Source organism: Suillus paluster (genome assembly GCF_016628075.1).
Source record: "Suillus paluster strain FC165 chromosome Unknown EDB91scaffold_64, whole genome shotgun sequence".
Lineage (NCBI taxonomy): Eukaryota > Fungi > Basidiomycota > Agaricomycetes > Boletales > Suillaceae > Suillus > Suillus paluster.
This window is the reverse complement of record NW_024537624.1, coordinates 111,638-227,755: the sequence shown is the minus strand read 5'-3', so window position 1 is coordinate 227,755 and position 116,118 is coordinate 111,638. Positions and strand designations below refer to the sequence as shown.

At 46.5% G+C, this 116,118-nt stretch overlaps 28 protein-coding genes across 28 annotated transcripts; 19 read left to right on the top strand and 9 right to left on the bottom strand.

Annotated features, from left to right (window-relative positions):
• Positions 1-685: 685 nt before the first annotated feature.
• Positions 686-1,370, bottom strand: EDB91DRAFT_1058810 (uncharacterized protein; the record flags this gene model as incomplete). The annotated part of the gene is made up of 4 exons (XM_041314187.1): positions 686-783; positions 836-971; positions 1,026-1,223; positions 1,275-1,370. Coding segments are annotated over 4 exons (528 nt in total), but the record flags the coding sequence as incomplete, so codon positions are not given.
• A 2,558-nt stretch (positions 1,371-3,928) lies between these two features.
• On the top strand, positions 3,929-4,567 carry EDB91DRAFT_1252238 (uncharacterized protein; the record flags this gene model as incomplete). The annotated part of the gene is made up of 1 exon (XM_041323481.1): positions 3,929-4,567. The coding sequence occupies one exon, from the start codon at positions 3,929-3,931 to the stop codon at positions 4,565-4,567; it is 639 nt and encodes a 212-aa protein (XP_041173493.1).
• Positions 4,568-4,789: 222 nt separating this feature from the next.
• EDB91DRAFT_726266 (major facilitator superfamily domain-containing protein) lies at positions 4,790-7,179 on the bottom strand. The gene is made up of 14 exons (XM_041328213.1): positions 7,047-7,179; positions 6,828-6,959; positions 6,688-6,771; positions 6,531-6,627; positions 6,362-6,478; positions 6,284-6,314; positions 6,172-6,235; positions 6,005-6,121; positions 5,839-5,952; positions 5,601-5,792; positions 5,455-5,549; positions 5,319-5,409; positions 5,130-5,268; positions 4,790-5,075 (listed from the first exon to the last, which is right to left on the bottom strand). The coding sequence occupies exons 1-14, from the start codon at positions 7,066-7,068 to the stop codon at positions 5,012-5,014; spliced, it is 1,359 nt and encodes a 452-aa protein (XP_041173492.1). The 5' UTR covers positions 7,069-7,179; the 3' UTR covers positions 4,790-5,011.
• Positions 7,180-8,605: 1,426 nt separating this feature from the next.
• Positions 8,606-10,835, bottom strand: EDB91DRAFT_1058806 (MFS polyamine transporter; the record flags this gene model as incomplete). The annotated part of the gene is made up of 14 exons (XM_041314185.1): positions 8,606-8,669; positions 8,724-8,862; positions 8,915-9,005; positions 9,052-9,146; positions 9,198-9,399; positions 9,420-9,552; positions 9,607-9,718; positions 9,769-9,832; positions 9,881-9,911; positions 9,959-10,074; positions 10,131-10,222; positions 10,274-10,357; positions 10,414-10,586; positions 10,633-10,835. The coding sequence occupies 14 exons, from the start codon at positions 10,833-10,835 to the stop codon at positions 8,606-8,608; spliced, it is 1,599 nt and encodes a 532-aa protein (XP_041173491.1).
• An 8,152-nt stretch (positions 10,836-18,987) lies between these two features.
• Positions 18,988-19,560, top strand: EDB91DRAFT_1154746 (uncharacterized protein). The gene is made up of 2 exons (XM_041319571.1): positions 18,988-19,344; positions 19,393-19,560. The coding sequence occupies exons 1-2, from the start codon at positions 19,128-19,130 to the stop codon at positions 19,482-19,484; spliced, it is 309 nt and encodes a 102-aa protein (XP_041173490.1). The 5' UTR covers positions 18,988-19,127; the 3' UTR covers positions 19,485-19,560.
• A 732-nt stretch (positions 19,561-20,292) lies between these two features.
• On the bottom strand, positions 20,293-21,203 carry EDB91DRAFT_1306144 (uncharacterized protein; the record flags this gene model as incomplete). The annotated part of the gene is made up of 1 exon (XM_041325044.1): positions 20,293-21,203. One exon carries the CDS (start codon positions 21,201-21,203, stop codon positions 20,514-20,516), a length of 690 nt encoding a protein of 229 aa, XP_041173489.1. The 3' UTR covers positions 20,293-20,513.
• A 2,360-nt stretch (positions 21,204-23,563) lies between these two features.
• Positions 23,564-23,908, top strand: EDB91DRAFT_1020106 (uncharacterized protein; the record flags this gene model as incomplete). Its single annotated transcript, XM_041312550.1, has 1 exon — positions 23,564-23,908. A coding segment is annotated over one exon (345 nt), but the record flags the coding sequence as incomplete, so codon positions are not given.
• Positions 23,909-23,991: 83 nt separating this feature from the next.
• Positions 23,992-24,159, top strand: EDB91DRAFT_1013231 (uncharacterized protein; the record flags this gene model as incomplete). Its single annotated transcript, XM_041312455.1, has 1 exon — positions 23,992-24,159. A coding segment is annotated over one exon (168 nt), but the record flags the coding sequence as incomplete, so codon positions are not given.
• Positions 24,160-27,775: 3,616 nt separating this feature from the next.
• Positions 27,776-29,335, top strand: EDB91DRAFT_1085113 (uncharacterized protein; the record flags this gene model as incomplete). Its single annotated transcript, XM_041315851.1, has 5 exons — positions 27,776-27,823; positions 28,119-28,247; positions 28,554-28,652; positions 28,700-28,947; positions 29,209-29,335. The coding sequence occupies 5 exons, from the start codon at positions 27,776-27,778 to the stop codon at positions 29,333-29,335; spliced, it is 651 nt and encodes a 216-aa protein (XP_041173486.1).
• A 10,257-nt stretch (positions 29,336-39,592) lies between these two features.
• Positions 39,593-39,838, top strand: EDB91DRAFT_1058836 (uncharacterized protein; the record flags this gene model as incomplete). Its single annotated transcript, XM_041314190.1, has 1 exon — positions 39,593-39,838. The coding sequence occupies one exon, from the start codon at positions 39,593-39,595 to the stop codon at positions 39,836-39,838; it is 246 nt and encodes an 81-aa protein (XP_041173485.1).
• A 15,591-nt stretch (positions 39,839-55,429) lies between these two features.
• Positions 55,430-57,628, bottom strand: EDB91DRAFT_1058823 (MFS polyamine transporter; the record flags this gene model as incomplete). Its single annotated transcript, XM_041314188.1, has 14 exons — positions 55,430-55,493; positions 55,548-55,686; positions 55,737-55,827; positions 55,873-55,967; positions 56,019-56,210; positions 56,257-56,369; positions 56,404-56,536; positions 56,587-56,650; positions 56,699-56,729; positions 56,777-56,892; positions 56,950-57,041; positions 57,103-57,186; positions 57,243-57,415; positions 57,462-57,628. 14 exons carry the CDS (start codon positions 57,626-57,628, stop codon positions 55,430-55,432), a joined length of 1,554 nt encoding a protein of 517 aa, XP_041173484.1.
• A 1,515-nt stretch (positions 57,629-59,143) lies between these two features.
• EDB91DRAFT_1154718 (uncharacterized protein) lies at positions 59,144-60,581 on the bottom strand. Its single transcript, XM_041319570.1, has 8 exons — positions 60,539-60,581; positions 60,431-60,494; positions 60,269-60,356; positions 59,863-60,063; positions 59,717-59,811; positions 59,596-59,670; positions 59,414-59,543; positions 59,144-59,359 (listed from the first exon to the last, which is right to left on the bottom strand). Exons 1-7 carry the CDS (start codon positions 60,553-60,555, stop codon positions 59,520-59,522), a joined length of 564 nt encoding a protein of 187 aa, XP_041173483.1. The 5' UTR covers positions 60,556-60,581; the 3' UTR covers positions 59,144-59,359; positions 59,414-59,519.
• Positions 60,582-62,726: 2,145 nt separating this feature from the next.
• Positions 62,727-64,798, top strand: EDB91DRAFT_1154692 (uncharacterized protein). Its single transcript, XM_041319569.1, has 10 exons — positions 62,727-62,893; positions 62,971-63,208; positions 63,263-63,350; positions 63,399-63,459; positions 63,513-63,694; positions 63,754-63,824; positions 63,883-63,891; positions 63,954-64,167; positions 64,219-64,242; positions 64,290-64,798. Exons 2-10 carry the CDS (start codon positions 63,005-63,007, stop codon positions 64,499-64,501), a joined length of 1,065 nt encoding a protein of 354 aa, XP_041173482.1. The 5' UTR covers positions 62,727-62,893; positions 62,971-63,004; the 3' UTR covers positions 64,502-64,798.
• A 1,519-nt stretch (positions 64,799-66,317) lies between these two features.
• EDB91DRAFT_1058791 (major facilitator superfamily domain-containing protein) lies at positions 66,318-68,232 on the top strand (the record flags this gene model as incomplete). Its single annotated transcript, XM_041314184.1, has 13 exons — positions 66,318-66,414; positions 66,471-66,554; positions 66,611-66,702; positions 66,755-66,870; positions 66,918-66,948; positions 66,996-67,059; positions 67,110-67,221; positions 67,272-67,388; positions 67,424-67,623; positions 67,675-67,769; positions 67,818-67,908; positions 67,964-68,102; positions 68,157-68,232. The coding sequence occupies 13 exons, from the start codon at positions 66,318-66,320 to the stop codon at positions 68,230-68,232; spliced, it is 1,314 nt and encodes a 437-aa protein (XP_041173481.1).
• Positions 68,233-68,624: 392 nt separating this feature from the next.
• On the bottom strand, positions 68,625-69,099 carry EDB91DRAFT_1154660 (uncharacterized protein). Its single transcript, XM_041319568.1, has 2 exons — positions 68,984-69,099; positions 68,625-68,928 (listed from the first exon to the last, which is right to left on the bottom strand). The coding sequence occupies exons 1-2, from the start codon at positions 69,005-69,007 to the stop codon at positions 68,737-68,739; spliced, it is 216 nt and encodes a 71-aa protein (XP_041173480.1). The 5' UTR covers positions 69,008-69,099; the 3' UTR covers positions 68,625-68,736.
• A 111-nt stretch (positions 69,100-69,210) lies between these two features.
• EDB91DRAFT_1252221 (uncharacterized protein) lies at positions 69,211-70,379 on the bottom strand (the record flags this gene model as incomplete). The annotated part of the gene is made up of 3 exons (XM_041323480.1): positions 69,211-69,853; positions 69,906-70,285; positions 70,356-70,379. 3 exons carry the CDS (start codon positions 70,377-70,379, stop codon positions 69,211-69,213), a joined length of 1,047 nt encoding a protein of 348 aa, XP_041173479.1.
• Positions 70,380-74,433: 4,054 nt separating this feature from the next.
• On the top strand, positions 74,434-77,098 carry EDB91DRAFT_725727 (MFS polyamine transporter). Its single transcript, XM_041328212.1, has 15 exons — positions 74,434-74,535; positions 74,666-74,952; positions 75,006-75,178; positions 75,231-75,314; positions 75,369-75,460; positions 75,517-75,632; positions 75,683-75,713; positions 75,762-75,825; positions 75,877-75,988; positions 76,048-76,160; positions 76,210-76,401; positions 76,453-76,547; positions 76,596-76,686; positions 76,754-76,892; positions 76,951-77,098. The coding sequence occupies exons 2-15, from the start codon at positions 74,705-74,707 to the stop codon at positions 77,006-77,008; spliced, it is 1,608 nt and encodes a 535-aa protein (XP_041173478.1). The 5' UTR covers positions 74,434-74,535; positions 74,666-74,704; the 3' UTR covers positions 77,009-77,098.
• An 850-nt stretch (positions 77,099-77,948) lies between these two features.
• On the top strand, positions 77,949-78,865 carry EDB91DRAFT_1085104 (uncharacterized protein; the record flags this gene model as incomplete). Its single annotated transcript, XM_041315850.1, has 5 exons — positions 77,949-78,079; positions 78,220-78,283; positions 78,519-78,555; positions 78,692-78,777; positions 78,818-78,865. 5 exons carry the CDS (start codon positions 77,949-77,951, stop codon positions 78,863-78,865), a joined length of 366 nt encoding a protein of 121 aa, XP_041173477.1.
• A 2,548-nt stretch (positions 78,866-81,413) lies between these two features.
• Positions 81,414-82,195, top strand: EDB91DRAFT_725596 (uncharacterized protein). Its single transcript, XM_041328210.1, has 5 exons — positions 81,414-81,608; positions 81,670-81,754; positions 81,810-81,873; positions 81,921-82,085; positions 82,137-82,195. Exons 1-5 carry the CDS (start codon positions 81,548-81,550, stop codon positions 82,170-82,172), a joined length of 411 nt encoding a protein of 136 aa, XP_041173476.1. The 5' UTR covers positions 81,414-81,547; the 3' UTR covers positions 82,173-82,195.
• A 2,288-nt stretch (positions 82,196-84,483) lies between these two features.
• Positions 84,484-84,791, top strand: EDB91DRAFT_1154613 (uncharacterized protein). Its single transcript, XM_041319567.1, has 3 exons — positions 84,484-84,563; positions 84,622-84,669; positions 84,694-84,791. The coding sequence occupies exons 1-3, from the start codon at positions 84,490-84,492 to the stop codon at positions 84,773-84,775; spliced, it is 204 nt and encodes a 67-aa protein (XP_041173475.1). The 5' UTR covers positions 84,484-84,489; the 3' UTR covers positions 84,776-84,791.
• Positions 84,792-85,157: 366 nt separating this feature from the next.
• On the bottom strand, positions 85,158-87,143 carry EDB91DRAFT_1154612 (squalene epoxidase-domain-containing protein). The gene is made up of 4 exons (XM_041319566.1): positions 86,404-87,143; positions 85,891-86,351; positions 85,571-85,832; positions 85,158-85,520 (listed from the first exon to the last, which is right to left on the bottom strand). The coding sequence occupies exons 1-4, from the start codon at positions 87,115-87,117 to the stop codon at positions 85,461-85,463; spliced, it is 1,497 nt and encodes a 498-aa protein (XP_041173474.1). The 5' UTR covers positions 87,118-87,143; the 3' UTR covers positions 85,158-85,460.
• Positions 87,144-87,901: 758 nt separating this feature from the next.
• Positions 87,902-89,560, top strand: EDB91DRAFT_1252217 (uncharacterized protein; the record flags this gene model as incomplete). The annotated part of the gene is made up of 8 exons (XM_041323479.1): positions 87,902-88,086; positions 88,147-88,300; positions 88,353-88,480; positions 88,534-88,660; positions 88,714-88,890; positions 88,949-89,259; positions 89,315-89,453; positions 89,522-89,560. 8 exons carry the CDS (start codon positions 87,902-87,904, stop codon positions 89,558-89,560), a joined length of 1,260 nt encoding a protein of 419 aa, XP_041173473.1.
• A 1,217-nt stretch (positions 89,561-90,777) lies between these two features.
• Positions 90,778-92,669, top strand: EDB91DRAFT_1154603 (uncharacterized protein). The gene is made up of 3 exons (XM_041319565.1): positions 90,778-91,080; positions 91,177-91,330; positions 91,389-92,669. Exons 2-3 carry the CDS (start codon positions 91,228-91,230, stop codon positions 92,534-92,536), a joined length of 1,251 nt encoding a protein of 416 aa, XP_041173472.1. The 5' UTR covers positions 90,778-91,080; positions 91,177-91,227; the 3' UTR covers positions 92,537-92,669.
• A 924-nt stretch (positions 92,670-93,593) lies between these two features.
• On the top strand, positions 93,594-95,514 carry EDB91DRAFT_1206616 (heterokaryon incompatibility protein-domain-containing protein). Its single transcript, XM_041320710.1, has 3 exons — positions 93,594-93,698; positions 93,761-93,828; positions 93,890-95,514. The coding sequence occupies exon 3, from the start codon at positions 93,895-93,897 to the stop codon at positions 95,317-95,319; it is 1,425 nt and encodes a 474-aa protein (XP_041173471.1). The 5' UTR covers positions 93,594-93,698; positions 93,761-93,828; positions 93,890-93,894; the 3' UTR covers positions 95,320-95,514.
• A 5,064-nt stretch (positions 95,515-100,578) lies between these two features.
• On the top strand, positions 100,579-101,054 carry EDB91DRAFT_1252213 (uncharacterized protein; the record flags this gene model as incomplete). The annotated part of the gene is made up of 2 exons (XM_041323478.1): positions 100,579-100,692; positions 100,752-101,054. 2 exons carry the CDS (start codon positions 100,579-100,581, stop codon positions 101,052-101,054), a joined length of 417 nt encoding a protein of 138 aa, XP_041173470.1.
• Positions 101,055-103,868: 2,814 nt separating this feature from the next.
• EDB91DRAFT_1058809 (uncharacterized protein) lies at positions 103,869-104,502 on the top strand (the record flags this gene model as incomplete). Its single annotated transcript, XM_041314186.1, has 2 exons — positions 103,869-104,174; positions 104,242-104,502. The coding sequence occupies 2 exons, from the start codon at positions 103,869-103,871 to the stop codon at positions 104,500-104,502; spliced, it is 567 nt and encodes a 188-aa protein (XP_041173469.1).
• A 5,189-nt stretch (positions 104,503-109,691) lies between these two features.
• Positions 109,692-111,213, top strand: EDB91DRAFT_1085099 (uncharacterized protein; the record flags this gene model as incomplete). Its single annotated transcript, XM_041315849.1, has 10 exons — positions 109,692-109,733; positions 109,835-109,853; positions 109,963-110,069; positions 110,113-110,248; positions 110,282-110,364; positions 110,425-110,568; positions 110,722-110,866; positions 110,920-110,931; positions 110,979-110,996; positions 111,107-111,213. The coding sequence occupies 10 exons, from the start codon at positions 109,692-109,694 to the stop codon at positions 111,211-111,213; spliced, it is 813 nt and encodes a 270-aa protein (XP_041173468.1).
• Positions 111,214-114,143: 2,930 nt separating this feature from the next.
• Positions 114,144-115,671, top strand: EDB91DRAFT_1252207 (uncharacterized protein; the record flags this gene model as incomplete). The annotated part of the gene is made up of 4 exons (XM_041323477.1): positions 114,144-114,232; positions 114,358-114,446; positions 114,497-115,255; positions 115,304-115,671. 4 exons carry the CDS (start codon positions 114,144-114,146, stop codon positions 115,669-115,671), a joined length of 1,305 nt encoding a protein of 434 aa, XP_041173467.1.
• Positions 115,672-116,118: the final 447 nt, after the last annotated feature.

The following is a 116,118-nucleotide window of genomic DNA, read 5'->3' as shown; positions in this document are numbered from 1 at the left end:
GGGGCAACTGGCATCGCTTGGGAGGAGGAATTCGTGTGTGCGGCAGGGTCGGAAGTTGGCTGTGTCGATGGTACGTGGAGTGCGGAGGCGGGAAGTCCGGTGGGCAGCGGCACAGCCGGGGGAGGCACCTGCGCGGTAATGGGCGCTACCCTCAAATTCGAACTAACAGCAGGGAGAGTGGTCGCCCATTGCGAACTCGAAGTGTTTGGGCTAGCTGTGGACAGAGACTGAGATGCCGAATCAGGGTCAGAGGGATCAGTGCGACGAGGCATGACTCTGCCACACGTGGGACACTTTGCGCCAGAAAACACGTATACATTCGGCCCCATCTCCATCGAGCTCGCAGGGTTAGGCGTTCGATAGTTAGGCGTATGATAAACAGTGGCGGTGGGAGTGCGCACGCCGCACTTGTTGTAGCAGGGTCGGGCGTCGTTTCCTTCTTCGCTTCAGAAACGAGCTTGGGTGTTTCGAGTGACGAAGTTGATCCCTGCTGCTGTTTCTTCGCCTTTTCTTTCTTGCGCTGGCGAGATTTGGTCTGCTTCTCACGTTCTACTTGCGCTGCTGCTTGCGCTTGCTTAGAAAGCTTGATTTGTCTGCCAGATCTCGTTGTCACCGTAAGGTTTATCGGAATTTCCACTGGTGACCGAGCTGTAATCCAAGGAAATAAATCGCCGACCCAAAATCGTTATCTCAGAGAAAACTCACGCCGGTGTCGCTCAAGGGTATCGTGAATACGAAAGCAGGACTCCGCAGCAAAAGGCAAGTCGTGGCTCATTTTGAAGTCTGACGGAAAGAGGTCAGAAGGACATTTAGAGTGCTGAACGAGCCACGCAACCATATCCAAAAGCAAAATCCTCAATATCAAGGTTGGCAGCTCCACGATCGCGCATGTTATCAATTGCCGCACTTGCTATACTATCCATAAGCTGGGTGTGGGCTTCATAGAAAGTGTTCGTAATGATCGTCAAAAGCTAGAGGGAGCAGTCACGTCCGAAGCTCTCGATACTCTTTATCATGGTTCTTACCACAGGTATATCGCTTCCCGCAGTTGACATGCCAAAACGCGCACGAAAGTATTCCGTAGCCCACCTGTGCACATCCGTGAAATTGTCGAGCAGCTGGGGACCAAGTTGACGAGATGGTTCAATAGGGGGATCTTGGGGGTGATCGCGATTGGCAAGCAACTCCATGGCCCCCTGTATGAATTGAGAGGGCTCATTAAGCTGGAGAACCGTCAGATGCGTGTTTATGTGACATGAACAGAAAGAACTTACCGATATATTAACCCTCCGACCAAGCGGCAGAGCAATTTGCCTGTTGGCATAATCCTGGAGAATAGACCGAGTGTGTGCAACCCATTGCTCGGTCGACTGGAGGAGAAGTCATGACATGCAATGATTGGACGGAGCACCACGACTCACGGAAAACTCGGGGATGGATATAATAGATCTTCATCATTCAGCTCTTCCAGTGGACAGCGAACTGAGGTTCAGCTGAACCTTTTCCAGAGGAAGGTTGCTCTTCTGGCAGAGCTTTCCCTTGCCCTTTGCAGCAGCAGAGTACCTCCCATTGGTATTCTCTTAAGCGGAGATAAATCCTGAAGTGCAGGCTGTAACAACGCTGGGGTAATAATTGACGGTAAACTCTGAGTGGATGATGAGTTTTTGCTACCAGGCGAGACCTCGAGCAGTTGGTCAGGAAGAATAGTGGAGGATACGTTATCGTTGGTGCCACAATCATCAATTAGGGCTGGCGTTGTGACGTCTGAGGGATTGTAGAAGAGATGTGAATCGTGCTTGTGATAGGCGGTGCGATGCAGGATTGACGATGGGCTGGTGTCCCTCATCCTTATCATTGAGAGAAGGAGTTGATCGTGATGAGACAGCTGATGCAATATCTACCTGTGAGGCAGCGGCCAACCCCAGGAAGTCTTACACGCATATGGTGATATTATCGATACCGGAAGTGAGTGGTTCTGCCTGATGAATGGAAACTGGCACGTAAGAGAGACGGAAGAGCGCTGTTGATGTTTATCCTCATCCTTCGGTCAAAATACCTGTGGAGATTGTTCTCAGATGTCAAAGCAGCAAATAGGTGGTTGCTGCTTTAAAACAAGATGCGAGACCTTGATTCGGCGTGAAAGGGAGTGTCAGACAAAGGGAGGATAGGTTACAGAAAGACTGTCACCATTAATGCCAGTTTCATTGTATCTGCATCGCATGGTTGCGATAGTTTAAACTATAGTTGACTACACCTGAAGTTCGTAAATTTGAACATGAGTAACTTTTTAAAAGTCGTCGTACACGTAAGACTAGATTACAAACAAGTTGCCGTAAGCAGTCAATAAGCGCCCACTGTAAAGTCGGAGTTTACTAATTCGAATGGCATCAACCTCTAACCTGTTAATATGTCCCAACACCTTGTCCGACTGCTACATATCGAAGCTAAAACTCACCCCCTCATGGGAGGAGTCCTTGCCGTTTGCTTGTCTTTGTGATACTTGATCTGGATTCAATGGTCAATGCAGGTCAACTTGTCAAGTGCCCAGCGAAGCAAGCGCATTTCAATCGTCACGATGATCTGTATCCATAGAACTTGAACGTCCACGACTATATGCTTCATTAGCGTATGGTGTGTGGTCATTAATAGGTGAGTAGGCCTGTTTATTCTGGAACCGAATGGGCTATCGTTTTCACTACCTGCTATATCATATATTACCCTTCTTTCTTTCTTTATTTGAACAGCTTAGGCGAACCAAGTGCTATTCACCTTGTAGCGGTCGTTGGCGTTGGTTTACCCGCCTCATCAGCGTGTTTTGATATGGTCTGGCCACTGGTGTCTTCTTGCGGTCCAGAGCTCCTTCCCGCAGACCGAGACTCGGCCCTTGAACGCTCAGAACGTCCGTCCCCCTGCGCCTGATATCCTTCGTATTCCACCCCAGAGAACTGTATCCAGACCAAGCATAGAAACGTAGCTGTGATCTCTCGTCAGCATTACTCAAACCTCCGTACCGCCCCGTAGCTCAGCACACCCACTTCCAATCACTCCCTCTTCTATCTCGCTTCCAGTCGGTCGTTCACACAAAGACGCGCAAGCCTATGTGTCAATTAAAGCGTTTCATCTTGATTGGAATTGCTATGAGAATGCAATTTAAGTAAGGTTTGTCTAAGGTACTACTTCAACTACTATACCTTCCGAATTAGGCGGCTCTGTTGATAATCGCGGATCTTGAATTTGGCACAACAATCTCACAGTGATCCATGAAAGGACCTGCCTTTGGACTACTCTGGATAGTCTAGCGACGGCTGACCACGTCAAAGGACACCGAACCTGGGGTAGTTCTAGAGTCTAGGAGCTGTCATCATCCTGACTTGTATTTTTCCCAGTGAAATATCGTACCACTGCCAGATAGTCTCCCAAATTCTCACATGCTCTTTCATGCCCACTGACGCAACGTGGTTGTCAAGAAGTTCATCCATTTATTTTTAGCTTTAAACGAGTAGATTCGCACTGGTACCGGTACCGCGACATAGCCTCACGACTTAGCGGATGTCAACTCGGATCTCCTCCTACCGTCCTGTACTAGCCTGTACCTTGAGTAAGTTACCGGTAGCCCAATCAATTACCAGGTAATACTATCAGCCCAGATGGTTGTTCCCAACGTTCACAGCCAATGCCCGATCAACAACCCCATCATGATGGTATCCTCATGTCAGTGACCGGAACAGTATAGCACAGGTTAGCTGAAAAGTGGAGAATGCTACATAAGTCGTGTTTTCTGCGCCTGCGTTTGCTGTCGTGGTTCTCCCGCTTTCCTCGTCCTAATACACTTTTCGATTCTTCCGTCTTGTGATTCTTTCTTTAAACTTATAGGTGCAGGCCATCTTCCTTTAGGACATCATCTATAGACTGTATACCAGTCACGGTCATGATCTTCTGGATCTCGTTCTCCAATGTTCTTCATTTCACTCGTCATGAGAGAAGAGGGCATCTCATTCCAGAGGGTTTCGTCCTCGAAACCCCTCCAGAGCGCAAACCTACGCCACTCCAGTTTACGCCGGAGTCTCCAACATTCTACTCAATACCTCCCATCATCCCCCAATCACCAATGCTCCCGCCCGCGTCTCTCGGCCTGGATACAACCTTGGGGCCTGTCATTCTGATAGGAAATGATAGCACGGAAACCCTCGTCAACGTTATTACACAGCCCGTGTTTCCAACGCCTATTCTACAACACCACCCGCGCACTCACGAGACTTTGCCAACACGACGCATCTCGTTCGCAGTTTGTGCCACACCAGAGCGTTCTGTGAAGCCCCCCAGTGTAATTGATGTGGATCAGGTACCGTGCAAGCCCTGCGCGGCTGCGGGGGAAACATCTGAGCAAGGAGAATATTTCAAGGAGAACGTACCTGAGGTGGAAAAAATATCAAGGAGGAAGAGCATCGCGCGAGCTTTGTCCTTGCGTGGGTCGCGTACATCTCGCACAAAGGCACACCGCTTCTCGGTCCCTGTCTTTACCTCGCTGACGGATGCCCTGAGTAAACGGGCAAGCAAGAGGCTATAGACCGCCCAATCCAGGGGGTCGGAAGGGCAAAAGGACGCGGATGCCACGATAACTCTGGAAATGAATCTATGCAAACCCGAGAGTGAGGCGCTGAGGGACATCGAATGAGGGCATGGCACTGATGTTTATATGTTGTTTGGCATTACACATGCATTCAATCACCGCTATCCTATGGTATCTGTAATTCTGGCTTAGCCTTAATTAATACTTAGACCTATGCATGTTTTGTGGCGGCGAAGGATACACAGGAATATATTCATATGATATTGCGAATACCTTGATTAGATACATTATCTACACAATCGTTTGGTGTATACAATGTAAAATCTATGCCAAGACACTAATCCTATGCTATGGCGTAGTCGTTGGAATGGCACAGAGGAAATATGATATACATGATGGGCAAGCGAAACGTTGATGATACGAGGTGCATTTATGTTTGCATCACGGATGCGCATATCGACTGCTGTTCCGTATTCGCTCCCCATAACGCCACAATATCCAGGGTCTGCAGGCACGATCAGCGAGGATGACAATGGAAGGAAGAAGAACGGAGTCATACGCGGGACAGCCTAACACGAATGCTGCGACTGCAAGGATGGTATCGCCCTTCCCGAATCCGAGTGCGCTGTACATCGCTGGAGCAAATAACGGAAATCCAAAGCCTGCCAGTGCCCGCAGACAGCAGGCGGCGGCCAGCGCTAAACACAAGGCATGAGATAGGTGCGACGGTACAGGAGAAAAAATGTACCGGAAGCTGCGTGAAGCGTGAAGCAATCAACAATGTAAGTGTGTACAGACTGGATATTCAGAGTAATGCCTGCTCCCGCAAGTACTATGCCCTGTCAAAGCGTCAGCGGAGAAACGATTTTAAAAGCGAAACTAACTATATCTGGAACTATCCAATGTGCTTGTGCTTGTGCAGCCCAGCCTAAAATCAAGCACCCTATCATAAATAGCAGAGTGCCGGGAAACATAGGAGCTGACGACGCGTTGGATGATTAAGGAAGAAGAGAAAGTAATCATAACGAACGCAATCTGAATTCTGGCTTTCCAACTCCACCTTTCTTGCTCTTCAAATAAAGATAGACCTTGTCTAGTATACTCGCGTTTGAACAAGACGCCCCCACCAACCCTATGCCCAGCGCGATGTAATGAAGGCCGGCGATCCCTACCGACTGCTGGTATACACCCTGAAAGATCGATGGTATGGTCGTCAAAATGACTGAGATGTTTTCAGATCACATCCCCGAAAAAAACAGGTGACTTACTATAAAGTGACCCGTATAAGTACGCCATGTAAACGGCCGAGTACCTGGACGATTGGTTCGCAGAAAAAGAGTGCGAAAGGGCGAATGAGTGCTTTGGCCATGATGGTATGCCAGCTGTATGGAACATCTTCGTCAAATATCATTTCACTAGGAATTGTAAAAAGACTTTCGAGCGATCTTGGCCTGTCAAACACTGTGCGGATTTCTCCGTAAGGCACTTTTTCGGCATCCATCGATCTGCGGATGCGCTCTGCTTTCCTTTCCAACAAGATAGGCGCGTAAGCTAGATAAAAATCAACAAGGATGAATAAATTGCGGCTAGTCATCACTCACTCTCTCGAAGGCAAAACACTCCAAGGATTTGAATGACTGCATCAGCAATGGACGTAGACCAAAACTATCGAAGAAAAGGTAGCGGTTCGCGATTGGTGGAAGGACCACCTACCACCCATCTCCAGCTAGAGCGTTCGGCAATCCTGGGGAAAATTTAGATAAGATCATTTGGCTCGGAACAGTCACCAACCAAGCGCCTGTGATCGGTCCCACAGGAAGCCCCCAACAGCGGAGCCAAGGAGTAAAACGCGAAGGCTTTTCCTCTCTCTTCTGGTCGCCAGCAATCACCAAGAAGACCGCCGCCGACCTGAGGGGAGAAGCTATTCAGATCGAATATTTTGTAGTTGACGAATTTAAACCTTACAGACGTGGGCGCACCGCCTCCCATTCCAGCGAGGAATCGGAAAACAAGGAGCTGGGATTCTGTCTGTGCAAACCCACATCCAAAATTCCATGCTACCAATTCATTTCAAGAATCGAGATAAAAACATAGATCAGCTGGTATAGACCACATACCAAGATACCATAGATTTGCCACTTGCAAAACGCGTGACCGGCCGTAAAGCTCACTCATTGGGCCCACAAACAAGGGCCCGAACGCTGGTATGTGATTTGGTAGATCAGTAGAGTATTTAGCATATGTGAAATTCGCCTACCAAACGCAAGCACAAAAATGGAGGTTGTGAGTGCATTTATGACGTCGTTGTCAATCCCGAATGTAGAAGCCACTTGGCCAGTCGCGGGAGCGATCATGGAGGAAGAAACTGGACCCATAAAAGAAAACGATGCTACGATTGCGGTCGCAGCCCATTTGCGTTTTAAGCTCCAACTGTGCGGAACTGTAAGAAACATGCTACGCTGTCCGCGCGACGCACTTTTTAGGATTCTGGGAGTCATTTGGACCGTCCCAGTCAACGATCAAGACAGTGTCATTGCTATACGGCTTCTCAAAATTGAACTGGACTGGAACATCAATGAGTTGTGGCGCGTGACCACGTTGTAAGGTTGGCAGTGTCAGAGACACTAGACTATCGTCAGTCATTGACGTAGGGGACTGTTTTGTGCCGGACATGTCGAGGTCACGGAGTGCAAGTGATGTCCTCACATCTTCCTAACCTCTTACTTATAGGCAAAAATAAGAGCCGTGTAATTACGGGGACAAGTAGCCCCATCCCAGCGTTTTCTATCGACCCTGTCGTCCACGGGCATTCCAGTATTCCTATTAAGTAGTATCTGAGTATCGGGACTCGGAATCATGATTATATGTTCCGCGAAGAAGCATATCATGATAACCAAAACCAATGACAAACCGCTGATACATGACCGACACTCACCGACGTGGACACCGCTGAAAAAGGCTTGCAGCAAGGATCTGACCCGAAACCCTTTGAGTATCAGCTGGTGTGTGAATTGAGGTAAGCCTGTCCCTTGGGACTAATATTCCGTCAACTGTATTTTCCGCAGCCCAGCAGTAATTTCGTCCGTTGTCCCCAGTTTTGCGTGACATGGTTCATTCACCGCTATGGCCGCATGCCGCTGCTGTCAGCTGAGAATTCGAACAGAATCAAAGAGAATCAACTACTGGCAAGTAATTTTAAGCAAATACAGGCCGGCGTTAATGCCTAATTAGAATAGCCAACAAGGTACAGGCGAAGAATAAACGAAGAGCGCTCCGGGCGGAAGCTCCGAAGGGGCAATCCGGCCCCGATAGCGCCCCCGATCTGTGCAAGAGTGAGCCTGAGTAAGCCGAGCTGCGAGGGCAGGTGGGCCACCTCGCAGCCCCAGACCCAGCAGGTTCGGGTACCGACTACCCGGACCCCAGTAGTAGTAGTAGTAGTAGTAGTAGTAGTAGTAGTAGTAGTAGGAAGGTGATTAGGTAGCTAAGTACCAAGAGTATCAGGTGGGAAGTTATAATGTAGGCTGCAAGGATCCAAGCGACAGCGAAGGAATTTCAAAGGGAGTGGTGGGTGGGGAAAAGAAATAACTGAAGGCGGCAGGTAGCAGGTAGGCTGAAGCTTGCTACTGACATGCAGAGGACTACGACCAGGACTCCAGCCACTGTGCCAGGACCCCGGCACCCTGCTCCAGACCCCATCGCTTCGGGGTAGAATTCCCAACTTCTTTCGCGAGTGCAACCCCGAATCAACCCCCAAATTGTACAACAGACGGCACTGCAGGTAATAGCCTAGGAATGGGATGATGTGTTGTTTAGTATGTCACTATAGGCTCACCATAGCCTGGGGTGTGCGAATAAAGGCGAATTTGAACGTGTCTACATTTTATTATCTACACAATCGTTTGGTATATACAACATCAAAGTTATGTCAAAACAAGACAATAAATAATCTTATGGCAGGTATGGAACAGGGAAAATATGATACACACGATGGGCATGCGAAACGTCTATCATACAACGCGCACCTAGGTTTACTAATCACGATTGCGCATATCGACTGCCGTTGCGTATTCGCTCCCCATAATACCAAAATATCCAGGGTCTGCAGGCACAATCAGTAAGGATGATGATGGAAAGTTTAAGAACGGAGACGTACGCGGGACAGCCAATCACGATTGCTACGGCTGCAAGAATGGTATCTCCCTTGCCGAAACCGAGTGCGCCATACATTGCTGGAGCGAATAAGGGAAATCCGAAGCCTGCTAGTGACCGCAGGCAGCAGACGGCGGCCAGCGCTGAGCACAGAAGGCGTGAGATAGATGCGATGGAACGCAAGAAAAAGTGTACCGGAAGCGGCATGAAGCGTAAAGCAATCAACAACGTAGGCCTGTATACACTGGAAACTGATAAAGGAGCCTGCTCCTACAAGCAAGATGCCCTGTCGAAGTGTCAGTAGATAAACGGCTTAACAGAGTAAAACTAACTATATCTGGAAATATCCAATGAGTACGGGCTTGAGCAGTCCAGCCTGCAATCAAACACCCTATTGGAAGTAGCAGAGTTCCGGGAAACATGGCAACTAATGACGCATTTAACGCTCAAGGAAGAAGAGAAAATATTCATGACGAACGCAATCTGAATTCCGGCTTTCCAACTCCACCATTCTTGTTCTTGAAATAAACATAAACCTTGTCCAGCGTTCTCGCGTTTACTTGTGCCGCCACCATCAACCCTGCGCCAAGTGCGATGTAATGAAGGCCGGCAATTCCTACTGGCTGCTGGTATACACCCTGAAATATCGATGGTATGGTCGTCAGAAAGACTGAGGTGGACTTTGTTAGAGCACATCCACGGAAAACAAAAATGACTTGCGATAATGTGTCCCGTATAAGTACGCCATGTAAACACCGAGTATCTGCACGATCGGTTCGCGGAAAAAGAGCGCGAAAGGGCGAACGAGTGCTTTGCCCATGATTGTCTGCCAGCTATAGAATATATCTTCATTAAATGTTATCTCGGTGGAATTATATATGACTTACGAGCGATCTTGACCATCGAAAACCGTGCGGATTTCTCTGTACGGCGCTTTTTCGGCATCCATCGATCTGCGAATGCGCTCTGCTTTCCTTTCCAACAAAAGGGGCGCGTAAGCTAGACAAAGTCAATAAAAATGAATAAGTCGCGACCGGTCAATGGCTCACTCTCTTGGAGCAAGAAAACTCCGAGAATTTGAACAGCTGCATCAATAATCGATGTAGACCAAAACTATCGGAGAAATGGTAGCGATCCACGATTGGTGGAGGAATCACATACCACCCATCGCCAGGTAGAGCGTTCGGCAATCCTGCAGAGGATTCAGATAGGGTCATTGGACTTGGAACAGCCACCAACCAGGCACCTGTGAGAGGCCCTATGCCAGCTCCCAACATCGGCGCTAGAGAGTAAAGAGCGAGCGCTCTTCCTCTTTCTTCTGGTCGCCAGCAATCACCAAGAACACCGCCGCCAATCTGAAGAGGAAAACCAGTCAGATCAAATACTTGTAGTCAACGATGTTTAACCTTACAGATAATGGCGCGCTGCCTCCAAGGCCAGCAAGGAATCGGAAGGCAAGAAGCTGGGATTCTGTCTGTGCAAATCCACAAGCAAGATTCCATGCTATCATTTCGATTCAAGAATGGTATAGAGCAGCTTTTGAAGATCACATACCAAGATACCATAAATTTGACAATTGCAACACGCGTGAGCGACCGTAAATCTCACTCATTGGGCCCACAAACAAGGGCCCGAACGCTGGTATGTGATTCTTTAGATCAGTTAGGTCTCTAGCATCCGTCAAATTTGCCTACCGTACGCAAGCACAAAGATTGATGTTGTGAGTGCATTTATGGCGTCGTTGTCAATCCCGAATGTAGAAGCCACTTGGCCAGTCGCGGGAGCGATCATGGAGGAAGAAACTGGACTCATAAAAGAAAACGATGCTACAATCAGGGTCGCAGCCCATTTGCGGTTCGCGCTCCAGCTGTGCAGAACTATAAGAAACATCCTGCTCTGCCCATGCAACGCACTTTTTAGGATTCTGGGAGTCATTTGGACCGTCCCAGTCAACGATCAAGACAGTGTCATTGCTATACGGCTGCTCAAAATTGCACTGGACTGGAACATCGACGAGTTTTAGGGTGTGTTCGCCTTGTAATGTCGGTGTCAGAGACGCGGAGTCTTCTAGACTGTCGTTAGTCGCGGATGCAGGAGACTGGCTTGTGTCGGACATGCCAAGAGCACTGGAGTGCGAGTGATATCCTCATGGTTACCCCTTGCAGTCCTCTTACTTATAAGTAAGCAGGAGCGGTGTAATTACGAGGACGAGTAACCCAAACCGAATAAGTTCGAACCCTGTGGCACCAAGCTTCCTATAGACCATTTCGTCCGCGTACATTCCAGTCGAGACTGGACAACTGTGGGACCAATCAATTAAACAACCCTAAAATAAACGTGGAGAAGGATGTCAGGATGACCGGTATAGCTGATGCTCACCAACGGAAAAGGTAGCGAAGATGTTCATTGTTTCATATGGCTTCCACGTCAATCTTCCACGTCAATCTTCCATGTCAATCAACGCTACACGTTCTCGGCGACCACACCTATGGTTCAGCCTGTTGCAGCAAGGTTCTGACCCGAAACTCTTTAAACACAGGTGTGTGAATGTTGAAGCAAGGCCCGGCTCTTGAAAATATTCCATCAAGTATTTTCTGCCACACGAAGAGTCTCGTCCGTGGTCACCAGCCGCCTGTTTCGCGTGACGTGGGATCAAAGTTCATTGATCGGCGCAATACAATGTTGTGATACCCATTGTTAAGGCAGCTGGTCATGAGGTAGGGCCAAGGAGTTGCACGCCAAGACTCCTTCCCACCACTAGGCTGGAGAGGTTGAGGGCACTCTCCGTTGTCCGATGGCAACTTAGAGATAACAAGCACTGGCAGTAGTAGAAGTAGTGTTATTATTAGAATGGCGCGGCAAGTCTCACGTATGAATTCAAACTTTATCGATATATCTTTATGCATGCCGCTTGTTCGACGAGAAGCGAGACTCTTCCGCTGCACCAGACCTCAATAATTGACGACGTGAACGAGGCGCAGAACAATAAGCTGAATGCATGCCATTTTCGTGACAGAAGGTGGATGACGTACCCTAGATGCGACCATCCGGATGTTCTATGTATGTTGAACTAGCATCCCAACGCGAACAGGACATAATCCATCCAGCCTACAGACCGAAGGCGATTGCGGTACTAATGCCATTAGTTAGAAGTCGGCGGTGAACTATGAGGTGGCGAACACTTACACTCTCTCAGATGTGGCCCGCAGCGTGCGTCAAAAACTGCTGCGGCACAAGTTAGACCCTTTACAATGGCCACGGGAGTTATATTGTCGATTAAGACGTATCAGTAACCTGGCTACAGACTTGCGACGATGGAGGTTTGGAACGAACAACCTTGTGGTCAGGGCGTTCAATGAGGTAATTGAGCGCTGAGAGCTCCACTGCGCAGTTTAGAGAAATACCCACAGTCCCCAATCATGCTCGGTACCATCAAATCCAAATGGCGGAAGCAACGCAGACGACCATTCCGACCACCTCGCCCATTAAATGTTTTGAGCATTCGAAGATCGTGAAAACACTGTACTCGGAGTTGCAGTCTTCCCTGGTAGACGGTGTATGGCATGGTCACAGGTTCGTATAAAAAAGATGGTGATTTCGCCTGTGGGACTTTAGCACTGTCCTGGCGGCTGGTTCATGGGGAAAACGACCAAGCTGTACTGAACACAGACACGTGGCAGCTGCATCAGTGAACCCGTGAGGAAAGTAGAAGGCCATAAATTACAACGAGCCCACACCCGTTGTGCCTTCGGCACAGGAAGCAACTTCACAAACTTAATAATTAACAATTGATAATCATAGCAGAATTTTGAAAATTTTGAAATAAATTACATTTTTGAGCAGTATTCAGGATTTTGACAAAAGTAAAGGTACAATCTACTACACAACATAAAAGTACATAATATGTAAATCAATCAGCAATAGAATCAGTCAGTCCTCTAAGTACTTCTGTATACACAACATTGGTTGTCTTTGTGCCTTCTTCATGCTCTGGGAAAATAGCAAACACTCTCTCTGGATGAGTGCAGCGAGACAAAGCCACATAAAGCTGTCCATGACTGAAGACAGGAGTACGCAAATCAAGGCCAACCCACTTGACACTCTGACCTTGAGCCTTGTTGATTGTCATGGAAAATGCAAGACGAACGGGGAATTGAAGCCAGCTTGAGAGGAATGGGGTTTTCTTCAGAACTCGCCTCCAGAGTCATCCGAGGAATCAGCACGGTGTTCTGATCTTGATGCCGAGCTTCATCATTTCCATCCCTAAGAATGTGACACCTGAGGACGCTGCGTGGTCCAAGACAGGAGGATCATGCGAGTTCCATTATAGAGTCCCTGTGAGGGGTCCAAGTTGCGCAAGAGCATCAGAGGAACGCCTGCTTTGACCTCTAATCTGTGCAAAGGAAAGCCTGATGGGGTGAGGGTATGAAGGAACTCTGCGGGGATGTAGTCGTAGTCTTTCTCAGTGACTGAGTCTGCGCTGGTGAAGACTGCCTTTTCTCCAGGGAATAATTGAAGAATTGTGGTATTGATTTCATCCACATCGGTGTTCTTTGCAGAGAGGATGGTGCGAATCGAGGAAGTAGGAATCATTCAAGGGAGGATGGTTAGGGAGCAGAATTTCAGAGTACAGGGCATTGATGAGAGACTGCACATTATTGTTGCCACAGCGTGCAATGGGGAGGGTCACTGTGCCATCTCCATCTGTGCCCTTACCAGCTCCGATCTCAAGGAGCACCTGCGCAAATCGATCAGGAATCAGGATCTTGACCCAGACGCATATTTCTCTTGAGGTGGAAGATATGAACCTTGGGCCAGAGGCGAGATCTGCAAAAGGTAGCACCCACTATCTGCTCCCTGGATCCATGAGGCACCACCGGCAGTGTCTGTCTGAAGTCTCCTCCAAAGAGCATGGTTATTCCTCCAAAGTCAGCATCGACGTTCAGAAGATCGCGCAACGTGCGATCAAGGCATTCCAGGTTGTGACGGTGTAGCATAGGAATTTCGTCGCAGATGATTAGACAGGTGGCCTTGAGAAGCTCATGGACAACATCTCCTTTATTGATGTTACATGAGCTATCCTCATGAATGGGAATGGGGATCTTGAATCGCGAATGAGCTGTACGTCCGCCTGGCAGGAGGAGAGAAGCGATTCCAGAGGAAGCCACGCATAGGACGATCTTGCCTTCAGCACTGGATTTTTGAAGCGATGAGTTTGCAGAGATATGTCTTGCCACATCCACCTGCACTATGGACGAAGTATGTATGTCCAGGTCTTTGGTCATTACGATGCATTGCATCATCAACCACTGCATCAAAGACCGCCCTCTGCTCTTCATTGAGAGAAGGAACTCCTCTATCCACTATCGCCTGAAGATCCTCTGGGTCATACTGGAGTTGCTCAGCAATCAGCTGGTTGCCCTCAATGGCCCCCCATCTTGCTGCCATTTGAGGTACTGGCATGTGAGGAATGGCTTCCAAAGACTTTCCATTTTTGCGAAGCACATTATCGATGAGATAGAGACCGTAGTCATGAATGTCGTGTTCAGTAGGGTTGGGCATGTTATATGGATTGCGAGTGAGACGGGGGCGCAGATCATCACAGAGATTGTCCTTGAAGCGGTTCCAAAGCTCTTGAGGGCTTGTAGGGTTGCAGTGGAGGAGGATGATGGCGAAGAGATTACGCAGACCATATCCAGTGCGCATATGAGAGGCATCCTGCAAGCACTGGATCCATTCATTATCATCATCAAGCAGACCCCTTCGCTGACATGCATCCTTGAAAGTCTGGCAGAGAACACCATCGACAGTACGAAGGTGTTCATAGGAGGTAGCCCCTTTGAAAAACAAAACATGGTAAGTTTGATTGATAGAAATTGCTCCAGACATCATACCTTTTGTCACAGTCAAAAGCAATCTCAGATAGAAGCGCTCTCCAGAGCCAGGTGCAGCAGCATACATTCTTCCAATTGCTGCTCCATACTGGCGTGTCTTCCAGGCATTCTTGGTCCACACGAATTTTGAGGGAAAGTCTTGGTAGAGGTGGTCATGGGCTCCAGCTGCCACCAAGTCGGCATTGGCATTGGCTTTGAACCATCCAGTGAGGCAAGTCTCCTTGGCTGCTGCACTGCTCAAGAACGTCCTGGGCATCTTCTGCAGGGTCATAGACCACCATTTGTTCATTTGGGAGATGAACTGGCAAGCGGTAGACAGTGGGCCATTCATAATGCATGGAAAATTCAAAGATGCGCCATGCAGCCTCATTCGAGCTGATATATCTGGAGTCAAGATAGGATTTGACCTCATCCACCGCTCCTCTCATCTCCAAAGTGGCGCGGTCGTTTCCTTTGTAGATGTACTTGTGGATATATTTGACAGACTTGATAGATGCGCAGACTTCCAGGTTGATGTGGCAGTTGAATTCCACCAGCAGTTGTGGGGGGTGAGGAACAACATCTTTGTTGGTGAAGACATTGTCGTTCTTCTGGATGGTGCGGCCATTATCAGGTCTTGCATATTCTGGATAGCCGTCTTCCTTCATGGATGTCTGGGGACAGAATGACTTTGGAAAATGTTTTTTGCACCGTCCATTCTCCAAGCAACGCTGTGGAGTGCAAGGGCCATGAAGCATGTATTTTTCCACGGCCTCGTAGAGTTGGGGGTGAATGTTTCTATCAGGAATCTGGGCAGAGATGAATGAATCGATCTGTTCCACCTGTGCGTATCTTGTCATTTGGATCCAGGAAGATGAGGAGATGCATGTGAGGCAGACCACGTTTCTGATATTCGATGGTGTACACCAATCCTGCGACCTTTCCATAGTAGCCTTTGCGAACCTTCTTCAAGAGGGCCTGTTGTTTCTGATAGAATACTCGAGCCACCAAGTCTGGACGGTCCACAGCACTTTGGCCTGTATAAGTGATTGTCAGCAATGAAGTTATAAATAATGCGTTGAATATGAATTCTTACCTGGCAGGAGATTCTCAGTAATCTCAGGCCAACTCCCATTTGCAGTCATCGTCAGGAAGAGATCAGGCTTTTTGCAGGCACGGCAAATGGCCAAAGAGTCTTGAAGTAGCTGATGCATGTACCGAGGGCTCCCAGTATGAGAGGAGGGAAGAATGATGGAGCGACCTGTCTGAGCCAAATCATCCACGCCATCATTGAGCACATTGTCTGTCAAACCCCGGTAACAGTCTGCCCGGAGCCGCTTTTGGTTGTTCCGAACCCAGTTCAACTTACTCTGCTCAATGGATGCCCATGCATCAACCACATACTGCTGGAAAAGTCTTCCACCACGAAAAATGTTGTTGTGGTCCATGCGAATGGGGCGAGGATGAAGGCGATAGGCATAATACAGCAGCTGGGTGACTTTTTTTGAGCGTGTGGCACGTTCACCCTCTCTAACATTGAGAGGGATATCAGAATGCCAGCCCTCCTCGCCAGAAGGAAAGAGAAGGACGTAGTGAAGAGTTGCATATGCATGGCTAAGCTGGCTCATGCGCTGAAGTTGACCTCCTTGAAGTCGCAAGACGATATCGCGTTTGTCAGACACCTCTTCAGATCCATCTCCAGGAATAATCACAGCAATTTCATCGGCAGTGGGAAGATTATATCTTCGACCATCTGAGCCCTCCCGGAAGTGAATGCGTACACGAACATCTGTGTGCTGCTCTGGAGGCTTCTCTCGCATGACTTGATAGGCCTGTTTATAAAGAGGAGCATAGGGATGGCTTCGATACAGCATGTCATGGAGTGCTCTGAGAATATGACGATCAAGACCTTCATTTCCAGGTCGGTTGGCACGGATGTCGGTGGCTTCATCAGGATCATAGATATAAAGTTGCGCATAAGATGGCTGACGACCTTCTGGAGGCATAAGACTGCCCATGAGGTGATGGAGGGATCCATGGATACGAAAAGCATTTGGGCCAGAGCCTTGAAGAGCATTGTCCTCGATATTGATGCCCACTGATGTAAATGCAAGAGAGCTGTTGTACTGACGAATCTTGGAGACAAATGTTCGGTCTGTATACGCCTGCTGCTAGCTCGGGTGGCCATGCTGGAAAGGGTGGAAGGCTGACTTTGCCCTGCAAGCAGCACATACCAAAGTGTGGATTTCGTAAAGAGGAGTCGGAGAGTCTTTCACATGCAAAGTGCCTTGCATGGCAGTTGGGACACTCTACATCAAGGGGACCAAGAGTATGACGGGCAATAGGCTCTGCATATGGTCGACCTCCACCATGGATAGGAAGATTCTGAGCAGGTGCCTGGTTGGCATGCTCCTCATCTTCTGCCTCAGATCGTTGGCGATCTTCCTGCTGCTGATTTCTCCTTCTTTCCTCATCATCATCATGCTGTTCTTGAGATGCTGGATCATTATATTCATGTAGTGCTACTTCTAGATGCTCTTCTGCCTGTTGACATGCTCGCAGAAGATCCTGCTGACGATCTCTTCGGAGCTGCTGCTGGCGAACAAATTCCAGATTGTCAAGATATACTCGCTGAGCTCTCTGCTGTTGCAAGTGAAAGGCCTCTTGATCCTGTCTACGAATACGCTCAGCTTCTTGCTGCCGTAATTGCCGCTGAAGCTGTTCCCGATGCAATGCCTCCTGTGCTTGTCTATGAAGCAATTCATTTCTAATCCTCTCGTTTTCTATTTCCTCTGCCTGTAAATGGTGTTGAAACTGAATATTGAATGGTTGATAATCTGGTTGAGGCGGTGTGGGTAATGGTGGTGCAGGGTTAGGAGCAAAGTAGCGGAGAGGATTTTCAAAGTTGTGAGGACCAACTGCACCCTCATAATGAATAGGGCCATACATGGGAGGGGCAGGAGGAATTACAGGTTCGTTAGGGATGTGAGGTTGCTGTGGCGGCTGCATCCCAGCTGCCATGAGCTCTGCCTGTGCCTGCTGTCTTATCTCATCTCTTTCCTGTTGCCGACGAAGATTATGCTGACGGCGTCTATCATTATGAGCTGCATTCATTTGCTCATTCAAGCGTGCATTATAATCAACCCGAGGAAGACGATGAGCATGAGCATGCTCCACATGTGCAATCGCATTTCGTGGCAAGCCGGGATACTGCCCAACTGGTAGAGGTTGATATGGAAAGTCAGGGGGAGGTTGCCATGCAAAAGGTCGTGGAACTGGCCCTGCTTGTGGAAAATTAGCTGGCATGAAATTTGGCTGTGGTACAGGAGGTGGAGGCCTGTCCTGAACAGCATGCCGACGATTGCGTCTACTGGGAGATGTCATTTGAAGTCGATTAAGTCTATCATGTTCGCATTGGGAGTGTCGATCACATTCTGGTGTTGTCTGTTGCAAATTTCTAAATGGTGCAAAGTGACATGCAGACATTAGCATCATGCACCTTATATGCATAGTCAGTGACTCATGGGACAGGTAGATTCTGATCCATGTTCACTATTTTTTATTTAAACAGTTGTTTAGCAAGTTCAAAATGAGTTGCCTGAACTCATTAATCAAGTCAGAATTGTTGCATGTTTCTATAATTGTTGTTGAATAAAAATGAAACCCACAAAAGGTGTATTACACTTTATTACACTTGGCTGCAGGGGAAGGCAATTTCACTCAAGAATGCAATTCAAAAGCAGCAGCCGAGTTGTGTAATCAATTGTGTAACCAAGGTTCTATTATTGCTTTTGCTAATCTCGATGTCAATTCCCCCATGGTAGGAAAGCTGTGTTGTTTGTCCGTGTTGTGCCCGGAGCGCAGTAGGCGTGGAGATTACTGTCCACTATATCGCATTTGGAAGGAATTTTGAACTCTGTAGAATTTAGCCTCTCGAAATCTCAATCTCACTTTTTTGAAGTTTTTTTCTCAACTCAACCGTTATTAGCAAGCTCAAGCGAGAAAACCACGCGAAATTTCTAAATCAAGGTTTAAGCGAGCTAAGCGTTCCCATGTGGCCTTTAGCGAGCTACGCGTCTCCCACACACAGCCACAAAACAGGTCTCCCATTCTTTTATGATATATAGTACATAATCACAAGAACTAGCGTAATTCTGCTATGGACCATCACATTGTTATGTTTGGCTTTATAGAGGAAAGACGCTTCCCTGATTTTCCTATAAAATTTTATGATCGAGAGAAGCACCTGATTTTACTCAAACTCCAAAGCATCAAATAATTGACCCGAAAATATAAAGGTTTACAATGCTTTGTCTAACCGTCAAATTTATATGGTATATGTCAGAATGATACTACTCGGAGTAAGTTAGACAGAACTACCAAAAGCGCCAGCATGACAGATTCCCCGCAACTACCTGCCATTTTATCACCAGCACCAAATAATTCTCAACCTCAAACACACATTTTATGAAGAAAATCAAATTTATTTATATTCAAATACATATGTAGTTACAGGACAAAAAAAGAAACAGGGAATGATAGCGAAGAGGGAATATCACAACATGAATGACAGAGCAGCCACAAGGGAGGGACTAAGGCCAGCGAGGAACCACAAGAAACGGCCAATGAGGAACCACGAGAAAAGGCCAGCAAGGAACCACGAAGAAAGGCCAGGGAAAGACCACCACGAACGGCCAGGAAGGAACCACGAGGAAAGGCCAGGGAGGGACCACCACGAATGGCCAGGGAGGAACCACGAGGAAAGGCCAGGGAGGGACCACCACGAACGGCCAGGGAGGAACCACAAGGAAAACCAGGGAGGGACCACCATGAACAGGAGGAACTTGAGAGGTGGTGGTAGTAGCGGTGAAACAAGATTGAAAGGAACTTAGCGTGAAAATTTCCGTCCTGCACAAACAAGGACAAACCAATTTCAACCACTTGCGCTGGTCACATGATTTGAGGTTATCCGATAATACTACAGTAAAATTTGAGGCTGAGGTGATGGTCATGTGCATGATCTTGGATGACATTGTAATTCATGCAATATTTGAATCAACTTATATAGATTTGTAAGTCAAATATAAATGAGGGAATATGATGTTGCTCGACAAACGGTACCTAATTACACAAATTCATGACCTTGTCGGAAATTCTCATAAGAATCTACATTAGGTTACAAGTGCTAATGGTCCTTTCCACGATAAAGTCTTATATCACTTGGTAGTTTAAAATATAAATGAAGGGATATGGTATGAGTCAACAAGTATGACTTAACGATGCTATTGCACATTGATCGCTGCGACGGTGCAATGTCGTTATCTTGTCGCGAACTCCTCATGGTAAAATGAATTTTCAGACATCTATGGCTATGTACTGATCACTAATATTTCTTGCCGTATACATAGGTATATTCAGCAGTAGCAAAATTATTTCACACTATATTTCTCACAGCTACCATATCACAGACTCATCAATTCACTGATGTGCAAGGACAACCGAGCAATTGTCCCGGTGGCCTGGGTGCACCAAGAGTCTAAATTACTGGCGTCGTGGCAAGTCTCAGGCAGCAAACGAATCCAACCAAGCAGCAGGCTCCTCCCCACCACTGCTGGAGAGGTAAGGGCGGTCTACTAGGGCAGTAGTACAATGCTTAGTAAACCGGAAACATGCGCAAATATTTCAAACCCAGCCCAACCTTATCCACCCAACCTCTCCACCAGCGGCTGGAACAAAATGTTTGTACTATCTGTTCCCGTACACTCAGCACCCCCAGAAGTCGGCAGTCACGCAAATGTCACTGTAAGTCACGACATGTCACATAGGCTGGTTTCAAAGTCAGCTTGGCAGTCAAGCAAGAGTGCAAGGTCAGTTAGTATTCGGCGTACTAAGCAAGCGAGTACAATATTTACTAGTAGAGTCTAAGTGCGAGGGTGACTGTGATTAGTGCTGTAGTTGTAAAATTGCGGGGGATGTGTAGGGAGACCATGTACATTATGTGGATGCTGAGGTTGTCTATCTAAGTTCGATGATGATGCAATTGGACTGCCGGATGGATTAAAGTTATGCTGTGTTGTAGAGTAAGATGGTGCATAGAGAGCTGGATTAGCATAGAATTGAGGAAAATATGGCTGATTGGTAAAATGTGGAGGATAAGCTGAATTGAAAGAATGTGTGGGAGCAGTGAAAAAATGATTACCAGAGGTGTTGGATGAGGTGGCGACGCCATTGACCTGTGACTTGGAGGTGCTACTACTGGCCTGTCCGGTTGATGATGCAGTGGCCGAATTCTTCGAACATGTTTTTCCCGTCTGGAAGAGTGCAGCAAAACGTGGATTGTCAGCAAGAAACTCTTTGATTCTAGTCCTGAGTTCCTCAACTGTTCCATCTCTCAAAATCTTGAGAGTGCCAGCGAGTGTGATAAAATCATCCTTGCGCCGGAGTGTTGAGAGTGCGTCAAATGTCTTCGACTTAATATCATGTTCAATCTGAGCATGGTGGACTTCATCTTCCGTCTTCTTTTTGGCTTGTTTCTCCACGTCAGCCTTGTCTTTTTCACGCCGTTCTTCCTCTGCTTTGTTGAAGTCCTCCTCGAGCTCTGGGTGTGTCATGAAACAGGCCCATAACTTGACAGATTTCCTCGGCTGCTTCTTTTTCTTGACATTCTCTAGCTCCAGTCAAGACTGAGCCAATGCCCGCTGCGCCATTGTACAGTGTGCATTTGTAGCATCGAGCTGGGCGGTCAGGATCTGGGTTGTCTGGACTAATGCCCCATTTTGCTCATACATGTGCTGGAGCTCGTACCACAGTTCCTCCTTCGTCAACATCATCGCCTGATTATACGTGGGGATAACTGGATGTGGGATGGAGCCTGATACTAGTGATGTTGAGTGGGTGATGCGGGTGTCGTTACGAGAGGGCTGCGCATCTTATTCCTCTTCCTCTGACTCTGAGTCGGAGCTCTTGGAGTCCAAGTCATGTTCATCATCAGCCATGGGAAAAAAATCGGTGTCATCCTCTGAATCCTCTTCTTCACTGTCGTCCAGTCTCATCAACTTGTCAACTTCATCAACATCAGAGGGAGCTGCCATTGGAGAAGAAGGGACGTCAGCAGGATATGATGGAGGAAGATGTGCAGTAGTTTGATAAACCAAGCTTGGTGTGAAATCCTTGTCTGTGAAGACTGACGGATCGAGAGGATAGATACCAGTTTTTTTAAATGCTTTCTGGACAAGTTCTGGAGTGATGACATGGTGAATGGCCATGTATTCATGAATAAAATTATAGCGATCAATTTCAACCCCGTCAGCAAGGTGCTTGTCACAATGTTTGGTCCAAGGACGCTGGACAGATGAAAACACGCCCACATCCAATGGTTGAATTTTGTGCGTGGTTTTTGATGGAAAGGCGTGGATTATGACACCATTATCATAAGCTGCCCTTTGGATAGCTCTTTGTTCATGCGAACTATGACCATCAACAGTCAGAACAATTGGCTTCTCAGGATCCACACAGTGTTTCTCCGCTGTAGGAACAAAGTGGTTCCTGAACCAATAATCCGCAATCTCGTGATCTGTCCATCCTGTCGGAGAGAAAGAAACACTGTTCAAGGAGATCACAGGATTAGTAGAGCATAATGCTATGCTTCGATAAGTACTTACCCGCCCACTTTATCTTTCAGATCTCGAATATCTGGGGCTGGACCTTCTGAAAGGACAAACCATGGTGGCATCTTAGCACCAGCAGCGGAGACACACTCAATAATAGTTATGAGCTCTAGATTATCGCTATGGACCCGATAACAATCTGAATCTTCTGCAGAAAAAATGAATTTTGTCCCAGCATTTTTCCTTCCCCCGCCCATCTGATTCCCTTTCTCATCCATATTCCAATGATGCTCCGGTGGAATTTTATCATAGTCATCATCAAGTTTCTTCTGCATCTCAAAAAACTCCCCAATGGTATCCTTGTTGAAATTTCAAGCACATTTTGGATCCAGTCCACTTGCTCGAGATATACGGAGGGATGGATGACGATGAATGAAGCGATAATGCCATTTTCGTGATGGGAGTTGACCAGTTATTTCCTTAACAGATGCACGCAACTTCGCTGGGTGGATAGGAGTCACGGATGTGGATGCCAGGTTGCACCAGTCAACAACAGTTTCCTCCTGTGCAGCGGATAACAATTGCCGACTCTCCTGGGCAAGCCGACGAGGCTTATGCACTCCCAAGCATCTATCACTTAGTGTCTGATGTGATACCTAGACCAGTTGAGTGAATAATCACATGATAAATCATGACTCACATTTTGCTCCTTTGCTGCAGCTGCAATGGATTTGTATAGCCCATTTGCAATTCCCTGAATTGCAGCTTGAATCCACGACTCATATGTAGGGTCTGACGAAGCTCGCAGCTTTCCTCGTCTACCGCTGATAGACTTGTGAATGCAGACCAGCCCCATGACCAGCAGCACAGCACCAGTTGGCACTGGTGTGTGCAGTATTGAAACTCTGTCACGGCATATATCAGCAAGTGACATTTCTGCATGACTTCAGCACTTTCAACCATCTCACTCAATTCTGCTTCAATTGTATTTGTTCAACCTCGTAATGAATTGTATTAGAGAGAGAATGATATCTATGTTAAGAGTTTTGTGAAAGTGCCGACTTCTGGGGGGTGCCGAGTGTATGGGAACAAATAGTAAACAAGGTCAGCCACAGTCGCGAAACCCAGAAAGAGACAGCGGAGTCGCAAATAGTTCGATTAGATATTGTATCGCTAACAAATATATATATATCAATATGTCATCAACTGACCCGGTGGACGACATTCTTGAAACCCTGCAGTGCGTCAGCATTTCAACTTCAGAATTTATACTGGTGCTTCTCTTGAGTGAAAAATATAGTGTTCATCTGGCTGTAAAAGATATCCTCTTGAATGGACGTGAAATTGTTAATGCTCTTACAAAACAAACTTCAAGTACTGCATCAAAATGGGCTACTGATATTACAAAGGACATCTGTGCACGGGAAATTTGTAACCTTGCTGCTAAGGGTAGTGGAACCCATTTTGATGTGACACACACTACGGTGAAGCAACTGGAGGATTTTAGGGTGGCCGAGTTAGCCAGAATCATGGAGAAATCTGTGCTGGTACTAACATGGAACTTACTTGAGAGCATGCTGTCTGGGGGAACACAATCTAAAGTAACCATCAGGGGAGATCATGATGGTGATGTCATTGTGGAAAATAGCAACAGTGATGAAGAGGCTTACTGGGAGGAGATTGGGGAAGGGGATCTCGAGGGATCATTGATATCAAGGCTTGCCAACATGGAAATTGAGAGAACCAAACTGCAAAAACATTGGGCAGCAAAGACCTTGCTCGTGTGTCATTTCTTCTTGCAACATATGCCTATGACAACTTTGATGTAGACCTGAAAACTCATGAGCACAAAATTGAAAGTTCAACAGAATCTCTCAAGCATCTAACATCAGGTCTGATGTTCCCACTGCAGCACAACATCTCCAAGGAAGACCTTAGGTGTTCCAAAGAGTTGTGGAAGATGTTGCTGTTTAATACCCAAACAGAACTACCACCAAGGGAGGGATGGGCAGATCTGTTCGTTCTTCAAGTGGACACACCTGATGACTCAGCCATGATAGATTTAATTCAATACATTGGGAACAATTATATAATCTATATATTTTATGATGTATTTTTTTTTACATATTTGCGACTCCACTGTCTCTTTCTGGGTTTTGCGACTGTGGCTGACCTTGTTTACAAACATTTTTTTACAGCCACTGGTGGAGAGGTTGGGTGGATAAGGTTGGGCTGGGTTTGAAAGATTTGCGCATGTTTCCGGTTTACTAAGTGCTGTACTGCCGCCCCTTACCTCTCCAGCAGTGGTGGGGAGGAGCCTGACCAAGCAGTGATATTTAAATTGAAATTCAAGATACATTGCCACCAGAGTCTCTAAAGAGTCTAAAGGTCACGATTTTGAATCAGTTGTCAAACTAATCACTAGTAAGTATCTCGTCGGTAGACAGGGCTTGCATGTGCTAATATTATACTACTAATCAGTCATTTATAGTGTGTATATGTCTTGCATACACTTCACAGTTCTCGTGGTCTGTGGCCCAGAAGAAACAGAACACAGACAGTGAGTGCTGACATCACCAAAATTACTGAATCCAGACATCACATGATGTGTTGAATTTTCTGATGCCACCAACTACAGTAGACTATCTCATAATGCATCACATTTTGAATGGTCCCACTGGGGGGCAGTGAGAAATTGTCCCATAATGCAAATCAGATAATGCATAGACTTGCATGGTCATTATGCATTATGGGATAGTACTTTTGGCTGGTTGGGTCTTCAAGGGTTGTGTTTGGTTCAATATTTTTTAGTGTACTGGCTATGTACATTGTGAAGGAACTCATTCCACCTCATTCCACATACATAGTATCTACAATGGTTGCAGACAAACGAAAACCACAAGACAAGCCACCACCCATGACCCTATCAAAAACAGCCAAAAAAATTGAATGCCAATGACACCCCAGCAACCTCTGCACAACCGGCAGCTCACACAGCCGCATGCCAAAATCTCACTCTCAATGACTGGTTGACAGTCTTTGCATACATTGATGCACACCTAGTGATGTGCAAAGCCCAGCCTCAGGCTGTGGGTCAAGCCTGACCAGGCCTCCTTAGGCCAAGCCCAGCTGGGCTTTGAGGGCGGCTTAGTAGGGCTCAAGGCCTGGCCTCAGGTATGTGCAGGCCAGAGCCAGGCCCTTAGGCCATGGATTTCATACTAATTTTCATATCTGTACATTGATTGCCGGATAACTGCACAGTTCATCGCGCCTCTGTCCTGGGGTACCATAGCCCAAAGAATGAATGCTACAATCCCCTTAGCCCCACATGGCTCCGCGCATCAACTCTGATGGCGAGGAAGCGCCTGCAAGACGACCAAAATGGGTTGCTGTGCCATCAGCAAAGGTAATCAGTGTGGATAACACTGCTGACCTCAAATTGCATTCCCACAGAAGGGCTCATGGTGCCACCAATGCTGTATTCTCACGCATCCAAACTCCCACCATTGTCAATGACATTGATGAGGATGATGTTGACTGCTGACATTCACAGTAAACCAAATAAATGGCTCACCAAAGGTATGTTTTCTATTGTTTTGCCAGTACTGACTTCATGAATCATCACAGGCAAAAAATGAGCTTGCACTCCTGACCATGGCAATGACAAACTGTCTGCCACAGGGTGTGGAGCCATACCACAGGCTAACATTGATGAGGGTATGGACATGGATGGATTTCTCAAGGACATCCAAGTTATGGACATCGACAAGCTCAAAAAACTGTGCCAAGAGCAGCGACACCAGGATATCAATAATTTTTTTTCAGCACCTTATGTGGGTGACAAAGCCAAGAAGCACCATAATTGTTTAATATGTAGGTAAGTTCTCACATTTGTCTTGCTTGTGTTGTACCACTAACTATGCAATAGTAAAAAAATGAAAAAAAGCTATTGGTTTTGTCAATGAGGTGATGACTCTATGCCACCACATGGATGCTTTGCACTGCATAAGCATTGCTGATGCTATGAGGCAAGACATCACACTGACTTGATCCATTTACAGAACGAATATATCCAATGGGCCTGACACCAACAAATTTATATCAATGCTACTGAGGGACACAAAGTGTCATAAGCTAGATGTTGTTGCAGAATCTCAAGCTCAACTTGATGCCCATCTTTCTGAGAAGAAACCAAAGGATCATGTGTCATACCATATTCAGATGCACTCTTCCAGGAGGCCACTATCCAATGGCTAATTGAAACAGATCAGGTGTTATGACCAGTGTTCACTGAATGGCAAAGACTAATACACAACCACTAGGACTTGGTCACAGATGATGAATAAGGCAAGATAGGATTGATGCGTGAACATCTAGGCCTACTACAAGTGTAGCAAATGAAGAGGTTAAGGTCTAAGGAGTACTTATGCTAACTAGCCTACTTATATACATAACATTGAAAAGGAGATATCTGAGTATGAAAGAAATCAGCCAACTGAGAAAAGAGTTGTACAATACTGTGGATGACTGATTATGACATCAGTGATATATAAGCGATGAGTAATACAGTGACTAAAGAGAAACCCAAGATCTGACTGGTTCTTCTTCTGGAAGCGAGATTGTTCTAGCCCATGGAGTAGGGGAGCCAATCAGGAGAAACAACGGGTGATATGTGAAGAGGTGAAGTTGTGACAGGAAGCGAAGTCACGTGACCAGTTCGGTAACTAGAAGTAGCCGGAGGAAAACTGAGAAATGAAAAGTGATTTGTGTTTGGAATTCAGTGACATCAGGTATACCATTTATGCTTGTCATCTATACGAAAACATGTTTATGTGTTCACCCCAGCCTATTGATGCACTCAATCATAAGTCTTTCAAATACATGATTGACACAGCTGCACAAGCCACCAATGGGGTCAAAATACCTGGTCGACTGACAGAGATGGCAGGCTATTATTGATCTTTTCAAATGTAATCTTACCAATCTTCACAACCAGCTACTTATATGTATTCAGATCCATGTCCTCTTAGCTTGCTAATGCCTGATCACTTTAGAGTGAGGCAGGTCAAAGGCTGAGTAAACCTGACATGTGATGCATGGAAAGTGGAGAATGTTGACGGCTACTTTGCTGTTACAGGATATTGGGTCAAGGAGTTGTTGTCACATGAATGGAAGGTACAAACTGCTCTTCTTGGTCTCACCCAGCCTCAACAATGCACACAATGGGACACAGCTTGGACAGGCTCTTTTCATAATCATGAAACGAGTTGGTATTGCCCATAAGGTGCAGTACCAAAGTTTCATTCACATTCACTACACTGACATGTTCATAGATCAGTTATGTTACCTGCGATAATGATACTATGATGGCCCATTTTAGTATGCATATTGAAGAATTCACAAAGAAGACACTCGACCATAAGAAACATTGTCTGTGGTAAGCATTTCAGAGAATTTGTTTGCAAAGAATGCTTGTCATCTCCCTTAGCTGCCTCGCACATATCATTAACCTCGCAACACAGGCATTGCTCACAGCTCACAGCAAGTCTGAACATTTCGATCTAACAAAGCCTGACATGGACCTGGTTGCTTCATGTGGAACGCAGCACAATGTAGTTGGATTAGTTCGTGCTATACATTAAGGTTTGGGTTTATATTCCTTTTCTCACTTCATGACTGACTGAAGGTTTGCTCAACAGGAATGCTCTTTGGCCTAGTGTAAAGAGCTTTTCCACAATATTCAGCTGCATGATGAAGATGGTCATGTACCAAGCAAGGGGTCCAGGTAGCTATTGATGGATATGAAAGTTTGTTGGTTGTCAACTCATGTTATGCTTGAATAAGCAGAGAAGCTCAAGGATGTATGTTGATCATTGGTCCTAACCTTTCTGCTATCTGATGTGCATTTCTTTCTGACAGGATGTAGACTACTTTGTTGGCCAGATGGGACTTCTTGAGAAGGACCCACACAAGTGCAAGAAGATCACTGATCTTGAGCTTATGGCATCTGAATGGAATCAAGTCAAGCTTTTACTTGAGCTGCTAAGTGTGAGTGCTTCATTGTAGTACTAGACCCATACCTGTACTTATATGCAAGTAGCATGCCGATAATACTCAGCAGGCATTCTTGACTGACCAAGGGCCCACACTCCATCTAGCATTGCCTGCTTTGGAAGCACTGTGGAAGGCATGGTCCACTCATCACAGCCATGATAAGTATGCCAACTTTCAAGATGGACTGGCTGTAGGAGTGGTGAAAATTTCTGGGTACTATGAAAAGTCCGCAGACTCTGATGCATACATCATTGCAATGTGTACATGATACATTGTATAAAGCTGATTTTGCTCAACTAGAAACCTGCAGTACTCAATCCTCTTCAAAAGGCAAATCACATTCATCAGTATTGGGGCAAACACCTGTATCATGATGCTCTTGCTCATGCAGAAGAGATAGTAGGTCTTTCGTAACATTTGCTTGATCATGTCTCATATCCTATTAGTACAAAGAGTATTATCAAGAGATGTATGGCAATGGTGTTCCAAAACCTGCGGCAGTGAACAATATTGTCAGAGGTAGCCACAAGCTCATGAACCTCATGTGGGAGCTATCGGACAATGATGATGACATGATGACATCCACTCCTACAGCTTCAAGTTCCACCTACGATCCTGCAAAGCCATGGCTGCAAGACTTCAATGCTTACCTTAATTTGAAGGACCACCTTGGTGGACAATTCATTGTCCAGTGGTGGGCAGTTAATGCTCCTTATTATCCTGTCTAGGCTGCAATAGCGAGAGACTTCCTCTCAATAATGGGGTCTTCAGTGTCAAGTGAGTGGGCCTTCTCATCTGCTGGCATTACAATCAGTAAGTGATGGAACCAGTTGAAATCTGACATCGTTGAAGCTCTCCAGTGTCTCAAGTGCATGATAAAGAGGGACCTCTTATTTCAAGACTCGGGTGACCCATGTATTACAACCAAAGTTACTGATATGGATGCCAAAGGAAGGCTTGACTCTGAGGAAAGGGAAAGCTGGAATACCATGATTGAAGATGTAGAAGATGATGGTTTAGATAGCAATGTTGATGATACCAAGGATGCGGAGGTACAGATACTAACACTAGATGAAATTTGAACTTTTTCTGGTGACAAGCCCTGGCCTTGGTCAAGCTGAGCCCTGGCCAAGCCTGAGCCATGTCAGGCTGAGCCCTAGCCCTGGCTTTTGAGCCAAGCTGGGCCAGGAAAAACACTATGCACACCCAACAATATCACAATGTGATACTGTGAATCACTTCAAGAGCTTTTAGTCAGGGGCTTTAATTTTCATGCAGTCAACCTTATCATGCAAATTGAAGGAATGTTTGACTCTGGAAGCACACATCAATGACAATCCAAATGCTTTGTCATCAAAGCGATCGTGTACTGTAACAAGACCCGATGTTGATACAGCACTATTTTTGTGGGTCAAGCAGATGGAGGAGAAGGGAGAGCATGTCAATGGACCAATGCTCAAGAAAAAGTAACAGAAATTTGAAGAACTGCTTGAAGTGCCAGAGGATGAGCAGCTTTCAGGAGACAGGTGGTTGCAACCATTTTGTAAAGCTTACAAGATATGTGAGCATCAATGGTATGGGGAAGCAGGGTCAGTTGACCTTGATACTGTTGAAGTTGAACATAAATGATGCAAAAAGATCTTGTCTAAATTTGCACCACAAGATTGGTGGAACTTTGATGAAACAAGCTTGTTTCCTTGTACATGTTCTTACCTTCAATTATTGGTCAATAACTTACAACAATACAGGTCATTGTATCTAGTGCCCCACCAGATTGTGGTCTCACAACAAAGCAAATGAGTGGGAAAAAGAGAGAAAAGTTCTGCATAACTCTTGGGCTTGCATGCAATGCTGATGGGAGCGAGAAATTGGATGCAATCTACATCAGGAAATCCAAGAAGCTGTTACAGGGACTCAAGACCCCTATTGTCTCTATCAAATGTCGCTGTCACAACCATGTCACAATGTTAAGGTTGTGCTCAAGGGAAAGACAACTCAAAGGGCTTTGGCTTCAGCTTGTGCGCTGCACCCCTTATCCGGGAATGTGCCCTTAATTTCCGAGAGGCAGAGGGGATGTCTGATGGAAGTCCAGGTAAGTCTGGAGGTCAGACATAGGGGGAGTTTGGCAGAACTCTGGAAGGCTAGGAATGAACAGAGTAAGGCTACTGTGGACAAGTCTGGAGTAGAAACAGAAACAGAGTTAGACTACCCTAGGGTAGAGCCGGAGATATAGTCCTAAGGTTTTAACCCTAAGACTCAGAGGTAGACAAGAGATCAGACTCAAGTCCGGAGAAGCAGGAATGAGCAGAACTAATATGATATTCGAACTAAGGAGTACCGGAGTATTACAGGAGTTTATATACTGTAGGTGTCATGTAAGTAAATCAGTCAGCAAAGTAGAAGCTATGTATGAAGCATGTGGAAAGTCTATTAGTAAGTGTATAACGGATCAAAGCAGTGAAGTTGGAAATGAAGTACAAACAGACAGATCGGTAAGCAAAGCGGAAAGGACATAACTGGTAGCCAGAGAAACAGTTATTCTAAAAGGAGATAGTCGAGAGTGCGGAGATGAAGGCGGAGTGCTGGGCGGACAACAGGACAGAGAATCCGGACTTTAGTAGGGGAGATCTGGAATTCCAGATCCGGAGGTACGGGATATGACACACAACCACATGACTAAACTGTGCTGCACAGCATGACAGCTATTGGAGCAGGACAGATCCAGACCAGGATCATAGAAGCTGCATGCTTCTCCCTTATTACCCCTGCAAATACACCAGTAAAGCCTATCACTTATCACAACTGTGGTCACCCCTTGAAACATAGAAGCTGCAGCTTCTCTCTTATCACATGGATACCCTGGACCCTTACCATTGGACCGGTAACTCTTATCTCTGAGTCCTTATGACTCACATAGACACTTACCTAGTTAGGATGCTTTCCAGTCAGATAGACCTCCCCTAAACTCATGGGACAATACCTATATATACCCCAGTAGTTAGACCATGTATTCTCTAACTTGATCTTCACTTGTGTTATCTAGCTTCTAGTATCTGGTCTGGTGCGTGCTAGATTTTATCCAATTCTGGATGAACATCTTTCATCTGGTCTTAATGACAGTTCTCTGATGGACACTCTGTGTCAGAGAACTATGATACCTAGGACCCCACATCTCCTATCTGATCTCCCTTGCAGAGGGTAGTGAAATGAACCCCATCAAGTTGTCATATCCCATACCTCTGGATCCGGAATTCCGGATCTACTTCATTAAAGTCCGGTCCTCCATCTTACTATTCCGCCTGGTGCTCCACCTTCATCTCCGCACTCACCCCTGACTCCTTTTAGATTAGCTATTGCTCCGGTTACCGGTTATGTCCTATTCCGCTATGCTTACTGATCCGTCCATTCTTACTTCATTTCCGACTTCACTGCTTTGCTCCATTACACTTAGTAATAGACTTTCCACATGCTTCAGTACATAGCCCTTACCTTTGCTGACTGATTTACTTACATGATACCTACAGTATATAAACCCCTGTAATACTCCAGAACTCCTTGGTTCGAATATCATCTTAGTTCTGCTCATTCCTGCAATCTCCGGACTTGAGTCTCATCTCTTGTCCACCTCCGAGTCTTAGGGGTTAAACCTTAGGACTACTTCTCCAGCTTTACCTTAGGGTAGTCTAACCTCTGTTCTGTTTCTACTCCGAACTTCCATAGTAGCCTTACCCCATCCCCAAATAGTCTTCCGGAGTTCCGCTGAACTCCACCGACTTCTGTCCTCCTGGAATTCCCCAGACTTCCGTTGGACTTCCCCTCTGTCCCCCGGAAATTAAGGGCATGTACTCGGGTAAGGGGCGCAGCGCACGAGCTGAAGCCAAAGCCCTTTGAGTAACCTCTCCCTTGAGCACGACCTTAACACAAGTGCACTGTTACTCAGTGGTGCTGAGTGTAACAGAAGCCATGTGCTTTAAGAATAGCCCACTCAATTGGCAAGGCTTCTAATACCACAACAATAAGACTGCCTGGATGACAGCTGACCTCTTCGAAGAGTGAGATGCTAGTTTTTTGACTTGTGTAGTATTGAGCTCACAGGACTACAGATGGGTGAAGAAATTTGATTTCAAGATGCATAGTGAATGGTGACATGTGTGTCTATTTGTGGACAATTTTTCTGGGCACACAATATCTTATGAGCCAACAAATGTGCAGCTTGAATTTTTTGAGCCAAACATGACATCATTTGTGCAGCCTTGTGATGCAGGAATTATCTGCTGCTTTAAGGCACTGTACTGCCATAATTTCTGTACATGTGCAATTGATCTTGATGAAGCAGGTGAACATGACATTTACAAAATCAATCTCCTTGAAGGGATGATGATGTCTCATGCTGCATGGAGAGATGTCTCATCGACAATGATTAATAATTGCTGGGATCACACTCAGATTCAGCCATAAGTCATTTTATTTTCTTCACATTGTTATCATTCTTATTCAATTGCTATGTAGAGACCCATCTGCTCCAAGATCACCAAGTTCCTTGCCACATGCAGACCTGGCTGCTTGGCATGTTACCTGAGATTTTGCAACAACTGAAATGATGTTGCCAGAAGCAGAGACATGCATGAAAGAAATCCTAGGCACTCATTACATTGATGGTGATTGGAGGCCTGCATTCAATGCTCTGATGAATGCAGAAGGAGATGCTGACACAGCCACAAGTGCAGTCAAACAGCTCACTGTAGTGGGGGTTGCCAGTGGGACAAGGAGGAGCAGGCAGGAGAAGCAAAGCAAGGAGTGCCAGAGGTCTCAGGAGTTCCCAGGGTCTCACTACATACAGAACACATAGCACAGTAAGAGTAGAAGCAAGCAAGCATGTCAACATCCTCATCCTCTCTAGAGCATAGCACCTAGGCCAGGTCCATCTGGTGATGAGAGTAGGATAACGATCCACTGCATGATGGAACACACAAAGATAGTAACAGAAAAAACCTAAACCAGAATGGCTCACATTGGAAGACATTGCCTGCATATGACAACTCACATCTACAAAGCTTTCTAATATCCAGTGTATCATCTTCTGCTCATATTTTACCAGAACCTACTACAGGGAGGAAGGCCACAAATCAATAGTAATTACCCCCCTATGTCTACACAACATTTCTGCTCCTCTGCATCTAGAGCATTCCACTTGTGTGGGATCACCGCCAGAACACAAGCCAGATAGTCCTACAATGCACCTATGATCAGTGCAGTTTACACCATCACAATATGAGAGTGAGACAGACACCTTGAGGTCGACAACATCCTTTGTGCCCACCAGACCCATCCTAACATTTCGGCTACCACAACCAAACATGAGTAACAATAATCCATGCCCAATCCCATTTTTTCATGGAAACTATAGAGAAAAAGAAGAACCATCACTCTGGCTCGCACAATTCCAACTCGCACTACTGGACAGTTATGCAGATGTACAGTGGGTATGACAATTCAAAATGCAACTTGCACCAGGAGGAATGGTGGACCAATGGTTCAAAGATATCGCACCTCACTGGCGCAATCTCAGTCAGCTGGCTGCCAGGAGAATTTGCATTATGGTGGCCCCCACCAAGGACACCCAAGTATTCTTGGGCCCAACAGAAGGAACACATGTTAGCACAGGTGTTGAAAGAGGAAGAAATAGGAGTATGGCTACCAGGCAAACCTACAGGCAATTATGGCCACGTTATTTGGGCCATGAAGGTTATGCAGCTCACCATGGGCATGGGTGACAGCACAGGATTTTTGGTGGAATACAGTGCTGGAAGGAATTCCTAACATGCTTAAGGACCATATGATGTGCTCTTATGCATCATGGAAGGAATTCATGGATGACATAGAAAGTGTACTGGCAACCAAACTGAAGAGAGCCAAGGAAGAGCTAGACAAGAATTGAATGCACAACACCGACATTGCACAGCTTAAAGCTCAGAGCTCATCAGCTAATGTGACTGCTTCCCTTCCAGTTCTCACAACTATCTATGGACAACAATTGATCATCACAGCCATCGTACCAAGCACCACATGCATACACACCTACCAACCCCTTCCTACAGATACCAACAATAGTTGATGCCTGTTAGCAGACCCACAGTAGGGCACAGGACTAAGCCCTATGGGATGGTGAAGCAACCCACCCACATGAACACCATTCACGAGAGGACAAATCATGAAAAAACTAAGTGCAGAACACAGAGGCTTGGGTTATGGCAGTATGAAGCAGATGTAGACATGTGGCATCGCATGCATGGTACCAAAGGAACCCCATCCCTGGAATGACCATACCCACTATGGCCAGGCACAGCAGTTGTTGGATCCTGAGAGTGCTATAACTGTGGAATGGTTACAGAACCTATGCACCTCAGCACGCAGTGCGTCATGACAGAAGTACTCCGCCCACAAGAATCAAGATGACACCAGTATGTCACAGCAATGTTACACAAAATGCAGGCACCAGCATCGACATATACCATAGCACCAGCACCAGTCCAGTACATAGCGCAGACAATGCAACCATACTATCAGCAACATGGAGCCCCAACATCATCACCTGTGTTCACAGTGCAGGAAGAACAAGGATGGTGGGACCAAACTAATGCCTGGGGACAGCAGGAAGTTGGTTATGAGTGGGGTCCAGAAAACTACGGGGGACCACTACCTACTGCGGATCAGTAGTAGTCCCATGAGCATGTACTCCATCAGTACATATTAATGTATCTCGAATACCACTATGCACTAGGGTTTAAAAGTCCGGTTGCACAACTGGTCAAAGACCACAGACTGAACTGTACTGCAACTTTTTAAGACTGAATTTTTGGTCTCGGTTTCCCTTAATTTGACATCTTGCAGTTGCCAGTTGCTTTGTTTGACCTCTAACATCAGACCAATGAAAAGTTGACTGCAACCGGTCTATACTAGGACCGGTTGCATGAAACACAAATATTTACCTATGCAAATGAACATGACTTGGATAGTACAGACTACTACAAAACAGTCTCGACTTCGCCAGCTTCGTTCTCCCACTGCACCAGGCCCGTATCCCGTATAATTCCCATGCCTTCCCACCATTTTCCCGTGCGTTCCGCTACCATCCTGCTACCCATCCACATCTTTCCCGAGCTGTCTGCTACATGGAACCAAGCAGAACCCAGCAGAACCCAGTGGAACAATCGCGTACCACACACATCATATTCCTTTAGCCTTTGGAACATCCTCCTCTGTCCTGTCCATGTCCTTCCATCCTCGCTGGTGAGTACTAGCTATGTTCCCTGTGTTACTAACATGTTCCTATCTCATTTCCTATGTGTTACAGTACTTATACGGATCCTTCCGCTACTCGGGACCGATTCCTTATCTCACAGCCTCACCTGGTTGTAGCATAGCGCATTTCGGAACCCCTTCCTATATAGGTAGCAATAGATGGGATCTTAGTTTTTTACCTTCTGATAGACTCGACTCCACTTCCACTTACAGAGTACTTCCCAGTACTCCACTCACTGTCTAAAATATCTTCCTGAATCTATTCCTGATCACATTGCATCATTCCCGCCCCCGTGAGTTCTGCTCGAAATGCCCGACATCAGATCCGACGACTTGGAGCAAGTACCAGACACAAGCCTTGTCCAACTTTGCCCAATCATCCTCCTGCAGGCTCATAGTTTCTTTTCCCTCCGTTTGTTCCCCATTAGTTCTGTTTGTTCCCCATTTGTTCTGTTTGTTCCACGTTAGTGTCATATACCGGATCCGAGCACCTCCAATACCACCCATGAACATCCCCACCCCTGGTCCGACCCCCTGTTTCCCCGTCCACTTCATTCCTCCTTCCCCGACAATGCATGAAGTGCATCTCAGTAGGATTAGCCCTGCTACCCCTGCCCGACTCTGTTCCACTTTTCCGACATTTACCCCTATGTCCTCCGACCCCATACCCCTTCCATCCGACCCTATCTGGGGTTCCGCTCCTCCACCCTATCGGTCCACCTGACCCTACTCCTACTCCCTCCGCTTTTCCGACCCGTTTGGTTCCTTTGGTTCCACTTGTGTTGTCCCACCTGACTATTAATCCGTCTGACCGCCTCACCGGTCCACCCCTAGACTAGGAACCACTCAACTGGTCCTATCCCCGTTTAGTATCATAGTTCCGCTTTTCGGGTACCCGGTAATCCCTATACCCTAGCGATTATTGATCCGTTGCGTACATACTTTTCTCCGAGCCTTATTCTCGTATGTCTCAGTCATCTTCTTATCCTGTACACTCAGCACATAGCCCCCTGCTATGCTATGCTAATTACTTAGAGTATATAAACATATGTACATCTGTCTGTAGATACTCAGTCTGAATATTACCTTTTCTAAGCCCTGCTCTTCTGTCCTTTGACTTAAAAGTCTTTCCCAAGTCAAAACTCCTGTTCCCCGGCCTAGGGGATTGACTCCCTAGGTTGGCTGTCCTCTGATCCTCCGACCCTCCGCTTCCCCGCTTCCCCGTTCCTCCGTCCCACTGGTTCTGCTGGTTCTGCTGGTTCTACTATTCCGCGGGTTCTGCTATTCCGCGAGTTCCACTATTCTGTGGGTTCTGCTATCCTGCGGGTTCCACTGTTCCACTATTCTGTGGGTTCTGCTATCCTGCGGGTTCCACTGTTCCACTATTCTGTGGGTTCTGCTATCCTGCGGGTTCCACTGTTCCACTGTTCCACTATTCTGTGGGTTCTGCTATCCTGCGGGTTCCACTGTTCCACTGTTCCACTGTTCCACTGTTCCACTGTTCCACTGTTCCACTGTTCCACTGTTCCACTGTTCCACTGTTCCACTGTTCCACTGTTCCTCTGTCCCCCCATTCCTCCGCTCATCCGACTCCCCATGCATCGGCCGCACTTTCCTGCACATCGGATCTGATCCCTGCACTCCCTCATATCCGCCCCCTCCGTTCCGCTCTGCCTCGGACTTCATCCGAGCAGTTCCTCCCGCTCCATTCCTACTGTGGGTTCCAACCCCAGTAGTCCCCGCCTTTCTCCTGTCGGGCGGAACCCCCACCCGACTTTCCCATGCTCACCTAGTAGTCCGACGGTCCTCCTTCAGAGGATCCCCATTCTGACGTCCTGTTAGAACCCATAGAACTCGCATCGGACTACATCCCAAAATTAGGGGCACGTACTCGGGTAAGGGGCGCAGTGTACGAGCTGAAGCCAAGCCCCCCAGACTCCACTTTACCCCGAGCATGGTCTTAACAGTTAGTTCCGTTAGTTCCGCTCGTTGCGCATTAGTTCTGCTCGTTGCGCGCTGAGTTCCGCTCGTCGGGAACCCTCCACATCTTTGTGTTCCCAGTCCTAGTAAGGACTGGAACCCTTCGGGTCGCTAGACAGAGTCTAGTCTTTGTTTCCTCGCACTTATTTGAGGACTCGCTACCCAGTAGCAATCCCCTCGGGACGAGTATAAGTCTCACACCCTTGTTAGACTTCTGAATCACCCAGAGTCTATTTTCCTCACCCACACTGGTTTGGGTCCAGTCTTTTGAAAATTGGTCAAAAGACCGGACTTAACCAGACTTTTAAACCCTACTATGCATGTCACCTACTGTACATAACTCAACTATACCTAACATGCCCCCCCGATCCCCTCATCATATTATAGAATGCACTAGTGAGATTAGTGCTACAGCTCCCTTAACCGCTTCCATGATGGATGAAGCAAATCCCCCTACCCCCTCGTCAAATACTTCCTTGGTTGTACCTTCTCTTTTGCAAGATAGTTCTATCACTGATGTTTATATGGTGGACTCATCAGGAAACCCAATATGAGCAAGAACAAGCAACCCATTGTGGGGAATGCTCCCACTGTAGGCGTAAAACCCTGTCCTTTCCACATCGTCTCACATCAGTTCCACATGTTCTGCGTGTTCCGCGTTTCCCATGCATCATCCAATGTGTTCTGCATTCCCGCACATCCTTCAGAACACGCCTGCACTATCCAATATTCCCGTGCATTGTTGGACATACTTCGCATGTCCTGTCCCCATCCTTTCAGGTCCATTGGTACACTGTATCTCTCTTCCCATTGCTTCTAATGTTATCTGGATCACATTGACACATGCCCTTATGGCATGGACCCCTATTGTGGAGTATTGCACCCATGTGCACTGCCTGCCTTCACTTCCGCTTCCTGAGAATTTACTACCTGTACCTCAGTGTTCCTTGAAAATAATCTTCCCTATAAGTAGTGGTACTCAGGGCTTGGGTGTTTTTATCGAATCTCATCTCTTACCTTCCGACTTTTCTCTGACTTTTCCTTCACCTTACTAGAGGACTGCTTTGACTTATGCTCACTATCAATCTAACCTTGTGATATACTTCCTTCAACTTGATCTGCAAGTTCTGACAAATCTGTATGTTCCGCATTTTATCCGTTTGAGTTCTGCTTCATTCTGTTTCATTCCGCTTCATTCCACTTGAGTTCCACTTGAGTTCCGCTTGTTCCGCTTGTTCCGCATTTTTGTGGATCCTCATCCTACCTGCGGTAGGGTTGTTTAGGGTTGTTTAGATAGAGACTAGCACTCCCCAGTAGCAATCCCCTTTAGGGTTGAACATGCTTGTTCTCAAGTGAGGCAGCAGGCAGCAAAGACCCAACTTTGTAGTAGATCAATTTCACACTGCTGCACTTGTTGTACCCACACCGTTCCTAACAATCTCATTCCTACATGGACCACATGAGGAGAAAGTCTGATTTCTAGCCATAGTCGACAATGGCACAATGATCAACACCATTAATGCAGCAGCATTCCAGCGAATAGCACAGTGACTCTCGCTACTAAGTCCCTCGCTAGTGAACCTTATGAATGGCTGATGGCTCACTAGTACCTTCAACAGGTATTTGGATGGGACGCATCACATGGGGGCCCATACACCTAGAAACATTGTTCAAGGTTTTTCCCAGCAGAGGATGATGCCACATGCTAATAGGCAAACCGTTACTCAAACAATCTCGCACCATACAGGATTATAGCAACTGACTCAATTCTTTTCACATTGCACGGACCACAACACTGCATTCATGATCTCGCACTGCTTCAACCACTCCTTCTACCATGTCTTCCAATGGCAATAAGTTTCCCATCTGCATCTATGTTTCCCCCTCCCTTCTCTGTGCCTAAAGACCCTACTAACTTAGTAAATACAGAAGAGCAAGAAGCACCCCAGCACCAAGAGACTATAATGCAAGTAGACAACATGGAGAACAATGGACCCCTTGGTGAAGTACCAGACTTCACACATCCTAACCTGTCAAATGGTATGTTCACTAGATTAATGTCACTCAGACCATTTTACCCCCCATGGGTAGAAATGATCATGAATACTGTTCATTATGGACCACAACTTATGGATGATCAGCGCACCATAGCACATAGTCTGGTCACAGAATTCACGGATATATTCACACTATCAACCAGAGAGGTGAAGCAGGTAGATTTTGTCAAGTTCCAGTTGTCAATACCACCAGATGCGGTCTTCTCCAAGAAGATACACCAGCATCCCCTAATGCAACCACAATGAGAATACCTGTTTCCAGTCCTTGATGAGATGAGGAAAGTGGGAATCACACAGTTCATACCAGCAGACAAAGTAAAAGCAATGGTGTCTACAGTGCTCATACAGAAAACCCACTCGGGCACTAACCTATCATTAGAGAACATCCGCCGCATCATAAATGAGCAATGTATAGAACTAGGTGAGCCGCCAGATCCGAATGTAGAACCAAGTTCAACACCAGACAAGATACTAGAGCCAGTCAACAACACCAAAGTGAAATGGTGGATCTGCCAAAACTTTAATGAAGTCAACAAAGTATCAGACATGTGGCACCTACACCACAAGGAGATACAGTGGCTCAAAAAACTGTCCACATGTTTTCACATTTTTCACTATCTATGATATTGTGTGAGAATATACAAACACCTCAAGGACATGCTGGTACCATATTGTAGTATGACTTCAGGGCCTTCAATTGAGCACTGATGGCGTGGGAATCAGTGGAGATATGGTGGAGATATGAGGCTTACAAAATGATGACTCATGCGGACAGTTTTTTGACTCAAGTATTTTACAGTGATAATCAGGTATTCTAGTACTTTGTGTGACCTCCCCTGGCTTTGATTACTACCTCTATCCTTCTGGGCATACTCTTGAAACTATATCTAACTGTATAAACCAGAATGTCTCATGCATCATAGTCATAATCATCATGAAAGCCATCTCCTCTGCTCAAAGGGATGATATCTCTCTCTATCCTATGCTGGCCTCTCTGCTCATCAAATTCCCTCTAGAACTGGAGTATGCAAGTCTACTGTGGCCAAGTTTATCACAGAAAGCCACATGGACAAGGAAAACCCTTGTGGTGGACATCCACCTCTACTAATAAGAGGGCTATCATCCAACATATCACTACAGGAAAGGCTTATAATGCTGTCCAAGCCACCCATTATATCAATTCCACAATCACCACTACTGTCGCTTCACAAACTATGAGGAATTTTCTCAATGTGGCTCATCTCAAGGCAGTAACAAAGAATAAACTGCCTCTTCTCTCTATCAAACATGGGCAGAGAAGACTAGCCTTTGGCTTGACCCATCAAAACTTGACTGTAGAGAACTGGAAGCATGTTATATGGTCAGATGAGATCAAAGAACTCCTGCTCCTCTGAGGTTAGTAGCAACTGTGTGGGGTGGTGTCTTATTCTAATTTTTTCTAGAGCAAGTATAAGAATTTTGTCTCTCAAGTTCTCAAGGATGGATGCCAAGATTTTTACTACAGCAATGGCAAAAAAGTGTTGAAGTTGATTGACAAGTTCCAATGCTCAATTCCCATCAATGGTCTTATTCTCATGGTCATGGTTGGATGCTTATTTTTAACTCATTTTTATTTTCAGTCACTGATCAGTCTCAACAGATGAAGGGTGTTATAACTGGGTTCCATGATACTGGTACAGACAAGGTCCCTGACCTGTCCACCAACAAATGCAGGTCCAATTTCAATGCCATACAAAAATCTGTTGATAAATTGATGGAGAACTGTCATATCCCATATTTCTGGACCTGGAACTCTGGATCCTCACTTGTTAAATCTGGAGTTCCATCCTCAATTCCATCTGGCACTCCAGTTTCATCTCCAGATTTACACCTATCTCCTTTTAGATCATTGCTCTCCGGCTACCAGGTCATAACCTTTTCCACCTTGCTTACTGATCCGTCTCTCTGTATTCATTTCTGACTCCATTTCTTTGATCTGTTACATACTTACTAATAGACTTTCTGCATGCCTCATACATAGCTTTTCACTGTGCTGACTGATTATTTACTTGACACCTACAGTATATAAACTCCTGTAAAACTCTGTACCTCCTCAGTTCAAATATCATCTTAGTTCCTGCTCATTCCTGTCTCTCCAGACTTGAGTTTATCTCCTGTCCATCTCTGAGTCTTTGGATTCAATCCTTAGACTATATCTCTGGATCTACCTTAGAGTAGTCTACCTTTATTCCATTTCTACTCCAGACTTGTCCATAGTAGTCCTACTCTAGTTACTCCTGACCCTCCAGAGTTCCACTGAACTCCCCCTGTGTCTGACCTCTGGACTTACCTGGACTTCTGTCAGACTTCTTTCCTACCTCTGGAAATTAAGGGCATGTACTTGGGTAAGGGGCGCAGCAGCACGGCTGAAGCCAAGCCCTTTGAGTTCTTCTCCCCTTAAGCATGACCTTAATAAGAACCCTGAGCATTGTCAAGAGCTTGACAAGATGCTAGAGGAATGAGCTCAGTATGGGATGATGGATGAGCTTCAGGATGATTCAGATGGCACCTCTGGCAGCAAAGATGTCAACATCATTATGTAGTAGTTTCAAACTGCAGTATTATCTCATGATCTATACTAGAATGTCTACATTGTCTAAGCTGTCTAGCATGTCCATAAAGGATTAATACAATTGTGCGAGTCTATGTCAAGACCATGCTCAGGGGTAAAGTGGAGCCTAAGGGGCTTGGCTTGGCTTCAGCTCGTGCGCTGTGCCCCTTACCCAAGTACGTGCCCCTAATTTCGGAATGTAGTCCAACATGAGTTCTATGAGTTCCGACAGGACGTCGGAACAGGGGTCCTCTGAAGGAGGACCGACAGACTACTAGGTGAGCGTGGGAAAGTCGGGCAGGGGTTGTTCCGCCCAACAGGAGGGAGGCAGGGGACTACTGTGGTCAGAACCAACAGTAGAAGCGGAGTGGAAGGGACTGCTTGGACAAAGTCCGAAGCAGAGCGGAATGGAGGGGATGGATGCGAGAGTGCGGGGTTTAGTTCCAACACACGGGAAGTCGGACGAGCAGAGGAATGGGGGAACAGGGGAATGGGGGAATGGGGGAATGGGGGAATGGAGGAGCAGAGGATCAGAGGGTGGCTGGCCTAGGGAGTCAATCCCCTAGGCCAGCTAACAGGAGTTGACTAGGATCAGGCCCAAGTCCAAGAACAGAAGAGCAGGGCTTAGAAAAGGTAATATTCAGACTGAGTATCTACAGACAAATGTACATATGTTTATATACTCTAAGTGATGAGCATAGCATAGAAGAAAGCTATGTGCTGAGTGTACAGGATTACAATAGGATGACTGAGACATATGAGAATAAGGCTCGGGGAACAGTATGTACGTGACAGATCAGACTCGCTAGGGTATAGGGATTACCAGTGATCCGAAAAGCGGAACTATGATACTAAATGGGGATAGGACCAGTTGAGTGGTTCCTAGTCTAGGAGTGGACCGGTGAGGCAGTTGGGTGGACTAATCATCAGGTGGGGCAACACAAGCGGAACTGAAGGAACCGAGCGGGTCGGAACAGCAAAGGGAGTAGGAATAGGATTGGGCAGACCTGATAGGGTGGAGGGGCAGAACCCCAGATAGGGCTCAGATGGAAGGGGTATAGTGTTGGAGGACATAAGGGTAGTTTGGAGGAGCGGAATGGGGTCGGACAGAGGTAGCAGGGCTAGTTCTGCTGAGATGCAAGGAGGGATGGAGCAGACAGGAAAACAGGGGGTCGGTCCAGGGGTGGGGATGTTCACAGGTGGTATTGGAGGTACCTGGATCCAGTATATGACAGTCTATAACAAATAGACACTCTCAGATCATGCACACAAAGGCAAACATCTGAGGTAATTGTTAGATACCTGTGCCGACTCAGGAAGCAGAGGGGTCGGGGCTTGGCTTCAGCTCTTGCAGCTGTGCCCTTAGCTGAGTACTGTGCCCCGAATTTGGAGCAGGTCCGAATGTTGTCCGATGGTAGGACAAGTGGACCGCTTTAGTCCACTTTGAGGGTCAGTGAGTAAGAGCTACTAGCGGTGGGCCGACTAGGAGTGGAGCAGAGAAGGCGGGGAGTGATGTGGAGAGTGGATAGGGGCAGGGGGACTGTTGGTAGGGGTGGGGAAGGCGGAGGATAATGCGGAGGGGCGAAGGAGGATATTTGATAGGGGCGGAGTAATAAGGGGAAGACTTAGAGCACGGCTCTAAGTTGGAGTGGAGGGTCGGAGGGTCGGAGGTGACAGTAAGTTGAGACTTGTGTCCAGAGGAGGCAAGGCTCTACCGAGAATTCTCACAAGGTATAACTGCGAGAAGACAAGCAATATTAAGACTGAGGAAAAATATCTAAGTACATGATATGTTATATACTACTATGTATGAGGCAGTGAACAGGATAACTATGTTGTAAAGCTATGTACCAAGGATATAGTTTGTAAGTACTTTACACAGGCGAAGACATAAGTCGGAGCAGATATCAATATGTATGCATCGGATCAGCGATCGGGCGGTAATAGGAATTACCAGTGATCCGGAAGTAAGGGTCTATGTACCGAAGGGGAAAGTATATATCTAAAAGGGGAAAGAGATCCAGTTGAATGGAGAGGTTATGGAAGGGGACCAGTTGAGCGGTCGAGCAGAAGTGTAGGGTGGAATGCGGACTTGTGATTGGACAGAGCAGAGGATGGATGGAGCGGAGCGGGTCGGAAAGCGGAGTGGATATCAATATCGGAGCGGTTGGATCAGGTATATGACAGTAATGGCTTCTGTCTGCAGTAGCTAAATAGATTGAATGATCTTGTTTGAACAAGTAAGTATGTGAAACTGTAACAATAAGAAAGCAGCACTGACCAAAGCAATCAAAAGATTCAGTAAGTACAATCAGTGAAACATATCATAAGAGCGCACAATCAGAGAAACATATGTGTCACTAGACAATAATGAGACAGATAACAAGATCATACAATGATGCACTCAGCTGCAGGCGCACTTGTTATTCCAACAGTCCAAGCTGTCCAGCATGTCCAGCATGTCCTGCATGTCCAACATGTCAACATTGTGGCTATTTGTATGGATTGTATGTGGTGATCACAGACAAGCAAGAGCACTGAGTGAGCTGTTAAGACAAATATATTATCTCAGTCTTCGATAAGAACTTGGCATAATATGGCTAGACTACTTGTTAAGACAAATATATTGTACTGGGTATGTTAGCTCATTATAATAAGTAGCATGGGGAACATAAGGCTTACATCTCAGTCTTCGATAAGAACTGAGATGTATGAACGAGGGACTTGGTAACTTTATAGGTAGTTAACATAGTGATAGAAAGAAAATTTCGTAGAATAGGAATTGACAGTTTATAACATATTATATGACAGCCAACATCAAACATTGTATGGTTACACTCACAATCTCTCATTTGGACGTGTCCTGCTTGGACTTCAATCCAGAATCCAACATTGTAATACTCTGTGACAAAGTTGTAAAGGAGGGACTTTGTTATGGAACTGTACTATTAGGGCTACTCAATTCTTGGGCTCAGTTTGCTGGCGGAGTTCACTTGTCACCTAATGACATTGCTTAATGTTCAGCAAGCACCCGGCATTCATCAACATTCACAAATAACACACACTCCATTCCGTTGATCATTGAAAGAGTGCTCTGTGCAGGAGCAATCATCACTAGCGGCCTAGGTAAGTTTTGTTTGGCTAGCAGAAACATGAGCTGACATGCCTCCCCAGCTTATACCCATAATAGCTGCTTTTTGATGGCTTGTGAATCTAATGAGTATGCACAGGCTCTCCTTGCAGTAAGTCTTGCTTGTTTGTGAGGATCAGACTGATTTACATGAATACTAGCTTGCATGTTCACAGCCATCCATCTCACCAACTCCACATATGGCTCCCAGCGCCTTGTGTAGTACTCCCAGTGCTTTGTTCTGCAGGAAAACCTGAGGTCTCCGCTGAAATGGTTTTCTTCTGTTCAGCATTTGGAAACACCAAGAACTCAACCTTTAGTTCCTGTAGTGCTCTGCTAATCCGTCAACAATACTTAAAAACAGAACCATATCCAATCGATAACTCTTTCGCCACTTGGAGAGAGTCAGATCCACGCATCCCATATCAAAGAAGAAAACATCCAAGCTGATACTTTACGTGTTGCTGTGGTTTTTTTCCAGTTGAAGTTAAAATTGGATTATCTGCTAGTTTTGCTACCAGTCAGTCAAAGGTGTCTCAACTGACTCTGGTTTAATTGAAAGTTCACAAAAAACCATTGGTTCATAAATCTATGCTACACGCCTAAAGTGGTGTCCAAATTCACAATCAGGACCTTGCAAGCAGCATGAAAAGAAGTCTTTGGACCGAGGAATCTGATTATATGAGCCTCAGGAACCATCACCAGTGATAGACACTGCAAGGAATTGATATTCGAGAGCTGCCATGGCATTGGCACGCTGTGACATTCGTTAAAAGACCTAGATGGTTACCAATTGAGATATCAATCAGCCTTGATATATTTCTTATTAGTTCACCCTGTTTCTCCCCTTATTATTTTCTTATTCCTACTTTCCCCGATCCTCCGTATCATATATAAACTAGTGTACTTAGTGTAGGATCGGGAGTTGATCCTTTCCCCAAAATAAAGCTTAGTTTGGACAGTTTACCTCTGCTCGAACCCTAAGTTCTCCCAAGTCGACTCAATTCCCATGTGTACGTTCTAAGAACGCCACATATTTTTAAACTCGAATTCTAAAGCTCTATCTATCTCTTTACTCTACGGCCGCTGATTGACGAGGATTGATCACCCTCCGAACCGACGATCCCTTCCACACCTACCCTTTTCCACCTCCTGATAAAAAGAACAAGAGATGTCAACCGTCTCTATTGATGCATCTAAGAACTCGTCTCAAAGCTCCTCTCCCCATGGGAACGAGTTGAGCAGAGATGGAGGTGCTCTTGAACTGGGTGTCGAGAGCGCCTGGACTCGTGACGAGACATTCGTCACTGGAGTCGAGCTGTCCGACAGTCAGAGGGCAGAACCCCCGACGAGTGACCAGCTATCCGCCGAAAGTGCGGAAGGAGCACTGGGTGCCCCCACAGAAACTAGTACCCCCCTCATATTCAGTGACGGGAGTGACAGGGCCAAGCCCCCGTCCGATAATACAAGTAGAGGCTCAGCTCCGATGAGCATCTCTCCACTTCTTCGAAGCTGTTGCTGGGCAACCTTCCCCACTACTACCTGAGATGACTATTAAGAGCAATGATAGCCCATACATGTAGTACCTTCAAAACGAGTGAACCGCGAATCAATGTCAGCTGGGCTGACCTCCCTATCGACGACTGACAAATTAGGCGACTTACCCGAGTTTCCAGCACAAAGCCCAAGGAGCAACACCTCATTGTTAGGTTCCCCCCCTCGTTTCCCTGCCGATCTAAAAGGTAAATCAGTGGATACCCGCAGCAGGGAAAACATACCGCCAAAAGACTGGCTAGACAAATGGTCGGACCTTGACGAAGGCCTAGCAGAAGCGTTACGTCCAGGATCCAATGACCCAGACACCTCCTTACGAGATATCTGGGATAATGATAACAAATGGTTGTCTATACAACTGCAAAACCTCTACCTGAGGCAATACCGAAACCAGGTAAAGGAAGAACTGGTGGAACAGTCCGCCCTGGTAACCGATCTCCAGGATTGAGTCAGAGAACTTGAAAACCTAATTATTCAGAGTCAAACTAGAGAGGAAGAAGCTCAAAAACAAGTTAGGAACACACACCGAGCCCCTGTCGTCAGCATCCAACTGCCCTACTCCTAACCCGAAAGGCGAAGACGCGACCAATGACGAAACTACTCCCCGCCTCACTAGGCCCCTGAAAACTGAGCAACCTAAGACGACTCCCAACAGACTCAAGCAGACTAGGTACCTGAGAGCCTCGTCGGTACTCCCAAAAAGTAGCTCAGTCAAACAGGCGATGCTTGGCAGTAGCCATAAAGACCCCGACGACCAGCAACTCGCCACCTGACTCGTCAGACGATGATGACGAATCCTCATCAGAGTCCTGCTCCGAAGATGAGATCCCAGTTAGCAAACAGAGAAACGCGCCCCTCGATCGCCCTAACCATGTAAAATCTAAAGACTATGACGAATCAGATCATGATTGTCTGTCACCCACCAATGATTTTGGGGCTGATTTCCTCACTCTTGAGCCTGAATCAGACCACGCTAGCGATTCCACAGATACGAAACACTCAAAAAGAGCTGCAAGGAGACAGTACCGTGCTAAACTGAACCTGCTCAAGTATCAACAAAGTTTCATCAAGAATGAGCCGCCATTCACCTATAACGGCGACGCTAACTCCACTACGTTCAAAAAGTGGGTTCGCGAGGTCCGCGATTGGAAAGATTGCGCCCGATTAACGACAGGTCAGAGCCTCCGCATGCTTGGAAAGTACCTGAGCGGGACAAGCTTACCGATTCTATGAATGCGACATACTTGACCTAGGGAAATCTTATTCCCTCACTGAGTTCTTTGAACAACTCTTTGACTATGTATTTCCCCCTGACTTTAGGATGCAACAGCGTCAGAAGTTCATCGAGTGCCGTCAGGAGAACAAGCAAAGTGTTCGTGACTACTTGAGATGCCCTTCGAACTCTTGCTGATACGGCTGGAGACGTAGATGACCATGAGATGGTAAGACAGTTCTGGATGAACTGTCTCCCCTACCTAAAGGCCTCTTTAGTTGACAAAGGCTACGAACCAAACACAGTTAGCCTCGAGACGATCGAAAGGAAAGCACTGCATACTGAGAGAGCATTCCTAGAGAATGCCAAGGACCCAAACATCCTTCTAGCCATCAACCCAACCTTAGCCGCAGGATACGCCCAGAATAACAACTGAAGCGACCGTAGGGAGTTGTCGCATGGTAATAGACTTGACAGATGACCACAGGACTCAATCCATCTCTGCAAACGCTGTCCATCATCGTGGATCTCGTGACCCACAAGGATGAAATCACCCTCGCCTGGGAGCACCCTCCCCTAGAGCCCCTGGAAACCCAGAGAGGCCGAAGAAGTCCCCAGAATACCTAAAGTGACTTTGTGACTTAAACCAATGCTTTGAATGCGAAACTAATGGGACACTTAGCTAAGGACTGTCCAAAATGCCATCGTCTGACGTACAAGCCCCCAGGGCGCAACACCCCTGCCATCCAAGCCAACACGGTGACCATATCTAACACTGACATCAGATCCGCAGCTATTGAAGAAGGCATCACCTCTGGGCTGTATGGGATGGCGGTTGGATTGGACGAACTATCCTGAGTTAAACGCGGAAAAGTGGCATATTGTCGAGCAGCAGACCCTTGCTATCCCTCTTACTTGCTGTTCCTCTCCCAACCGACGAACTTGTAGACCCCCTATATGACCTGTTTGCGTTAGATAGATTCTGCCTTTCTAATCATGGTGGCCCAGACACCTACCTTCTATCGGATCACCACAATTATGACGACTACATAATATACTTTAGTCAACTATGCGACCCCGATTTCAATGCTGTCGCTTGGCTGGTCGACTTGAAGCTTCGGAACTTCAATGACCTCATTCTCACCAAATCGTCTTTCAAACCATCCTGGACAAACTCTCCCTGCACATCACTAGGAATGACCGTATCGTCAGCTGACCACTTGTCCGTCGACTGTCGCAGCTGACTTACCGCTGAGCCCAAGCGAAGCATTATGATGGAGGATGCTTATCCCCCTCAACTCAAGATGAGGATGATGATCTACCCCCTCTGTTAGAGTGTGAAACGTCAGACGACTGATAAACTGCACTAGCATTAGTTCTCTGTACTGCGCGAGCAGCAGTAAGCGTACCGATCTCCCGGACTTGAGAACCCTCCAACAACAATCTGCTAGACCGAAGTCTACCTCACGTATTCTGCCTCTGTCCATCATAGTCATCATCCTTGTGAACGGCAAGCCCTGTAGAGCCCTCTTAGACTCAGGCTCTCTGACGGACTTCCTTTCGACCACCATCATTGATCAGCTTAAGCTCCGATATTCCGTCTTAGAGAAACCTGATACCCTTGCAACTAGCCGTCTCAGGATCGCGGAGCATTGTCAAAGCCAACACTACCATTAAACTATCTTACCAAGAGATTAATTGCGAACGTACCTTCGACATCGCTAACCTCGAATCCTATGACGTGATCCTCGGAATGCCTTTCCTGTTTCAACATCAGGTCCTCCTGGGTTTTAACCCCCCTGAAATTAAATTAGAAGTATTGATCCATTACCCATATGTGGGTCGCAGACCCAAGTACTTGAACTGTGACAATCCGGACCCAAGACTAGCCTCATTGACAAATATCGCGAGGAATTACAAGCTTATGCCCGGGATATCTGCAAAGAAGCCAATGAGACCTCACTTCCTCCTATCCGAGAAATCAACCACGTTATCCCAGTTAATAGACGAGCATCAAGTATATTCTTGGCGCCAATCTCGCTGCCCCAAGGCACTAAGGCCTCTCTGGCGGGAGAAATGCGACTGATTATATCCATACCGGGAGATGGGAGTTCTTCAGCGGTACCAACAGCTGTACCCATGATCATGATGAAGAAAATTACTAAAGACAATTCACTTCGTCTTTGAACCAGTCCTGGACACTCGTCAGCAGAACAAGAACACCAGGAAACTCGCGTCGCCACTACCCGACATTGAGACCATCCTAAGAAATGTGTCAACTCACCCTTACCGCTCCTTACTTGACGGTAAGGATGCATACGAACAGATTCGTATCGTCCCCGAGGACATCCCTAAATCACTTTTCGCTACCCCCGACGGTACTATGATTAGCTACGTAATGCAGATTGGAGACTGCAACGCAGGGGCTACCTACCAGTCCCTGATGAATCACATCTTCGGTCCATTCATAGGCGTTTTCATGGACGTATACCTCGACGACATTGTCAGTATACTCTGACACAGCCGAGGACCACGTAAAGCATGTCAGTACCGTTATAGACACCCTTAGAAAGAACAAGTTCTACTTAAGCGAACACAAATTACAGTTCTTTATGCCCGAATTATTGATCCTTGGACACGTTATTGATGACGCTGGTATACGATTAGACCCTCACAAAGTCGACAAGATTGTCAATTGGAAAACGCCCACCTCCAAGGAACTCTTAATGCAATTTATCGGATCTGTAGGCTATCTTGCCGCCGGATGCGAAGGAGTTCGAGTAGACATGCAACACCTATCGAAAGTGGCATCCAAGACTACACGAATGGTCGTGGACTCCTACTGATCAGCGTGCCTTTGACCTTGTCAAAGTATGTGTTCAAGCTCACCGAGATGTTCAGGCGATGAGCCCTCAGATTAATCCCTGCACAGGATGGAACCTGTCCCGTGAACCTAAGTACTGATGCATCCTTCACTGGTGCCAGCGGCGTCCTATCCCAGGGCCTGGACAGTTAAGGGAGCAGACATAATTGCTTTCTGGTCCAGGAAATTCGACTGCAGCCCAACAAAACTACCCTGTTCACGAACTAGGAACTATTAGCAATTGTCGAGTCCCTAAAATGATTCAGACACTTACTGATCGGCTTCAGATTTCGCATATTCACTGACCATAAGGGCCTCGAGTGGCTCAGGGTCTCAAAAGAAACTATTGCCTCGCCAAGCACGCTGGTTAGAACTCGTTAGCAAGTTCGACTTTGAGATCATTCACGTACCGGGGGTCGACAATACCCTGGCTGACACGTTGTCCCGAATGTACAGTGACGAACCTGCTGGAACGGTCAGAGCTGCTAGTGAATATGTTAGCATTGGCGAAGAAGACAGTCCCGCACTCACTGCTTCTAAATTTCATAACCGCACCCATATACACAGGAACCCCACTATTCCTAGGAGCGACAGAAGCACATCGTTCAACTCACATAGCTATAAGACGCAAAACACGGGCACAGAATGACAAACCAAGCAACCACAAGTACCCAAGGGTCCTCACTGAAAGCACGGGCCCCATCCATCACAGAGCTCACCAAATCCCTGGTGGAACCTCCGACTCAACCAGCGACATCGACGCGTCCAACAATGGACCTGAAACCCACATAGTCCCTGAAGATGAACTCATAAGCAGCACCGACCCAAACGGCAGACTCACCTCAAACCACTGCAGCCGCAGATACCATCTCCGTGTGAAGCGATTCCACAAATGGGTATGGACCCAGCAAAATCCCTGGAGGGCGGGAGCGCAGCAGCTACCGAGACAACCCCACCAGCAAAGAACTCATTGACACCAGAGGCGGCAGACCCGTTGGAACCTGGCCTGGACAGCAGAGCGCACTCAGATGATCCGAGAAGTAATGAAGTAAGCACCAACAACACTGAGAATGCAAGTACAAACATGGACCCACAATTACGGTGTGACACAGTCGACACAAATCACAGGAAGATCTGCTGTCAGAACGGCCTCCCTCACTCACTGAATTAATCTCCCTTGGCGACCCAACGGTCGACATCCACAAAAGCCTTGTCAATTGATATGACGAGGACAAGTTCTTTACCAAGATTATCGCCAGCCCCAATGCATACAAAAACTTTGAGGTTAGTAACGGCAGAATATTCCTGAAAGACAAAGGGAGTAGAGTACTCTGTGTCCCGGACATTCTAGTCGGTAATTGATGCGTGCGAGAGATTATCATCTCGCACGTGCACTCCTTACTCGCTCATCTAGGCCCGTCAAAGACGTTAACTTACCTCAGAGACAATGTTTGGTGGAAAGAAATGGCAGCCGATGTGCAAGCATTCTGCGACTCGTGTGGCACTTGCCAAGTAACCAAACCCACCAACCATCAACCCTACGGATTGCTAGAAACCCTTGAAGTACCCTCGCGCCCCTGGGAAACGGTGGGAATCGATTTCATCGGCCCTCTGCCCGAATCGCGAACCCTCAACTGGATCGTTTGATATGATCTTGGTCGCGATAGACCACCTAACCTCAATGGTACACCTAGCCCCCACTAAGCAGACCTACTGCGCTAAGGACATTGCAGAGGTCATGTTCAACTTAGTCTACAAACTCCATGGGATGCCCTCCAACCTTGTTAGTGACCGAGATACCCTGTTTACTAGTACATTTTGGAAATGACTCTATCAACTAACAGGTGTCGAGCTAAGGATGTCCACATCTTTTCACCCGCAGTCCGATGGCGCGACCGAATGGGCTAATCGTACTATGACCCAGATGTTGCGACAGATTGTTTCTGTCGATCAACGAGACTGGGCAATTAAACTCCCAGCAATTGAGTTTGCCATAAACTCAGCTAGCTCAGTCTCGCGAAAGTACTCTCCCTTTGTACTGATCTACGGGCGGCAACCCCCATCTATGATCTGGAACACTCAATCTGAATATCCCGGGGTATGTATCTTTGCCCAACAAATAAGGGACGCGCTGATGAGCGCTCACAACACCCTTATTGCGGCTCGGGTCAAGAACACTTCAATCACTAACCGCAAATGCAAGGAATCGCCCTTCGTAAAAGGCGACCTCATCTATCTTTCCACCAAAAACCTCTCACTCCCAAAGGGCAGAGCTCGAAAACTCGCCCCAAAGTTTATCGGCCCATTCAAAATACTGGAGGATTACCGAAACAACTCCTACCTCCTTGACCTCCCCACCGACCTTAAGCAATGGGGACTTCACCCTGCCTTCCATGCCCACCTGCTGAGAATTCACATTCCAAATGACGATCGACGGTTCCCCGGGAGACAACTAGACCAAGTTGCCGACTTGGGAAGTCTCGAAGAATGGTCAGTTGCCCGAGTTACCAATCACAATGGTCAGGGGACTAACTCGTTATTTGAGGTTGAATACACTACCGGGGATAAGGTCTGGCTCCCATATTATGAAGTGTCACGATTGGAAGCCATAGGACAGTACCTGGAAGCACTAGGTGTGCCCAACATAACGCACTTACCCCTGGAAGGTCTCTAAGGCAACCCATGACATTAGCATCGCCTCTGTCGCTACCGTCAATACTGCTGAAGACGCTAGGTGTTGTGTTGACCAAATTATAGCCCAGATGCTCGCTAACCTCCCAGTTGAGACATCCTCTAAAGGCTCCGACTCGATCGGTATAAGAAAGACTCTGCACAGGCCGTCAAATGGCGTCAATGAGCCCATCAAGCTTGCCATGCCTCAAACGAACTCTACCCATCCTACCTCTGAGCCAATGAACGTCGACATCATAGCTCACTCCCCCTCGTACGAGCCAGGCAAGGTCCCAGCCTCTGTTCCTCATCCCCCCTCTTCGAGAACCTCCCGTTCGAGTAGAAGAAACAACTGCCCCAGAGGGCGAGGCGGACAAGGGTTTAGGCCCTCCCACAGGGAGCCCAATGCTGAAGCTCTCAATGCCTTCACCCAGTTCTTCAGAACTGAGGCAAAAGCTAGTAAGAGATTTAAAGTCCCTCACCAAGTTCATGGCCTAAAAACCAGCGCTCTGTTAGAGGAACTGGCTATAAAGAAGGAGACTCACGCGTTTGAACAACAACTTTGAGCTGAGCATGAACGCTCTTACGCGTCCCGACCCCACATTGCACCTAGCAGTAACCTCTCTATCGACAATCGTCGTCACAACCGTGACCTCGCGTATCCACAAGCACGTCCTCCTTCTTCGAACTCCGCGTTCCATACAAGTACTCCCGCTCCATTAACCGCCGCACAAGTTATCTCTTCCGCGACCGCTCAGGCTGAATCCTTAAAGAGTACCCCTATCCCTGCTCCTTCCACCCCTCAAGTTGTGGATCCAGGAGCCGATGTCGATGATATTGTTGCTGCCGCTGAGCAACTGGACTTAGAGCGTGATGCTAGAATCGCTAACTTGTCCAATGCTCAATTCCTGGGTAGAGTTACAATTCTTGGTCTCATACTATCCCAAGTACTCACCCTCCTTGTCCTGTTAGCCGCATTTGGCGCTGCCATGGCCGATGTCGCCATAGCTTGAAAAGAACTCCTAGCTTCCACACGACAATGCAGCCCCTCCCCTTGGATGAGCTGGAGGGCGTATGTGACGTTCGTTAAAAGACCTAGATGGTTACCAATTGAGATATCAATCAGCCTTGATACATTTCTTATTAGTTCACCCTGTTTCTCCCCTTATTATTTTCTTATTCCTACTTTCCCCGATCCTCCGTATTGTATATAAACTAGTGTACTTAGTGTAGGATTGGGAGTTGATCCTTTCCCAAAAATAAAGCTTAGTTCGGACAGTTTACCTCTGCTCGAACCCTAAGTTCTCCCAAGTCGACTCAATTCCCGTGTGTATGTTCTAAGAACACCACACACGCTGTCGGCAGTTTTGCGGACCTTTTAAAAATGTCAATTTTTGACAAGTGAACTACACCAGTGAACTATGAGCCCAAGAATTGAGCAGCCCTATTTGTACAATCTTGTACAAACCCCCAGTAGTTTGCTGATGTTTGGCATCCTAAATAAGCTATGATTATGTGAGATTGAGGTGCACTATCCTATGGTATCTGTAATTCTGGCTTAGCCTTAATTAATACTTAGACCTATGCATGTTTTGTGGCGGCGAAGGATACACAGGAACATATCCATATGATATTGCGAAGACCTTGATTAGATACATTATCTACACAATCGTTTGGTGTATACAATGCAAAACCTATGCCAAGACACTAATCCTATGCTATGGCGTAGTCGTTTGGATGGCACGGAGGAAATATGGTACACATGATGAGCAAGCGAAACATTGAAGATACAACTACAACGTGCGTCTAGGTTTACATCACGGCTGCGCATATCGACTGCTGTTCCGTATTCGCTCCCCATAACGCCACAATATCCAGGGTCTGCAGGCACGATCAGCGAGGATGACAATGGAAGGAAGAAGAACGGAGACATACGCGGGACAGCCTAACACGAATGCTGTGACCGCAAGGATGGTATCGCCCTTCCCGAAACCGAGTGCGCTGTACATCGCTGGAGCAAATAACGGAAATCCAAAGCCTGCCAGTGACCGCAGACAGCAGGCGGCAGCCAGCGCTGAACACAAGGCATGAGATAGGTGCGACGGTACAGGAGAAAAAATGTACCGGAAGCTGCGTGAAGCGTGAAGCAATCAACAATATAAGTGTGTATAGACTGGATATTCAGAGTAATGCCTGCTCCCACAAGCATTATGCCCTGTCGAAGCGTCAGTGGAGAAACGATTTAAAAAGCGAAACTAACTATATCTGGAACTATCCAATGGGCATGTGCTTGTGCAGCCCAGCCTAAAATCAAGCACCCTATCATAAATACTAGAGTGCCGGGAAACATAGGAGCTGACGACGCGTTGGATGATTAAGGAAGAAGAGAAAGTAATCATAACGAACGCAATCTGAATTCTGGCTTTCCAACTCCACCTTTCTTGCTCTTCAAATAAAGATAGACTTTGTCTAGTATACTCGCGTTTGAACAAGACGCCCCCACCAACCCTATGCCAAGTGCGATGTAATGAAGGCCGGTGATCCCCACAGACTGCTGGTATACACCCTGAAAGATTGATGGTATGGTCGTCAAAATGACTGAGATGTTTTCAGATCACGTCCCCGAAAAAAACAGGTGACTTACGATAATGTGACCCGTATAAGTACGCCATGTAAACACCGAGTACTTGGACGATTGGTTCGCAGAAAAAGAGTGCGAAAGGGCGAATGAGTGCTTTGGCCATGATGGTATGCCAGCTGTAGGGAACATCTTCGTCAAATGTCATTTCACTGGAATTGTAAAAAGACTTTCGAGCGATCTTGGCCGTCGAACACTGTGCGGATTTCTCCGTAAGACACTTTTTCGGCATCCATCGATCTGCGGATGCGCTCTGCTTTCCTTTCCAACAAGATAGGCGCGTAAGCTAGATAAAAATCAACAAGGATGAATGAATTGCGGCTAGTCATCACTCACTCTCTCGAAGGAAAAACACTCCAAGGATTTGAACGACTGCATCAGCAATGGACGTCGACCAAAACTATCAAAGAAAAGGTAGCGGTTCGCGATTGGTGGAAGAACCACCTACCACCCATCTCCAGCTAGAGCGTTCGGCAACCCTGGGGAAGATTTAGATAGGATCATTTGGCTCGGAACAGTCACCAACCAGGCGCCTGTGATCGGTCCCACGGAAGCCCCCAATAGCGGAGCTAAGGAGTAAAGCGCGAAGGCTTTCCCTCTCTCTTCTGGCCGCCAGCAATCACTAAGAAGACCGCCGCCGACCTGAGGGGAGAAGTTATTCAGATCGAATGTTTCGTAGTCGACGAATTTAAATCTTACAGACGTGGGCGCGCCGCCTCCCATTCCAGCGAGGAATCGGAAAGCAAGAAGCTGGGATTCTGTCTGTGCAAACCCACATCCAAAATTCCATGCTACCAATTCATTTCAAGAATCGAGATGAAAACATAGATCAGCTGGTAACAGACCACATACCAAGATACCATAAATTTGCCACTTGCAAAACGCGTGACCGGCCGTAAAGCTCACTCATTGGGCCCACAAACAAGGGCCCGAACGCTGGTATGTGATTTGGTAGATCAGTAGAGTATCTAGCATATGTAGAATTCGCCTACCAAACGCAAGCACAAAAATGGAGGTTGTGAGTGCATTTATGACGTCGTTGTCAATCCCGAATGTAGAAGCCACTTGGCCAGTCGCGGGAGCGATCATGGAGGAAGAAACTGGACCCATAAAAGAAAACGATGCTACGATTGCGGTCGCAGCCCATTTGCGTTTTAAGCTCCAACTGTGCGGAACTGTAAGAAACATGCTGCGCTGTCCGTGCGACGCACTTTTTAGGATTCTGGGAGTCATTTGGACCGTCCCAGTCAATGATCAAGACAGTGTCATTACTATACGGCTTCTGAAAATTGGACTGAACTGGAACATCAGTGAGTTGTGGCGCGTGACCACGTTGTAAGGTTGGCAGTGTCAGAGACACTAGACTATCGTCAGTCATTGACGCAGGGGACTGTTTTGTGCCGGACATGTCGAGGTCACGGAGTGCAAGTGATGTCCTCACATCTTCCTAACATTTTACTTATGGGCAAAAATAAGAGCCGTATGATTACGGGGACAAGTAGCCCCATCCCAGCGTTTCCTATCGATCCTATCGTCCACGGGCATTGCAGTATTCCCATTAAGTAGCATCTGAGTGTCGGGACTTGGAATCACGATTATATGTTCCGCGAAGAAGCATATCATGATAACCAAAACCAATGACAAACCGCTGATACATGACCGACACTCACCGACGTGGACACCGCTGAAAAAGGCTTGCAGCAGTCACTGCTGGCAGCCTGTTGCAGCAAGGTTCTGACCCGAAGCTCTTTGAACACCAGTTGGTGTGTGGATTGAGGTAAGCCTGTCCCTTGGTACTAATATTCCGTCAACTGTATTTTCCGCAGCCCATCAGTAATTTCGTCCGTTGTCCCCAGTTTTGCGTGACATGGTTCATTCACCGCTATGCCGCTGCCGTCAGCTGAGAATTCGAAGAGAATCAAAGAGATTCAACTACTGGCAGGTAATTTTAAGCAAGTACAGGCCGGCATTAGAATAGCCAACAAGGTACAGGCGAAGAATAAACGAAGAACCCTCTAGAATACTGATTTTGTGGGTGCTGTTGTGCAGCGGGGGGAACGAGAAAAATGTTTGCTTGATTGCAAGCAGATAGTTTTTCGGGCGGAAGCCCCGAAGGGGCAACCCGGCCCCGATAGCGCCCCCAACCTGTGCAAGAGTGAGCCTGAGTAAGCCGAGCTGCGAGGGCGGGTGGGCCACCTCGCAGCCCCAGACCCAGCAGGTTCGGGTACCGACTACCCGGACCCCAGTAGTGGTAGGAAGGTAATTGTGTAGCTAAGTACCAAGAGTATCAGGTGGGAAATTATAATGTACGCTGCGAGGATCCAAGCGACAGCGAAGGAAAGGCAGTGGTGGGTGGAGAAAAGAAATAACTGAAGGCAGCAGGTAGGCTGAAGCTTGCTACTACGCCATGCGGCGGAGTCCAGCTACAGAAGCGAATAGCGCGATCCCTCAGTTGGACGTATGGTGCCGAGAAATTCCGGCAGGCTACATTACTCGGCACCTGTACATACTACGACCAGGACTCCAGCCACTGTTCCAGGACCCCGACACCCTGCTTCAGACCCATTGCTTTGGGATAGAATTCCCAACTTCTTTCGCGAGTACAACCCCGAATCAACCCCCGAATCGTACAACAGACAGCACTGCAGGTAATAGCCTAGGAATCGGATGATGTGTTGTTTAGTATGTCACTACAGCTCACTATAACCTGGGGTGTGCGAACAAAGATGAACTTGAACATGTGTCTACATTTTATTGCAGTAAAAATGCTCACAATGCATAATTCATAACAAATTAGAACGTAATGGATAATTTGGTGTGGCCGAGAATGCTTTCCTAGGGATTCGTTTTGATTTTTTAAAATTATGCATTATGAGCATTTCTACTGTATTTGCACAATCGTTTGGTATATACAACATCAAAGTTATGTGAAAACAAGACAATAAATAATCCTATGGCAGGTATGGAACAGGGAAAATATGATACACACGATGGGCATGCGAAACGTCTATCATACAACGCGCGTCTAGGTTTACTAATCACGAATTACGATTGCGCATATCGACTGCTGTTGCGTATTCGCTCCCCATAATATCAAAATATCCAGGGTCTGCAGGCACAATCAGTGAGGATGATGATGGAAAGTTTAAGAACGGAGACGTACGCGGGACAGCCAATCACGATTGCTACGGCTGTAAGAATGGTATCTCCCTTGCCGAAACTGAGTGCGCCGTACATCGCTGGAGCAAATAAGGGAAATCCGAAGCCTGCTAGGCAGCAGACGGCGGCCAGCGCTGAACACAGAAGGCGTGAGATAGATGCGATGGAACGCGAGAAAAAGTGTACCGGAAGCGGCATGAAGCGTAAAGCAATCAACGTTTGGAAACTGATAAAGGAGCCTGCTCCTACAAGCAAGATGCCCTGTCGAAGCGTCAGTAGATAAACAGCTTAGCAGAGTGAAACTAACTATATCTGGAAATATCCAATGAGTATGGGCTTGAGCAGTCCAGCCTGCAATCAAACACCCTATTGGAAGTAGCAGAGTTCCGGGAAACATGGCAACTAATGACGCATTTAACGCTCAAGGAAGAAGAGAAAATATTCATGACGAACGCAATCTGAATTCCGGCTTTCCAACTCCACCATTCTTGTTCTTGAAATAAACATAAACCTTGTCCAGCGTTCTCGCGTTTACTTGGGCCGCCACCATCAACCCTGCCCAAGTGCGATGTAATCCAGGCCAGCAATTCCTACTGGCTGCTGGTATACACCCTGAAATATCGACGGTATGGTCGTGAAAAAGACTGAGGTGGACTTTGTTAGAGCACATCCACGGAAAACAAAAATGACTTGCGATAATGTGTCCCGTATAAGTACGTCATGTAAACGCCGAGTATTTGCACGATCGGTTCGCGGAAAAAGAGTGCGAAAGGGGGAATGAGTGCTTTGGCCATGATTGTCTGCCAGCTATAGAATATATCTTCATTACATGTTATCTCAGTGGAATTATATGGCTTACGAGCGATCTTGACCATCGAAAACCCGTGCGGATTTCTCTGTACGGCGCTTTTTCGGCATCCATCGATCTGCGAATGCGCTCTGCTTTCCTTTCCAACAAAGGGGCGCGTAAGCTAGACAAAGTCAATAAAAATTAATAATTCGCGACTGGTCAATGGCTCACTTTCTTGGAGTACGAAAAATCCGAGGATTTGAACAGCTGCATCAATAATCGATGTAGACCAAAACTATCGGAGAAATGGTAGCGATCCACGATTGGTGGAGGAATCACATACCACCCATCGCCATGTAAGGATTGCATATCCTCTACGCACCGAACACGCTTCGAAACGAAGATGACGTGTCTCCGTTACTCTTCGCTTCCGAGTTACGTGGATACATTCCCCTATATCTCCTTTCATCTCTTTCTCGTTATCTTACCTACTGCTCACACTTCACTATCCCTTTCTTTGACCGAGTATTTTCACGTCACCATATGCTCTTCACGTCGATTCCGGCCTAGTCAACCGTTCGAAAACGTATGTAAATCATTCATGTACTCTCGTATCTAGCAGCGAAAAAAGGGAGCGAATCCTATATTCAGATCCCCGCTCCAAGCACGACCGAAAGCCTCCTAGAAAGTCTCCGTCCTATACGTTTACCGACTCGTCTCGAATACCTTTACATTCGTCACCTATTCACTTCGTTTTGTTACATTTCCCCGTCGAACTCATACTCAGGCTTACAGCCAAGTAGAACGTTCGGCAATCCTGCAGAGGATTTAGATAGGGACATTGGACTTGGAACAGCCACCAACCAGGCACCTGTGAGAGGCCCTATGCCAGCTCCCAACATCGGCGCTAGAGAGTAAAGAGCGAGCGCTCTTCCTCTTTCTTCTGGTCGCCAGCAATCACCAGGAACGCCGCCGCCAATCTGAAGAGGGAAAGCAGTCAGATCAAGGACGTCAGGATAACCATTATAACTGATGCCCACTAACGAAAAAGGTAGCGAAGATGTTCATTGTTTCATATGGCTTCCACGTCAATCAACGCTACACGTTCTTGGCAACCACACCTATGGTTCGGCCTGTTGCAGAAAGGTTCTGACCCGAAACTCTTTAAACACAGGTGTGTGAATGTTGAAGCAAGGCCCGGCTCTTGAAATATTCCATCAAGTATTTTCTGCCACACGAAGAGTCTCGTCCGTGGTCACCAGCCGCCTGTTTCGCGTGACGTGGGATCAAAGTTCATTGATCGGCGCATTACAATGTTGTGATACCCATTGTTAAGGCAGCTGGTCATGAGGTAGGGCCAAGGAGTTGCACGCCAAGACTCCTTCCCACCACTAGGCTGAAGAGGTTGAGGGCAGTCTCCATTGTCCGATGGCAACTTAGAGATAACAGGCACTGGCAGTAGTAGAAGTAGTGTTATTATTAGAATGGCGCGACAAGTCTCACGTATGAATTCAAACTTTATCGATATATCTTTATGCATGCCGCTTGTTCGACGAGAAGCGAGACTCTTCCGCTGCACCAGATCTCAATGATTGACGACGTGCACGAGGCGTAGAACAATAAGCTAAATGCATGCTATTTTCGTGACAGAAGGTGGATGACGTACCCTAGATGCGACCATCCGGACGTTCTATGTATGTTGAACTAGCATCCCAACACGAACAGAACACAATCCATCTAGCCCGCAGACCGAAGGCGATTGCGGCACTAATGCTATTAGTTAGAAGTCGGCGGTAAAATGTGAGGTGGCGAACACTTACACCCTCTCAGATGTGGCCCGCAGCGTGCATCAAAAACTGCTGCGGCACAAGTTAGACCCTTTACAATGGCCACGGGAGTTATATTGTCGATTAAGACGTATCGGTAACCTGGCTACAGACCTGCAACGATGGAGGTTTGGAACGAACAACCTTGTAGTCAGGGCGTTCAATGAGGTAATTGAGCGCTGAGAGCTCCGCTGTGCAGTTTAGAGAAATACCCACAGTCCCTACAGCGATTCCGCCCCAATCATGCTCGGTACCATCAAATCCAAATGGCAGAAGCAACGCAGACGACCATTCCGACCACCTCGCCCATTAAACGTTTTGAGTATTTGAAGATCGTGAAAACACTGTACTAGGAGTTGCAGTCTTCCCTGGTAGAAGGTGTATGGCATGGTCACAGGTTCGTATAAAAAGACGGTGATTTCGCCTGTGGGACTTTAGCACTGTCCTGGCGGCTGGTTCATGGGGAAAACGACCAAGCTGTACTGAACACAGACACGTGGCAGCTGCAAGGACAACCGAGCAATTGTCCCGGTGGCCCGGGTGCACCAAGAGTCTAAATTACTGGCGTCGTGGCAAGTCTCAGGCAGCAAACGAATCCAACCAAGCAGTGATATTTAAATTGAAATTCAAGATACATCGCCACCAGAGTCTAAAGGTCACGATTTTGAATCAGTGGTCAAACTAATCACTAGTAAGTATCTCATTGATAAACGGGCTTGCATGTGCTAATATTGTGCTACTAATCAGTCATGTATAGTGTGTATATGTCTTGCATACACTTCACAGTTCTCGTGGTCTGCGGCCCGGAAGAAACAGAACACAGCCAGTAAGCGCTGAGCTTCGAGCGTCACATTGTGCGATTAGTAAGGTAAGTACGCGCGCGGAAATCCGGAAATCCACCAGATAAGAACGGTGCATATATATATATGTATATATAACACATAGGCAGCCTCTCTTTCCCTCCCAATATCGCTTCATCATGCCTGCTGTGAAACCTCCCTGCAAAGTCCTCGTCTCTGGCGCGAATGGCTATATCGCGATTTGGGTCGTGCGCGCACTTCTTGAGAAGGGATACTCTGTCCGTGGGACAGTCCGGTCTGAGGAAAAGGCAGCACATCTCCGACAACTGTTCAGCTCTTATGGTGATAAGCACGAGGTAGTCATCGTCGAAGATATCACAAAGGTATGTCGTAGGCAAGAAAGTGGTAGAGCGGGACCTGACTGATGTATGACATAGGAAGGAGCTTTTGATGAAGCAGTTAAAGGTGTTGATGCCATTGAGCACACAGCCTCGCCTTTCCACATGAACGCGGATGACCCGGACGGTACAGTGAAACGAATTAGTGCACTGGTTTGTATTCACTCGTTTTTAGAACTCATCAATCCTGCAGTCAATGGCACAGTTGGAATTTTGAAGAGTGCTCTCAAGCACGGGTATGACTTCATCGCCGTTTGAGGTCGTGCGCAGTTAATGGACACTGCGTCAGGCAATCTGTCAAACGTATCGTGGTTACTTCATCAGGAGCTGCGATTCAACGTGACTCGCCAACGCCAATTACTGTCTCCGAACTAGACTGGAACGAGCAATGTCTCGAAATTGTGAGGGAGAAAGGTCGCGGAGCGCCTGCTATGATGAAGTATCGCGCATCAAAGACTCTCGCTGAGAAGGGTACGGTCACCGCGAGTTATAAACATGCTCATCGTGAACCACTACTTATATCATTTCAGCGGCCTGGGAGTTCTGGAATCAAAATAAAGCCAATGTTAGCTGGGATCTCAGTGTTCTTAATCCACCTTTTGTGAGTCGTTTTTTATATCTCAGGAATTTGAATGAACTCGCCAATTTCTCCATGATAGGTATTTGGGGTATGTCGGAAACGTGATTGTCATTGGCATTCCCCTATTGATCTCCACATCTTCCACAACAGCCCGCCATCCATGCGGTCACAACAGCGTCGTCGTTAAACACTTCCGCAATGTTGTTCTACAACCATGTCGCACATCCAAACTCCAGCGGAGCCACAAACGAATTCCTTGCTTCTACCGGTACATGCTGGACCGACGTGCGTGACCTTGCCGGTGCGCATGTCCTCTCGCTTGAGAAGGAAGCTGCAGGTGGCGAGCGAATTATCATTAGTGCGGGTACGGCAGTTCCGTCTGTCCAGCAATAATCATGCATTAACCATTCTCCAGGAAACTGGAAATGGCAGGATTTTAGTAGGTGCACTTCATTGTGCTGCTGTTCCACTATTCACATCTCGTAGTTGACGCTGCCAATGCAATCTCGCCGCCACCGAAACTCGCAACGGGTGGCCTGCCGAAGGGTAACCCCGGTGCCGGCACTGGACACCCATCCACTGTACACCTTCTCTACTACGAGACTGCGAAGGCCGCACGGATCCTCGGACTCAAGTACCGCACTATCACAGAGACGACGAAAGACACGCTGGCAGACTATGAAGCAAAGGGATGGTGACAAGTCTCGTACCGAGTACTGTAGAGGGAGTGTATGTACCGTCATACCCGCAAATGGACGCACAAATTCGAGAGAATGATCTCTCAAAAGTGTTAACCTCTGCTCGTAGTTGTCTTTATTACCCCTTCCATTCAGCTGTGCAGAGGTTATGAGATGAACATATATACTAACGGCTCTCGGGAACCATGGAACGCAACGAGCACGGGAACTCAGTCATTCCTAGGTTGACAATAGTTAGCAGCCTGTTGCTACTTATCTGGCTGGTACAGGTAATAATTATCATACTGATGGCAGATCCATGTGTTGATAATCAGGTCTTGACAGTCATGGACATTGATGATATCAACTTAAGCCTGTGATCCAAGTATTCATGTGCTACGTAGATACACATTCACTTAACTTTGTCTGTTGACGTCTGGTACAATACGCGCAAACACGCGGCTGCCGGAGTCGCCCAGGCATTCAAGTGGTGGCCCTTTCGACCGGGACCCTGAAAATATCATGACTTTCGATTCAAGGGAAGCATATAATTAACAACTTCACTAGCAAAACTGTTGACTAATTTCTGCGTTCTTGTCACGTGATTGACTTCGCAACAGTCGCAGTAGGTCACGGTCACAGTCCGGTAATGTTAAGCCACTTACTTCAGTCATAACCCTAGGTAGAACAGGTACGGGCCTGGACATCCAAAAAGGTCGAGAGCTAAGTATGACACTCTCCCTTCGACCTGAAGAACAATTCAAATGCAGGAGCCAATTCAAGTTACTTACGTGGCGACCTGCTGCAACCATTACAACGTCAGACACGCATAATTGAGTCATCAGCTTCCATAAGGTAAGCGCGCCGTTCATGCCATGAACGGCGCGCTTACCTTGAGTTGCATAGATCATGGTATGTACTATGCTCATTGCGCAGATGAGGCTCGGGCAACAGATTTGATATTGCGGTATGTATGTACTCCCGGACATCGACACGTTTGTTTTGACTCCATACCCTACCACAGAATACGATGTTCAGAATTTTTTGCTGATCAATTTTGTGGTAATAAAATCCTACAGCGAGGGCCGGCGGTTCTTGAGTACCTGCTACTTCCGACCCGCGATAGGTTTCTTCGACTAGTTCCATGCCACCTGTTTTTTTGGATTGCACGTCATCATAGTATGTATTTCCAGGTGTGCACAATTTCGATATCCCCTCTACGTGTCTTAATACAATCACAAATTTGGCCTCCAGGCTCCAGGGAGAACGTTCAACATTGAGTCACAGACCTTGTAGTCCAATCATGATTCACAGCGTGTACGAGTGGCGTCACATTTTCAATCGGCTAAAAGTAAGGACATTGTAATGGCCGTCTTGTCACCACACAACTCCCACTTATAATGACGAACAGATATGACCACCATGCTGTTGTCACCCGCGCTCCAGCGTCCTCGACATGTCAGACATCGCAAACCAGTCGAAAACGTGTTTACCAGTAGTCGACGAGAGAGATGACAAATCAGAAGACTCTGTGTTTCTGACACTGCCATCTTTACAAGGTGATCACAGACTAGAGCCCATCCACGCTCCGGACCGGAATGATTCTGGAAAACCGGATAGCACTGGCCCAGGCAAGAAGCTGACTATTACACAGAGTGGTAGACATGTTTTAGTCGTTGACTGGGACGGCCCAAATGACCCACACGATCCTAAAAAGTGCGTTTCTCGTGCAGAGCAGCATGTTTCTTACAGGCTGCACAGTTGGAGCTTTAAACGCAAATGGGCTGTGACTGTAATCGTGTCATCGTTTACTTTCATCTCTCCAGTTTCTTCCTCTATGGCTGCGCCCGCTACTAGCCAAGTGGCTTCTACCTTCGGGATTCACAACGATGTTATACTTGCACTCACGACGTCCATCTTTGTGCTTGCGTATGGTAGGTGAATTTGATAGCTGCTAGATATACTATTGATCAACCGAACTGCAAACCAGGGATCGGACCATTTTTTGCAGGCCCAATGAGTGAGATTTATGGCCGATCACGCGTGTTGTTATTAGCAAATCTATGGTTTCTTGGTATGTGAACTTTACAAATTGATCTATATTTTCATCCTCTATTCTTGAAATGATAGGATGGAATCTTGGCTGTGGATTCGCGCGGACAGAATACGAGCTTATTGCTTTCCGATTCCTCGCTGGCCTCGGAGGCAGCGCACCATCGTCTGTAAGGTTCGAATACATTAATAATATGTAATCTGAATGGCCTCACTCTTCAGGTTGGCGGTGGTGTTCTTGGTGATTGCTGGCGAACAGAAGAGAGGGGACAAGCCATAGTTCTTTACTCATTAGCTCCGCTGTTGGGACCTGTCGTGGGACCTATCGCAGGTGCCTGGTTGGTGGTCACCCCAAGTTCAGTGACTTGATCTAAATTTCCCTAAGGATTGCTGAACGCTCAACCTGGAGATGGGTGGTATGTGATCTTTTCGCAAATCATGGACTGCTCCCATGTTCCGATAGTATTGGTCTACGTCCATTATGAATGCAGTTGTTCAGATCCTTGGTTTCTTTTTACTTCAAGAGAGTGAGCAATTGACTTGTTGCGACTCGTCCATTCTTACTAACTTTGTTTAGCTTATGCCCCCCTCTTGTTGGAAAGGAAAGCAGAGCGAATTCGCAGATCGATGGATGCCAAAAAATCCCCGTACAGAGAAATCCGTACCGTTTTCGAAGGTCAACATCGCTCGTCAGTCATATTTATAATTGCAGTGAGATGACATTTGATATATTCTACAGCTGGCGGAGTATCATGGGCAAAGCACTCATTCGCCCGTTCGCACTCTTCTTCCGCGAACCGATCGTTCAGCTACTTGGCGTTTACATGGCATTCTTATACGGGATACTTTATCGCAAGTTATTTATTTTTCCGTGGACATGACCTTACATAGTCTCTCAGTCTTTTTGACGACGATGCCATCGATCTTTCAGGGTGTATACCGACAACCAGTAGGAATTGCTGGTCTCCACTACATCGCACTTGGCATAGGGTTGACAACGGCATCCCAATTAAATGCGAGAGCCATGGACAAAATTTACATTCATTTAAAGAGTAAAAAAGGTGGAGTTGGGAAGCCAGAGTTCAGATTGCGTTCGTCGTGATCATTCTGTCTTCTTCCTTGGGCGTTCAATGTGTCATCAGCTGCTATGTTTCCCGGAACTCTGATACTTCCAATTGGGTGCTTGATCGCAGGCTGGACTGCTCAAGTCCATACACATTGGATATTTCCAGATATAGTTAGTTTCATTCTGTTAGTACTATCTCTCTACTGACAGCTTCGACAGGGCATCGCGCTTGTAGGGTCAGGCATTGTTCTGAATTTCCATTCTATAAACACCTACATAGTTGATTGCTTCACGCTTCATGCCGCTTCGGGTATTATGTTTTTCTCTCCTTTCCATCACACCTATCTTACGCTTTTCGTGTTCAGCGATGGCTTCTGTCTCCTTACTGCGGTCACTGGCAGGTTTCGCATTTCCTTTATTTGCTCCAGCAATGTATAAGACATTTGGGTTCGGGAAGGGCGATACTATTCTTGCAGTTGCAGCAATCGTGATTGGCTGTCCCGCGTGCGTCTCCGCTCTCATCGCTTCCACCGTCAGCCTTACTGATTGTACCTGCAGACCCTGGATATTTTGGCATTATGGGGAGCGGATACGGAAGAACAGTCCATATGCGCGGTCGCTTCTATCTTCATAGAAGTACCTTGTTCTTCACTTTCCAAATTCCGATTAGCATTAACGCACGCATCCAGGTTGGTGGCTAAATATATTCGCGCGACAGGTGATATACAGCGAGTGGCGAGAATTATTGACATGAGTTACAATATGTGAACTGATGATGCACGTGATCGTTATGGGATCGATTGTGCGAGCAGCGATAGACCTCTCTTCTAAAGATTTACTACTCGCTTCCTGCTCCTCTATGCCACCTTCTGTGTGCTTGTTCCTTCGCTAATCATATAGCGTTGGTAGCGATCGAGTCAATATAGAGACATATAGACTGTTGAATCTAGAGTCTAGACACCTGATATCAGTATCCTAAGTACGTATGTGAGTGATCTAGGTACGGTGTGATGAAAACAAAAGACTCACCCTCAGTCTGATATGACGGACTGAGGGAAGAGTGAGACAGCGGGAAATCAAACATATATGCGTCTCCGTATTCCAATGCTCATACTCCGACTTGCCGTGGTCGCGTCGCTCACGTGCACATTGCACCAACATAGACAATAGACCTTCGCCTGTGATGACCACCCATCAGCTTGGAAAGGAGGACAAGTGAGTATAAGATTCTCATATCAATGGCCCATGGGGCCTTCGCTTTGCTTTCGGGTGTGTACGAGATTGGCAAGTTTAGTGTGGATTGATTGTATGAGAATAGCAGAAAAGAGCACTGTGAGTAAGTGAGCATCATGTACCACTTTGTTTGCTCTCGTGAGTAGACTCACCAGAATCGTAGCGGCGCATGCCATGAAAGGAAAGTAGAGGTATTGAATGCTGTCGCTCGAGCATTGTCTACAAATCGTACTATAAATGCAAAGTCGTTGTTGTTGTTCACTCAGTTTGGAGTTGGGGTGTTCGGACCTCGACATACCCAATGATTTTGGAATGCCGCACAAGTTAAGTTAAAGCCTACATGGGTCTTGGCGGAAACGTACTGCGCCCAACAATTAAATTATACGACAATCTTCTTCCAACTTTCCAATCCGAAAATCTTGGGAAGCTGCTCCCATGCATCTTGTCGACCCTTCATATGTCTGCTTTGGTGTGAGGGAGCACAGTCTTTACACACTCCGATCTTCTCCCAATCTGTGAATAGCTCGAAGGTGGACGGTGTCGTGAAGTCCTGGTGCTGCAAATATTGCAATAAGCACCTATCATTTTCTCCACACCCCTGGCCACATGATTTATTAAGTTTCGGCAGCGTGTATAAAAAAGAGTGAGTCGTTCGGCGTTGCATATCCAGAAGCTGGTCTTTTCCGAGGATGCAAGCGGTTATGTCTGGTGAGGCTAGGACAACTCCATCACTACCCTTGAAGATTGTACTGGTCGACAAGCGGGAACAGTAATAATAGGCGCAAGGAAGCAGTTCCAAGCAGTTGATCTCCCGAGCGAGGTTGATGATCGCAAGAACGTCTTGTTGCGCGTTTGCGCGGTCCTTCTGATGTTCAGGGACATCGAAAGATGCGAGTGTCGAGGGAACGCCTCGTTTCAGTCGCTCAAGCGCCAAGTCACGCAAAGTTTTCATTTGATACTTCGTGCCCAGACGGATGAGGGCACGTAAATAAGTTAAATACCGCACGTTGTCCTCGAAGTACCTAGCTCGGGCAATCAGCTCGAGCAACCAAACTTTGGGAATGCAACACGTACGATATCTCATATATTGTGAGGAGGAGCTGCCGAAACTCTTCAGCATCGTCGTCCAGTGCGAAAAGTGGGCATCCATCATGGGTTTCCGTGCTTTCTGCCTGACTTTTCGGAAGTACGGCTGCAAAAACAGAAGATTTCTGACTGAGAAAAGATCGATGCACCCGGAAGAGCTTATCTCCGGCTTTCAAAACAACGCTCCCATCATCGTACCAGAGGTCGTTCGAGTGCGGGGGTGGAAAATGGGACTCTTTGATGTCATGGGATACTTGGATATCAAAAAGGCCATGTTTCTCTGGGGCTAAGGAAACGCCACAAAATGCTGGTTCTGACGGATAAGAGGGGGGTCGACCATCAAGCCGGTAATCTTCAACCCGAAGTTCCTTAACGTCAAGAAAATATGATGTATGAGACGGAAAGCTACATGTAACATAATGAGCGGTAGTTACCCACCTCCATCGAGACACCTCCATCCATGAAGATAGTTTGAAAATGATCGCATTTGCCTGGACATTCATTTGCAACTTTTATTGGTACGAAATGGCAACCAATGGTGCTATAGTTCGTGGGCAAGGACCCGGTCGTAGCTGCACACGAGGATGTATTGAAAGCGAGCATTCGATCGTGATGAGGTTCCAATTGCAAGTTGATATATTACATAATGATTGTGGTAGTGGTATATTATATTGCTTACTAATTTCATAGTTTGCGTACTATTTGTTTTCATTTCGTTCCCAGGAAGTCTATAGTCCAAGGATACGGAAGGAAGATGACAGTTGTTCTTTCTGATCGAGTAGCTCGTCGAGAATTCAAAGAATTCTCAGATCGCTCACCGCGCCTGCATCTCATACGTCACCATGATCCTAGATCAGCGCTCAGCTGTGCTCACGCTCGCGCCATCTTCGCCCACACCTGGTTACAATACTGGTACAATTTTTTACTAACATCTGTGTACCCAGCTGCTCCGAGATACACTTTGAAATTTACCGGAAATACTTTATAGATTGCCCGTATAGATAGGGTTATGGTAATATTTCCCCTTTGTTTCTTCTCCCTTCATCTGTTGTGGAACCAGCTGCCCTTTTTGCATCGCTCAAAACGACAGACAAGTGGCCAGTGGCGATCTACGGAAGGCCTGCGGCTTCGAAATCAGTAGATCAGACGACCCGCACACAGCAAGTGAATGGTGAACTGGACGGATCCCAATATCATCTCGAAGTGCAGCGGCATCTTGATTTTCTATTCTTCGGCGTGTGCCTGTGTGGATTGTTACTGCTTTGTACTCAAGAGCTCCCTCATGACCATGACCCGTAGGTAGGAGTACACACGATTATTCGCAGACGCATACCGCCTCGATGTACCTCTAGTGAGTAGCCGTTAAGTATATATTTGTGCATTGTCATAGATGTGCCAATCGTATCATCAGTCGTCATGTATAGATCATTGGTCGCATTCTTCCTCTGACGTCCATGGTTATGTAGTCTCCCGTAGTCAGACCATATAGAAGGAAGATAGTCGTTCCTTCTTTATTATGATGGTTATGGTATACGTACCTTGTCCACCTCCCACAGCACAGACTGTCGCAGTGTAATCGACAGTAACATTGTGCCGAAGTTAAGTATGTTAAGCAGCAATAAATGAAACCATCCAAATCTACCCCGCCATGTCCATGGATCCATGATTGACGGCTACCCATACCAATATTGCGTACACGGAGGACCGCCTGCAATTCGGATCTCGGACCTTTTAGCGCTCGGACGGAAAAACAATATTCCAGGTGAGACGCACTACAACTCCATACTCCACGAATAATATTTGTATGATGTGATGTTTAAATCATGCTGATCAAGAGGCAGATGGGCGGCAACTTCAAGTAGAATGCATACCATACTTGGACCGATACACTGCACAGAGTTTGCGTGATCTCGAATATGGTAGGCGATACTTATTACTTACTCGCTGTGGCATGTTCTATTCGGAAAGCACTTCGATACATAGTCAGCCTGTGAACTGAAACTAAGAAGAAACACAAACCGGTTGATTTTAGGTGTAGTACCGGACTGAACGTTTCAGTAGCGGTGACTGACAGAGAGCTTGGAAAAATGTTTCCAACCGGGGATGAGAAGTTGGTGAACACCGCGGGTTTCATGACACTCGGGAGTATCGCAAGTAAGGCTATGTAGCTGGTCCGCGCCTGATATTGAATCAACGTGGTCCGAGTAGATATGAAACATGACAGCACAAACGTTGCTGTTTGGATCGGGCTTGAAAACGAGCTAGCCTGAGAACACTTTCCATAATCCACGAGGACTTGAGGCGGCCCTTTATGCAAGAGAGCCGATGGATTCTCCAACATTAGCACGCATTGCTGTAGTAGAATCATCATGCAGTCTCGAGACGAAAGCTTGTGAAAGGCCGCACCATGACAATGGCTGGTGCTTTTGCAAATTCCGAAATTAGTGACATCCTCCTGATACGTGGAAACAAAAATACGATCAGATGAGACACTGTCATCGACACTAAAGGAGTGAGTCGGACGGGCCGGACAGCGGCAGCTCGAATGGCAGGCTTGCAGCCACATGCAAAATTCTCTTGTATCACGAAACACCCAGGATGATATTGAGGGTAAACAAGTGCATATTAACAGGGATCGATAGTCATCGACACGATGCTCAGCACGCATGCGCAATGACCTTCCTCCGGGATGCGAGCCAGACAGCAAGGCAGAGAACACGAAGGGAAGTGGTCAGACTCGTCAGAAACTAGCAACGATAAACGAGCCATCGTCGACAGAAATTAATCGGTGTCCCATACATGAGTACTTACCGCACGCGCAAGAGGGGGCACTGGCACTGGAGTCGGTAGCAGTGAACAATGAACGATTTTAATTGGCTTGCTACGCTACTGATGTAACTCAGGTACTACTACGTATATACTTAGTAAGAACCTCGCCAGTTCATGGGTGGAAGAAAGAAAATAGTACTGTAAGTGGGACGTTGGCCGGATTAGCACTCCACTATCTGCAAAACAGAACCACCGGTGGTACAGTATCATAAGAGAGGGGACGTTGGCCAGACTAGCGCTCCGCTATCTGCAAGAAGATAGAATTGCCGGCGATCCAACATCGAGAATGAGGCGAAACAGGCCATGAGAATAAAGGAAAGAAAAAACTCCAGCTCTTGACTGCTCATTGTCTCTGGCACGAGATTGGAATGGATGGTGGAAAAACTTACGCAAGCTGAGTACCATCCTCAGTGTAGTGGGAAGGCGATGGTTGTGACGGTGTTAACAATTTTGGGAGAGACACGAGTCGTCAGAATTGGTTTAGTTGACCGAAAAGGTGGGTGTTAGAATAGGGGTCGAGAGACCACGGTGCAGCAAGTGACAAGAGTGGGTGGAAATGAGCAAAAAGTGATTGCCAGTCCGTCATTTCAAGCTAGATGGTGATGGTGAGGTGCCACCAAGGCCTCATTACCAACCGATAGTAATGGTAGTGTACGAGGAACTCGAGGATGATTAAGGTGAGATGGTTGACGAGTCATGACAACAAAAAGATGTAATTCTAAATGGCAAGTCTAAATGTTTAAAAATGGACGTGGGCTTGGGCTTGTGCGTTGGTGTGAGTATGCATTGGTGTAAGCCTAGTAGCTTGTGCGGCCACAAGAAGAATTACGTATTCACAACACCGTAAGCCGGCATAACCGGCGATTGTTAAAGCCGGTACCCGCCCAAGATCCGCCAGTCTGGTCAACACCCTTAGGCCGAAAAAATTTCACTACATACACAGGGGTATTTTAACTTCTATTCTCCGATCAGATATATCGATACGTCTTCCGAAGATATCGCAATAATCGCTTACTAATCCCAGTGTGACGATGAAACGTTGGGTCTTTGAAATTTAGCAAGCTCATTTGTAGAGCAACTTGCTTTCGTTCCTTGGATATGTATCGTCCCATCCGAGTCGTAGATCGAGATTGTCCGTCGGAAGTTAAAAGTTTGTTGTCCCGACTTATTGCCGAATATTTGTAGTGAATTTTTTTTGGCCTAGCGTTCTGCACATGGCTGTAAAGGTTGTAGTCCAGACAACTCCAGACTGTTACAGTCGAGAAAAAACTCCGTCCACGGCACCAGTCTCCATTTCATAAACGTCGGCAATATTAATGACGTTGTTTGAATTTAAACTTTAAGTTACTTGGTTGTTTTACTTATAGGGCCCGCTCGGCAACTAAATCGTGCAAACCAGGCGGTGGGTTTGATTCGCGCCATACTCGTATTGTACTGGTACTACACTGCTGTACTTTAACTTCATCAACACTGCTCCGCACAACCGAAAGCGCCTCGCATGCTCCAAAGGAAAGAAAAAACGGTGAATTGGATAGTCAGGGATAGGCTGAGTAGACGTAGTACAAGCAGATACCAATCTAATCGTCAAAATAAAACCATCGGGGAAATCCGTTGGTTCGATTGGACGTGATTTCGGCGGGTGAGCAGAGTTGTCTTACTTATCGCGTCATTGTTCTGTTGCAAATAAGTACGGTCGGCCGACCGGTCCTAGTGACCTTATAGTAAACTGTTATGAGTCAAACTGTAACTCGTGCTGGGCCCTATCTGGGCCCAAGATAAGTAATGCAAGGTAAGCACCTCGCCCATGATGACTGAACTTGTTTACCAAATTCCACGGCGTTCAGGTGAGAGACTTTATAAGTTTGTAATGGTCTACCCGTCAACTGTATCACATGGCTCTTGGGCCTACTTATAAGTAGACGGACAGTTCGGGACCACGATGCCGACGTCATTCACTTATGGCTGTCACAAATTCTGCATCCGCAACTGACGGAGGACGAGACATGCTAAAAGGCTCTCAGACTGCGTCTCCTACATCAACTTTACACGGCGATGATCACACAGCGAACCCAGCACACCACATTCCAGAACAGACTAATTCTGAGAAGCCGCATGACATTGGTAGCGGGCTGCCTGCGACAAGGACTGAAACAGATGTTTTAATCGTTGACTGGGACGGCCCAAATGATCCTCACAATCCTAAAAAGTGTGTTGCGTGCACAGAGCAACGTGTTTATCAGGCTTATAATTTTTGCACAGTTGGAGCTTTAAACGCAAATGGGCTGCGACCGCGATCGTTTCATCGTTTACGTTCATCAGTCCGGTCTCTTCCTCTATGGTCGCGCCCGCTACCGGCCAGGTGGCTGAGACATTTGGGATTAATAACGAAGTTGTAATGGCACTCACGACATCTATATTTGTGCTTGCGTATGGTAGGCAATTTTTGTGGATGTGAGATACCCTACTGATCAAACTATACACCAGCGTTCGGACCTTTGTTTCTGGGCCCATTGAGTGAAATTTATGGCCGGTCACGCGTATTGCAGTTGTCAAATCTATGGTATCTCGGTATGTGATCCTTACAAGCTGATGAATATTTTCACCTCATTTTTCCAATGACAGTATGGAATCTTGCATGTGGATTCGCACAGACAGAATCCCAGCTTCTTGCCTTCCGATTCCTTGCTGGCCTTGGAGGCAGCGCACCATTATCTGTAAGCCTAAACATCATTGACTACCAGTATTTGATCTGACTGGTTTCCCTCTTCAGATTGGTGGTGGTGTTCTTGGTGATTGCTGGCGAGCAGAAGAAAGAGGAAGGGCCGTTGCCATTTACTCTTTAGCTCCGTTATTGGGACCTGTCATAGGACCTATCACAGGTGCCTGGTCAGTGGCTATTTCAAGTTTATTGTTTCACATTATCTAAATATTCCCAGGATTGCTGAACGTTCGACTTGGAGATGGGTGGTATGTAATGTTTTCGCCGATCGAGAACTGTTCTCACTTGTTCCATAGTTCCGCTCTACGTGCATTGTGGATGCAGCTATTCAGATCATTGGACTGTTTGTCCTTCAAGAGAGTGAGTAATTGACTCCATCGCGATTCAGTCGTCCTTACCAATCTTGTTCAGCTTACGCGCCCCTCTTATTGGAAAGGAAGGCAGAGCGAATTCGCAAATCGATGGATGCCGAAAAAGCCCCGTACAGGGAAATCCGCACCGTTTTCAACAGTGAAGATCGCTCGTAAGATATTTTGCAATTCCGGTAAGATGCCAACTGATAAAGATCATTTCTATAAATAGTTGGCAATCCATCATGACCAAATCACTCATTCGCCCCTTCGCATTCTTTGTCCATGAGCCAATCGTGCAGCTACTCGGCCTTTACATGGCGTATCTATACGGGACACTATATCGTAAGTCGTTTATTTTTCCGTGGACATGAGCTCACATAGTGTATCTCAGTCTTTTTGACGACGATACCATCGATCTTTCAGGGTGTATACCATCAGCCGGTGGGGATCTCTGGCCTTCATTACATTGCCCTTGGTGTTGGGTTGACGGGCGCATCCCAATTAAATGCGAATACGATGGACAAAATTTACGTTTATTTCAAGAATAAAAACGGGGGAGTTGGGAGGCCGGAGTTCAGATTGCGTTCGTCACATTTTTAATGCTCCTTTATCGGGTGCTCATCTAGTGTGTCAGCTGCTATGGTTCCAGGATCTATAATGCTTCCAATAGGGTGCTTGATCGTAGGCTGGACTACCGAAGCACATACTCACTGGATATTTCCAGATATCGTTAGTTTGATTTTTCCAGTCTCATTTCTCTACTGACGACTTCGACAGGGCATCATGTTTGTGGGAGCAGGCATCATCTTAAATTTCCAGTGTATCCAAACCTACATCGTCGATTGTTTCACGCTTTACGCCGCTTCCGGTACGTACGATTATTTTTTCTCGCGTTCCCATCCCACCCGTCTCACGCCTTTCACCCCCGTCCCCAGCGCTAGCCGCTATATCCTTTTTGCGGTCCCTAGCAGGCTTTGGATTTCCCTTGTTTGCCCCTTCGATGTACAACGCGCTTGGGTTTGGAAAGGGCGATACTATTCTTGCAATCGTGGCTATTGTGATAGGATGTCCCGCGTACGTCTGTTTCTGTTCTTGTGACTTTCATCATCATCTTGACCGATCGTTCCTGCAGACCGTGGATACTTTGGCATTACGGGGAACGGATACGGAATAGCAGCCGGTATACGTGAACCACTCGACCTAGACTGATGAGAGGGATAGCAAGATTGGAGCGACCGGGGGCTCGGGTAGCCCTGATAGATTCGCGAACGCTCACAATTTTTTAATTATGCGGACATTAATGGTGTATACGTCCACCATACTTGTACGTTAATGAGTCGATAGAGTAGATATCCGGCATAGTAAATATCATGTACTTAGTATATCCCAACACTATTTCTAACGCCTTAGAAAAAACAGGATGTGTTCAAGAGGTATATAAGATAATTCTAAGATATAACAAGCGTCCTGAAACTTCTAAGCTCACTACCGACGGATCTCTGTCTACTGTACTCAGGGGCACATGCGCTGTCCATAACTCCAACAAAGCATCAGTAAGGGTCCTACGACTCAGCCAGAATGATCGGGGGTAAGCGAGTATCTGAATGATATGCGTGTCCAGAATATTTTCGCTCGTGCCATTGGCGGTGTCATTCATATGCGAGTCGCCGTGCTACACGTCCACCACCGCTCGTACAGTCAATGATAGTCGATAGAACAGATAGCCGATATGTGAATACCATATAGCATATCCGAATGCCGGTCAGAAACGCCTCATAAAAATAGAGATGCACTACTGAGATGGGAGCGGTAGCACCTCCACGGAATTGCAGCTCACTCCTCAGACCCCACTTGTCAGCGGGGTCGATTGAACCTCCCACCTCCATACGATTAGGTGCCAGGTATATATAATATAACAATCGTCCTGAATAGCTCTGTCCAAAACTGAAAACAAAATCATCTAAGCTCACCACCAACGGATCTCTGTCCACAATAGGGGTCCAAACACTACCAACGCTGTCCACAACTACGGCAAAGCGTTAGTGGGCATCCCTGAGGTCAAGTAGAGGGACGTACGACTCTACAGCTCAGCCAAAGAGTCGGGGGTAGTCGAGTATTGAAGGCGTCTGCATGATACGCTGTGTCCGAATATTTTTCGTCGGTGCCATTCCCGGTTGCATGGGCGGTGCCATTCCCGGTTACAGTGGGCTGCCATTCATATGCGACTCGCCGTTTGTAGGAGGCGCGGGTATAGGTCGAGGGTGCGTAAAGAGCGACCACAATAAAATGCCACGTAGAAGAAGTGATATGCAAGGAGCGAAGTTGATGGTGCGATCCTATCTCGGTGTCAGCACAGATTACTATTTTATGAAACGCGACTGGATGCCCTACGTGACGCTAGTAAGTACTATGTTGTGGGCAAGAGTCTGCCATTCTGCCACGTGGCATGGCAGAACTATTGCAAGGTGTGTAAACCTCACGGCGGGGTTAACAACTAGATTTCTGACAATTTCTGCCTATGCGTGTCCCCGGCGGTGGAATTTGTCGAAACTCCAGGAGCGACTATAATGACGAAGTCAGCGACGAGCTACGTATTGTGCCATCGGCTTCAGCACCAACGCGAAAGCAAAAATTTGACTCACTGTCCGGGTGTGCTACTCAGGCCGCTGGCTCATCAGACTAGTCATTATTGCAGTATAGATGACCATCAGGCTATTGGTATTACATGGCGCGAGGGGTGAGTAATTAATCCAGGATGCGAAGCAAACGATTAAGACTCACAGACGCCAAATCACAATGTTGGTTGCAGCAATCACCGTTCTTCTTGCACTCATGGCCTGTTTTAACGCAATGACTGACCAAGGCACTGACAGACATAGATGCTGTCAAAGCAGAAATAACGACGAGGAAGGAGAAGCGCATTATCTATACGAGGCTTGCCAACGAGAGTCTTTCCAAGGTGGGGGGACATTGAAGGTGGCCTTTCTTTTATTTGGCAGGTCTCGGACGTTCTAATGATCGGCTGGCATAATGGTTGCGTCTACTAGTAGAACTTCACAGCAAGAATATAGGCAGAACCTAGTGGCAGAACTTCAGGGTGAGAGTATAGACGCAATCTGGTAGAATTTAAGTGCCGATGAATAAACAATCCAGAATAAGTATGGAAACCGTAAGCACATGAACTTACACAAACACAACCTGGGTGACGGAGATGCATATCCTGGGCTAGCCAAGAATGCCATCTGACGGAACCTACTCCATGCGTTAATCACGATTGAAATGTAACCACTGGCGGGCTTGTTCGTGGCATCTGCGAAGTCTTGGCTAGTATGGACAGAGTGATCGCCTATGCGGAAGACATCTTGGAAGAAAGACCCGTCTGTGGAGTCAGTACCACACTGGATGAACTATTCGGAATCATTTGCCTTATAGGTCGATCGAAGAAGCACGACTCAGAACCGTGGACCCTGAGGGAATGAGTGTACGGTAAAAACAAATGTGTGTTTTCTTACCGAGCACAAACTTGAATCTTGAAGTGGGGTGCCGACCTCGATATCAATATAATATCGAGTATCTGAGTCCTTGGAGTCTACAGCAGTACATACTGGAGAGCAGCCTGGACATTGCAACCACCGTTGATGATTTCCTGGGCTAGAACTTTTTGCCTGCGACCTTGACTGTCATCTTGGTCGTCGCCTTCGACTTTCTATTGATGGTGTCGTCCGAGTCTTGTCCTCCTGTGTCAACTCCTTAACCCAGGCGAATGCAGAAGGGATGTCCCCATCTGTCAGATAAGTGAGCACGTTATGAAGATACCGCCTTACTGGGCGACTACACCGTTGATACCAGCTAGAGTATCCTACAACACAAGCTGTAGCACCGTCTGCGCACAGAACGTTGTGTCAGCAGGGTAAGCTACCGCAAGATATCATTACCAGGACTCACCTCCAGCAAAAATGTTATCGAATTCTGATGAGAGTGAACACTGAGCGCTGAGCCATTGAGGGTTGAATTCAGCTGGAAGTATTCAGTACGTCAACATTTATATGCTTCACACTTAGAGCTTCGATTACGGATGCTCAATTCCAAAATGTCGTTGTCGCTGCGCACTTGACCTTACGGTCATCCTTTCGCAAGTTACCTGAGGCTGCATAGACCCTAAACCTTTCCTAATTTGTCCACCACCGCTCGGCTAAACCTTCGCATGGGAGAAGTTCTAAACCTTGTCGCAGAGTGTCCTCGTCCTGATTCTCACTGTACAGTAGCTACCTGAACCTTTTCATGTAGCAGTATCCCTAACGACATTTTAGAATTGAGCATCCCAGATGCCCTACGTGACGCTAGTAAGTACTATGTTGTGGGCAAGAGTCTGCCATTCTGCCTCGTGGCATGGCATAACTGGCACTGCCAGGCAGATAACAGAATGTGGCAGAATTCAAGGTGTGTAAACCTCACGGCGGGGTTAACAACTAGATTTCTGACAATTTCTGCCTATGCGCGTCCCTTGCCACAAGTACTGGCAGATTCCAGAGCATAGTTCTTCCAGGTTTTGCCAGTTCTGCCGGCGGAACTCCTTCCAAACAGGTCTGCCCACAACACCATCATGATCCGTCAAACTTGGACATTCCCTTCAATAGATTTGGCAGTTTAGTTTCAAGCGGTAATGTAGTAACTGACAAATCTAACAGGTAATTTTCAACTAGCTATTGTCACCATCTCACCACCGGTTTAGCAGGTGAATCGGACATTTCACCAGCTCGACAGGTGATTCTAACCTCCTTCCAGTTATATAGATGAGAGTACTAGAGTCGAGAGAGGATCATTACTCCTGGTGATGTTGGTTGGTTGTGTTGAGTCCTATCTTACTATTTTTACAGGTGGTCACTGATCACTGCTATTACAGAGTCTTGACCATGGCTGCTTCTACAGGCCTACTAGCCACAGAACTTCCGCACACATCAAACGACGTCGCTCTGACCAATGCCTTCTATTTGTCTTCATCTCATCCTTCTTCGTACCATATACAGTCCGCTACTTGCTCACCCGCTTCATAAGATCTACCGAACTTGGGGCCTGAGTTATTCCACGAGGACGCAACCTGTCTTTGCAGACAAACAGAACCACCCTACATAACGAGCGGTGTTCTTTTCTAGCTTGAATCGATCAGCAGTTGCGGGACAGGTACCAGTATGCTTATTTCACATACCCAGCGAAAATAAATATTCCGCGTACTCGCATTCAGTGGCGAACTGAGTTGCTCTCGGTGTGTATCCTGCTTCCATGCTATTGACCAACTTCTTACCTCTGTTCGAGCCCTTTTTGATTGTACTAGATCTGACTCAATCTTTGACAGCACGAATTCACAAGACCATACCATTCGTGTCGTTGACCACCAAATAATGTGAAATTCCTCTCCTAACCCGAGCATGCCTTTACCATTTGAATTGCAAGCACATTTCATAGTTCTGTATATCAGGAACTCAGTTTTTCCGACCAACTTCACCCCTTAGAAATTGATTCAAATCGCAACCGGCAATAATGATGTGGCGGTCCTTCTTCGCACATGCTCATCTTATGCGTGTTCCTGCTACTAGCTTCTCAAAGATATTGATTCAGACAATCCACATCGTTTCAAGCTCCGTTGCTATTCTAGTATAAGTACTCGTCCTCGAAGAGTCATTCCTAAGGCATTAACATCACTCACCTATTTCTAAGCTTCCCTGACCAGTATGCAAACCTCATTCTTCACCAGACTCGCTGCGCTTGCTGCACTTGCCTCTGTTGTTGTTGGTCAGTAATACTCTTCCTCGATGCTCTATTATGCTCATGTTTATCACTGGGTAACGTCTAGCAATCCCTTCTGATTGTACCCGCAAGATAACAATTAAACCTGGAGATACATGTGCCACAATCTCCGCTCAACACAAAGTCTCGACGTATGTGCAATCATTACTATCCCTGACATCCATTTGACATTGAACGTATGCACAGATACCAGCTGATGAAAGTGAACACCGGCATCATTAACACCGCTTGTGATCTGCATCTCGGAGAAGTAAGATATGTTTGCGTTTGCAGGACACTTGGACTCATTGGTCATAGGAAATATGCCTTGGAATTAAAGACAAAGACTGCGTTGACACCCACGTCGTGAAGGCCCACGAGGATTGCACCGAAATTGCCAAAGCAGCTGGTATCCCGCTGTCCACATTGTATGCGAACAACCCAAACGTAAAGAAGCACTGCAGCAATCTATATGCCAAGGAGGTACGTATAGCATGTGGTTTATGGATGTCATTGCTGATGATGAAAATTTAGGTTCTCTGCACTTCGAAGCACATTTACTCCTACTAGGTGGTGTGTCCCAAGAGTTCGTGTTTTAATTGCAGTACGGGCAATTCTACACGGAATCCTCAAGTATGTTGCATATGTCCTCCCCGACATATCGCACATGAATTAGTTCTCGTGCCATGACCGAATTTGTAGTAGTATTCGACACTTGTTTTGCAATGCAATCCTTGGTCCAACAGTTAAATAATCACCACGGAAAATTCTACAATGCACCATAATGATTCTACCCTTAGGATGTATTGGACTTCTGTGTCGCGTGCATATCCTGAGGCATGAGGACTGTATGTCACAACACTCCTCTAATTTTGACATTGTCGCGTAGGGCACATGTGTCTGGACTACCAGCCACGATCTTGATACTTCCGACTCCTCTCATATTTCCATCTTTACCGGGCGTGTGATTCTTTCCGAATCTTGTGTGGCTTATTAGCACATATACATGGCCTTTGCGACTCTCTTGATTCTGCCCTAATCACTTGACCTATCTTGTGGGACATTGTCATAGTGCTTATCAATATAATATCGGAGCGCGCAGTCATCATGGTAAACCCCCAGAATCATTATATTGACTTCGCCCAGACTGAAACAGGTATGGACTAATCCTGTTTGCTTCCGGGTGATGCATACCGCAGCCATATTACGAACCCTCTCCGGCTGCGCCAGCACCTTACAGCACTTGTCCCATCTTACAATGACCACACCTACTCGAGTTCGATCAGCATGGCTGTACATCCAGCTTTCTAGCAACATCATCGTATCTGATATGGTCTGGACTTCGGCAGTACATGCACGCCCTATTAGGCAAGACGTGGCGGTGAGCAATGAAGCAACGACTGCAGCTGCGGCAGAAATTAGACTCATATGAGAGGCCCCAGAAAGACAAGCCGTCGAGCAAGGCTGATATCAGAACGTGGATGCAGCCTTTCAAACCGTGGAGGTCTGAGAGTGAACTGCCTCATGCCTTTGGCGTCTAACGAGGTATGTGAATGTTATGAAGCAGCACAAAACCAAGCAGCACATTCACCTCTGTAGCTTACAGCAATTTGTAGATATAATCAAATTCGACGGTCGATCATGTAGAGCCGCAAAGTGCGAAGCTCTGGGCTGAACGGGTTCGAAGGGGAAGAGAGATGATAGTAGACAGAGTCGAGTAGTGCGAGAATCGTAGAGTCAAAGCGTTGATGCGAAACTTGGGTCGGACGGAACGTTGGATCAGAACTGCGGGGTCGACGATGAAAGAAAAGCTAAAGGATAAAGGGAAGAAACGTCATGCAACGAGGCGTGATTATAGTGAAATCGTGAAAATGTGAAAATGTGAAACGTTATGAGTATCGTAAGGGAATGTATCCGATGTGATACCGGATGCGAGAAGTGAAAGCTTCCCGCACCACGTGTATGCAATGCGGACACTTTGACCTGCGAGGAGATCGATGGGCGGGGCGTAGAGGAATGGGGATCCTTATAATCAAATCAAAAATACGCCATAGAGATAGTTGTACTCTTCTTGGATGGGCGTCGAGAAGTTTGAAGGGGATCAGGATTCAGCCAGCCTCATGGCTATGCGTCTAGTGATACAGCTGAGCGTTGTGAAGTAACATTAAAACATCAAGCACACCCACTTCTGTACTTAAGCGAAACACGCAGTCTCTACAAGCACACCTCAACGGCGCGCAATTGAACTTTATGATCAGGATCAGGATGGTGGAAAAAGGAGAGCAGCCCGCCGTTCCAAGCATCCCTCCTGTTCAGGTTTTTGAAATTCATGAAGATGCCATATTTGCAGCCGCAGTCTTCCCTGATAAGTAACCGGCGTATGGTGACGGTCTTACGAATGTTTGTTGACATCTGGTAGGATTAGAAGCTGTTGACCAATACAGCCAAACACCTTCTTGGAACATTGATCAGCACTAAGGTGTCGGAGTTGAATTGGACGAAGCAAACAAGTACAATGTATTATTAAGCTGGTTGTGTTAGGATGTAGGATAACACCCCTGCCGAATGGTTAGAGTCTGGTAAGATTCTCGACTTTTCTCTTCAATATTCTTGTGGCACGTGCCATGGGCCGGTGCTCGCATGTATTATGTTACAAAACGACAGTAGTAGTGCGGGTATATAGATAATTAATGAGGAAAAGGCCTAACATGATACATATGTATGTAGATGACTAGTTATCATAAAGCACATGCTGGATGCCTGCAGCAAGTGATATAGATAGGTTAGGTCGTCTCACGCCTTTCACCCCCGTCTCCAGCGCTAGCCGCTATATCCTTTTTGCGGTCCCTAGCAGGCAGGCTTTGGATTTCCCTTGTTTGCTCCTTCGATGTACAACGCGCTTGGGTTTGGAAAGGGCGATACTATTCTTGCAATCGTGGCTATTGTGATAGGATGTCCCGCGTACGTCTGTTTCCGTTCTTGTGACTTTCATCATCATCTTGACTGATCGTTCCTGCAGACCGTGGATACTTTGGAATTACGGGGAACGGATACGGAATAGCAGCCAGTATACGTGAACCACTTGACCTAGACTGATGAAAGGGATAGCAAGATTGGAGCGACCGGGGGCTCGGGTAGCCCTGATAGATTCGCGAACGCTCACAATTTTTTAATTATGCGGACATTAATGGTGTATACGTCCACCGTGCTTGTATGTTAATGAATCAATAGAGTAGATATCCGGCATAGTAAATATCATGTACTTAGCATATCCCAACACTATTTCTAACGCCTCAGCGAAAACAGGATGTGTTCAAGCAATTCAAGAGGTATATAAGATAATTCCAAGATATAACAAGCGTCCTGAAACTTCTAAGCTCACTACCGACGGATCTCTTCCTACAGTACTTAAGGGCACATACGCTGTCTATAACTTCAACAAAGCATCAGTAAGGGTCCTACGACTCAGCCAGGATGATCGGGGATAAACGAGCATCTGAATGATATGCGTGTCCGAATATTTTTCGCTCGTGCCATTGGCGGTGTCATTCATATGCGAGTCGCCGTGTACACGTCCACCACCATTTGTACGTCAATGATAGTCGATAGAACAGATAGCCGATATGTGAATACCATGTAGCATATCCGAATGCGGTCAGAAACGCCTCATAAAAATAGAGATGCACTGCTGAGACGGGAACGGTAGCACCTCCACGGAATTGTAGCTCACCCCTCAGACCCCACTTTTCAGCGGGATCGATTGAACCTCCCACCTCCATACGATTAGGCGCTAAGTATATATAATATAACAATCGTCCTGAATAGCTCTGTCCAAAATAGAAATAAAATCATCTAAGCTCACCACCAACGGATCTCTGTCCACAATAGGGGTCCAAACACTACCAACGCTGTCCACAACTACGGCAAAGCGTTAGTGGGCATCCCTGAGGTCAAGTAGAGGGACGTACGACTCTACAGCTCAGCCAGAAGAGTCGGGGGTAGTCGAGTATTGAAGGCGTCTGCATGATACGCGTGTCCGAATATTTTTCGTCAGTGCCATTCCCGGTTGCATGGGCGGTGCCGTTCCCGGTTACGTGGGTGCCATTCATATTCGACTCGCCGTTTGTAGGAGGCGCGGGTATAGGTCGAGGGTGTGCAAAGAGCGACCACATGGAATAAAATGCCACGTAGAAAAAGTGGTATGCAAGGAGCGAGGTTGATGGTGAGATCCTATCTCGGTGTCAGCACAGATTACTATTTTATGAAACGCGACTGCGCAACCACTCACCCACTCAGCAACGATACCGGACCGCGCACCGATTCCCCTCCCCGCTCAAAATACTTGAAACAGCCGTCTTGGAGGACAGTCAAACACTCGCCATCTGCCCCGAATAGATCATACAGGGCGACGCTCAGAATGTTAATCGTCGCAGCCAACCCTTTACGTTCCCACCACCATTTTTTGAGGATGCTCTTCATCTGAGTCCAGTCCTTCAGGTCATTTACTTTATCGAGGTGCTGGGAAAGGATGTATACGTCTGAGAGCGCGACTGTCATACCGCCACCTGTTAGCGGATGACGCATGTTCCACGCGTCTCCAAGGAGGATGACACCGCGTTGGTGTGATTGAGGGGCGGGTGGTAGGAATGAGTTTGGCATGCGGCGGAGACGATCTGCAGAAAGAGCGGCACGGATCGGTTCATGCAATTGAGGGGGGAGGGAAGGTACAATTTTAGTGATGATATGTTTCTGGCTTTCTTTGAGCGCACGCAAACGATGAAATGAATAGAGAAACACATACCTTTAGGTCAGACGGCAAGGGATTTTTAACATCTACGAGCATGCGGGTATCGTGTTCTGATATTTGGTATAGCAATACGGGTCCGTGGCCACGTACGAGTGCGACAGTGCCGTGCTGTGACATTGGTAATCGTACATCTTTGAGTATGGCACCACAGAAGTGCGACTTTGTCTGCGAAGGGCGTGAAGATGGACCTTGGACGGTACTGCGGAAATTGGAGAAGCACCCGTCGGCGATGATTGTTAGGTCTGCGCGGAAAACCTCTTTCTCCTTCCCGCTTGAACGCGTAGCTTTTACACCGACGACCCTCCCTCCCTCTTCCACTAGTTCGCTGACGGTTGCCTCGATGACGTCTACGCCTTTTGCGCGCTTTGCATGTTCCCTGAGTCCCTGCACGAATTGTCCATGGTGGAAACTCCGACCTTCTCGGGCGTCGGGGTATGGAATGTGGACGATGCGACCATCTTGAACGACCGCGTATCCGTGTACAGGTATCGCGTCTATGCCTTCTAGTGCGCCTTGTAAGCCGAGTTTGTTGAGGAAGGCGACGCCCGCGGGTTGGAGAAGCTCGCCGACTATGCGGTCAGGTTCAGCAAGACTCCGCTCCAGGAGAGCAATACGGCGTTGCGGAGCTGAAGACCGGGACAGTGCGTGGGCAAGAGCAGAGCCAGCGATGCCCGCGCCGACAATGAGAACGTCGTATTGCGAGGACATATGCGAGCAGTAAGTACTAGTTTGACCGTTCAAAATCACATTGCGGCGTAAGCTTATCCCAAATATTGTCGCGAACAAACAAACGACAACTCTTCCTTTTCACATGCTTTCCACTTTCCGGAGTCACTATCATGATAGTCCATAGCGCCGTGTCAGTGAAGACTGTCCAACGCAGACTGTTCAGCCTGAATTGATACGGATGCCTTGGAGGCTTGGATAGGCTCAGTGACGCTGGGCGGAATATCTTCCATATAGTCTAAACAACTTTTTTTTTCCACGCGAAACGCAATCGAGTAATCCAATCACCTCTTGCATCTATCGCCTCTGCTCGTAAGGTTTTCGTCGGCAACGCCTAGCTAAGTACATCGCAAGCCGTAACAGTCATGTCATGCCCATATGTGATTTGGTACGGCGACTCTATGATATACAGCAATCGCGATCCGATGCACTTTCCTGATCTCGCAAAGATCACACCCACTTCACAGAAGGCAGATTTTCTAGCTGATAACGGGGGGGACGAACTGTAGTAGTGGGAAATGAAGGAGGTGTATGATCAATCCCATTCCACTCGTTCTTAGTTCTTCCATTTGTCTTCATTGCAAAGATCTTGATTATGTCGCTAGTGCGCTTGGACAGGCCTGGCTGTGCTCTTCTAGAAGTACATACACGAGGCTTGCAGTGTGGGCTGTGTTGTGCACAGCTGCCAACTTCGAATGCCTTCTCTCCCTCCTTCCTTCGCTCCCCCACGTCACGGTCTTTGACCTATTTTCTGATCTTGCCAATAATGCCCTTTCAGTTTATCAAGGATTTAAGCAACTCGGTCGTCCCAGTTCGTTTGAGGCGCCCCACAAAGAACAGAGGCACACAACCCAACCCAACAGTTAACTGTCATGAGAGCGATGGCTCCATCCCCGCAGGCATCCCTAGTACCTTTCCCCTTCCCTCACCAACCCTCCCTTCGGATTCATCGTCAGTGCACCCTGTTTCTACGAGCAGACTCCAAGTCACCACTGATGTTTCTTCCGCCAGATACTCCCGGGGTGTATCCCCTGCCCGCGAAGCTTCCGACATGGCTCAGCTATTTTTGCCCTTTGTACAGGCCTTTGCAGGTACAATCCCACTTGCAGGTGCTCCGATGCAAGCGGCTATTGGTGGATTATTGACAAGCCTTCAAGCTATAGATGTAAGAGCCTGTTGATTGGGAGAGCGATCCTTGATCTTGAAGGTCATCACAGAGACGTGATAAGAACAGGGCGGACCTAGTTGGCCTTGAATCACGACTTCATCGACTCAACCGCGATTTGTGTAACGCCCCACCTGCCCGAGATCCTCTTGAACAATCCCGGAGGGACTCCTTAGTTAGGTACATGCCTTGTTGATGCGTGCTTGAATTTATCCGAGCTGAGTCGCAATTAGGGTGCTAGAAGGGACCTCAGCCCAACTGACAAATTTGCATAAACGTCGTCGTTTCGCATACACGTCCGTCACACAAGCTATCGCCGGATGCTCTAGTGAAATCGACCGTTATCTCATGGAATGTTTGGTTGTGTTCTACTCTCTGATGATTGTATGGGTTCACTCACCACTTTTGGTTAGTGGTCGTTCCAAATGCAAAGTCAAAATGATATGCACGAAATGCGAGACTTTATCATCCGCGGACAGTTCTCTGCGGGATCAACTGCAGTGGGAACTGTCGCGCTTGGCTGTGTGACACTGGTAGACGCAACAGGCCATGAACATTCAATATCAGTGAACTTCTGCACTTCATTTCAGGTTCGCCCCGCCAGCATAAAATCCGTCATAGGAAGCTTACTCGTTGATTTCTCTTTAGCAAATCAACGAGATGCTCCAAGTTCTGTTCAAACGCGACTCGATTGAAGCCCATATTCAGAGACGGTACTTGGACAAAGGACAGTATGATTTGTGCATTGACGAGGGCACTCAAGTAACCCGTCTTACAAGCCTTCGATGGTCAACAATTGAAGCAGGAACGAAGATTGTCATGAGGGTTATCATTAAACAGCAGATGACTTTACCCTCTGGAGTTTCTTACGAATGTCATTTCTGCGGTGCTGTCAATGACGTTCGCGTGGAGTCTATCATGTATTCACTTCAACGACGGGCTGGTTGCTCGATTGATTGGTGAGTGCTTGTCTCTCTTGGGTTCTGACTGTGCTTGACAAGTTACAACCGGAAGTCGACAATGCAAACGACGGTTTCAGATCTCCCGCGTACCGAGCAATGTGGAGCAGAGTGCTGGATCCCTTGACGTGGACACCGATGACACGACTGGTGCAGAAATGCGCCTTATTCGGAACTTCCACGTCGAGGAAACTGTATGTCATCATGAAACTTCGCTAACGATCTTAAGCTGAATATCCCATGATGTCGGCGATTTTTTCAGTCTGTGCGTAATTCTTTTGAGCTGCTTACCCGACGCTGATGGTGCCGCGGCGATGATTGGTACTTGCAGGGAGCCTATTCAACTTTCGGATATATGTTCCGGTGTATGTGGGGTGATCTCAAAGGGTTACATTGCGGCGCCTTGGTTCATGACTACAATCTCTCTTCTCACCTACGTGAAGTTCACGGGATTCGTAGCTCGGACAATTTGCGCATTGAGTGCAAATGGAATCATTGTGGTGAGGATATGGACAAGGAATCTCTCAGTCGGCATGTGGCGGAGTGTCATACGAGGATTGGACACATCTGCAACTGCGGGAGGGTCTTCTCGCGCAGAGACATTTTAAACAAACACATGAGGAATTGCTCTGGCAAGCAGTAGTACCTTGTATGACGCGGCACTGTATTTGACGGGGGGGGAGGTCCTGCCAGGTTCCCCATCCATTATTTGGGCCTTCGCCGCATGAGACTCTAGTGACAGCATAAGGTAACCGAGGAGCCAACCCCAAAATTGCACGGTCTTGCCGGAAAACCAACTGCGTAACTGGATCATCCGCCGGACCCTGTTTGCGCATCGGGACACTTTTTTCAGGCGGTGTCTCGGAGAAGTTATGGTCCACCGGAGTCTAGTCACAACTTTTGAGGCACATACACGTGCCATGGTTTCTGGTCGAGGAAAATACGTGAGAACAGTTTTCGACGACAGTGAGTGATGGTGAATGTGGAGAGAGCAAAAAAGTTGTTTGTAGAAGGCTAGTCACGGTAGGAGGCGAGGGCAGTCCGAAATGTATTCTGCGAGGGTAACATCGTCGTTGCCAAGTGGTGGTAAGCTTTTGATCAATAATCGCACCTGTTCACGATTTCTTGAAATAAATTTTGAGATGTAGTCACTACTGACTTAGTCAGGGGAGATAGAGATTTTGGGAGACTACTGATATCTGGAGCCTCTCGTCAGCGCCATCACGGATGTCGATGATTGCGCTTATCCGACACCGCAATAAGTAAGTAGCTTTCTTCGCTTCAGGACTGAAAACGTCATCGGGGGTGAGAATGTTAATGAAGTGGCGTAGTAGGGGGGAACCTGAAGGGACTCGTTGGCAATCAGACATGGGCTACGATGACCCATGTTCCGCAAAATGGTCGTAAGAGCTCGGACGCGCTTTCCAATAAGCGCAAATTGCGGGGGAGGATCCATGGGGAGGCTACCAGCAGTGCAGAACCTAGGGGTCAGCGGGGCTGGTGTCGAGGACAAACAACGACAACTTTTCCTTTTACGACGACTTCCAAATTTCACCATATAGTCCATCGTACGTGGCAGTGAAGACTGTCACAGTTCAACGCAGACTGTTCAGCCTGCACTAATACGGAAGCCTTGGATAGGCTCACTGGTACCGACTCTGGGGAATATATTCCATGCAATCTAAACAACTTCTTTTTCTTTCCAAGACAAACGCAATCATCCAATCTTGCCGCTTGCTTGAAATACATCTCGGATAATCTCGTCTCGCTACTCGCAAGGTGTTCATCGGCAGCGCCCTAAGTACATCGCAAGCCGCAATAGTAATAGCAATGTGATTTGGCACTCCGACCTCACACTTACTGACCCGAATTATGATCCTATTTATGCGCTTTATTGGTCTCGTGCCACTCTTCAAGATCACATCCACTTCATTGACTGCCAAATTCCAGCCTCTGCGACAAGCTTCAATGTCTACATCCACCTTTTCGTCTTACCTCAAGTCCCAGAAAGCAGATTTTCTAGCTGATAACGGGGAAGGATGGACTGTAGTAATGGGCAATGAAGCAGGAGGTAGGATCAACTCCATCCCACTGATTCTCGGTCCTTATCATTTCTCTCCATCACACAGATCTCGATACCGTCGCTAGCGCGCTCGGATACGCCTGGCTGCGCTCACACACGAGCGGAAAGACGATCGCATATTTGTCTACACCCAGGGAGGATTTCTTCCTTAGAGGGGAGAATATTCATGCCCTTGGTTTGGCGGAAATCAAGCAGCCTTACGAAGAGCTCTATTGCTCCGGTGATCCTATGCCATCGCAGGTATCCAAGTTCGCTCTCGTCGATCACAACGTCCTCCACCCCAATTACGCCTCTCCGACTGCCAGAGTCGTTGCCGTAATCGATCACCACGAAGATGAAGGACAATACAAGGATACAGCTGATCCCAGGATCATCGAGCTAGTCGGAAGTTGCTCGTCTCTCGTCGCAAGGCTGTATGAATCATCCCCAAACCTTGATATACCCCCAGAAGTGGCTACGCTCTTGCTGAGTGCCAATCTGGTTGATACCCAAGGTCTCAAGGCGGGAGGGAAAGCTGTCGATGTCGACAGGGAGGCGGCTACCTTCTTAATCCCTCGTTCCCTTGTGATGGGAGTCTCCGCAGTATCGACCGACCAACCGATCACACAATCCCCTTCCATTCAGGCTCTATCCGCGACGTTGATTGAAGAGAAATTGGCTGTATCTCACTTCAGCACGCGGGACTTGCTGCGGAGAGACTACAAGGAGTATTTATTCAAGGCGCCTGCATCCGACGATGCGACACAATCTTCAAAGACGATAAACGCGGGTCTCGCCACCGTCCCACTTCGTCTCTCCGCATTTTTCGCTTCGTCGAAAAATCCCATCAAGGAAATCCAAGATTGGCTCGTCGAAAGAGATCTCAGCATCCTCGGCGTGCTTACTTCCTACCGGAACAAGAAGGACAAAGGAAGGAGGGAACAGCTTTGGATAATCAAAGCAGGTGAAGGGATCGAAGCGAAACTTTGGCCGGGCCTCAAATCCAGCAAAGAGCTCGGGCTGAAGAGGCTCGATTTCTCAAAGTTCGTCGGTAATGCCGACGCTGAGGAATCTGAGGACGAAGATGCTGAAGATGTCACGAGCGATGAAACGCAGTTCGAGGAGTTGTATAGTGCGAGGGCATACAAGCAGAATGCCAAAGCGTCGAGGAAGCAGATTGCCCCTGTTCTGAAGAGAATTATGGAAGGAGCGTGAGGTGATTGAATATTGCTTGAATCTGTTTGAAATTTACTCATAGTATCCGATGCGTATGTATGTACAAGTAAGACACAAGATGTACCCAATGAATATTAACGATCATCGTGTCGGATCATTTTGTTTTTTTCATAGTAAACCATCAGTAAGGCCAGCTGCGGACGAGCCTCATGATCATTAATGATATGGTCATCTCGTGATCGTGAACGCCACGCTTTTCAGGCTCCTACTACAACCTCGATCGATTTACGCAGCAGCTCACTCCACTAAGTAAGCTTCTCCAAGAAGGCCATCATGAAACCAACATGAAACTGTGTAATTCTTAGCTCTTAATACAATCCTTGGTTTACGCACTCTAACAGTCAGCAGAGAGATCGGAGCATGGAGTGATTGTACGAACTTGGACCTTCCTGTGCATACCCTCATCCCATGTTCTACGCTCGATTGCAACGACCCCATAGGTCTCAATGACCCTCTCGAAGGGTCTCGTAGTGGTAAACTGCCCGCGCTTAAACTTGCAACCAGTTGTACGTGTTGGAGTGTATCGCAGGGGATGAAAGCGCAGAAGAAAAGACAGCGAGGCGAATCTTCGAAACGCAAACCATTTGAGGGAGCGCACGGACCTCGGTTCTTTGCTTATGAGATGGAGCTACTATAATTGAGGCCTCATCTTATGAGTTCGATGCTCATGCAAGCTCGTCGTGCGTCGCTTTCCGCGCGCCTTTCCATTCACCTCCCATTCGAATTCTATCATTACAGCCCTCGAAAACATTCAATCATTGTTGTCTCCACAACAACGGCTGTGTCTGGATAACGACTGTTTAATTCAGAATTGCTACTGAATAGCATGCCGAGTATCGTTCAGTAGAGACTACGAATTAAGCAGTCTTAACTCCTACCAGCAACACCTACCCGGTACCTACTCTATCTTGAGGCTCGCTTTTGTGAACAATGCAGAGGATGCAAACTAATTCGTCTGTACTATCGTACGAGACCGCTGGAGGTTTAAAGAGATGATCCTGGTGCCCCGCAACAAGGGATAAAAATTACGTGAACATGTTTGATCTTGGGCGCTACGGGGCCTGCACCCGATATATAATTATCATTGATTATCTATCATCTTGATTCCATCGATACTAGCTTCCACCTACACTGCGACGAGGTGAGTCTTCACGTGAAACGCTCACTGGCAACTTGACCTTGATGATGGATAAATACACGCAGGTTGACGTTGCGAAATAATAGAAGGGTTCTTGTTTCGAATAATCTGTAGTGCGAGAGTTTCCGCTCAGGTGAGCTCTTGTCTGATCGTGGCGTTTACATGGCTAAAGTTTCAGGAAACTTGGCGTGCAGTGTTAATGCCAGAAGCACTTAAAGAAGTCCTTGAAGAGTTTACCCGCTATGTCAACAATGACATCCCAATACGCCTTATTTCCCTGCCGGAAAAGAAGCTCGTTGGCAGATCAGCCGTTGAGCAGTATTTCCGACCACTCATGGACGAGATCACAGCAGATATGATCGACGAGGAGAGGGTCAAAGTGCGGATCGACCAGGATTTCACGTATCCTGTCCATTCTGATAGGCGATCTGCCGTCCGGGCTTTGGTGCAGGAAAGGGTGCAATATGGCATTCTTTCTCATCGCTGGCTGAGGGAAGGAGAGCCGAGCTGCAAGGAACTCATCAAACAACGAAATCTATCTGGTCCGGGATACGAGAAACTTCAGCGCTTTTGCGAAGTAGCTATAAGCCACGGGATGAAGTTCGCATGGTCGGACACGTGCTGCATCGATAAGAGCAGCAGTGCTGAGCTGGACGAATCTATTCGCTCCATGTTCAGATGGTATAGAAACTCCGCGATATGTATCGTTCTTCTCGCACAGTCAACATCCACAGGAGATATGACGGACGACGAATGGTTCACACGGGGTTGGACGCTGCAGGAATTAATTGCTCCGAAGAAGATAAAGTTCTACGACAACAACTGGGAACCTCTCACAAGGCAGGACAATGATAAGAATGAAGATGACGATGAACATATATTATCTGCGATCAGCAAGGATACAGGCATCACCACTCGAAACCTTCTTCGTTTTGTGGATCCAGGACCGTTCTACATCAGGGAGCGCATGGGGTGGGCGGCCAAGAGGACGACAACAAGGGATGAGGACGTTGCGTATTCAATGACTGGCATCTTCGATGTCGGATTGCAGATTGCATATGGAGAGGGAGGAGATCGTGCATTTATCCGACTCATCGAAGCTCTCATGCAAGTTACCAGCGACACAGACATCTTGCACTGGAAAGGGCAAGCCGCATTACTTCCGCACACCCGCGCCCTTCCTCCATCCCCAGCAGCATACATGGTCCGGTCAATAGGTGGCAGTCACCCAAAAGACCGTTTCGCCATGACGAGTGCAGGCCTCCGAATCAAGCTTGCAATCTTCCCTTCTCCGTTGATATCTGTTGATCAAGAGATGGGGATAGCAACTCTTGCCTGTGATGTCGCCGGGAAGCATGAAATCACGTTGAAAGTCGAGGTCCTGGAAAGACAGTTACTGAACATGGATCCTGATGACGGATGCAAGTGGTTCATAGGCGTGTTCAATTACATTGACTCTCGTGCGGGACCAGAGATCGCGGGTGTATCGGGATGCTACTTGTTGATGACGACGTCGTGGTCTAGTACGGATTGGATAAAGGTATCGACGAAGGATGCCATTACCTTCGATATGAAAGGGACGGTAGTATTTGAAGAGAAATACTTGCGGACTGTGTATCTATAATTAGCCTAGTATTGCTGCCATGCAAATATGTTCGAACGGGGACGCACTTGCTTGAGGGGACGGGGCGGCTTGGAGCGACGGAGACGCTCAGGCTGCCCGCTTTGCCTGTAGATAGCTGATTATCCCGCACCTCATCGTACCTTTATGCCTGTCTGACGAGTATTATACTGTAGGAATCGATTCAATTCGACCGTCACGTGTCACAGATGGTGGTGTCGAAATAACATTTAATATCACAGCAGAATTTTGGATTTTTTTGCTTCCGTGGGCTGTAGGGACTCCAAATTTATGTAGCAGTCAAGATTTGCACACTAGTATCTGATACAACACACTGCACCTATTCTTCCCACCTTTCTTACTTAATAAAGTGGTACCTAAGGTGTTCATGTGCCACTAGATTAAGTCAAAAAGCTCTATTTGTGAGGACTGGCAGTCCAGACCAGCATTCTAAGGGGACTTACACTACACTAAGTCCCCACTAAATGGATGACTTTCTGTAGGCAAAATAATCCAGAATAGAATATACCAGAGTCTCAAAAACATTACTAATACCGCTGATATATTAACCTATACTAGAATAATCCCCTGTACGCTAGTCCAATAGATTTAGTCCAGCCCATAATCTTGCAATACAGTACCTGCTTCTCGACAAAGATGAGGCTGAACTTCAATTTGATGACAATGAAAGAGCTCAGGTTCTAGCTGCTGCTATCATTGCTGGGAGCGAGGTATCATGACAAGACCGCATTGACACTTGGCACCCTCATTGTCTATATCTTTGCCAACCCCAACTACTTCCAAATCCTCACATCAACACCCCATGACAGGTACTATACAATAGCCAGAATGATTGAGCCTTTATCACTACAATGGGTATTGTTGTGTCCACCTTCTCTTCACTACTTACTGCAGGCTTTGCACAAGCCTGATATGAGACACTGATTCCTCGTGATGATGTCTCCGTGCATGGAAATCCACAGATAAATCAGTGCTCCCTTGATGCTGCAGGGGTACTTGGGCTTATGTTACACTATCTTAGCTCCACTATGCATGCTATCAGCCTACAACAGATCTATCAATCACAACAACTGCCACAGACACCAGGCTATACTGCTAAAATTAAGCATAATCCTCACTGATAAGCAACAAGGAGGTTTTGTAAGTTTATTTGTAGTCTACAGATCCCACATGATTAAGCTTAATGGCTTCTGAGATTCTCTGGTGTCCCAAATCAGCACTAACACCTGAAATATTGACAAATTGAGATATTCCAGTATCCTCACTATTCTCACGTATCCCTGCCAGCTCTACCTGCTTCACCACAGCTTATCCCCCTCACCACTCCTATATATAAGTAGTAGCTTGCATGTATATACATAGAAAGACTCAATAGATCACTTTCTGCATGATCTAGAAGCCTGTATAGCCTGCAGTGCTAATATGTGCACCCCAGGAGGCCAGGACTAAAACATATTCGATTTTTTGCCCCATTAGTAGGGGAGCAATTCTGATGATATATAGCATGTATTAGAGTGTCAATTGACTTATTACACCGCTTGATTGCATCTCTGAAGCATCCTACATTAGTAGATAGCTTACATACCCCTCAAAACATAAATCAATTTGGATGTTTCAGGGTTTCGACATATGTCCTTGTAAAGGACACTTCCATGTGGTGCTATGTATGTACCTTCTCCTGGTGGTTTTCCCCCTGGAAAAATTTTTCATGCAGCTCCAGGGGGAAAACCACCAGGAGAAGGTACATACATAGCACCAGTAGGTAAAGTCACAAGAAAGAGATGAAAGAAGATATAGGGGAATATATCCACATAACTTGGATGCAAAGAGTAAGGCTCTTTGCGTCAGTTGAGTTATGTGGACATGCTATTTATGTCTCCATCTGAAGGTTTGGTTGGCATGTAGAGGATATAGTATCCTTACATCCCCTCCCCACTTCAAATATCGACCGTCCCCAGTTGAATCTTCCAACAATGAACTAAAAATTGTACTGTATAGTGGAGAGTAGAAATGTAGATTAGGTAGAGAAAGAGAAAATAAACAATGCATCTAGTTTTGTTCATTGTCAACACCTGCAAGAGCTTGAGGGTTAATGAATTGAGTGACTTTGATAGATGAGGGAGAGCAAGGGTGATAAGGGATGAGACGAAACACTGCAAACTTGAGTTTTGAGATGCTGCTGTTGAGTTTGGAAAGACGGTAAGAGCCACCTGCAGAGCACGAGACTACAATCATTGGGCCAAAATCATGTGACTTGCACTTGGCATTTGATGTGGCTTCGATTTTCTAATTGAGGACCAGTACTAGATCTCTGAGCTTGGATGCATAATCATGGATGGTGTTGGTGAAGCGATGCTTGAAGTTTTTGATGGATGTGAGACAGCTGTTGAGTAGGCATTGATGGATAAGAGCAAGGTCTTCATCTCATTTGGCTAACTGGCGAGTGTGGATGGCTAACAAATTGTCAGTGGTGAGCTGAGTTGAGATATTGGGAAGGAGGAAGATGGCTTTGATGATGTCTAGTGGCAGGAGAGGTTCAGTACCATGAGCTATGAAAAACAGAGTGTGGCCTGTTGATTTTCGTGTAGTAACATGATCAGCCCAAAAGACATGGTGCACAAAAGTTGGCCATTGAGTCATATCGCCATTGCAAGCCTTAACAAGTGAATCATGGATGATATGGTGTGAGTGCTCAACAATGCCATTGGCCTTGGAGTTGTATGCCAAGATGTGAATGTGGCAAATATGATACATCCAAGCCAGGCACTTGAGTGCAGCAATGAAAGGTGTCTCGTTATCTGTGACAATTTCCTCTATTCCTCCCCATCTACACAGAATCTCCTTGAATAAGAACACTCCAAGCATTCTTCCTGTTTCCTTCCTAAACATCATAAATTCTGGCCAATTGGATAACGAGCAGCACACTTGAATGATATAGGAAAAGTCATGTGATGTTGGCATGTACATAGAGTCTGTGAATGCTTTTAAAAAGAGAGTTGCAGGAATTGAGATGGTGGGTGGTATTATGACTTTCTTGATGGACCGAATCTGACACTGGTGACAGGTCTTCAAGTACCACATGAGGTTGTTATCGAGTGAGGGCCACCAAAAACGATCAGCAATTGTGCAGCATGTAGAGTAGAACCCTTTGTGTCTGAGTTTGATGTGAGTTTCCTGGAGAATGTGAGTGTGATTTGGGGTGAAAACTACGAGCTGGTGCTGGCATGTTGGGTCTTTTCGCCATAAGTGGTTTCCCTGCATGAAAAACTGATGAGCTCGCTTGGGGAGTCGCATTTGATCTGAAACTGATAAAGAGGAGGGGAACAATAGGGTTTTGAGATAAGAAAGGATTGCAAGGAGTTTGCAATCACACTTCTGAGTGATGTTGTCTGAGGGAGGGGTCAGGTCAGGGTCGTGGGTCATTCCTGTCATGTGCAAAATGAGTGGTGGGTCCTTCTTTAATCCAGCAAGAACTATTTCTAAGTCCTGTCCTGTCCAAACCATGCATCCTAAAACTTCCTCCAGCGATTCTTCTACTTCCTCTGACATCTCTTCAAATGCTTCATTGTCTGCTGGTACCAATGGTTGTCGAGAGAGGCCATTGGGTCCATGGTGTTTGGCACCTGGTATGTGGTGTAGTTTGAAGTCAAAAAGAGAAATTCCTGCTAACCAATGGTTCATAGTGGTGTTTGGCTGAATGTTGGGATTACTAATCATCCCCTTAATATACTTAGCATTGACTTACACAGTGAAGTTCTTCAGTCCAATTAGCTATACTTTGGCTGCGTGTAGGGCTCAAAACAGCCTGTATAACCCGATTTTTGCTTGTGAATAGCTGTTAAGGTTGTGCTCCAGGGAAGTGTAACTCAAAGGGCTTGGCTTCAGCTTGTGCACTGCGCCCCTTACCCGAGTATGTGCCCTTAATTTCTGAGAGGCAGAGGGGAAGTCCAACAGAAGTTCATATAAGTCTGGAGGTCAGACACAGGGGGAGTTCAGTGGAACTCTGGAAGTTTAGGAGTGAATAGAGTAAGGCTACTTCAGACAAGTCTGGAGTAGAAATGGAACAGAGTTAGACTACCCTAAGGTAGAGCTGGAGTTATAGTCTTAAGGATTAACCTTAAGACTCGGAGGTGGACAGGAGATCAGACTCAAGTCTGGAGAAACAGGAATGAGCAGAACTAAGATGATATTCAAACTGAGGAGGTACCAGAGTTTTACAGGAGTTTATATACTGTAGGTATCATGTAAGTAATCAGTCAGTGAAGTAAAAGCTATGCCCGAAGCATATGGGAAGTCTATTAGTAAGTGTATAACAGATCAAAGAAATGAAGTTGGAAATGAAGTATAGACGGACGGATCAGTAAGCAAAGCGGAAAGGTATACAACCGGTAGCCGGAGAATGGTTATTCTAAAAGGAGATAGGAGTGAGTCCAGAGATGAAAGTGGAGCGCTGGACAGAGAATAGGATGGAGACCTGGACTTTCATGGGGGAGCATCTGGAATTCTGGGTCTGGAGGTACGGGATATGACAATAGCAAGCTTTGCGCTTGTTCCACGTAATGGAGCCAAAGTGAGCTGGACAGTGACAACCATTGTCATCCAGCTGAAGGAGGATCCAACCACATGCAAGGTAAGAAGAATCGACTGCAAGAATTACTTTGTTGGAGGAGGAGTAGCTGATTGGTCGAATAGTGGGGGAATCAATAACAGTGGCTTCAAGTTTGTCCATGGCATCCTGGGTCTCATGAGTCTATTCAAAAGGTACATTAATGCACATGAGATTGATAAGGGGGCCGGAAATGATGGCAAAGACTTTGATCCAGTTGTGAATGGTGCCTGTGGTGCTGAGAAAACCGCATACTTCAGTTTTCGTTGTGCATAAGGGCCAGTGCATGAGTTTTGAGACTTTCATCTCATCAGGGATGCGGCCCTCATAGGTAAATTTCTGTCCAATGACAAGGACTTCAGGAACTAAGGTTTGCCTCAGGTGCGGAAAAACCCACAGTGTTAGGGTTAGGGTAAGGTACCATATTTGGTATACCGAGGCCAAATCATGTACCTGAACTGTGGTATCATGGGTAGTAGTGGGTTTTCTTGTTGTGTTGCACCCACCTAGTTCACTCAACTTGAAGCTTGAATATCACTCTGATTCAGTTGTTGAAGGCTTGACTTGGCAGCATTCTGATAACACTCCCAGGTTGCTAATTGTTGCTTCCCATGACTTGGACACACACCACCAGCATGGTTGGAGTACTGGCACACTACCGCTCAAATCAGACCAATGGTGAAGAGTCAAAGGGTCAATATATTGAGAAGTGGCTTCAGAATAGTATAAAATGGACACTGGCACACCAGGTAAGTCATTGGAACTTCCTCTCAGTATGGCAAAGCCAACTGACACATCCTCCATGAAGTCTTCGACCATCTCCCGAAAGACAGCACCTGTCCAGGCCATTTCCCAACCATTTAAAAAACTCAAGAAATCTGTTAAGGTCGTGCTTAAAGGGAAGACAACTCAAAGGGCTTTGGCTTCAGCTTGTGCACTGCACCCCTTACCCAAGTACATGCCCTTAATTTCCAAGGGGCAGAGGGGAAGTCCGACGGAAGTCCGGGGAAGTCCAGAGGTCAGACGTCGGGGGAGTTCAGCGGAACTCCAGAAGATTATGAGGGAATGGAGTAAGGCTACTATGGACAAGTCCAGAGTAGAAATGGAATAGAGTTTAGACTACCCTAAGGTAGAGCCGGAGATTTAGTCCTAAGGTTTAACCCTAAGACTCGGAGGTAGACAAGAGATGAGACTCAAGTCCAGAGAAGCAGGAATGAGCAGAACTAAGATGATATTCAAACTGAGGAGTTCTGGAGTATTACAGGAGTTTATATACTGTAAGTATCATGTAAGTAAATCAGTCAGCAAGGTAAGGGCTATGTATGAAGCATGCGGAAAGTCTATTAGTAAGTGTATAATGGATCAAAGCAGTGAGGTCGGAGATGAAGTACAATCGGACAGATCAGTAAGCATAGTGGAAAGGACATAACTGGTAGCTGGAGCAATAGCTATTCTAAAAGAAGATAAGGGTGAGTCTGGAGATGAGAGCGGAGTGCCAGGCAAAATAACAGGACAGAGAACTGGGCTTTAGTGGAGGAGATTCGGAATTCCGGATCCGGAGGTATGGGATATAACAAAATCTATCTCTACAATGTCTTCTCAAGTTTCTACCAGACCTTGCTCGTCAACAATGACACTCCCACACAATGAGAATGATGATGAGAATGATGATAACGATGGAGAAAGTCAGGCAGTTGATCATAGCAAGCCCGAGAGCACTGAGCTGAGTCCTGAACAAGAACTCAGTATGTTTTATGTGTCATTCCTTTCACTTCAATGCTGATACATACTAGAACAACTTAAAAAAGCCTGGTGTTCACCAATCTATGCATTCTTCAAACCTACTGTCACCCTTCAGTATCATGATATGCAACCATGTCACTTTTTTGCCTGTGCTGCTCCCACATGCAAATTGCGTGCTGGTGGTGTTCGCTGATTTCAGGATTCAAAGGACAAGTCTTCAACAGCTAATCTGAAGCATCACACAATTTGTTGCTTTGGTGAAGATGCCGTCAATGCTGCCATCAGTGGTAAGGCAGCCTCTGAATGCAATGGCTTGGTTTTTGTCCTCTTTGCACAAAATGGCAAACAGCCAGTCAAGTATTCACATCATGTTCACACTAACCCAGAATTATGGTATGTTCTTCTTTTCAGCATACTTTCACATTGGAATACTTACCGTGATGGATAGTGCCTATCTTGTACGATGGATCACCGAAAACAACCAACCTGTCAACATCATCAATGAACGGGAATTGTGCAATCTTTTGACAGCTGGCTGACCAAATATTACCCTTCCTTCCAACCAAACCATCTCTTGTGACATCAGCACATCTTTTGAAAAGTGCCAGGTGCGCATTGCAAAGTTGCTTCAGGTGTGTCTGCTATGTAGTCTTCAGCAATTTGACTAACCTCACAATTACAGGAGCACCCTGGTCATGTTCATTTTGGAACAGATGCCTGGACAGCTACCAATCATCGTGCATTTGTGGCATGGACTGCTCATATTGAGTATGAAGGTATCATGCTCGCATTTCTACTTGATATAGTTGAGGTTCCTGAAGTGAGTCAATAATATATAATCATTCTCTCAACTCACCCTTGTTTTTCAGTCCCACACAGGTGCTACATTGGCGTGTGCATTTCAAAAGATGCTTGAAGATTTTGGACTGACTCAGAAGATTCTCACTGTCATATACCTGATCTGACCGCTCTAATATCAATATCTGCTCCACTTTCCGATCACCCACACTCCATCCATCCTCCGCTCTGTCCAATCACAAGTCCGCATTCCGCCTTATGCTTCTGCTCGACCACTCAACTGGTCCCCTTCCATAGCCTCTCCATTCAACTGGACCTCTTTCCCCTTTCAGATATATACTTTCCCCTTCGGTACATAAGACCCTTACTTCCAGATCACCAGTAATTCCTATTACCGCCCGATCACTGATCTGACGCGTACATACTGATATCTGCTCCGACTTATGTCTTTGCCTGTGTAAAGTACTCACAAATTATATCCTTGGTACATAGCTTTACAACATAGTTATCCTGGTCACTGCCTCATACATAGAAGTATATAACATATCATGTACTTAGATATTTTCCTCAGTCTTAATATTACTTGTCTTCTTGCAGTTACCTCTTGTGAGAATTCTCAGTAGGACCTTGCCTCCTCTGGACACAAGTCTCAACTTGTTGTCACCTCCGACTCTCCGACCCTCCGCTCCGACTTAGAGCCATGCTCTAAGTATCCCCCTTAGTCCTCCGCCTTCCCCGCTCCTACCAAACCTTCCCCCTATTCCTATCCACCCTTCACATCACTCCCCGCCTTCTCCGCTCCGCTCCTAGTCGGCCCGCCGCTAGTAGCTCTTACTTCCTGACCCTCAAAGCGGACCAAAGCGGACCACTTGTCCTATCATCAGACAACGTCGGACCCGCTCCAAATTTGGGGCACGTACTTGGCTAAGGGCGCAGCGCAAGAGCTGAAGCCAAGCCCTGAGCCCTCTGCCTCTTGAGCCAGCACGGTACCTAACACTCACCTTCAATGGTGACAATGCCACATCCAATGATATGCAGACAACAAAACTCGACCAATTGCCCAACTCATTCGCCAAAGAAAATCGTGCCTGCTGCTTCAATCACATGCTTGAACTTTCCGCCAAGACTCTCCTATGACCATTCAATACGGCACTCTCTGGCAAGGATGACAATGACAACGCACTGGAAAACCTTGAAGGTGAAGTTGATGGATACGCAATGCTTGAAGATGACAAAGGCCAGGGTGAAGCAGATGAGCAGGGTGAAGATGAGAGTGATGATCAGGATGACGAAATTGATGAGCTGCAGGAGTTGGGTGAGGTTGAGCAGGCCAGACTGCTGGAATACACCACCGCTGTCCATGACATGGTCACCAAGGTAACATATGTTTTCTTTGCCAACTCTGTCATATACTAACTATTCACTACAGATACGAAGACTCTCATTCACAATCATACATTCAACTACAATAGCTCTCCCAGCATGGCACAAGGTTTGCCATGAGCTCAACCTCAAGGAACGACTTATCCCACAGGATGTTGTCACATGCTGGAACTCAACATACAACATGATGAAGTTTGTGCTTGCTTATAAGAGTGTGATTGACAGGGTTACTGCTGACAAGTCGTTGAAATTGTGCAAGTACAAGCTTAACAATGAGGACTGGGGCATCATCAAAGATCTTGTTGCTGTTCTTGAGGTGCACATGCCTATTCATTTTGGATTATGTTTAGCTACTTATTCTTCTTTGTGTATAGACGTACAAAAAAGCAACTCTTTTCTTCTACCAAGATTCAGCGAGCATTGCCACTGTGATACCTGCAATGGACAAGCTCGACTCCCATCTCAACCCTCATACCAGGAACCCATACCATCCAGCCATCAAGGCTGCTATGAAGCTCGCACGCAAGAAGATCAACCACTACTATTTGATGACCAATCTTTCTTCCTTATACCAAATTGCAATGGGTAAGCATCCAATCTATTTTTATTATCACAGACAACTCACCTTTACTTAGTTGTACATCCTGGTCTCAAGCTCGAATACTTTCGGCAGCAAGAATGGAAGGACAAATGGATCAGCCACGTGAAGGAGATCATGAGCGAAGTATATGTCAAACAATAGGGAAAATCAAATCCTGTGCAAGTGCTCAATTCTGGTGCAACAAATGACTCAGTAAGTTTCATACTGCAATATATTATATATTTTTGATACTTATTATCCAGATCGATGATGATGACTTCACATCCTTTGCAAATATTTCAGTGACTACTGGTATTGGATCTCGGACTAGTGAGCTTGACAAGTACCTCTGCAAACCAGTCGAGAATGTCGAGGAGCCTCTTAAGTGGTGGGTTTCTAACCATCATGTCTATCCAAATCTCTTTCAAATGGTGTTGGACTATCTGAGTATTTCAGGTACTGTTTTTTTAACTTTGCATTACAAATTTGCCACTAATTTATTTAAAAACAAAGTTATGTCTACTGCAGTCAAACATGTCTTCTCACAGGGTCGCCACTTGCTGTCTTTCACTTGCAACCGCCTTCAGGGTTCATCTATTCAAGCATTTCTTTGTCTTGGCTCCTGGGCTCGTCATGATCTTATCTTGTTTGAAGACCTTGTAGCTGCTGTGAAGGCTAATTCTAAGAGGAAACGAGAGTCATTGAATGTTGAGTTAATTGAATAAGCATATCTCTAGCATTTAGTTATCATTTGTAGCCTGTATTGCCAATTAACCACGGGTTTCATGTGACACTGCTGTTTTGACAGTTTGGTTTATACCCCTATTAACCGCGGGTTTCATGTGACACTGTTGTTTTGACAGTTTGGTTTATACCCCTACCCCTGATGGGTGGGGTGTGCAAGGGTATGGGTAGGGTGTGTGAAAATCAAACCCTAGGGTTACCCATAGAAAACCTTATTGGAAATGCATAGAAACAATTTCTTTGTGGACATGGTGGCTCCCACGTGCTTAAGACAGTGCAGAACGTGATTTGCATCTACACAGTGTTCCCAAATGAACCTTCTGATACCCAAATTCTCAGGAATGAACTCATATGATCTGTTGGGTAGCTCATATCACATGCAGGGGCCTAGGACATTAACATTGTTCTGAAAATTCAGTGCAATCTTAGTTTTGGCTTGTAAGATGAAGGCCACATCATTTTGGAAGACTGCAGGTGAGTCTGTCCAGCCCTGAGGAAGAACTGTGAGTTGAAAAGTGCCGAGAGGAGTTTGGAAGGTGATGATGTCATGAGATTCTTCAGCGAGCGCTCAATGGTAGAATCCAATGAAAAGGTCCATTATTGAATATATGGAGTGTCCTGCGCACTGTTCCATGAAAAGCTCAACATAAGGCATAGTAGCCACATCCTTGACAGTGACAGAGTTTAGCTGCTGGAGATCATAGATAATATGCACAGAGCCGTTCTTTTTTGCAATGCAGAACCATCATGACTGATAAGAACTATTTGATGCCTCGTATACTCCAGATGTGATTTTGGACTTGATTAGTTTGATAACTTCCTCTTTGATGCTGGGGGGATGGGAGGTTGGCAGTGAGTCCAGGGAATGTGCTTGATGGTAGGGATAACAACAGGAGGAAAGTAATTTTCACAAAAACAGCCTTTTTCAGTCTCGTCCCAGGTTAAGGCTAACTCATTTCAGAAGATGCCAAGTTCATCCATGCGATCCTGGGTGAGGCATTTGCCGGGAGAGTAGGGGAAAGGATAGGAAGTGAGTCAAGGGGGTTCTCTGGAAAGCATCTTATGATGCAGGCATGAGCAGGCATAGTTGTTGCTATGGGTTTCACCTTGTTAGCTACTTTCTTATAGGCAAAGGTATGGCAGATTGGGTCAAGATCAAAATTTTCCTGGAGGAGGAATTCGGTGAAGGTAGAAGGGGTGAGACTGGAGGTAGGAATGGTGAGAACTGCCATAGTGAGGGTAAGGGATGAGTGTGGCCAAGGACGAGGAGAGGTTGCAATGGTGCAAACATTAGAGCTGTTCCTAGGATCTTGAATAGTAATATATATGTCATCTGTGTCCTCAGATTTTGAAAGGTGGATGAGCTTCTGCCAAGGGCATCCTAAGAGCAAGTGGTAGGGTGCATCAGGCACAATGTAAGCATGCACCCAGGTCTTAATTCCTTCTACATCTATTTCCAACATCTCTAGGCAACCTGCCATCTCCTGCAATCCTCTGTTTGCCATTTGCATTTGCATATGCACATTTTGATTGATAGGTGCATTTGTCTTCCTCCAAATGTCTTCTCAAATCACTATGATCTCTGATCCTTCATTGAGCAGTCCTAACTCAGAATGGACACCATTTAGGGTAACATGGATTTCTTGCAAGGGTGTCACATGTTCAATCTGAAGTGGAGGTGGGCTGGCCACTGCAAGTGCATTAGCCGTGAGTGTCATGGCAGGTGTGGGTACTTGGTGAGTGCATGAATGTTCCACAGCTTCCTTCCTCAAGTCCGGACTAATTGATAAAAGGTTGGATATTGTTAAGTTTTGGATGGGCGTGTTGAGGATGGTCTCATAGAGACATTTGGCCGCATTGGGTAAGGTGGCTTTCAAATCGTATTTGAATGCCGGTTCCTTCTTTGTGTCTGTAGTTACTACTTTAATGGTGTCGCAAGGATTGGGAGTTGGGGTGCATATTTGAGGGAGAGGGGAAGCATGTTGCACAGTGGAAGTACTTTTGGTGGTGTTTGCAGCTTTGGATTTAGACCTTGTAATGGCTAGCACTTCCACCATCTGCTCATCTTCCTCTTCTTCAACAGAGACTATTACTGCATGATTTTCTATGACTTGGTCACACTGCAGAAAGTACGATTCAGAAATGAAGGCAGAGGGTGGAATTTCAATGGGTGTTTGTGGAGTCGGCTCTCATCAGGGTTGTCAATGGGAATGGAATTAGGTATGGTTGCAGGCATCAAAGGGTGAGCTATAGAGTATCTAGCATCAATTGCTTGCTTAAATGTCCCATTACTAATTCGCTGTATGCGCAATTGATCTGTATAAGTGAAGTATGGCCCATTTCTAATGATTCGTCCTGCCCGTAAGTATTCTCCAGCTGTTGAGCAGGTTCACATGACATGAGGTCCACCACAGAAGAAGTATGTTGGACTTGATGGGTGGCTAGAGCAGGATGGAAGGGGAGGGAGCAGAAGATATGGTAACAGGCCTTGAGTTGGAACTGTGTTGATGTGCCAACATGACTTCAGGGGTGCCCATGCTTGAGCGGCAGTGGGAGCTAAACAAGCAAGTCAGATATAGCACCTCAAATATGTGAGATCATCAATATCAAGGCCAAGCATTTTGCAGGCTAGGGCTTCGACTTCATCAATGGTAGTTTTATCAGGGGCTACTGGTGGAGGAGTGAAAAGCAACTCATTTAGTCTGTACTTCCCGTTGTACATCCCTTCTTTTGTCTTCTTCATCTGAGTCCCAGTTTGGATGTGATGGCTTAGATCTAGCTGTTTGAGTGTCACATATGGACTTAAGACAACTCGTGATAGGCTCATTTAAATCAGCATCAAATGTGTCATCCGAGAGAACAAAATGTCTGGCCTCTAAGACCTTCTCAAAGTCAGTTGCTTTGTTCTGTGTGTAGTTAGCTTCTTTGAATTTGAGACAATGGTCAATAGCATGTCATGTGGAATGAGGTAGACCCTGCCAGAAATATTGATCACATTCTCATACAGAGATCTTTGAGTTGTTTTCCAATCAGAGGGCAACAGGACAAAATTGATGATAGTATTGTAGGAGTTCCATCTCCATGGATATGTCCAAATCTGCCATACTGAGAACAATTTGTTTTAGGTCATGGATTGTATAGCGCGTGCCCTGGTCTGCATGTGGGTATTTAGCAAGTATGCTCTTTTTGAATGCTACATAATTCTTGCTCTCATATTCAGTTAGTGTCACCCAAAACTGTTTGGTGAGAATGTCCATATAATGAACAATGGCCTTGGACTTCTGTTCATCAGTAAGTGCACAGGAAGTGGCTAAATCCTTGAATACCTTGAAGAAATTGAGAAGCTTGGATGTTTCATCATAAAATGATGGCACTTTGTTCAATCCTAGGCCAAGCATAGCCAATATTCCTTTATTCACAGCAGACATGGGTGTTATCAATGAGGGCGGATTTTGGGAAGGTTGTGTGGGATTCAAGGTAGGAGGTGTGGGTGTGTGGATAGGTAGAGGTGTTTGTCGGAGAACAAATTGAGGCTTAGGGATAGTAGGAGGGATAGTTGAGGTGGGCGAGGTTTCAATAGTTTTGGGCATGGAGGTTATTATAGGGAGTGTGGGTGTTTGGGGATCAAATACTGTGGGTCTGAGGGTGAATGTTGATTGGGAAAGAAGAGGAGGGAAGGGTGAATTTGAACAGAGGGGTTGGCTAATGGTATTGTCATCTGAGAGGGAGGACTTGGATGGGACGTCCAAATTGTCTATGTCTTGATCTAGCTTGAGTCAGGTGGGTGTTCAATGGCTGATAACTGGATTTGAAGGAGGTTTGATGACTGACATATTGAGGAAAGAGGGGGTAGCAGATACCATGAAGGTACTGGCTTGGGTTCTGTACTTTTTAGGAGTGGTGGTGTTCATCAAATGAGCCAGTGCAGGTGGTGTTTCTTGTTGGAAGCATGGCTGTGTGTTGGGGTGATAATACTTAGTAATGGTGAAAGGCTAGATGGTCAAGCGACCGTGTACTAAGAGAAAGACTAGAAGATCAGTAATAGATCAGTGAATCAATCTCAGGGTGCAAGGGTTTGCTCGAAAACAATTCCCCTTGCAGTGGGCTCCAAATGTGTAAGGCTAGTAATGAGTTTAAAGAGGAATTGGAGTGAAATGAGGTAGATAAGAGATGTGCAAGAAGGTAATCGAGAGTAGTCAGAAAATGTATCAGGCTGATACTTTCTGTGAGGCTTTTGGTTGTGCTTGAAGTTGGGAATCTAGTATAGAATTCACTGGTCAATATGAGAGTACATGAGTGGTATATATAGGTTTTTGAGTGTTTTGTTAGGCCGGAATTGGCGTGAAGAGCATATGGTGAAGTGAAAGGGCTCTATCAAAGAAAGGGATAGTGAAGTGTAAGCAGTAGGTAAAGTAACAAGAAAGAGATGAAAGAAGATATAGGGGAATGTATCCACATAACTCAGATGCAAAGAGTAAGGCTCTTCACATCAGTTGAGTTATGTGGATGTGCTATTTGTGTCTCCATCTGAAGGTTTGGTCAGTGTGTTGAGGATATAGTATCCTTACACTTCACAACACACTCCAGCAAAAAAAAAAAGACCAACTCTCAGCTGCAGGTTCTCCCTGAACTATGTGACATAGACTCAGGCAAGACTTTTGGGTTAGTTATGTCAGATCATGTAGCAACATTTGGTGGTCTTTTGATCAAGGAGGAGAACATCAAGAAAGACCTACTTGACTCCTTTGATTCATCTGTTGACACTGCCCAGGTGAGGAAGTTGACCTTGCATTTCTTGGCAGTCAAAATATCATCATCAATGAGTGGCAAATTGACCCCACCCTTCTCACACTCCTGGCTGAAACTTCAAGACCAATGGTAAGCAACAACACTTTCATTCATATCTCATTTTTTCACACAGAACCCTCCAGTGTCAAAGAGAAAGGCTGTCTGCATCTCATTAGACTTAGACAATGAAGGGGATGCCAGCAGTGGCACCATCAAAAAGTTACAAACATTAGCATTGTCTAGCACAGAAGTTCCTAGCATAGTACCTGGTACTGGATGACTCGACAAATACTTTTCTTCAGTGCAAGACAATCAATGGCATACACAAAAACTTCCTCCCAAATTCTCACAGGAATGCTCAGTGCCTATCAGCACTGCCACAAAGGTACATTGAATCACCCCCAATCAATGTTACACTTGCAAACTTCCTCCTGAATTTTCATAGGATTTCCAAGTGCTTACCAGTGCTATTACAGAGGTACATCAAATCACCCTCAATCAACATTACACACAAAAACTTCCTCCCAAATTCTTGCAGGATCACCCAGTGCTTGCCAGCACTGGCATGAACAACTCAATGACCATCACAGTAGGCCAGACCCAGTCTTAGTACTTGTTCTCCATTTCCACAGGTATTGATTCTTACTCACTGACCTTTCAAAATTCAAACAAGTTCTACTTGTTCATGAAAATGCAGGCCAAGTTCAAGTGGCTGTCATATCAAATGACTCCAAAGTGCTAGGTGCTGGCGACAGAAGAGTACAACCACCATCTCATCAAGAAAAAGGGCCAGTCAGTCATCCAGAAGAAGCCACAAGTGCTTCTACATGTGCTGGGTGACATAGAGCCCAAACTGATGAGCAAAATCACCAGAAATGACTATACCTGTGAGTCTGTTTTTCCTCTGCCTCTCGCTGCTTTTCTGACATTGTACAAATAGCGCACAGAAACAGTGAGTCATTTTGGTGCCATCATTGTTCTGTCATCTCACTCATGAAGGAAGAACCAGACAAAAAGGTCAGTTGCTGCATCTGTCATTTGCGCCTTGTTTGCACTGACCATCAATCATCTTATTCAGGCTCAAAAGGCAGAGACATGCTCCCACTGTTAAACCATTATGTATCCAGGCCCCGAGAACTCACCTCTCAATCACAAGAGGGGGTACTGCACAGATGGTGTCAAGCAGTCCTCAAAGGCCACTGGCAAGGAACTACCTCCCTGGCCCCAGCCATGAGGATTATTCTCTGAGGGCCGAACATTCCACCCTCACATGTTCCTGTCAATGGCCCAGCATGTCTACGAGCATGTCTTCATGCAGGGACCAGGAAAGACAGACCTGCTTGAGACCGAAGCATTCTCAAAGCTACTGATTTCATGCACCAAGGTTAGTGTTTTAAAGTCCAGTTGCTGGACCACAAAAAAACTGGTTGCTGGACCAGACTGGAAGCAGTTGCAACCAGACTGCAGTTGCAGTTGCCTTCAGTTTCAGGATGGTCCAGTTGCAGTTGCATCCCATCAGCAAAAAATTGAAAAACCAATAAAAACTGGTTGCAACCAGTCTTTTGTAACCCCAACCCTAGCCTATATCATAGTGTATGATAGTGCTAATTGAGGTGCATTTATCACTGGTCAGATCATAAAAAATGGTCAAGATTTGGGAAAGTTATGAGCATTTCAATAATTGCTTGTAAAAGTCATATGAGCCTGTCTTGTGATGCTCATAACTTGCTCAAATCTTACCTGTTTGACAAGATAAGAGGCTCAAGATATTTGTATTGATGAATTTTTCGGTCCTGGACCAGTTTTAGACCGGTCTAAAACTGGTCCGGTTTTTTGCAATGGCACAAAAATGCGGTTGCCATCAGTCCAGTCTGGTTTTTGGAATATTTCAGGATCAAAAAAATAGTCCTGGTCTGGTTGCCTCCAAAAATGGTAAAAAAACCAGACCGAATTGGACTTTAAAACACTAACCAAGGTTCACAAGTCAGACAACATGGTGCTTTTTCAACTGTTCAAGGGCTTCATCACTGACCCAACCACTCCCTGTGACTGGATTGTCTCTCACAATGGTGAGGAGTGACTAAGGTTTAATTACCTGCAGCAGTAGGTCTTCTTGTTCTGTGAGTTGCCAATCTCTCATCCATTGTCAGTCACTTAACTGTTGACCAGCTCTTCCCAGTTCCAAATATTGCATCAACAGATTCCTGTATATTTGCACCCTACTTCACGCTCAGATTGACTATAGTCTTTCCCCCATTTAATTACTCTCCCCAGGCTCCCTCCCCTGTCCATTCTCTATTCCTACTTTCTCCACCTTCCTCTCTCATCTTCCAACTCGCTTTTTTGTCTTCCCATCTCTCCTGTTTTCTGTTTGTAAATAGTCCACACAATAGAGTTGTCATCTCATTCATTTGTTTCTTCATTGCTACACTGACTTTCAGTGTCATGTGGGGTTGGGGGAAAGTAAATGGGTTTGTGCCAGTGGGTCTGGTCCTGGAGGGCTTTCTTGGAACCATGTTTTCTGCCTTTTGCAAAGGGCAATGCGCACTGTTTGATTATGTCAAGTGTGTTTCATCAGCCTCCATGTCTGACCTTGTGAGTGAAAATTTCGAACAGATGACATGACCTTCAACCTCACATGCTTTTGAAACAGTCCAAATGGTTGACCATTTGTATGAGAACCCTTGCCATGTTGAAGCTGCCCACACCTTCACATATCACTTCTTCACTCTCTCACAAAGTGTCAAACTGTCACAGAGACACCTGTACCTTACATCACATCTATCTTAGTGCATCACAGATCACATCTCAATCTCATCACCAATAGTATCTCTCCTTTCACATAGTCGATTACATCTCCAATCAATGTACAAATTGTTCATTCCAAAAGTCTCACTCCTGATGATCTTAGATAAATCTTCTAGTTAATCTCCATCTCTTCCCTTTCATTCTCAGATACAGAACTTCTCTTCATCTCCAATGAAACCTTGATAGAAGCAGTACCCTGAGACCCTGCTTAATTACCACTATCCCTGAAACCCTTCTTCTATCATGAAACCTTCTACTCTGAAGAATCCTTGAACTCTGATTAATCTCCATTGCAGTCAGGCTTTTTACAATGCCATCCTATGTCATCTGCAGTTATTGTATGATTCCCTTTTCTCTGTTATGATTGGTTGATTACTTACAGACTCAGACATCTCTGCTTCAATGTTATGTATATAGGCAGTCAGTAGTACTCCTGATTTTCCTCAGACCTAACCTCTTCATTCTTACAACTTGTATACTTAGACATTCTAACTCTCAATTCTCTCAATCTATCATCTTTCCTGACGAGTCTGAGTGTGATCCCTGATCTTTGCTTGAACTTGGTTATTGTGAATGTTAGTCATAACAAGAGGGGGGTACACTATACAACAAGGTCTTGTCCTATGATCCTGGGCTCCTGATACATTGTTCCTACTGTTTAATGTATGCTGAGGATCATTTTTCAAGGTATGTCTACCTAGAAATAAACACATGTGAACATATTTTGTATTTTCCTGTATATATGCTATATCCATTGATGCAGGGCGCTTCAGGGGGTCAAATAAAGATGGGAATCTCTTCACATATACTCCTAAACATGTTCTGAATGCCCTGGAACACTTACCTATCAAAGGGGCAAAATTGCGAAAATGTTTTATATCCTACATCATTTTGAAAGGGTCCTGGAGGGGGACCTATCACACAAATGAATAAAAAAGTGGCTTATTATATTAGTGGTACTCAAAACAACTTTTGAAACTCTTGAAACTTCGCTTAAACACCAGCTAAACACTTTCAACTCACAGCTAAATGGCTTCAAAAACTTCAGCTGATGCACAGCGATTGAAAGTCAGACCGGCATCGCTCGGTGGAGTTTTAATAATTATGCCTCCTTCTTGTCAACGTGTCCGTTGTTCTGCACACCTCAAAACCAACCCTCTAGTGCGCTGCTCGACGGCGATGGGTGATGAAACTTCAAACTCTTGAGGATTGCTCAAAGCGCCTCCAGAGCAATCCGCACCCCACCTAACTATTCAGTGGCAGAGCGACCACGCTCTCACTGATCTACTTGTTACTTATCTTACTACGCATCCTGCTGACTGCAGGATTCTATTCTACTCTGATGGGAAGAAAGTGATGTCTACTGCTGATGACGGCCCCTCAGGCTCGGACAAAGGACAGATTTACGGTACCCTGGCCAAACTAATCTTCACAGATCACCCCAAGTATGGTTACACATACTCTGTCAATGCAAAAAAATTCCACGATGCAGTCTGCAACCGCATCGGAACATGAGCGCTTTCATTTTTTTGTTCCATTGATAAAATTATTAAAATTCATCCAGTCTCAGGGGTAAATACAAGAAAATCAAGGCGTCTTTTGACAGCACAGGCACTGGTGTGATACCAGCTGAGGGCACGCAAATGAGAAACTTATTGGGTGAGTCTTTGGTCCTGAGTTTCCAGTCCTCAGCTGATCGGTTGTTGTAGATGCGGTGCTGGCAGAGCTCCTATGGTACATGGAATTAGATGCCATTTGGCATGCTAATCCGTCCATGGCCATGAAAACCTACTCATCAAAACCCGGCGTCGATCACGCCGGCGCCTTATATTCTCTGATTCAACCATGTGGTGGGGGCGGTCCCCCCATGCAGTTTGACGCGACCCCAGATGCACAGCATGTATATCCTGGCGCCAACACTCAGCCACCTCCTCACGCATATCCCTCGCACAACACCTATCCTTCCAGCACTCTGCCCCCGCATTACAGCCAACAATACTATCTGAGGTATCCGCTAGCAACGCCGTATGCTGGGGGTTCACATGGTGATCCCTTGATTGATCCAGCGCTGCAACAACCCACACCTGCTCCCACACATGCTCCTGCTCCCGCTCCCGCACCCGCACCTGCTCCCACTCCCCCCTTACTCGCCCATCCCCCTCCCTACAATATGTCCCCTCAAATCCATCTTCCTGGCCTTCCGACGTCAGACGCTGACGTTGACATTGCCAACGTCAACTCTCTCGACACCGGTGACCCATTTGATGCCCCCCTCGGAGATGCCTTACATCACCTCGAAGGTGACGAGAGGGCCAATAGCTCTTCCAAAGTCGCAGGGAAGAAACGCCAGCTCCCTTCATCGCCATCTCCCCCTCCTGATGCTCCCGAACCATTCAATGTGCCAGAAAAATCCCCAGTGTCTGCCTACAACAGCCACTCGGCATTTTGCACGCAGAAGCCACCAAGCTGTGGGAGGTGACGCAACCTACCATCGGAGGTCTTGGTCAGCATGTTAGCGCATTCATCCATGACACGCAACACTACCTCCTCGTCGGACTACCTTATGTCCTCAACCCCCCAGACTTCGCTTCCAAACAGCGGCGGCTCGAAGAAGAAGAAGGCAAAGCTGGATGTGATGCAGCAGGTAGATGAGGTTAAGGATGAGCTCGCATCTATGCACTCTGATGCGATGTTGCGCCACAATCACAAACACCATCGCTTCCTCACGAAGCTCGAGGTGAAGAGTGAGCACAATCGCGACATCAAGAAGTATGAATGGCTTTGTGCTACCCGCGAGCATGAGACCTCCCAGGCCACTGTCAGCCATCAGCGTCTGCAGGAGTCTAAAGATGCCGAGATTCATCTATGTGAGGCGGACATTTGAGTCCACAAAGCACATTCGTTGGTGCTCAACAAGGAAGCGGAGAATCTTCGACTCAAAATTCAGTTCCATCAAATGATGCAGGCGAACAAGGGCCTGGGATCAGATGGAGGAGTTGAGTGAGTTGTTGTGTTGTTTATTTTGTTCTCATCGTCATCGCGTCATCTCGTCATCCCCATCCATTGCTGCTCTAAGTTGACATCTCTTATTTGCTGCTGTCATCATGTTTCAGTTTGTTGTTGTCACCATGTTGTTTCCATTGGACATATGTTTGTTGTTTTGTTAGTACTTCTTTGATTGATGTTACATAGCTATATACATTTGTTGTACAAGTGTTTTAGTAGTAGTACATGTTCAAGAAAGTATTGTGTCAGTGATCATCCTTCCCTGTGTTGTGCATCTGAGTGAGGACTGTTAAAAAGCTCATCCATCAACTTTGCACAGGCAGCT

What these genes read in the sequence shown, in the direction of transcription:
- EDB91DRAFT_1154613 (XM_041319567.1), top strand. Translation starts at nt 84,490, where the DNA reads ATGTACAACGCGCTTGGGTTTGGAAAGGGCGATACTATTCTTGCAATC. An exon ending in ATTGTGATAGGATGTCCCGC is followed by an intron (nt 84,564 to 84,621) that starts GTACGTCTGTTT and finishes TCGTTCCTGCAG; the next exon opens with ACCGTGGATACTTTGGAATT. An exon ending in CGGATACGGAATAGCAGCCA is followed by an intron (nt 84,670 to 84,693) that starts GTATACGTGAAC and finishes CACTTGACCTAG; the next exon opens with ACTGATGAAAGGGATAGCAA.
- EDB91DRAFT_1154603 (XM_041319565.1), top strand. Translation starts at nt 91,228, where the DNA reads ATGTCTACATCCACCTTTTCGTCTTACCTCAAGTCCCAGAAAGCAGAT. An exon ending in AATGGGCAATGAAGCAGGAG is followed by an intron (nt 91,331 to 91,388) that starts GTAGGATCAACT and finishes TCCATCACACAG; the next exon opens with ATCTCGATACCGTCGCTAGC.
- EDB91DRAFT_726266 (XM_041328213.1), bottom strand. Translation starts at nt 7,068, where the DNA reads ATGACTCCCAGAATCCTAAAAA. An exon ending in GCTCTAGCTGGAGATGGGTG is followed by an intron (nt 6,236 to 6,283) that starts GTAGGTGGTCCT and finishes TTTCTTCGATAG; the next exon opens with TTTTGGTCTACGTCCATTGC. An exon ending in CAGGCCAAGATCGCTCGAAA is followed by an intron (nt 5,953 to 6,004) that starts GTCTTTTTACAA and finishes TGTTCCATACAG; the next exon opens with CTGGCATACCATCATGGCCA.
- EDB91DRAFT_1154718 (XM_041319570.1), bottom strand. An exon ending in ATTTTTCGTACTCCAAGAAA is followed by an intron (nt 60,357 to 60,430) that starts GTGAGCCATTGA and finishes TTTGTTGGAAAG; the next exon opens with GAAAGCAGAGCGCATTCGCA. An exon ending in AAAGCCGGAATTCAGATTGC is followed by an intron (nt 59,812 to 59,862) that starts GTTCGTCATGAA and finishes ATGCGTCATTAG; the next exon opens with TTGCCATGTTTCCCGGAACT.
- EDB91DRAFT_725727 (XM_041328212.1), top strand. Translation starts at nt 74,705, where the DNA reads ATGGCTGTCACAAATTCTGCATCCGCAACTGACGGAGGACGAGACATG. An exon ending in GGACCTATCACAGGTGCCTG is followed by an intron (nt 75,633 to 75,682) that starts GTCAGTGGCTAT and finishes AAATATTCCCAG; the next exon opens with GATTGCTGAACGTTCGACTT. An exon ending in GAGGCCGGAGTTCAGATTGC is followed by an intron (nt 76,402 to 76,452) that starts GTTCGTCACATT and finishes CTAGTGTGTCAG; the next exon opens with CTGCTATGGTTCCAGGATCT.
- EDB91DRAFT_1206616 (XM_041320710.1), top strand. Translation starts at nt 93,895, where the DNA reads ATGCCAGAAGCACTTAAAGAAGTCCTTGAAGAGTTTACCCGCTATGTC.
- EDB91DRAFT_725596 (XM_041328210.1), top strand. Translation starts at nt 81,548, where the DNA reads ATGCAAACCTCATTCTTCACCAGACTCGCTGCGCTTGCTGCACTTGCC. An exon ending in ACTTGCCTCTGTTGTTGTTG is followed by an intron (nt 81,609 to 81,669) that starts GTCAGTAATACT and finishes GGTAACGTCTAG; the next exon opens with CAATCCCTTCTGATTGTACC. An exon ending in GCAATCTATATGCCAAGGAG is followed by an intron (nt 82,086 to 82,136) that starts GTACGTATAGCA and finishes ATGAAAATTTAG; the next exon opens with GTTCTCTGCACTTCGAAGCA.
- EDB91DRAFT_1154692 (XM_041319569.1), top strand. Translation starts at nt 63,005, where the DNA reads ATGCCTGCTGTGAAACCTCCCTGCAAAGTCCTCGTCTCTGGCGCGAAT. An exon ending in TCGTCGAAGATATCACAAAG is followed by an intron (nt 63,209 to 63,262) that starts GTATGTCGTAGG and finishes TGTATGACATAG; the next exon opens with GAAGGAGCTTTTGATGAAGC. An exon ending in GAACGCGGATGACCCGGACG is followed by an intron (nt 63,351 to 63,398) that starts GTACAGTGAAAC and finishes ACTCGTTTTTAG; the next exon opens with AACTCATCAATCCTGCAGTC.
- EDB91DRAFT_1154746 (XM_041319571.1), top strand. Translation starts at nt 19,128, where the DNA reads ATGATAGCGAAGAGGGAATATCACAACATGAATGACAGAGCAGCCACA. An exon ending in CCACGAATGGCCAGGGAGGA is followed by an intron (nt 19,345 to 19,392) that starts ACCACGAGGAAA and finishes GGCCAGGGAGGA; the next exon opens with ACCACAAGGAAAACCAGGGA.
- EDB91DRAFT_1154612 (XM_041319566.1), bottom strand. Translation starts at nt 87,117, where the DNA reads ATGTCCTCGCAATACGACGTTCTCATTGTCGGCGCGGGCATCGCTGGC. An exon ending in CCTTGCCGTCTGACCTAAAG is followed by an intron (nt 86,352 to 86,403) that starts GTATGTGTTTCT and finishes AAAGAAAGCCAG; the next exon opens with AAACATATCATCACTAAAAT. An exon ending in TCTGGCTGAGCTGTAGAGTC is followed by an intron (nt 85,521 to 85,570) that starts GTACGTCCCTCT and finishes GCTTTGCCGTAG; the next exon opens with TTGTGGACAGCGTTGGTAGT.
- EDB91DRAFT_1154660 (XM_041319568.1), bottom strand. Translation starts at nt 69,007, where the DNA reads ATGGCATGCGCCGCTACGATTCTG. An exon ending in CATGCGCCGCTACGATTCTG is followed by an intron (nt 68,929 to 68,983) that starts GTGAGTCTACTC and finishes ACTTACTCACAG; the next exon opens with TGCTCTTTTCTGCTATTCTC.